Consider the following 144179-nt stretch of genomic DNA (forward strand, 5'->3'; position numbering starts at 1 on the left):
CGTCTTCTGCTCTATTTTACCTGCATTCTTGCACATGTTTCATGTTATGGCAATCTCGGATGATGACCTAGCACATGTTGATCGTTTTAAGAAAACTTTCACTGCACATTTGACAAAATGCAAAGAAGGTACCAATCTGAGATTTCTAAAAGTAGCTACAGCACTCAACCCAAGGTTTAAGAACCTGAAGTTCCTTCCAAAATCTGAGAGGGATGAGGTGTGGAGCATGTTTTCAGAAGTCTTAAAAGAGCAATAGTCCGATGCAGAAACTACAGAACCTGAACCACCAAAAAACAAAATTAACCGTTTGTTGGTGCCATCTGACTCAGATGATGAAAATGAACGTGCGTCGGTCTGCATTGCTTTGGATCGTTATCGAGCAGAACCCCTCATCAGCATGGACGCATGTCTTCTGGAATGGTGGTTGAAGCATGACGGGACACACGAATCTTTACCACATCTGGCACTTAAATCTCCTGCGACACCGGCTATAACAGTGCCATTTGAACACCTGTTCTCACTTTCAGGTGACATTGCAAGCAAGAAGCAGGCAGCATTATCTCCCGAAAATGTAAACAAACTTGTTTGTCTGAGCGATTGGCAGAACAAGAAGTAAGACTGAGTGGACTTGTAGGCTGTAAAGTTTTACATTGTTTTATTTTTGATTGCAGTTTTTGTGTGTGTACTCTGACAGCGTCGGGCCAGATGGCTACAGGAGAGTAATAGAAGGCAGATATATTAGCCCCAGGTTAAGTAAGTCCCTTTTCCCTAGGTAAGTTAACAGGGAAGGTTCCAGAACAATCAGGAACCTTCTGGAGACAATTAAGACAGACAGGCTGATTAGAACACCTGCAGCCAATCAAGAAGCTGCTAGAATCAATTAAGGCAGGCTAATCAGGGCACCTGGGTTTAAAAGGGAGCTCACTTCAGTTTGTGGTGCACATGTAAGGAGCTAGGAGCAAGAGGCACTAGGAGCTGAGAGTGAGAATGCATACTGTTGGAGGACTGAGGAGTACAAGCATTATCAGACACCAGGAGGAAGGTCCTATGGTGAGGATAAAGAAGGTGTTGGGAGGAGGCCATGGGGAAGTAGCCCAGGGAGTTGTAGCTGTCGCACAGCTGTTCCAGGAGGCACTCTAGACAGCTGCATTCCACAGGGCCCTGGGCTGGAACCCAGAGTAGAGGGCAGGCCCGGGTTCCCCCCAAACCTCCCAACTCCTGGTCAGACACAGTAAGAGTTGACCTGGACCGTGGGTTCACAAAAACGGCCAAACTGAGGGCTGCCGTGAAGCTGCAAGGCGAGCAAATCCGCCAATAAGCGCAAGACCCACCAAGGTAGAGGATTCAGAGTAACAGCCGTGTTAGTCTGTATTCGCAAAAAGAAAAGGGGTACTTGTGGCACCTTAGAGACTAACCAATTTATTTGAGCATAAGCTTTTGTGAGCTGCAGCAGTGACCTGTAGCTCACAAAAGCTTATGCTCAAATAAATTGGTTAGTCTCTAAGGTGCCACAAGTACCCCTTTTCTTTTTGCAAGGTAGAGGAGGAACTTTGTCACAGTACATAATTCTACATTTGTAAATTCAACTTTCATGATAAAGAGATTGCACTACAGTACCTGTATTAGCTGAACTGAAAAAATACTATTTCTTTTGTTTCTTTTTTACAATGCAAATATTTGTGATAAAAATAAAGATAAAAAGTGAGCACTGTACACTTTGTATTCTGTGTCCTAATTGAAATCAATATATGTGAAAATGTTGAAAACATCCAAAAATATTTAAATAAATAGTATTCTCTTATTGTTTAACAGAGCAATTAATCGTGATTAATTTTTTTCATCATGTGATTAATCACAATTAATTTTTTTAATCGCTTGACAGTCCTACATCAAGCATTTTTTAGCCCTGATCCAAGTGTTTGCTGTTACATATTCTCCTGCCTTCAGTACAGGAGCCAGCTATTATCTCATCCCAAATTAACACATCAAGAGCTGACAAAATGTTGGGAGAAGGAATTAGAGAATCAAGGTTACATCAGTGAGTTCATGGGTCATTCTTATCTTGTATTTGTGTCTGCCTTATTAACTTATTTTTATATATTTACATTAAAATGTGCAGCACTGTCTGTGGCAGAGTTTGGTGCTGGAGAAGGGGGTTTTAAAGGGGCTTTAAGAGAAGGAAGACTTTAAAGTTGCATGGCCTAACCTTCCAAGGGCACATATTTCTGACATATGTCATGTCATCAAAAGAGCTTTGGTCCCTTATGGAGGAAAGAAACAAAAGGCCTGATTCAAAACCAATTAAAGTCAATGAAAATATTCACATTTTACTTGAATGGGTTTTGGATCTGTCCCACAGGGAGAATGAAAGCAGTTGAATCAGCAGAATCCAACCCCATGAAATGGTGTTAAGATGAAAGTGGAATTTGGTATGTGGAAACTACAGATCAGATCCTCATCCTGGAGTAAATTCAACTTGTTAAAACTCAACATTTTCATGTTCTTGGAAACTGACATTTTGAAATATTTTTGTTCTTTATCTGAACAAAAATAAATATTTTTGAAATTGCGCTTGAAATGGCAATTCTGAAAATTGTTCATTTTGGAAAATTTAATTTCAAAATGAATATTTCATTTAAAATTTACTTCATTTTTAAATTTTTTATTATTCTGACATTATTTCTTGGAACATCTACAGTAGTAATGCATAATATGACAGGTGACATATCATATCTGATATATCAACCACTGTATGCAGTATTGTTGTAGCCATGTTGGTCCCAGGATATTAGAGAGACAAGGTGGGTAGGTTGTTGGTCCAATAACAGACATTACCTCACCCATCTTGTCTCTCTAATGACAACTACTGACATTTCATAATATGACATGACATGTCATTGCAATATGACATATGGATTTTATATTTTGTTTTATTTTTAAAATCACTAAGGCCAGCTGCTACTCAAAAGATGTTTCGATCAGTACTCTTCTTTTCTATATAAAGTGTCTTCTGTTAGTGTTGTAATGAGGCAAGATGGTAATATCTTTTATTGAACCAAATTCTGTTGTTGAGAGAGACAAGCTTTCAAGTCACACAGAACTCTTCTTCAGGTCTGGAAAGAATACTCCGAGTGTCACGATGAAGTGAGCTGTAGCTCACGAAAGGTCATGCTCAAATAAATTGGTTAGTCTCTAAGGTGCCACAAGTACTCCTTTTCTTTTTGCGAATACAGACTAACACGGCTGTTACTCTGAAACCAGCTAAATGCAAGGTAGAACAGATTGTTTAGCATAAGTAGTTGTTAGCACATATTGTAAGGGACCATTCAATGTAGAGTGGCCCATTAACACCTCTGCAGTCATAGGACAAAAAGAGGGGATTAGTGGGTTACAGATTGTTGTAATAAGTCCTAAAACAAATGTCTCTGGGCAGTCCATGATTTTTAGTGTCTAGCAGAGTTATGAATTTAAGCTCCCAGGCTCATCTTTTGAAAATGTTGTGCAGGTTTCCTTCGAGGATGAGGACTCATAGGTCAGAGTGATCACTTTGTGAAAAATGTTCACCCATAAGTGATGTTTTTTGTCGTCTTTTATTATTTTCTTGTGTGAGTTCATTCCAGAGCATAGTGATTGTCTGGTTTCACCCACATAGTTGTTATTGGCACATTTTAGGCAATGGATGAAGTACATCATATGTTGTGATAGGAATGTGTAGGATCCACGGATCTTGAAAGGTGTGTTCATCTTTGTATCATTGAAGATATGTCTACAGGTTTTGCATCTGTTGTTCTGGCGCTGTTTTGAGTTGGTGTGTCCTGGTCTATGGGAAGCTGGCTTCTGGGGATGAGCTTGGAGAGGTTGGGGGGTTGTTTGAAGGCCAGAAGTGGAGGTATAGGAAAAATTTCTTTCAGGATGGGGTCACCACTGAGTATGAGTTGTAGTTGTCTGATGATGGAACAGTTTGGCACTTTGAACAGGACAAGATAACAAGCACACAGTATTACTCCTTAGCTGTTTTCAGAATGCTAGTAAAATGATTCCAGGCTAAAACAAGGAGTTATGCCATCTGATCTGCCCTAGACGAGGGTTGGGCCCTTAATATCCAATATCATCTTCTATAAAAATAGGGAGCTGTTCATTATGTTGTTGGCCAAATTCTCTCTTCCTATCCATGTTGCAATGCACCAGGTGTCTCCCTTATACTAGTGTTTTATGTTGTAATGTTGCAGGCCCTGATCCTACAAACTACTCCAAGGAAGAGGTCTACTATACTGCATCCAAACAGAACCCCATTTACTGCAAATTCTTTGCTACCTTTGGGAATAAAAGGATCTACAGAGAGGTAAAATGTTCAGTGCAAAATGTTTGTAGACACGAATAGAAGTTGAAAATGTCAGTGTCATTAACTCAGCATCTAGAGATGTAACTTTATCCTTATATAACCCTGACATCCGCAAGTCCTTCTAATCCCACATCTGTCACAGGGCAGGGCTTCTTTGTTTTTTAGACATAAACAAACTAAACACAAATAGTTCCTCAGCTCACCCTTCTCAGCCAGCTCCCTTTTCCTTCTGGAACACCGGTCCCAACACCACCTCTCTGAGCATTCTATCCTTTTACTCCAAGACCCTACCACAGGAGTTAGCTCTACTCGGTAGCTGCTCTCTCCAGGCACAGTCTGCCTCAATCACTTCCCCTCTTTTTGGCTTATGACACGCATATATAGCCAGGTGTAGACCTCCCCCATCCCCCATTAATAGGCTCAATTGGGCCTACCTACTCTGACACAGAGGCACTGGGCCTGGTCTATTCACAGTGACACACGTCCCCCTTTTCAGGAAAAAAACTTGGTAGGTTTTTTGTTTGTTTGTCCTTTCAACCTCCTGGGGCGTCTCTCACGCCCTCCCAAGGCAGAATACATTTCCCACAGGTATATTACACAAAACATTCCTTATAAGACTTCCAGGCCCCCCTCCACAGTTGAACCCCAAATTTTCTCAACCCAGCTAAAACTTTCCCCACACTCATTTAACAAAACACAAGTATTCCATCAAACATTTCACGTTACACAAACTCTGACACAGCACAGGGTCCCCCATGTCCCATGGGCCCTAACATAATCCCACAGGACCAAATGCCTAATCCCAGTCCTTCTGAGTCCTATGTAATAGACCTCAGCCTCACTGGGCACAGGCAATATAGGGTCATCCTCTCTGCCTGGACTTTGAGGTCCCTGCACCCAAAGGCTTTTAAGTCTCTGCAAGCAGTTTCTAATTCAGTCTCAAATTCATGTACCATAGCATTAAGTGTCCTTTTTCCTGCTGGGTGAACTGAAGTTCTGTCACCAGTTACTCTCTCATGCTGATGGTCCTTTAACTCACATTCTGCCACTTCTAGTTGTTCTGTGAGCTCCCTGTCACAGGAACCATAAAACAGGTACTCCCTGTCTCCCTTCTTGTACCAGACCCCTGCTTCCACCCCGGCCCCTTATCTGGGCCTCTACTTGCTGCTGCCGCTTTTTCTGGGTCCCTGCACCACCTTGTTTAATTGGAGGCTCAGTTTGGGTTTTCATGGTTCCCTGTTGGGTGTGAGACTCTGTTTGTGTTCCCACCAGCCTCCATCCTCTGGTTCTTCTCTTGATCTGGACCTGCAGATCTCTTTCTCTAGTATTAAGCATTACTGTTTCTCTTTCTCAGCTCCCCCCTGAACCCAGGCTAATTCTTGTTCTAAACCTACTAACTGCTCTATAATCTTTTCCTATGAGGTGCTTGCCTCCTCCAACACTTGTTGGCATCTTTTGAATTGTTCCTACAATCCATTGGGGTGGTCATGAGCTCCCTCTCTACCCACTTTGCCATCCTTACTATAGCTTGAGCCCCCTTACTTCCTTTTCCAATTGATTCTGAACCGTCTTTGTCCTGGACTGTTGTTCTACTTCCCACTGCATGAGGGCTGAGAAACGCAGTCTTTCCCCAGAATTATCGGCCAATGCAGATCCTTGACTACCCTGATGCACAGCTGAGCTCTCTGGCCCTGTACTTCCAGCTCAACTTCTGCTGGGCAGCAGATGTGGTCTCACTATAGACACAGAAGATGTGTACAGGGAGACATTGGTCTACATTGTTTACCCTCACCCTATTGTTCTGGACAAGGGTACACCAACAAACTGAGTCTATACGTCCCTCAATCATTATTTCTCCCAACGTAACTGGTACCATGTCTGGCCGAACTCCCCTAACTTTCTGAGTGGATCCCTGTCCCCAGGTTCAGCTGTAGTACAGCCTAGATAACCATACTCCATCACTGGACATTCTTGTTTAATATGCCCAGGCTGGCCATACCTGAAACATATCATGGGAGACCCGCAACCTCCTCCACAAGTGTTATAATTAAGCTGTGGGGCTACCTAAGTCTCTGGTCACTCTTATGTATCCCCTACATTTTGGTCACTCTAGGCCTTTCCCATTTGATATCTTCCCTGGGCCACTCCATTAGGATCCCCTCAATTTGCCATACCGTCCTGGCTGCTTGTCTCCCTCAACCTCAAAGAAGACCTTTGCTCAGCTTCTTCTTCTGAGGCTGCCTGAAAGCACCTTACCCAGCTCTGGGCTCCCATGTGTTGAACCTAAATAAGGAAGTGTTATTTACTCCTTCTCATAGCACAAGAACTAGGGGTCACCAAATTAAATATGCAGCAGGCTTAAAACAAACAAAAGGAAGTATTTTTCACACAACGCACAGTCAATCTCTGGAACTCCTCACCAGGGGATGTTGTGAAGGCCAAGACTATAACAGGGTTCAAAAAAGAACTAGATAGGTTCCTGGAGGATAGGTCCATCAATGGCTATTAGCTAGGATGGACAGGGATGGTGTCCCTAGCCTCTGTTTGCCAGAAGCTGGGAATGGGTGACAGGGGATGGATCACTTGATGATTACCTGTTCTGTTCATTCCTTCTGGGGCACCTGGCATTGGCTACTGTCGGAAGACAGGATACTGGGCTCGATGGACCTTTGGTTTGACCCAGTATGGTCTTTCTTATGGACTTTAAGAACTGCTTCAAGAAAATTTTGTCCAGGGTTCTCTCTACTGAGCTGGTCTCAGAGCAGATCCACCAAGGCTCAAGGTCCTGTAATTTCTGGGATCCTTCCCATGTTTGTGGCCCTTGTGGAAATGGTTCTACTCGAATTCAGTGTCTGTATGCCTCTGGAGTCAGTCCTGATTGGTTGTCTTCATTATCGGATAGGAGCTTGCCTGTTCATGATTTATTGCTTGGTAAGCTGTCTGTGCCTTGCCAGTCAGGAACATTGCTGTGCTGGTCACCCATGTCAATACCACTCAGCTTGCTGTCCTTGCCACTCTAAAGTGTTCAGAGGAAGGTCTCAGAGTCATCTTCTGATCCCAGCTTCACCGGGTGTGGGCTCCAGCTGGCTCAGAGTTCCATAATCCACCATGTTGCCGGGCATCCCTAGGCCCAACCATTTATGTGAGCAGTCTTCCTCTTGAAAGTGGGCTTCTTTCCACCTCTGTTGTGTGGCAAATTGTGCCTCCTGATGCTTCTGTTGCATGAGTGGAGCCTGAGTCTGCCTCAGCTGTTCTTGTGGCTGGTGTATTGAGGCCATCTGCTGTGCTGCCCTGTTAGCCCCCAAACTGGGTGCAGTCAGTTAATATTAGAGGTTTGGCTTTCTCTTCACTGGGCACCAAAGACCCACCTCACTCTTCCCTTAGATGAGGATCTATTGAATTGCCTGTGTTCTCCATCGTACATCACAAAACAGGGCTTCTGCCCAGCTTCAAAAAACACAGACCCCACCCGTTCTCCTTTAGTTAGGTTTATCTTTCAAACGCAAGCAAAGCAAAGCAAAAAACCAAATGCAAACAGTTCGTCTGATCACCCTTCTCAGCCAACTACTTTCTCCTTCTACTTCTTCTAAAACACTGCCCCCTGGGCTACCTGCCTGGGCACCCGGGCCCTTACTTCAGGCCTCCCACCCCCCAGAAGTTAGCTCTACTTGGCTGCTCTCTCCAGGCACAGCCCCTCCCCCCAATACCCCCAGGGGTAGCCCTGCACCCTTTAATCGGCTCAATTGGGCCCATCTGCTCTGATGCAATGGAGCTGATCCTGGTCTACTCACAGGGTCCAACTACCTTGTGACACCATCATTTACTTGAGATGTAAAATCGAGGTCTTGACCAATTCTGACCACAAAAAATTGCCTGGCTTTGCTGGTATAAATAAGGAAGTTAACTCTGGTTTCTTGCTTAAATTGCAATACAGACAATTACATTCTGCATGCCTTAGTTCCCCCAGCATTTTCTACTACCTTCACGTCCTGTCCAAACTGTGGTGTTGTATATTGAGTGCTCTTTAACGGCTGCCACATTCCAGGTTGGAATCGGTTCTGTTTTCTATTCTGGGCAGGGTGATTTTGTCATCCATAACCCTGATGTATCTGACAAGTGGGCGGGGAGCTTGTTAGCTAATATTTGTAATCTTTAGATGAAAGGTGCTTGCGAAGTGCAAGGGGTTAATTATTATTATTAGTGCAAGAGTGTCACTAACCTATTTCCACAAACACTCCCTTTCAGGAGTTAGTTTCTGGATCTCAGGAAAAAAATGACACTCTTGAGAAAAAAAAAACAACAACAAACCCTGTGTTAGGAGAAAACCCTTCATACCTGAGATTTTTGGTGAGACTGTTTAGCTCTATTCATTTTCTGCTTGAATTATATAAAACTATTGAAACAAAATAGTTCATTAGCTCAGTTTTATTCTCAAGGAAGCTTTGGTTGCCCTTTATATTATTCTTATATCTCAAGACAATGTTTCTTTACTTATGAGCAGATGTTTGAAATCCTCCAGGAGATTTTTATAAGACTATGGAAATGAACTTGGCATGGGTACTGGTCTCCCAGGTGGAGCGGGTGAACACAAGCCTTCTTAGAAGTCTCAGATCAAGGCTAGTCAGAAAGAGCAACAGAGCCCAGCCACCAAAAGCCTAGTGCTTTGGTGACTGACAGGTACAGGCTCTTTCTGAAGCATAAAAAGGAATGCTAAATGATCTCACTGACAGAATAAATCTTCTATTTGTTTGGTCTGGACCAGATGTGCTACAGGCTGATGTGGAAATGTCTGCTGATGCCAATCTCAGTTAAAATCACAATTTGGCAGCAGGTTATTTTTTTTTTGTATTTATTTTTTTTTAAAAGATGCAAACCCATTTAGTACTCTTAAAATATTTTCAGTATTGATTGCAGTTAATTGGGAAGGGTCCCGCTTGACGTAACTGGAGCCGCGAGGAGCTGCTTTGCAGCAGATGCAGGCTGTATGTCAGAAAAGCCCCTGTAACCTCAGATGAGAAATGTGGGCAAGCCCCTCAAAGATTCATCCATTAAGGCTCATGTCCTGTTCTAGTTTTACATGCTCTAGTCTAGCTTAACGCATGCGCAATGCTGGGTCCAGCACAGGTTCACAGGACAAGTCTACCTTAGATAGTTTGCAGAATTCTCAGGACTTGGGATGTCTTCAGATTCCACAGTATAATTCATTATTCAGTATAATTCATTCACTATTTCATTTTAAAACACTGAGGATTTTAAAGCTATTTCATGCAGTTTGTAATTAATGAGGTCTTTCCAAAGCACTGAATGTTAGGGGATGGAGAAAGGGAAAGTGTGGTTTGATCAGTAAAACAAACACACTCTTTTCTTGAACCAGAGCAGGAGGTCACAATGCCTCAGTAGTCCGATTCCCATACCATTCTTTACCACAGGGCCTGTTCTCCTGTGCTAAAGAGACATTTGGAAATGTTCAGATTACCAATTCAGAAAAATGTAAAAGGGAATCATAGGGTTAAAATTAGAGATTATTATTTATATTAAGATGGCATCTAGGCACCCTGGTCTAGGCCCTCTTGAGTTAGGCACTGTACATACATGGTGAGAGACAGCCTCTGGCCCAGAGAGCATAGGATGTAGGTATCAAACAGACCACAACAGATGGACAAAACAGACATATGGGACGGAGGTGGGTTGGGAGGATGAGGTACAAAATGAGATGGGTTCAAGCAGCCTAGTTTTGGTGTTGGCAAAATGCTGCAGCTGCTATTTTGCCTTTCCTGTGGGTTTGGATTCATGGCCTGGAAGAAAATGGTTGATTTTTCATCTTACTAGTTTCCCCTGTCCATTTTGGATGAATGCAAGCTTTTAAAAAAAATCTCTTTTTCCTTTAAATAATTCTTGCCCTGCTTCTAGGACCCTGAGAGGAATAAAATAAGTAAATCAATAAAACATCCAGTCCCCAGGCTCAGAATTGCAGGTAACATACACATGTGAATGTGTTGTATGTGGTAAATTATGGAGCCATTTAAAAATGCATTTATCATGTATCTGTGACCACCTTATCTGCCCTCTTCCCACAAAACCATTTCCCCAGGACTTATTCTAGCATGTCAGACCCCTGGGCAGCTTCAGAGAGATGCCTTTTCTTATCTGAAATCAAGGAGCCACAACGATGTCATCTTTATCGCCCCAGAATGTGAAGTTTCCTCCAAATCAGTAGCCCAGGCAAGATTCAGTCCTTGGGCCAGTGTTAGTTTCTCTACATCTAAAAATGTTGCAGCTTTAATGTTTGTTAGTTGTGAGAAATGGAAACTTTATCTCATTTGGAAGGGGAGATTCCCAGATTCTTAATGAGGCCCAACAGCTAATTGTAGCCCTAGAGGGACCCAAGATAACTTTTAATCTGTGACAGGAAGAGGGCTTGAAGGCCACGGACTGCATCCTTTAAGATATTACATGGTAAGTGGAGCTAAGGGGCTTATGTGCCCAAGACGTAAGAGTGAGAGATGTGAGAGAGGGCTATATTGGCTCTGAGGATGCATGGGACATTGAGGCCTAAAACAGTGTTCCCTACAAAACTGAATCTGGAAGTGAGCCCCTGGCTGCTTTGAGTCCCAATTGATTCTGCAGCAAATGGTCCAGAAACACAATGAGAACAGACTTTCTTATAGTATTTAATTGCTTCTGTTTCAACCCAGGACCTGAAAATGCAGAGGTGTACAAAAACCTGGGGAAATTTTACAAGTTTGTTTCCAGAAAATGGCAAAAGCTGGGAAAGTGTGTGGGGTGTTATGGAATTGTACACTGTATCTCACTACAGAACTAAATCATCTTCTTGATCTCCAAGAAGAAGAACTGGACTTGGGTAGCAGAGTGTGATAAAGCTTTTAAGAAGCTAATGAATCATTGCTAGTCTTACAGATGTTCAGACACTTTGATCGAGATCTGCTTGTACACTTACATGTGATGCAGTTATATTCCACATCACACCCACCAGAAGGAGGAAATCTTTAATTCTTAAGCAACTATGCAGAAATTGAAGGGGAGTTATTAAGAATTACCATGAAAGTTCACAACGTTTATCAGTATATGTATGGGTGAAGTTTTAATCTTTGAACAGATCACCATTATCTTGCATCAGTCCTTATACCCTCATGTCGTATTCAGTCTTTAGATGCCAGTGGAATGCAAAGATGAATGCTGTTGTAATCTGTCCATACCTTTGTTATCAGCTACACGAAGGCCACATTACATGGCAATGCACAAAACTAGTCTAGCTTACATTTTCTACTCCGGCTTTCAAAGGCTTTGCCAATTCATGCTTTCTTTTTTGGAGAAGTGCAAAACATACCTATAGCAGTATCACAAGAAAAACAATGCATAGGTAGGTCAAGAGTGTCTCGAGTTTTGGTCCTGGGATGCAATTACATGGGAGAAAAAAAACTAGGAAAATAAGAAGGGTTTTATGCCCTCTTATGCCAGATGTGAACTATCTGTTCACTCTGGATGTCTGCTATGGGGGTTTCAAATTATTACTCCATTGCTGGATGAAAGGCATAAAACCTGCCAGATGTCTGAATGTACAATTCTCAAGGGTCAGCTGGTTAAATAACTTAACCAAATCTTGGTGTACAACACCATCTGTTCTGAAGACCTCTCAGCCTATGTCACTACACAAGGTTAACAGGATATTGGACAGTCTGTTGGTGATAGAGGATACTAAGCTAGAACAAAGAGCAAGAACCATCCGCTCTTGTTCACAAGCTTTAGGAAAATCATATAAGCTGTCTCGCTGGAACATATCAAGGGAGACTATGCCAGGCTGGGGAAGATGCTTAAGGAAATCGAGGCTCAGGTGATCTTCAGTGGGATGCTGCCTGTTCCTAGAGAAGGGCAACAAAGGTGTGACAAGATTATGACTATCAACAGATGGCTCAGACAGTGGTGCTATAAGGAGGGCTTTGGGATGTATAGCCGCTGGGAGGCATTCATGGACAGAGGACAGTTCTCTCGGGATGGACTTCATCTGAGTAGGGAAGGAAATAGACTTCTAGGATGGAGGCTGGCACAACTGATTAAGAGAGCTTTAAACTAGGAATTGAGGGGAGATGGTTGAAAGATGTCCAGGTAATCTCCACGCCGGATTTTAGCATTGAGATGGAAGAAAACAAAGTAAGAAAGGATACAGCCGTGGGTAGGAAAATGGACATAAGGAGGAAGGGCAGTCTGGATACCAGTCTAATAGGTCATACTGGCTGTAGAATGTCCGTGCCTAATTGGGTAAAGAATGTGAGTGAAGCCAAACAGCAAAAATTAAGATGTTTGTACACCAATGCGAGGAGCCTACGTAACAAAATGGAAGAACTAGAGCTAGTGGTGCAGATATTATAGGGATAACAGAAACATGGTGGAATAGTAGTCATGACTGGACTACAGGTATTGAAGGGCATGTGCTGTTTAGGAAAGACTGAAATAAAGGTAAAGGTGGTGGAGTAGCATTGTATATCAATGATGAGGTAGAATGTAAAGAAATAAGAAGTGATGGAATGGATAAGACAGAGTCCATCTGGGCAAAAATCACACTGGGGAAGAAAACTACTAGAGCCCCCCCTGTGATAGTGCTTGGGGTGTGCTATAGACCGCCAGGATCTAATTTGGATATGGATAGAGCCCTCTTTAATATTTTTAATGAAGTAAATCCTAATGGAAACTGCGTGATCATGGGAGACTTTAACTTCCCAGATATAGACTGGAGGACAAGTGCTAGTAATAATAATAGGGCTCAGATTTTCCTAGATGTGATAGCTGATGGATTCCTTCATCAAGTAGTTGCTGAACCAACAAGAGGGGATGCCATTTTAGATTTGGTTTTGGTGAGTAGTGAGGATGTCACAGAAGAAATGGTTATAGGGGACAACCTTGGTTCAAGTGATCATGAGCTAATTCAATTCAAACTGAACGGAAGGATACACAAATATAAATCTGCGACTAGGGTTTTTGATTTCAAAAGGGCTGACTTTCAAAAATTAAGGAAATTAATTAGGGAAGTGGATTGGACTGAAGAATTTATGGATCTAAAGGCAGAGGAGGCCTGGGATTACTTCAAGTCAAAGCTGCAGAAGCTATCGGAAGCCTGCATCCCAAGAAAGGGGGAAAAATCCATAGGCAGGAGTTGTAGACCAAGCTGGATGAGCAAGCATCTCAGAGAAGTGATTAAGAAAAAGCAGAAAGCATACAGGGAGTGGAAGATGGGAGGGATCAGCAAGGAAAGCTACCTTATTGAGGTCAGAACATGTAGGGATAAAGTGAGAAAGGCTAAAAGTTAAGTAGAGTTGGACCTTGCAAAGGGAATTAAAACCGATAGTAAAAGGTTCTATAGTCATATAAATAAGAAGAAAACAAAGAAAGAAGAAGTGGGACTGCTAAACACTGAGGATGGAGTGGATGTTAAGGATAATCTAAGCATGGCCCAATAGCTAAACAAATACTTTGCCTCAGTCTTTAATGAGGTTAATGAGGATCTTAGGGATAATGGTAGCATGACAAATGGGAATGAGGATATGGAGGTGGATATTACCATATCTGAGTTAAAATCACAATTTGGCAGCAGGTTATTTGGCAGCAGAAACTCAAACAGGTTAATGGGACTAAATTGGGGGGCCCAGATAATCTTCATCCAAGAATATTAAAGGAATTGGCACATGAAATTGCAAGCCCACTAGCAAGAATTTTTAATGAATCTGTAAACTCAGGGGTTGTACCGTATGATTGGAGAATTGGTAACATAGTTCCTATTTTTAAGAAAGGGAAAAAAAGTGATCCGGGTAACTACAGGCCTGTTAGTTTGACATCTGTAGTATGCAAGGTCTTGGAAAAAAATTTGAAGGAGAAAGTAGTTAAGGACATTGAGGTCAATGGTAAATGGGACAAAATACAACATGGTTTTACAAAAGGTAGATCATGCCAAACCAATCTGATCTCCTTCTTTGAGAAAGTAACAGATTTTTTTAGACAAAGGAAACACAGTGGATCTAGTTTACCTAGATTTCAGTAAGGCGTTTGACATGGTGCCACATGGGGAATTATTAGTTAAATTGGAAAAGATGGGGATCAATATGAAAATTGAAAGGTGGATAAGGAATTCGTTAAAGGGGAGACTACAGCGGGTTCTACTGAAAGGTGAACTGTCAGGCTGGAGGGAGGTTACCAGTGCAGTTCCTCAGGGATCGGTTTTGGGACCAATCTTATTTAATCTTTTTATTACTGACCTCGGCACAAAAAGTGGGAGTGTGCAAATAAGGTTTGTGGATGATACAAAGCTGGGAGGTATTGCCAATTTAGAGAAGGACCAGGATATCATACAGGAGGATCTGGATGACCTTGTAAACTGGAGTAATAGTAATAGGATGAAATTTAATAGTGAGAAGTGTAAGGTCATGAATTTAGGGATTAATAACAAGAATTTTAGTTGTAAATTGGGGATGCATCAATTAGAAGTAACGGAGGAGGAGAAGGACCTTGGAGTATTGGTTGACCACAGGATGACTATGAGCCGCCAATGCGATATGGCCATGAAAAAAGCTAATGCGGTCTTGGGATGCATCAGGCGAGGTATTTCCAGTAGAGATAAGGAGGTGTTAGTACCGGTATACAAGGCACTGGTGAGACCTCATTTGGAATACTGTGCGCAGTTCTGATCTCCCATGTTTAAGAAGGATGAATTCAAACTGGAACAGGTACAGAGAAGGGCTACTAGGATGATCCGAGGAATGGAAAACCTGTCTTATGAAAGGAGACTCAAGAAGCTTGCCTTGTTTCGCCTAACCAAAAGAAGGCTGAGGGGAGATATGATTGCTTTTTATAAATATATCAGAGGGATAAATACCAGAGAGGGAGAGGAATTATTTAAGCGCAGTACCAATGTGGACACAAGAACAAATGGATATAAACTGGCCATCAGGAAGTTTAGACTTGAAATTAGACAAAGGTTTCTAACCATCAGAAGAGTGAAGTTCTGGAACAGCCTTCCAAGGGAAGCAGTGGGGAAAAAAGACCTATCTGGCTTCAAGATTAAACTCAATAAGTTTATGGAGGAGATGGTATGATGGGATAACATGATTTTGGCAATTAACTGATCTTTAACTATTCATGGTAAATAGGCCCAATGGCCTGTGATGTAATGTTAGATGGGGAGGGATCTGAGTTACTACAGATAATTCTTTCCTGGGCATCTGGCTGTTGAATCTTGCCCACATGCTCAGGGTTCAGCTGATCGCCATATATAGGGTCGGGAAGGAATTTTCCTCCAGGGCAGATTGGAAGAGGCCCTGGGGGTTTTTCGCCTTCCTCTGCAGCATGGGGCACGGGTCACTTGCTGGAGGATTCTCTGCACCTTGAAGTCTTTAAACCATGATTTGAGGACTTCAATAGCTCAGACATAGGTGAGAGGTTTATTGCAGGAGTGGGTGGGTGAGATTCTGTGGCCTGCATTGTGCAGGAGGTCAGACTAGATGATCATAATGGTCCCTTCTGACCTTAATATCTATGAATCTATAAGCAGAGGCACTGAAATATCTAGGGGACATGTAGGCCACTTATGGGTGGTGAATTCCAGGAAGGAATAACAGGGACCTCTAAATGGACTGATGCCTCCATCTGAGAAGGCAGTCTGCAGACATCCTTGATGCATGGATTAGTCTGACCAGTGCTTGGATGCTGATTTTCTTGTAAATGACAGCCTTGTCTTCAACATCCCTGTAACAGGCGGGCCTGCCCCTTAAAAGCCAGAGGCCGGGGGCCAGTCAGCCCCAGTCAATTATCAGACCCAGATGGACAGGAAGTAAGTAATTATAAAAGCCAGCAAGTGGCTCAGTTGAGGGGGGACTGCGGAGTGAAGCTGCAGGAAGGAAGAGTTTTCTATAGTGGTCCCCAAGGAAGGGAGAACCCAGAACCAAGGGCTACAGACTAAATTTGGTGTGGCTGATAATTCCCCAGGCTGTTGCAGAAGCCAGCATCTCACACTTCCATTTATAGGCAAGTTTATCAGAAAAGTAATGATGACTATATTCCAATAGCATCTAATCTCTACCAGCATCCTGGATCCTTCACGACTTGGGTGTCAATGAAAACAAGGCATAGAAATGGCTTTCAAGGTACAGATGCATGGCTTCCTTGTGTTATGGGCTCAGGTCAAACTTCAAAGCTTATACTACTTATCTGCAGGTGCAGCCTTTGATACCATCAATCAAAAGGCGCTGTTCGCCTTCAGAAAAGACCTATTCAGAGAGGACATGATAGCTCTATACTGGCTTGGCTCATTCCTCTCAAACAAATCTTAGGCAGCTGCTCCATGTCCTCAAGGGCCCTTATATGTGGAATCCCTTTCTGTCCTTTCTCCTTTTTAATGTACATATGAGAATCCTGTTAGCGGTTAAGAGATGCCATAGGCTCCAATCCCACCAATGTACTAACAGTATCCAGCTGTGTATCTTCTCAACTGATGTGACAAAGGGAAACATTTTGTGAAGCTAACCACACTGCGATCATAGACTTCGTCAAAGGCATTTGCCCTCTGACTGTTGAAATAGTGTGAGGACTTGAGATCTTATTAGATGTATCATTTATCCTTGATAACCAGGCAGGCAAAAATAGCATAAAGTTTGCAATTGTTTTTATTGCTCCCCCTCAAAAAAAAAAATCAAAAACTAATTAGAGTTATTGAGTGACAAGTCTACCCATTAGATCACTGATAAAACCCAAGCACACAAAAGCAAGGAAATGAAGAGCTAAGGATGTAATCAGTCTTACGTTGCCAGTTGTGGAGAAGAGAACTTTGAAATTTTGATATAGGAAAGTAGTAAGTGAAGTTATGTTTAATCTGGTTGAATAAATCTGTTTTTGAAAACCAGACGTCAGAGGCATAGTAAATCAGTGGGTTTTGAAAAGATCTCCAGGGCTCTCAAAATAGAGTTAGGAAAAGCAGCCAGGATCACCCAAGATTTACAAGCAAGTGCCCTGAAAGGAAGCTTAGAGGGATAAAACAGCTGTTATTCCTGACCCAGACACACCAGAGTTGAATAAGGTGTGTGCCCAGGAAGGGACAGGTCATGACACCAGTGAATAAATGTATCAGATGGGGAACTGACCCATCTATGTTTATGTCATAGGTAGATTTCAAAGCTCTAAGCAAAGGCGTGTAAGCCTTGCTCCTGTTGACCTTGATTGAGAGATTTGAACCAATCTGTATGAGACACCCTGTTGTCTAATGGCTAATCTATCACGCTACCACTTTAGGGATCCACATTGTATTTTCAAGTCTGCCACAAACTTCCTTTGTAACCGCTTGCAATTCATTTACCTCTAAAATAATCCTGACATCTGATGTTCCTCATTTTCCCCCATCTGAAAAACGGCCTTGTATACATTCCACTTAGGCCACGGAGGCATTTTGGTGGGGAATGGAGAGGTAATTTTATCAGAGCCTGGAATTTACTTTTACTTTTGAAAAGCAGCCCTGGCTAGTTTGGACGTCAAAAATGAAAATATTCAACACCACTATGTTCTTTATCTCAGTCAGCTTCACTGACAGAGAATCATGCTTATTCTGCCACAAATGGAAATTTCTTTTAAAAAATTGAGTATACGTCTCCTCGAAAAATGGACTCTGGAAGGAGCTTGTGTTAAAAACTACCCAGGCTTCACATTTTGTGGTGTAATGTTTATTTTTGTTGTGAACATCAGGGGTTACAGAGAATCATAGGAAACTACATATACTCCAGAAAGGAGTGATTTAAAGTCTTTTAATCTCAAAAAGGATAGACTCAATTTAATGAAAATTTTTAGAATACATTTTAGTTGCTAATTATATTAAGTCCTAAATGTTTAAAAGCATGAGGATTTTTCTCTTTTTTGGGGGGGAGGGGAAGGAGTCGGGTGGGATCGAATCATGGAACTGAGATGGCAATTTTAAGTATCCTTGTATCAAGATCCTATGGGTGGTATAACAAGATCCAATGGCTGAAAGTTGAAACCAGACAAATTCAGACTAGAAATAAGATGCAAACTTTTAATAGGGAGGGTAATTAACCATTGGAACAATTTGCCACTGATTATATTGGTTTCTCCATCACTGAAAATTTTAAAATCAAGACAGGATGTTTCTCTAGAAGATATGTTCTAGTCCAAACATGACCTAGGTCAGAGAAGTCCTATGGCCAGTGTTATGCAGGAGGTCAGACTAAATGATCAAAAAGGTTCTTTCTGGCCTTAGAATCTATGGATCTATGCATCTAATAGACTGGTACCCAAAACCTAAACAGCCACCAACACAGGCTTCAATCATATCACCTGAAGGAAGAATGCTGTTAGCTGTCTCCTACTGAAATAACCTGACATCTTTTTATTTTATTTTTTTAAGGCTGCAATGGCCAAGATTTCCAAAAGTGACTGGTGATTTGGGGTACCTCAGTTTCTGGGTGACCATAAGAGGCCTGGTTTTCAGAGGCTGGGTGCTCACACAGATACACTGCCCAATGCTGCTCCAAAATCAATGGTAAAAAACTTCCCATTCATAACAAGAGGAATCTTGAAATCTATTGACCACAAAAAACATAACTTTCCTTAAATGCAACGTAGACTTCAGATATAGCTGGTATATGAGTTTTGAAGGAGATGTAACAATATGAAAAGTCTGGGGGTTAATTTCTAAGCTGCTAATTTTGAGCTAGATAGTCCCAAGGAAATATTATACAAATCTCAAAATTTCAAATCAGGTTCTTCTAAAAAAATGATCTCTAACTCAAAAAATGTTTGGCAAATGTTCTTCAAGCTTTGTAGAAGCATTCTCAGCACCCAGGTACTAGGGTGATGAAGGTCCTGTAAACTGAGAGATGATAGATTCTCCTTTCCCTTCAGAGTACATCTGACCATTGTCAGGCCAAATGACTTTTCCAAGCCAATATTATTGGAGGACAAGTATAGGGCCTTGTAATAGAAAGGCCTGAGCAGGGACAGATCCAATTACAGTATTGTAGTCTTAATATGGAGCAGCTACTGACTTTCACTATTATAAAATGAGTTACAGGGTTTGTCCCTGTACTACTGGAGAGATGCTCACATAACAGAAAGCCCAAAGACAAAAAGGTATAGGGCATGAACTTCCTCGCTCACCTTTACAGAACATCCTTATGGGTCTGTGTTGAGTCACTTTTTCACAGCAGTGTGGAAATGATATCACAGCTGCTGAACTTGTTGCTTGATAAATAATAGAGGGTTCTATTTTCCAGGGCTGCCAGTGGAACTAAATCCACTATAAAATATGGTTTGTTAACCTACAGAGAATTACAACACTTGAAAAGAACAGCTGATACCTAAAACTTTGCAACAGAGCGCGTTTAGTAATTATCCTTCTATTTCCTATTTCTCCTCCCTTCCTTTATTAGGAAGGGCACATCCATCAAAATAGGATCTTTATTTACCGATGGTTCATCTTCTCCTTCTGCATCAAGAACAATGGAAGAGAAGTATTTAAAAATCAGTGTGGTGTGAGCAGGATCCTTGCTAAATACAATGTTTTTTTCAGTTTCCCATGAGGTACCACTAGCTTTTCAGTTCTAACCGGAATTCAGTCACTGTTGCCAGTCAGCCGCTGCTGGGACCTTCCAGTTGTTTCTCCTCTTCTGGACACAACATGTAGAGGGAACAGTTATTGCTTCTGATATAACTCTGAAGGACAGGCATACAAGCTGGAGGTGCTGGGAGTTTCTCTGTATTGAATTGGACCTAACTTATTTAGGGGGCTGGGGCACATGATTTACGGGGAGAGGCTGAGGGAACTGGGGTTATTTAATCTCAGAAGAGAAGAGTGAGGGGGGATTTGATAGCAGCCTTTAACTACCTGAAGGGGGGTTCCAAAGAGGATGGAGCTAGACTGCTGTCAGTGGTGGCAGATGACAGAACAAGGAGCAATGGTCTCAAGTTGCAGTGGGGGAGGTCTAGGTTGGATATTAGGAAACACTATTTAACTAGGAGGGTGATGAAGCACTGGAATGGGTTACCTAGGGAAGTGGTGGGAACTCCATCCTGACAGGTTTTTAAGGCCCGGCTTGACAAAGCCCTGGCTGGGATGATTTAGTTGGTGTTGGTCCTGCTTTGAGCAGGAAGTTGGACTAGATGACATCCTGAGGTCTCTTCCAACCCTAATCGTCTATGATTCTATTTTACACTGACTTGGCTGGTTAAGTTATCACAGGGCACAAGTACTGAAAGCAAAGGCGGAATTGCAGCATCTCCCGTCTAGCTAGCACTACAGTCTCTTCATAATGAAAAGTGATTGTTTTCCTCCAGTCTTCCTGGTACAAGTGATTTTGCACCACCAAAATGCTTTTTTACCCAAGCCCCATTTTCCGCGGAGCAACATGACTGGGAGGGAAGGGAGTAGGCGGGGCCACGATTCTACCATGTACTGGAACTGACTGGCCTTCTGAATGCCTCACGCCACCCTTTCTTGCAGTTTGTGCTCCAGCCACAATGCTACCACGGAATCCCTGAGGTCATTTCACCTCCATTGCTCCTGGTGGGATGCCACAGCTCCATCTTGATACCTGCAGGCTAAGCGCTATTAGCACAAGCTAGCCCTAAATGAAATATCATTCTACTGCAGGTTGAATTATGTTGCTAAGAGCAATCTGCCCAAACACCCTTAGAAAGCACTCAGCATAGCTGTCAATAAAAAAAATACCTTGTTTGTTTATATGTGCAGTTTCTATGGGATTAAAGGGGGAGCATACCCCATCAGGATAGGTTCCTAGGTTAGCAAGGATACACATACAGTGATAGCGTCAAAATAAATGTCTGAGTAACACTACTAGCCAGCCTGATTCATTTTCAACTGGTGATGAATTAGGGCATTAGTAATGGGATGCAGAGTCCTTCACCTCCAGGTCATCAATATTAATCCAGGCAGGTTGTGATAGAGAGACAGGGGTCAACTACAAAGTTTGTGTCTAGATCAAAACTTCAAAGTTAAGAGGTGTTTTGATCCAGGATTTTGATTTGTGCCCATTTCTAAATCAAGTGGAAATCTGAGGAAGCACAGCTGAGGAGACAAGTAAGTGGAACATATAGTGCAAAGTAATGGAGAATCAGGCCCTAGGGAGTTATAATGGGCTAAACCCAGTGTAATAGACTGAAGAATTAGGCCCAGGGAAATTATTTACAGAGTAAGGGACTCATTCTGAATAGGGCTGTTGATTAATCGCCATTAACTTGCAATTAACTCAAAACTGTGATTAATCACAATTTTTTTAATAGCACTGTTAAACAATAGAATACCAATAGAAATGTATTAAATATTTTTGGATGTTCTTCTACAGTTTCAAATATATTGATTTCAATTACAACATAGAATACAAAGTATACAGTGCTCACTTTATAATATTTTTATTACAAATATTTGCACTGTAAAAATGATAAAAGAAATAGTATTTTTCAATTGTGCTCATACAAGTACTGTCATGCAATCTCGACAGCCCTAATTCTGAGTAACAGTCTCACTCTGGACAAAATGAGGCCAGCAGGACAAAACCAGGAAAAGCCACAATCCCCGACTGGTTCACCTCTGACAAGTAACTTTGCAAAAAAACTGGAGGAGGTTTAAGTAATATTCCTCTCATCTCTTAAACCACAGTAAGGGTAGTTAGGACACAACATAATGGAAAAGCCAGAGTTCATACATATGTAAAGGAAGAGTTAGCCTTCAAAATTTTTAAAAAATTCAGTGCAAAGGCAGGATTTGCATCTGGTTGATATAATGAGAAAGTATAAACAACAATGTATTTCAAAAAGAAATGTGCTCCACTTTTTTCTTTCTTTCTGATGTATAGAATTAATAAGAACTCACAAGCCCAGAACATACTGGAACTGAAAGCTGTAAGTGAAGCTATGTGCATCTGGAGACGTGACCAAATCGTTTGTTAACAGATAGAGCAACATATGCTACTGTATTGCAGTCAGTGTGATTGACAGAGACTACTTCAAGGGCAAGATCTGACCTGAGCAATGAAACTACCTATCCCAGGTGAGGGGAGGACATAAGCAAGACAATAAAGCACAGAAGAATATGATACCGTGATACACGCTATAAATAAAAATCACAATAAGACAGAGGATATATAGGGAATCACAAGTATTATGCTTTAGGACTTCTTATTAATTTCATTTTTGGAGGGGTTTTTGCCCCCCGCAATTTGAGTTTTATGTATGTGTCCAAAATCAGGGGCTTTCAGGGCTTTCTCTTTGTATACACTAATGAGTAATATATATTACTCGTTATAGTATAATGAACTGTAATGAGTAATCTTTTTGTCATGTTCCCTAATGCACTTGTAATATGGTTTCAAAAAGCAGTATGTTAAAGTGCACTGGGGAACCTTTTGTATGCACCAGCATGAGCTACATGGACTGATTAATGTGAAACATTAGTGCGCTTTAGAAATCACACCCCGGTAGTCTGCATTACTACTCCACATAGACAAATAGTTATTTCCTGTGTTTTTTTGGGTAAGATTTCTCTTTTTCTTTTTTGGGGGGATGTTTTATCAGTGTTTATCCATTAAAGCTTAAAATCAGAAGCCCCAATTAAGAGTCATAAGAGAGACAAGTAGACAGAGCAATAAAATGAAGTGTGTTAATGTGGGAAAACAAAACGTTCCGAGGTACACAATGAATGATAAATATTAAATATAATATAAGTGAAATTGGATGTCAGGAGAGTGGTAATGGGACATGGAGACTTTATCTCTTAGTTATTATTAGCAGCAGCAGCAACCACCAAATGTCCTGATCAGGGTTGGGCCCTACTGAGTCAACTACTTTACAAATGTATACAGTAGCATAGAATCATAGAATATCAGGGTTGGAAGGGACCTCAGGAGGTCATCTAGTCCAACCCCCTGCTCAAAGCAGGACCAATCCCCAATCAAATCATCCCAGCCAGGGTTTTGTCAAGCCTGACCTTAAAAACTTCCAAGGAAGGAGATTCTACCACCTCCCTAGGTAACGCATTCCAGTGTTTCACCACCCTCCTAGTGAAAAAGTTTTTCCTAATATCCAACCTAAACCTCCCCCACTGCAACTTGAGACCATTACTCCTTGTCCTGTCCTCTTCTACCACTGAGAATAGTCTAGAACCATCCTCTCTGGAACCACCTCTCAGGTAGTTGAAAGCAGCTATCAAATTCCCCCTCATTCTTCTCTTCTGCAGACTAAACAATCCCAGTTCCCTCAGCTTCTCCTCGTAAGTCATGTGTTCCAGGCCCCTAATCATTTTTGTTGCCCTTCGCTGGACTCTCTCCAATTTATCCACATCCTTCTTGTAGTGTGGGGCCCAAAACTGGACACAGTACTCCAGATGAGGCCTCACCAATGTCGAATAGAGGGGAACGATCACATCTCTCGATCTGCTCGCTATGCCCTACTTATACATCCCAAAATGCCATTGGCCTTCTTGGCAACAAGGGCACACTGCTGACTCATATCCAGCTTCTCGTCTACTGTAACCCCTAGGTCCTTTTCTGCAGAACTGCTGCCTAGCCATTCGGTCCCTAGTCTGTAGCTGTGCATTGGGTTCTTCCGTCCTAAGTGCAGGACCCTGCACTTATCCTTATTGAACCTCATCAGGTTTCTTTTGGCCCAATCCTCCAATTTGTCTAGGTCCCTCTGTATCCTATCCCTGCCCTCCAGCATATCTACCACTCCTCCCAGTTTAGTATCATCCGCAAATTTGCTGAGAGTGCAATCCACACCATCCTCCAGATCATTTATGAAGATATTGAACAAAACCGGCCCCAGGACCGACCCCTGGGGCACTCCACTTGACACCGGCTGCCAACTAGACATGGAGCCATTGATCACTACCCGTTGAGCCCGACAATCTAGCCAACTTTCTACCCACCTTATAGTGCATTCATCCAGCCCATACTTCTTTAACTTGCTGACAAGAATACTGTGGGAGACCGTGTCAAAAGCTTTGCTAAAGTCAAGAAACAATACATCCACTGCTTTCCCTTCATCCACAGAATCAGTAATCTCATCATAGAAGGCTATTAGATTAGTCAGGCATGACCTTCCCTTGGTGAATCCATGCTGACTGTTCCTGATCACTTTCCTCTCGTGTAAGTGCTTCAGGATTGATTCCTTGAGGACCTGCTCCATGATTTTTCCGGGGACTGAGGTGAGGCTGACTGGCCTGTAGTTCCCAGGATCCTCCTTCTTCCCTTTTTTAAAGATTGGCACTACATTAGCCTTTTTCCAGTCATCCGGGACTTCCCCCGTTCGCCACGAGTTTTGAAAGATAATGGCCAATGGCTCTGCAATCACATCCGCCAATTCCTTTAGCACTCTCGGATGCAACTCGTCTGGCCGCATGGACTTGTGCACGTCCAGCTTTTCTAAATAGTCCCTAACCACCTCTTTCTCCACAGAGGGCTGGCCATCTACTCCCCATGTTGTGATGCCCAGCGCAGCAGTCTGGGAGCTGTCCTTGTTAGTGAAGACAGAGGCAAAAAAAGCATTGAGCACATTAGCTTTTTCCACATCCTCTGTCACTAGGTTGCCTCCCTCATTCAGTAAGGGGCCCACACTTTCCTTGGCTTTCTTCTTGTTGCCAACATACCTGAAGAAACCCTTCTTGTTACTCTTGACATCTCTTGCTAGCTGCAGCTCCAGGTGCGATTTGGCCCTCCTGATTTCATTCCTACATGCCCGAGCAATATTTTTATACTCTTCCCTGGTCATATGTCCAACCTTCCACTTCTTGTAAGCTTCTTTTTTATGTTTAAGATCCGCTAGGATTTCACCGTTAAGCCAAGCTGGTCGCCTGCCATATTTACTATTCTTTCGACTCATCGGGATGGTTTGTCCCTGTAACCTCAACAGGGATTCATGATCCATGCCCCCAAAGAGTTTATCATGGCTGGTTTGGGTCCTCCAGTGGGACTCTGCGGGGATAAGGTCTACCTTCGTAGATTCATTTGAAGGACTGATGCCTCAGTTAGGGCTATGTAATGATTCAGGGTAAACAATAGTTTCTTCACACTCTCTTTTTAAATGAAAAGATGTGGTATGCTGAAAGGGAACCAGGAACTCCTGATGTCTTTAATTCCATCTGTGACACTGACTCTCTCTGTGGTCTAGGTCAAGTCACTCAGGCTCAGATTTTCAACAGGGACCTTTAATGGTGGGTGTCTCAATTTTCAGGTACCCGACTGAAATGCTGAATGGCCCATTTGGAAAGGTTTTGAACACCTTCTCTTTGAAGTGCTGCAGGTGCTGAGCACTTTTCGAACTCAAGTCCTTAGGGTCTAAAATTGGGCACCTAAAAAACCAAGGAACCCGAATTAGAGATCATTTAAAAAAAAAAATCTGGTCCTTAGTCTCTCTGCCTTACTGTCCTGATCTGTAAAGTGGGGTTAATGTATACACATTGCAAACACATAATCAGATAATAGTCAAATCCCATATATCTCTAAATATTTTGTGCTGCAGGTCACAGACTGCTGTAAGTAAAGCCCTCAGTGCTTCAAGCAGCTACGTACATACTTAATTCGAAACACATATGTGATCTTGGGACTAAAAATAAGCACATGAGTAAGTGCTTGCAGGATCAGGGCCCAAATCCAGAACCTTTGGAAAAACACCTACAGAGGGAGTTCTATGGAGACACTGCAAACATGACAAAAGGAAGCAACTATGACTTGATGTTGCTTTTAACAGTAAATGACACCATTATACCCTTCAAGTTAGACACAAGGCCCCAAGTCAACTTTATTTCAGAGGTGCATTACATAAGAGAGTGTTACAAACCTCTTTTACTCAGAACAGAAATTAAGGTGACAGGATACTCTTGGGCTGAAATAAGTGAAAAGGAAATGTGTTGCAACAATCAGGTATAACGATGGGTCTTTTCATTTCACGTTCTCAGTGACACCAAAAAAAAAAAAAGCTACAAAGCCATTAGACCTTACTGCTCATGTTAAATTGAACATGTTTAAACAAGTACTTAGAATGAAGATACAAAGTAACACTTAAGCATGCTTTGCTGGTAAATGAGTATCAATAATTCGTCCAAGCTCTAAGATTCATGCCAGGATCTGAAGAGAAAAGACTAAGATGCAAGACTCAGGATTCACCTATGCAGGAAAAACTCATTTGTAATGGTGATAAACTGAAGACTGAATGAAATTTAGGAGAGGTGCTAGAAAGGTTTACATGCACCTACATCATTAGGTTAATTCTTCATTTGATACAGTAAGTATGTCTACACCGTGATAAAAAACCTCGGCACCGAGTCTCAGAGCCTGGATCAGCTGACTCAGGCTCCCGGGGCTTGGGCAGTGTGGCTATAAAATTGCAATGTAGCTATTCAGTCTTGGTCTGGAGCTCAGGTTCTGAGACCCTCCTGCCCCCTTGGGCCTCAGGGCTTGGACTCCAGCCCAAACCTGAATGTCTACACTGCAATTTTATAGCCCTGCAGACTGTGAGCCTGAGTCAGCCAACTTGCATCAGTCACAGCCATGCTACGGATCTTTATTGCAGTGTAGCCATACTCAGTGAGCAAAAAGAATGGTTAATTTTGCACTGTGTTTATACCTATGGAAATTTCAATAGAGCCATAAACAGAAAACACTTGAAGTTAAAGCAGCAGGAAATTGGGGAGGGAGTGGGGTTTTACTGGTGGAAGTAGGGGGCTAGAAGAAGGGAGGAGTTTGGGGCTCAGTTCCTAACTTTGCCATTTGTTTCCTAGCCCTGAGCACATTACTACAGTCTTTCTACTCTGAACACAAATATACTCATCATCGGTGATCTAGACTGAAATACAGAAGTCACGCTTCTTCTCCGCACCTCTAACAAGCAAGCATTGCAGCCCACATCCACTGCTCTTCTCCCAGTCAGAGAAGGCTCCCTTGCCATTTATCTACCTTAATATTGTTTTGTGTGGTACCATACTCCCTGTCCTTCCTGCTCCAGTAAGTTGAGTGCATTGCCTTCCAATCTACCCAATTGTTATATCACCCTGGGATTTTCATAGATTCCAAGGCTAGAAGGGACCATTGTGATTATCTGGTATGACTTGCTGTATAACACAGGCCATAGAACTTCCCCAGAATAATTCCTAGAGAAGATCTGTTAGAAAAACATCCAATCTTGATTTAAAAATGATCAGTAATGGAGAATCCACCAAGACCCTTGGTAAATTGTTCCAGTAGTTAATTACTCTCATCATTAAAATGTATACTTTATTTCCAGGCTGAACTTGTCTAGCTTCAAATTCCCTCCACGGGATCATATTATACCTGTCTCTGCTAGACTGAAGAGCCCATTATTAAATATTTGTTCCCCATATAGGTACATACAAATGTGATCAGGTCATGCTCATTTGTTCATAAGCAACCACTCATTTTTAGTTCTGTGATCAGTTCCTCTTTACCTGTTAGGACAAGATCCAATATTGAATTTCCCCACATTGGCTGCAGCACTTTTTGAGTTAGGAAGCTGTCATCTACAATATCTAATTTCTGTCTCCCATTTCAAGTATTGGCCAGGACCAGTCCTGTTTGTTTTTTGGAATTTGTTAATCTGTCAGGTTTATAGCCTGATGTGGCTCAGCCCGTGTAAGTTCAAGTGGTGATCTCAGTCCTGTAATAATGGACCAGGACCAGCTTCTTATTCTTATAAAATAGTATTATGTTATATATTTATTAGCACATAGAATCTATGAATTTAAGACCAGAAGGGACCATTCTGATCATCTAGTTTCAATTCCTGTATAACACAGGCCATGGAACTTCCCCAAAATAATTCCTAGAGCAGATCTTTTAGAAAATATCCATCACTGTCAATTTTAAAATCAAGATTGGAGAATCCACCCTTAGTAAGAAGTTCCAATGGTTAATTACTCTCACCATTATAAAATTATGCCTTATTTCCAGTAAGAATATATCTAGCTTCAACTTCCAGCCATTGGATCATGTTATCTGTCATGACATGTTATGTGAAAATTATGAAAACACTTCATAGAACTTATCTATATCTGTCTACATACCACCATTGAAATACAGCTACTTCTTGGATGGACACAGGAATCAGATCAGATGATTGTTACTATTTTTTGTAAAGGGACCATGCTCAGTACAACAAAATAAATCAAGTCACAGGACTGCAGGCTTGGAACTTGCTGTTTTATTTAACAGCATCACAACAGAATGAGGGGAGGGGAACATGCACTATCTAAAATGGGAGGTTAGGGAAGGGTGGAGGATGGCTGAATCCCATAATACTCAGAGTAACCTAGTTACCTCCTTGATGACCACTTTAGTACGCTATTGTTATTAATTTGTATTGTCCTCATGCTCAGTGGCCCCAGTCACGATCAGGGCCCCATAGTGATGGTCAGTGGTACAGTTGTGCAGTAGAAGAAAGTACTGCTCCACAATCTTGTCTCAGATTCTTGTGTGTGTGGCACACAATGGAGGGGAAGGGGATAGACAGGGGCAACAGAACAGGAACATATGGTTAGCAGAGTAACTACATACATAATTTGCTGATTTCAACATTTTAGGGGAGACGTGGTATAACTAGAAAATGCTAATGAATCTCTTCCAGGTCAATGGCTCATGTACGTCCAGGTCTGGATTTCCAATTAGGCAAAGTAGGCATGTGCCTAGGGGCACCGACATTCTAGGGGTGCCTTACTTGTCTAAAACTGTGCAACACGAAGGTCAACCGTAGGCAGGAGCAGGGTGCTGAAGATACTGTGCCTAGGGGCACATAAGGTGTAAATCCAGCCTTACGTAGGTCATTATCATGTCTCTCACAGTGTCCTGTACCAGATGCTTCAGAGGAAAGAGCAGTGCTGCCTGACTTCTGGTGACTAGGTAAACGTTCACATGCAGGTATTATGCAATCACAAAATGGAGGCATCTTGAACATTTGGCCCTTCAAGTTCATGCAGAGTGGGTGGAGGGTTTAAAAGCAATCAGTGCTGGCCAATGAAGTCAATAGTAACATTCCCATTGACTTCTAATGAGTAGTGTTATAACAACATTGAGTTATTTTCCAAAACCCATCCGTAATTGTTTACTAGAGATTGTCCTGAGCCCCAAGGTTGGGTCTAGATTTGAACTTTGCCATTGTCCACTGGTATTAACATCTGGGATTTTGGTTTGGGCCCATCTTTACAGCAAGCCAAAATTTGCTTTACCAAAACATGACGTCCTTACTCAGGCAAAACTCACACTGACATGAGTGGGAGTTTTGTCTACAAAAGTATTCTAAGATTTGGTCCAAATAAAGTCTAAAGTAGACTACAAGGTAAGTGGCATTAAAATGAGTAAAAAGAAAAGGAGTACTTGTGGCACCTTAGAGACTAACCAATTTATTTGAGCATAAGCTTTCGTGAGCTACAGCTCACTTCATCGGATGCATACTGTGGAAAATACAGAAGATGTTTGTTTTTATACACACAAATCATGAAAAAATGGGTGTTTATCACTACAAAAGGTTTTCTCTGCCGCACCCCACTCTCTTGCTGGTAATAGCTTATGTAAAGTGATCACTCTCCTTACAATGTGTATGATAATCAAGGTGGGCCATTTCCAGCAATGAAATGAGTGATAATAACCTTACCACAGTAATTATAGTTGTTCTTCTGAGATAGCTAAGATACCAGGGTGATGCGTATTGTATACAAACTAGATTAGAACTGAAAGGTAAATACTTCAGTAAATTTAAATCTAGATAGCTGTTCAGTTTTTCAGTGGTTCTCAATTTACAAGATTCACTCAGGAACCTTACTCTGCTGAGCTAAACTGCATAGCGGTGAGTAAAAATAAAGGTTTAATAAAGGTTTAAAGCAATATGGCATTGTGAAGTCATTGCCCAAGATGTTGGTAAACAGTAGTTTGAATAGAAAATGAGAAATCCCTTCCTTGTGCATTGAGAGTACAGATAGTGCTGAGCTGTCACTTCTATGCTTTGCTGTGTGTGCTATCTAGACAGAAGTACAATATTCATCTCACAGAGGAGCATTCAGAAAACAAAAAGCCTACTACATCCAGAGGTCTCCTATATACAGCATTACAGAAAAGTGACAGAGTGCAGGGCTAATCTTTACTTAACTTTTAGCAAACTCTCCCTCATGCTCCCTCCATCAAACCTGACTAGCAGTAGCACACCCTGCCATTCTGGCTGAAGTGCAGAGCTTGCAAAGGTAATCAGCCTGTAATGGCTGGGAGGGTGGGAATATCAAGGCAATTAAGGTATATCCAAGAGTCATTCCACCTTTAATTTAAATATGCACTAAATAATATGTTACATGTAACCAATTCTAAACACAATAAATATGTAGAATAAAGATAGTTTTGTGATTTAGGCACTGGACTGGGATGGAGAAAATCAGGATTCCAATCCTTGCTCTTCTACAGTGTTACTTCATGATATCAGGCACTGTAATTTATGAAGAGAGACCAGTATGAGTAGAGACTCCAAGGGAAACATTTTCAAAAGTACATATGTGATTTAGGAACCAAAGTCCTGTTGACTTTCAACCAGATTTAGACTGCTAACAACTTTCAAAAATGTGACTTAGGCTCCTATGTCCTATGTCCTTTCTCTGCTAGATTGAAGATCCCATTATCAAATATTTTTCCCCATGTAGATACTTACAGAATGTAATCAAGTCACCCCTTTACCTTCTCCTTTGAAGGCAAAGTAGATTGAGCTCCTTGAGTCTATCACTATAATGTATATTTTTCAATCCTTTAATCATTCTCGTGATTCTTCTCTGAATCCTCTCTAATTTATCAACATCCTTCTTGAACAATTCCCTTTTAAAGCATCAAATCTGTATACTAGTGATCTGGACTTTATTCTGTTTGCACATTATAAATGTGATCAAGTAGCAATCACTTGTACAATCACTTGTACAAAAACTATTACTAATTTTTAGTTCTGTGATCAGTTCCTGTTTATTTGCTGAGGCAAGGTCTAATATAGAATTCCCCCATGTTGGATGCAACACTTTTTGAGATAGGAAATTGTCATTTATAATATTGTGAAATTCCAGTGATGTTTTAGTACTGGCAGTATAAGACCTCCAGCGTATGTCATTCAAATTGAAGTCCTCCATGATCATGCACTTTTCCCCCCTATTCATTTCATTTCTTTTCCAGATTTTTCAAGTTGGCCACTTATTTGCTCAGCCCTAATTTTAAGCATGCTTCCATTTTTCCTCCTCCTTCTCCTTGATTTTAGGCTTTGCTTTGTTCTTCTCTTTGGCTTTCTTTTATCTGCTTTTTACATTATCTAGTCTAGGGCTCCCCTTTCATGCCTGATTCATAGTTCCTTGGTCTAAGTGACCCATCTGACTATCTTCTTCCTCATCATAAGCTTTGTCAATTGCATCTCCGTAGCTCTCACTACAGCCTTGAACTATGTCAGCCATGTATCTGTCAAATGAGAGCTCATTTTCCCCTCCTTTTGCAACAGCTTGTAAACTTTACAGTAACCTGAATTTCTTTAAGATCAGAGTAGGATTTGGGGGATTCTAATTTGTTTCTAGCCAATGAACTAACTTGATTTTCATCTACCACAAATTCCAGGCTTCATCCAGTTTGTGTGACTGGCATCAAAGTTGCTACATTTATGTGGTGTTCTGTTAAGTTTGCTGGTCAATCCAACAGTGGTCCAGAATTACACTCTTCACTGAGCTGCTCCTTAATATCTTCACTGAGTGGATCTTCAAGAGGATGTGTGAGAAAACCTGGATTTGTGCTGGAAATGGCTCTACTTGATGATCACTTTAGATAAGCTGTTACCAGCAGGAGAGTGGGGTGGGAGGAAGTTTTGTTTCATGGTCTCTGTGTGTATATAATGTCTTCTGCAGTTTCCACGATATGCTATGCATCCGATGAAGTGAGCTGTAGCTCACGAAAGCTCATGCTCAAATAAACTGGTTAGTCTCTAAGGTGCCACAAGTACTCCTTTTCTTTTTACGAATACAGACTAACACGGCTGTTACTCTGAAACCTGTCAATGAAGAAGGTGATACTTCATTCTGATCGTATCACACTCAGATATCTGCAGCTCTATAGTCGTGTCTGTCATAGACAAGTCTTTCTCTGGCTCTATTTTGCCTTCCTCAGCACTGCTCTGATCTGCCACTGACAGCTCTGTTGTCATGTGTCTTTGGAAATTTCCTGTTTCTGTGATTCTGATTCACCATTCTCAACACTGACACAATCAAGGATTGGCAGTTCTATAACCTTCTTTGCTATAGGCTTTATGCCAAGGGAAAGGATCTCCTTTTTTATTACACATACCCAATTATACATGCAAACTTTCAAAAAAAAAAATTCATTCTCCATTCTCCATTATTCTGGGCTGGTGAGCTGATGTCACAGCACCCCCTTTAGTCAGACAGAGCATTGCACAGCATTCATTTGATCTGGCAGAGTGGTCAGTCAGTTTCTCTTGCCTGAATCTCTATAGTAGTCCCTTTTTGGGCTGAGGTAGGGTGACCAGGTGCCCGGTTTTTGACCAGAACACCTGGTCAAAAAGGGAGCTGGCGGCTCCGGTCAGCACCACCAATAGGGCTGTTAAAAGTCCGGTTGGCAGTGCTGCAGGGCTAAGGCAGGCTGGTCCCTACTTGTCCCGGCTCCACGCTGAGCCCTGGAAGCGGCCAGCAGGTCTGGCTCCTAGGTAAGGGAGCCACGGGGCTCTGTGCGCTGCCCCGAGCACCGGCTCCGCACTCCCTTTGGCTGGGAACCATAGCTAATGGGAGCTGTGGGGGATGGTTCCTGTGGGTGAGAGCAGTGTGCAGAGCCACCTGCCACTCCTCGACCTAGGAGCTGGACCTGCTGGCCGCTTCTGGGGCACAGCACAGAGCCAGGGAAGGCAGGAAGCCTGCCTTAGCCTCCCCCCCAGCCCCGCTGTGCTCCTGACCAGGAGCCACCAGAAATACACCCGCGCTCCAACCCCAAACCCCACCCCCCGCCCCAGCTCTAAGCCCCCCCCAACCCGGATCCCCCTCTTGCTCCCCAAGCCCCTCATAACCAGCCCCACCCCAGAGCCTGCACCCTTGGATGGAGCCCTCATCCCCGCTGCACCCAACCCCCTGCCCCAGTCCAGAGCCCCATCCCAGACCCTGAACCCCTCATTTATGGTCCCACCCCAGAGCCCTCACCCCCCAGTTAGAGACCTCACCCCCTCCTACACTCCAACCCCCTGCCCAAGCCCAGTGAAAGTGAGTGAGGGAGGGGGAGAGTGAGCCACCAAGGGAGGGGGAATGTAGTGAGCGGGGGGGGGGGGGCAGGGCTAGTGTGTTTGGTTTTGTGCAATTAGAAAGTTGGCAAACCTATTGGTGAGGAGTATTAATTTCAGTCCTGCTGGGTGGTGTGGGTTTTCCCCTTATACGGGGTGGTGCTAGTTGGTCCTTTGGCTCTTGAGTCTGTGAGCGGCAATAGGGTAACCCAGGTCTGCTGACTCCACTGAGTTCCAGCTCAGGATGTTTGAACCAGGCAGGTGGAATCAGGCCTCTGTAACTTCTGCTGTGTCCTGAGCTCTTTCTTACCTCCCTTGGTTTCTGTGGGCTTCTCCAGCCTGTAGATCTGGTTGCCCCCTCTCTGGATGCTGATTCTCAACACCTTGCTGGCAAAAGTTTCCTTCTCCAGCCTGCTTGCTCCTCTGGCAGCTGCCCTGCCTCTCCACGTGTCAGCTCTTTTATTCTCCCAGCTGCTGTCAGGCTGCCAATCAGCGTTGGCCGGCAGTTCCTGCATTATCCCCTGGGTTGCCAGGCCAGCATGGGGCATATAGACCCCACGAGAGTTATTATAAGTCATTAACATAAAATCAACATTACAGCAACACAACTCAGCATTAAACGAACAACACGTAACCCTTATTTTTACTTTTCAACAATTTTTCATCTTTGCATCTCATAATTCAGTACATATGTATCATCCTAAACTATTCATTCACTTTTATTTTTTGAGTAGGAAAGTTATGGGAAACAATGTTACCTTAATGGCAGCATGTTCTTATCGTTTCCAAACGTGGGCTTTCGGGGGACTTTTTGCTCCAAGTTTAACATCATACTTGTAAATCATTAAAAAACCTTAGTACTTTTGCCTGCTGTATTTTGAGGTGCTTGATTCAGGGCCTGGGTATTTAATTGTTCCTCAGCAACTATATTTCCCTGGATCCAGAATTCGGCTATCACTTGGGTGAGCTGTTATTTTTGCTCCACCGGCTTCTTGTACTGTGTGCATACACTGCGCTACCTTTGCTGCATCTTTCCTCCTTCCTTTTCATAGACTATCAGGGCTGGAAGGGACCTCAGGAGGCCATCTAGTCCAACCCCCTGCTCAAAGCAGGGCCAATCCCCAATTTTTGCCCCACATCCCTAAATGGCCCCCTCAAGGATTGAACTCACAACTCTGGCTTTTTCTGGGGGTAGCACAGGTTTCCCAGTGAAATATGCAGTGAACATTGTTTTTGCTGTTTCATACTCACTCTTCTAATTCAGAGTGAAGCCTGAGATCATCGCAATATCATCTGCTTTGTTTACCATGATGAGTATGACAAAAAATTACCTGGTATTCCTCGTTCTTTGCAAATCCTGATGCCACAACACAAAACTGCTCAGAATGGCCTATCCATTATGGCCTGGCTGATTTATCAGCAAAGTTAAAGCAGGTGGGGTTTATTATGGGAACCATTAGCTCTATTGCTTTTGCTCCTTTCAATATGCTTTAATTATGTTTAATATGTTTAATTAAATATGTTTAATTATGTTTAATAATTATTTATGGTGCTTTTGTCCCTAATAGGCAGTTCTCTCTCTTTCTCTGCCTGCCCCTACAGAGATCCTTCTAGAGCTGCTTGAGCATCGCTCAATGTAGTTGATTTTTTCTTTGCTCTGCCTGCTGTTTATCCTTGGGTATGTTTACACTGCAATTAAAAATCTGTGGCTGACCCGGGACAGCTGATTTGGGCTGGTGGGGCTCAGGCTAAGGGGATGTTTAATTGCAGTGTAGAGCGCACCCTGAGCTCTGGTACTCTTACCTCACAGACCTCAGGCTCCAGCCTGAGCCCAAACACATTGGATGGTTGTATGCTGACCTCAGGGCCAATTGCCTATGAGACAGCCCCTCTCCAGGTTGGGGCTGGGGACCACCAAGAAACTATGCAAGTGACGTAATCTTTCACCGCACTTTCAGGTTATATTGGGCTCTCCCTTCAAAACCCAAACATTTCATGGGCACCGTGAGAGGTATGGTTTAACTCTGGGTTTTGCTGGCTGCAATGACTAGAAAGAGCTAGCAGGGAGAAGCTGGGATTCACCCCTGTGAAGGCATCCTTCCTGCTCAGTACTACCTTAGCTCCCAAAAATACTGGCTTGTCAATCACAGCCAATTATAGTGATCTTACAGACATGTTGAATAAAAAGAATACTGACACCCTAGCCCCGCAGTGACTCAATAACTGCCCTATAGACCGCCAACCTTTGGACACATTTACCCACTATCAGAACTACACATTTACCCACTATCAAGGCCCCACGGGATTACCTGGAGAAAAATCTGACTAAGAACTTCATTCAGCCCTCCAAATTCCCTGCTGGAGCCCCCTTCCTGTTTGTTAAAAAGAAGGATGGGACACTGCACCTCTGTGTTGATTATCATGCCCTGAATGTATTACCATCAAGAACAAATACGCTTTTCCACTGATCAGTGAGCTCCTAGAATGGGTTGGCTCAGCAAAGGTCTTCACCAAACTCGACGTGTGTGGTGCATACAACCTGGTCAGCATACAGGAGCGCTGAGTGGAAGATAGTGGCCATACCTGGTGCAGAAGGCTATGAATACATGGTTATGCCCTTTGGCCTCTCCAACAATCCAGTCATGTTCCAGTGTTTCGTGGATATCCTAGATGAGTTTGTTGTGATTTACTTAGACATACTCATCTTTTCAGAGAACAAGACTTTGAATGACCAATATGTCTGACAAGTGCTGGAATGCCTCAGAAAAAATGGGCTATATTCCAAACCAGAAAAATGTGAATTTGAGTGCACCACCATCAATTTCCTGGGCTATATCATCTCACCAAATGGGATCATCACCCACCATTGTGGAAAGTTGCCACCATTGTGGACTAGGCCCCACCAAGGACCATCCATGACATCCAAAGCTTTGCAAAGTTCTACTGGAGGTTCATGAAGGTATTCTCCTGAGTGGGTCTCCAATTATCCAACTCCTCTGCAAGAATTCCACCTTCATCTGGATGTCGGTGACCCAACAGATTTTTGAGCCACAGAAGAAGGCCTTTAGATCTGCATCTATATTGACGCACCCCGATCCATCTAAGTCCTTTGTTGTTGAGGCAGATGCTTCCAGTTAGGCCATTGGGGCAGTACTGTTACAACCAGATGGGTCACTGAGTGTTCTCCACCCATGTGCATTCTACTCTGGAGAACTAAGTCCTATTAAGCGGAACTACAAACATCTATGACAAGGAGCTGCTAGCCATCAAGGCTGCCTTTGAAGGGTGGTGTCACCACTTGGAGGGTGAGAGCTTTCCTGTCAAAGTATTCATTGACCGTGTGACGGGTCCAGCACTGCACTGCCCCTTTGTGGCAGAGGTGGATGGGGTGTCAGGACCTCACCACTCTTAAGTTCCCACGCCCGTCCCTTTAAGGGCGTTCCAATGTGCCCCAATAGCTGGTTTCCCCATGCTCGCCCCTTGGTTGGGGTAGCGGGACCTAACGGTCTGAGTCCATGTGTCCCGTCCCAAGTATCAGGGCAGCGTGGCCCAACGGCCAAAGTCCATATAACTCACCCCGAGTATCAGGGCAGTGTGGCCCAGTGACCAGAGTCCATAGCCTTCCCCCTCTCAGGCGGGGAAGTGTATCCCAATGGTCGAACTGGTAGGGGGACCCGGGCCCTCCCTCTCCACCAGGTCCCGACCCAGGGCTCGACTATTGGCGGGGTTCCCCCTCATGCTTAGCTCGGCAGGGATCCACCCGCAACACACTGAGTGTCAGTGCAGCTTTAATGCTGCTTGTCTCTAAAGTTCCCCTGGGTCACTTCCTACCCTCAACGTCATGTTCTCCACTCCGCGGGGGTTTCTCCAGTCTGTCCCCTCCTGTCGAGACTTCCGTCTGGGAGGCCGGATGCATCCCGGTTTGGCTGGCCCCTGGATCCTGGAGCGTTGGCTGTCCCTCCTCAGGACCCAGCGGTGTGCCTCCTTCTCCTCTGGCGGTCAGCCCAGACTGAGCACCTTTGCAGGCTTTTATACCTTGTCTCCAGTTGGAGCATGCCCAGCAGGGCTTCCGGGGCAGGGCTTCCTCTGCCAGGAAGGAAGGGTTAACCCCTGATGTACCAGTGAGGGGCCACTCTGCCCCGTGATAGACCACAAAAACTTAGAACACCTGTGATCAGCGAAGGCTCTCAACCAGTACCAGATCTGTTGGTCCCTGTTTTTTTACACTCTTTGAATTCACACTACATTTTTGACCTGGAGGCTGGAATGGCAAACCCGGTACACTTTCCCACAAGGGGGAATAACTTGATGCAAAGAAGAACCACCAGAACCCTCCACAATTTTGCCAATGTTTTAGTGAAAATGGACATGTTAGCCCTTATAAAATCCTCTCTACCAAGTGATCAATTGGTGACTAAACAGATGTTGCCCAGTGCTGAGCCCGACCCAGGCCTCTCTGTGAAGAATGAGGTACTTCTGTTCCCAGGCCATGCTTATGCCCCTGAAGGCCCACACCATCTTGCAATTGTCCGACTATGCCTCGACTCATCTCTGGTTGGCCATTTTTGCCATTGGAAGACCACAAAACTGATCACGATATTTCTGGTGGCCCCGATTGCATGCCTCTGTGAGGTCAAAGTGTGCTGCCACATGAAGGTCCCCCATAGTAAGCCCCTGGGTGCCCTAATCCCTTCTCCTCCAGTCATGATGGAAGGTCAGGAAGACTATCTGGTGAATCAAATCCTCAATTCCAAGATCCTCCACGGTAAGCTCCTGTACCTCATAGATTGGGAAGGGTACAGCCTGAAGGAGCACTCATGGGAGCCAGCAAGCAACATCCATGCCCCCCACCTGCTCTATGAGTTCCACCAAGCCCACCCTGACAAGCCCAGCTTGGGGATGCCCGGCAGGTGCCCTCAAGGCAAGGGCTGCTCTCTCAGCTGCACTGACTTAATCTTCCCATGGAGCCTGCAGGGACTCGGCCCTCAGGCATGCAGCAGCAACCTGTCCCTGAGCAGATCCTGTGTCAGATGACCCTCAGGCTCAGGTATTTCCACAACCCTGCCAGAGCTGCAGATCAGTTACACAGATCATATCAGTCTGTGTAACAGCACTATCCAGTCAGGAACCCTCCTGCTGCCATGCAATGCACCAGACTCTTGAGACTCCCAGCCTGTTCCTGCCCCAGCCTTGCCCAAGCCCTGTTCCAGTTTTGTCCTTGCCCTACTCTGATCTCGCTCCAGCCCTGTTACTGACCTGCTCCAGTCTTGCATTCACCTCCTGACCCTTCCCAGGTCCTCAGACTCTGACTACCTGACTTTGATCTTCTATCTATATTTGGTTTCAGAGTAACAGCCGTGTTAGTCTGTATCCACAAAAAAGAATTAATTAATTAATTAAGATGAGCTATTATCAGCTATTATCACTACAAAAGTTTTTTTACTCCTGCTGATAATAGCTCATCTTAATTAATTAGCCTCTTACAGTTTGTATGGCAACTTCCACCTTCTCTGTATGTATATATATATCTTCTTACTATATGTTCCATTCTATGCATCCGATGAAGTGGGCTGTAGCCCACGAAAGCTTACGCTCTAATAAATTTGTTAGTCTCTAAGGTGCCACAAGTACTTCTGTTCTTTTTATCTGTATTTGGATTCTGTATCTGTCTGTGGACTGTAATCTCGGTTCAGACCCCAGCCTGCACTAGGATCTCAATTCGGGTGCCACCCTTCAGCCCATTCCCAACTCCATGTTTGGCTGTGATCTCCACTCTTACCACTAGGACTGACTACCAGGAGGCAGAACCTGACACCTGTCCACCTTGCCCCTCCCTTCAGTGTCCTTTCTCCCTAACTTTGTCTTTCTGTTTAGCTACTTCCCTTCCAACTAATACCCACCAAAATTTTTTAAATAAATCATGCCACTAACGTGGAGTTGGCAGGCCATCACATTGTATGTTATACCCTTTCCTCTGCCCTTCATCTGTCTTGTCTATTTAGATGGCAAGCTTCTTGGGGAAGGGACTGTCTTGGAATCTGTTTGTATAGTTCCTAACACAATGGTTCTTGGTTGGTCCTTGGGCACTACTGTAATAAAATAAATAATAATATTAATAATAATAATAATAATAATTAATAATAATAAATATTTAATAATAAATACATGCCACAATGCCCCAGATTCAGACTTGGCATAAGCATGTGCAGCTTTATTGATTTTTAACAGTTGTTTTGCACCTACTTATACCAGATTTGAATTTACTTTTACAAGCACTGATTCTCATTTAAGCTACAGCCACTTTACCCCACTCTAGCAACGCATTTTGCATTCATGCATTACAATAATGTCTGACTGTAAATGTAATTTACAAGACCAGAGGGGGGTAAAATGACTGCAGCGTAAATGTGAATCATGGCCACATACTCTACTTTACATCCAACCTGATTTGCTCATCTTTAATCTAAGTAATATACTAAGCTGTGAATGATTTTCTTTTGGCTGCCTCACTCATATATTTGACTTCATCTCATTAGTTAGGTGGATTCTATGAAGTTGCTGAAAGTTTAAAGCATCCTAGTGAAACTTGATGAATGCTAGTAACCTGCACTTCTACACCCAAAAACCCGATTAACCACCAATCCCCCCAAAACTTAAATTATTTACAATTTTTAAAAACAAAACAAAACCCCTATCCAAGCAGAGTTTTGACCCCCTCCAAGGAAAGAGAAGTACTGGAAAGTCCATGAAGTGCCCTACAAACTTAGTTGGTGCTATTGATTTTGCATGGAAGGTGCTCAGATACAATGGTGATGGGCAACTGTATAAAACCTGAAGATATTTAGAATTGCATTATCTTCCAGCTTTAATGTGCTGGAAGTTTGTCCTCAGTACCCTTTGACCCCAAGTGGGCGACAAAAGTGGTTCTTGATGATGCGTTAGGTGCATGTCTTGGGACCAGTTTGTAATAGCCTTGCTCAGGTTGAGTAGCACCAACCACTACAAAGTACTCCCTCTAAAGTGAATGGAATAAGGTGCTATTCAATGTGAGCAAGCGTATCAGAATCTGCCCCTTAGAATCATAGCTAAATAACATTTGTCATTTTAAAAATCCTCTGGATTTTCCAGCTTTTTCTTCTAGGGTCTGATTCAAAGCCCAGTGAAGCCAGCGGAAGACTTTCCATAGACTTCCATGGCCTTTGGATCAAGCCTTTACAGGACAGTCCAGCACAAAATATCATGTGGGAGTCTCTCTCTACTTTATCTTAAATGAATGAGAAATGGTGCTAGTAAAGGCTAAAACCCTACTACAACTTTTCCAATTACAGTGACTGCAGGAAACTGTGAAAATAAGGTTGTGCTCTTCAGACAAGTTAACTAGCTGTGGCATCTGAAAAATAAAAGGGATATTAAACTGCTCTATATATGACTGTATCCAATTATTAGTCCAAGATTGATATCTATACCATATAAAAATGGCATCCTCTAGAATACAGCTGGGGTAGTTTAAGCTACCTTAAATCACTCAACCTACAATACATCTGAAATGTTAATTAAGCAACTTTTTTATCCTCACCTATGCTCTACTGGCTTTAGTAAAAGCTTGTCTGCCAGGGTAACTCTCCACAGGTACCTCCAATTCTGTTTGAAGTTGGTGATCGGGGCTTGGCTCATAACATTCACAGTAGATTTACCTGAAAGATCAATAAAAGCATGTTCAAAGCTAGACTGGCTTCATAGAGCCCAGGATTTTATTAATTTATATAAACTTCCTAAAACTTTTGCTACAAAGGAAAAAGGGAAAACTTGAAAATATTCACATTGCATAGTAAGGTAAGGAAAATGGCATTGAAAAGTTTTGGAATGAGTGTCCTTTTCGACACCACAATATACAAATTGGGATGACAGAATAATACAAACATAGACCAAGATTTTCAAAAGTGATGAGGGATTTTGGGTGCCCCTGCTTTTAGGTGACCCCTGAAAGGGGCCTGAATTTCAGGAAGTCTTGAGCACCTGACCTTTGAAAAATAAGGCCCTTTTAAGGTGTCCCAAGTTAGTTATTTCTCATGCTATGTGGACAGCATAGAGGCCATCAGAAACATTATTTGCCTCCATGATGTTCTGTCCTGAACCAAATCTGGTGCATTATCAGATGGAAAGCCTGTAAGGATAGATATTTGTTTTAAGGTCTTCTGTGGGGCCTTTTCCATCCTGCTTTCACTAAGTCAAAATCAAAGATGATTCTTGCAGAGAAGTAGGTAGGCATTCAGAGCAAGTGACCATACCCCTTTAGAGAGATGGGTTGAGAGAGTGGGACCTGTTTGGTTAGAAGATGGATTTCTTTATTCAACTTGGATTTGAACCATTTGATGTTTTCCATCACTCAGAACTGCTTCATCTGAGTGGTGCCCATCTTCTTTTCAATCCTGACACTGAGGGATTATGTTTCAGGATACTGACCACCGAAGCACTGTATATCCTCAGCTTCATCTCTCCACTTACCAAGGGGTTTGCTTGTGAAAGATGTTCTTGATGAAACGCCGCATTACTGGTGAAACTTTTGCAGCATGGGCATCAAGTTATTTCTCAGTGCCACCCATGTTATCCACAACAGGGTTGAGGTTGGTGACATCACTGATGATCTCGACTGGGTGGTGGGGCTGACTGGTCTCAAGTTGGGGGCCCAAAAAACGGAGTCCCCGCATCATAGTCGCTATGTGACAGAGTGCTGGGCAACAGCAGCTAAACTAGCACTCTGGTCACTGCAATTCCAATTAGTTGCCTGGGAGTAAACCTGACTCTGATAGCCAGGCCTAACTGATAGATTGGGGAAGGGCTGGAGAGAGCTGTGTGGCTCATTATCCCATTAGCCCAGAAAGTAGAAAAGGCACAGGACGGAAGGGCCAGGGGGAGAGAGTGCCAGATAGAGGCAGGGCCTCAGAATCCATCCCAAGAGAGATGTCTTAGAGAAAGATCTCCTACCTCTCCTATCCTTGACCTAGGGTTCTGAGGATGCTATGCAGGGGAACACTGTAGATAAATCACACATGGTGTTTACAAGCAGAGAGTCTCCAAGTGGTCTGTGTGTGCGGAGGAATACAGAGGTAGACTGGGTGCCCCTATTACACATGGGGGGCTTCTTTGGGATCCTGCCTTGATCTCTGCAGCTGGAAAACCTCCCTGGGAGAGGACAGTGTGAGGGTTTGGTAGCCTGGATGCTGGAGAAGACCCTGCAATGGCTGGCAAAACCACAAAAGGGAATGCAGGAGATGCTGCAAAGCTTCCACCTGGAGAGGCAGGTGTTGCTAGCCTGGCTGGCAGAGCAGCAAAAGAGTCTACCCAACTTCAACTGAGAGGAAACATGTGCAGCAGCACTTACTACAGAGGACAGTGCACTCTGTGGTGAGAAATGGTAGCAGGGACTAGGCCCCTGTAAGATGGGCCCTGCAGATGATCCCAGTGCATACCTGAGTATCTCTGAGAGGATGGCTATGGGTCCAGGCTGAGACAGGGGAATCTGGACCTTGCGGCTAGCCCCATGTTTGACCAGGGAAGCAGAAGCAGCCTACATGACTAAATGATGAGCAGACCTGAGACTACAAGGTGGTTAAGGTGGCCATCCTGGAATGGATAGGCCTAGTCACCAAAAAGTATCAACAGCACTACTGACCTGGAGGATGGACTGGAGGTTTGGGACCCTGGGCATTTGCTTGAAAGCTGATGGTTGGGCCACCCATTTGCTGAAACTGGACCCCCAGACTATGAAGGAGATTATGGATGCTGATTTTGGACCAATTCCTCCAGAGCCTCCCTGAGAACAGATGGGTATAGGTTAGGTGGCATCAGCCAGGTAACTTAGATGTGTCCGTTAAAATGACAAAGGAGTATGTGGAGGTGAATCTCACCAGGAAAGAGGGCCTACCATTTCAGGGATTGTATCAGGGGAAGAAGTCTGGGGAACCCACATCCAGGAAGAGCATAAAAAGAAAATGGAAGAACCATGAGGTGTTTTGAAAGAGACTCGTAGCTTTTCCTGTCACCAGTGTGGCTGTCAGAGACAGGTGAAAAGAGACTGCCCACTGGAGTGCAGTTTTGCTGAGTTCTGCAGTTGGCCTGGGACTTGAGGGACTGGGAAATAAAATAAACTGTCTACCATTTCTGCGACGGTGGGGAGCAAGTGTCCAAGTGTCTTGGTAGACACGGCCTCAGCATTCTCTCTGGTCCAGCAGGAGTCGATCAAACCCTACTGTCTGAAACTAGAACATGTCCATGGGGTTAAAACCCAGTGCCCTATGTCAGAGATACCCTGGACATGCGGGGAAGGTCCACTTAGAAACAAGTCAGGAGAGAAGATAGGTTTGCCCTACTCCCCATTTTGTTGGGCACTGACTGAAGGCCCTTCCCATTTGCAAGACAAGCTGGTGTTGGGGGCCCCAGGCAGAGAAAAATAAAATCCCAGTGGGAGGAAGTGATACCCAAGGGAAAAGGAAAGGACAACCTAGAGGTAGATGCCTCTAAACAAGAAGACACAATCCAACGTGAAAGGGGAGAAAAGAGAGTTCCCCAATGGACTGAGCAGGAGAGGACGGAAAACTAGGTAGAAGGCTAAGCCACTACTTGACAGGAGACTGCAAGCCAAGATGTAAGGGGAGAAGGAGGAGGGAAAGGAAAATAAGGATATAGAATTGGTGGGTAAAGAGAACTCAAGTTCATTAATGGGGGTGGGGTGGGCCTTGGGAAACCCCTCCCACCAGCACATCAAGGGGGGAAAGCTCAGAGTCAGTATGGAGGATTAGGAGAACGAGGGGGCTGAAGATGATATGCTGTTGTAAATAAGGTGCTGCACAACACTGTGAATGTAATGGGGGAACACTGTAAATAACCATGTTATGAGCATCTCCATGCGGCCTGTGTGTGCAGTGGAAGACAGAGACGGAGGGGTGACCTAATATAGTGACCTTTGAAAATCTTTATAATGGTATCTCCATGGCTGACTCTTATCCTTTCTATTATGATCACAATAGGAAATCTCTTGTAATAGGAAATAGTTAGTCTTCATTGTTAAAGTGCAGCAAATACTGATTCATTCTCCCCCACAGTATATAGTTTAGTAGAGTACAAAATCAGAACTTAAAAACCAATCAAGCAGCCAGCAAGACTTTGATCTCTAAAATGCTGGAATTATCTTTAATCAGAAGAGATTTATACTGGCTAAATAGTAGCTGAATTAAAGGTGGAATTCCCATCAGGCTTTGTTCATTTAAGTTTCTCCTTTCTTCCACTAATAAAAATATCCTCTCAAATATCTCCTGTTTAGTTTTTGAGTGGGATTTGTAGTAGTCAATTCTCAACTTCAGAACTGGTTTATTCTTCCATATCTTCAGTGGCAGCAGTATTAGGTCTCATGTCAGCCTGGAAGCAGGAAAGTAAAAAAGCAGGAGAACCTGAAGCATTAAGAAAGAGTGTTCCCAAATGTGTGATGGGACTATCTCTGAGAGTGTCATTACTGGGGAAAAAAAGTGTGTTCTTTACTCAAGTTGCCTAATCCTAGTTTGCTAACTTGGTTAAAATAGTAGTGAAGACACAGCAACTTGGCTTTTAACTCTAGTTAGCAGGTCAAGTTCAACCCCAGGCTTCTAACCAGGTTAGCTAATCTGAGTTAAGACGACACCCTTTTTTGCAGCGAAGACATACCCTGAGGCTACATCTACACTTGGAACTAGAGGAGTGATTCCCAGTTTGAGCAGCCATACTTGCACTAGCTCATCAAGCTAGCATGCTAAAAATAGTAATGTAGACATGGTAGTATGGCAGCAGCAAATGGTGGCATAGGCTAGCTACCCCCTGTATGTACCTACATGGTACGGGCTGGTTTGTACTCAGGGATGCTGACCCGTGTTGCAGCCCATGCTGCTGTGGCTATTCTACTCTTTTTAGCATGCTAGCTCAATTAGAGCTCGTGCAAGTACATCTACTAAAGCTGGGAATCACACCCCTTGCTCCAAGTGTAGACATAGCCTCAAAAAGAGAGAGTAGACTAAGGCTATGTGGCTCTTGGGGGAAAAAAATCATTGATATAGTTTGGATGTTATTATGTATTAACATCCAACTAGGAATTTCCTTGAGAAGGTGCTCAGATACCATGATTTGGGGCAACACTATAGACAAAAAATGTCAACCAATATTCATTTGAAAGTTATTTAAACCTCTGCCTGCATCTCTTTGCGCTTGTTTTCCACCAGTATTCTAGAATACGAGTTTGTTGGCAAGAATGTTTGTTGTGGTAGCTGTTTTTATAGGAATATTGCAGACTATTCACAGAAAGAGTTATGCTCACTTACTCAGGGCAAATAAATAACGTTATGCGACTCGTGTGCCTCATCAAATCTAACCTGCACAGTTTGAATTGGGAATCAGGATAAACGGCTCAAAACCAATATAGAGTGAAAATTATTTGCAGAACTATTTACTGAATAATTTCAAAAACGGAATGACCTTGAGAAAAAACGAAAATGTTATTTATTAAAGAGAAGTAGGAACCAATCCAGCAAAGACTTTAACCTTAATTTTAATCCTTTAACAGTCTTTGCTAGCAATTAGTAATGAAGGCATTCAGATTTTTTTTTTAAAGATGGTTTCAATTAAATATAGTCATTTTTTTGGAAATGGAAAATTCAGTGAAAGTTTGTTTTCCATTTTTTGACAAATTCAAATATAAAAAATGTTTGGTTTTGGTTTTGCATTGGAAAGGTGGAAATTTTCCATAAAAGGTTCAAAATAAGCAAAAAAGATTAATGGAAAATACCATTTTACCTCTTTGACTAATTAGCAAATTATAGGGGTTACAACAAACCATCCAATAGTTCTGGTTCCATCCAATAGAGGGCAGAGATACACATTAAAGTAAACAGGGTTACTCACATCCTTAAAGTTAAGGGATGCTTATCAGATGCAAAACTTTTCAGGTAAAACTACACTAGTTTTCTTTATGGAAAGAACAAAAAAAAGCAATGAGAACATCTTTGCATAGCACATACTTCATGCATTTGTGATATCATTAGCAGGAAACACAGGGCATGATGGGAAATTAGGTGGGCTAACTAAATAGTAGTACTATGACTTTTTTCTCCTCTGACATTTGCTAGCATTGTTCAAACCAGTTCACTGGTCCATACTGTTTATAGTTACAGATCTGCAAAACAGTCTGATCTGCCAAATCAAACCTATTTGAATTGAAGCTTGGCATCAAGGTGCCAATCTCATCCCTCCATGGTCATGAAAGATTGGCCAACACAGGATGAAATTGTTTGCACAGCTGGGTTAGCTAGAGAAACTGCAACCCACAAGATGGTCTCCCCTACTTGCGCTTCCTTCAATGGCCTCCCTGTCTTTCCACCCAAAAGGCAACTAAGGTAGGTCCTGGGTCTTGCTGGAGGTGAGGGGTTGCTGGGAGACAAGGTGCATGGGAGAAAGGGGCCCACTGAGTCTGTGAGGGAGAGTATAGTGGGAAGAGGATCTTGGAGATGTGGTCACCTCGGGGACATGGTAAGGAGGAGGGGATCTTTAGAGGGGAACTAGGGCTTTTTTTGTTTTGTTTTGTTTCCAATGAAATGGCAGACATTCATTCATTTCCCAGTCCACGTGAACAAAATGGCAGGGATGAGTCCATGAAGCTCTTGGCTAACTGAACCCAGCAGGATTAGTACTGCCTTAGAACACAATATCTGGATACTTTTGTTCCTGCATGTGATTATAGCTGTAATTCTTCATGGAGCTTTCTTGCCCCATACCAGGGCACAATAAGACCAAAACAATACTCATCTGTGAATAAAGGCTTTTATAAGTAGCATACCACTGAGTTCTGTCTAACTGTTCTTTCTTCTGAAGGTGGAATTATGAGAAAATGCTGCCTCTTTGTGAGGAAAGATCTAACTGACGCATAGTAAGCAGGAGTTTAACATTTCTTGTTTTCCTTTTATTTATGGGTAACTAGGAGAGCTACTCTTGTAGCTACAAAGTAGGAAAAAGTTACCCCCAGATTCAATTTTCACACAGAGAGAGCTGGGTAAAACACTGTTAATAAACACCCAAAGAGAGGATATAGCTAAGCTGTGCTTACGGACATCCAGAGCTGCATTATTACTGTGTTCTAATACACGGTGCTAGTCAGTCAAACATTCTTTTTTTAAAAGAAAAAAAATCACAATGAGGTCCCGATTCCCAACTCCTCCATATTAACAGAAATCTTTATTGCTTACCTTAATACAGCATTTGACTCTTAATGTGCTTACTGCATGTCTCGGCACACTTGCAGATGAGATAGAGAAGACAAGAAGGATGTCATTATGGGTTACAGAGGTGACGCAGTGCAAAAGATAGCCCTACAATGTTGGTTACTGAGCCTTCTGGGAGGAGATGATTTTTAAACAAAACAATAGAATGTCAATCTTAGGATAAATGCTGGTGAGTGATTCCTCTGTGTTGTGTTTCATACACAGTGAACATGTCCACATTGTTTCCATGAAACCTATGTTTCAGCAGAGCAAATTAAGGGTTTATTTGTTGTCATCATCTATTCCCCAGTCAGGTACTGCACACAGGGATTTAGGCTCTGATTCTGCATGTGAAAAACCAATGTAAGTTTTGCCATTGATTTCAGTAGGGACAGGATCAGACTCTTACACACTGCTAAAGTATTCTTGCTTGATCCTCATTCTGACCACGTCACCCCACTCTCCGAATTCCTCCACTGGCTTGCTCTGCATCAGGTTTAACATTCTTATTCTCTCCTTCAAGGCCCTTTAACTCTGATCCTCCCTATTTGTCTGCTCTTGTCTCTTACACTGTCACCTCTGCCTCCTACACTCTCCCTATGAGTCCGGCTTTGTCTGTCCTTTCCTCAGTTCACCACAGAAACATCTCCATGCCTTCTTCCATCCTGCCCCTTGTACATATCAAGATTTCTCTGAACTAATCCACAAGACCAATAACCTCTCCTCAGGACCCATTTTCATGACTATAACTGTGACAAAGCAGCCAATTAATGATAGCCGAGGGGGTAGATGTGGTTCACTAGCATTTAATTTATATCTTTACAGTATCTAGTCACAATTATGTTCAAAAATTTAAATTGTATGAGTGACGCTTCCTAGGGGTAGCCAGGGTTGTGAGGAACCCTGCTACCACCTTCCCTTAGCATGTAAAAGTCTTGTCTGTTCCTGATGTGGATCAGCTCTCTGACTCCACCAGCTTCTGGCAACACAAGCACTATCTTCCAGACCATCACAGGCCTCGTTGTCTCTTTTCATGTTAGTGATAGGCACATACCAACCCCCGAATCCTCAGCATGTCCCCCTGGAGTGCCCATACCCTGATTTGCTGAACACTCACAGAACTCAGGATCACCATGCTACTTAACACACAGCACTTAGATATATTTATAGTGAAAACAACAATATGTTTACTATCAAAGAATGAGCTTCAAATGATAGTAAGTTAGAATATTGGAAACAAACGGTTAAATGTAAAACAGAATCACTTTTCTAGAGACTAAACTTAACTCACAAGACATTCTTTTGTTTTCTACAGGATAGTTTACCCCAAGTCCTTTTCCCCAGCATTTTCATCCAGCGTGACTGAGATCCTCCTTTTGTAAAATCCATCCCGCTGGCGACTTGTTTTCCCAGTTTGAAGGCTCTGTGATGTATCTCCATACACTCAGATATACCTCCAAAAGTTCATTGTCTTTACTTGTAAATAGGATAACCCCTGCTGTCTGGTTTTCTGCAGCACCCAACATTTATTCATTGGCATTTGACTCTATAGGCAAATAGACTTCCATTGTACGACACACAATGGTCAACCATGGAGAGATAAGTGTATCCCACCTCCTGTCTGGAGAAGTCTGTCTCCATGCACGCTACCTCTGAGTGACCTGCTTTTAACTACAAGGACTTACAAATGTAATTTTCAGGATACATACATAAATACTTATATGTTACCTGCACATATATTTCACAATGATTATGATGACCCGTGTGACACATGCTTTCAGTGGTGAACTTACATGACCCCTTTTGGTGAACACAGAGGATACTTGTAAGAATATGTACCCCTGTGCCCTCTGCCAGTGGACATCAAGAGGTCCTTGGGTCACATCATCTTGTATCAATATTTAACTGTATCCCCCTCCTGAAATTAATGGATTCATTTTACATGGAAAGTGGTTGTAGGTGAATTTTGAGGTTGTTATTTGTGTTTATAGGAGAATTTTAGGTACTTATGCCTGTGTCCCAGTGTAACAGGGCGTAGCAGGTCCCCCCTTGGTCCTGCCTCTGCTCTGCTCCAAAAATCACTCAGAGACCTTCTGACTCAGCAGTCTCTAGCGCAGTTTATTTACACAGTGCAAACCCACCACCTCTCACCACATATCGCTGGGGTTTCCAGCCTTAGGGGCTTCTCTTTCTTACAGCCAGGAGGGACGAGCTACCCCTCTCCTTCCACTCTCTGGTTTCTCCTTCCCCCTTTGTTTCCTCCCTCTGAGCCTGTCTATGGCCCCAGGCTAATCAAGCTGGCAGCCTCTGCCAATCAGGCTCAGGTTCCTCGAGTCCGCTCCAATTCACCTCCCTTAATTGGAGCTGGAGTGACACAGGGCTGGCTCAGCAGTTCCTGGTCAGCACCCTGTAACAACCAGTATCACATTAAATAGAACTGGTGGGAAATTATTCAATGAACCATCCTATTTCAAACAGTACTACATTAATGTGCACTCTGGAATTTTCTCTGTGCGCCAGCAGGGTCCATATGGCTAGTTAGTACATGACACTCTGGTGAGCATTAAAATTTACACCCCTGCTGGTATGGACTAAGCCACTGAGTAGACAAGCCTTAAGTTTTGCTCCATGATGTGACTGAACTGTCACTGAAGAGAGAGACAGAGAGAATTTCACTGCATCAAAAATTGAGAATTGCCAGACGTTATCCATGGTTAGACAAAATACAAGATCTTTCCTCTGTCAGTCACTAGGAAACCAAGTTATCCAAGAGGTTTCATGAAGCATCACAAGTTGAATGTTTAACATTGCCAAGATAAAAATGTGAAAGTTTTCCTGCTGTTAATGAGACAGAGGTGAATATAAACAATAAGATGCCTTATAGCTATTTTCAAACAGGAATCAAAGCTGTAATTAAATATAAAGCACTGTCAATGATAGGCCCTTTAATGTAACATAACTCGGTTTCCCTTTCGCTATCAAATACCTTCACCTAGACAAAAGCTGAGTGTGACTGAAAAGCGCAGGAGAAGAAAGAGTTGTGCTGAAGACTTTCTTCTTGTTACTTAAGCATGTCACACAGATTCTGTAGCTCAACAGGAAAACTTTCTTGACTGGAACTTGAGTATGATCTTCTTCCAAAGTGAATGTTAATTCTAGCAACATGAGCACCGTTGACTTGTGTCCTATGAGGCCATTTCTTCTGTAGGCACATAGGGATCCATTGTGACTTAGACTACTCACCAGCACAGTTAGAACTGTTCTTACAATTCCTACACAAGCGCTTCAGACCCTGGACCTGGGCCGTGCACCCATTTACTCCCCTAGCCCAGAGCAAGAGGTCTGAGAGAGTGGTGGGGAGTTTATGAGAGAGGTCAAGAGTGGAAGGCACTTTGGCTTCACTTGATATACTTGATGGCCAGTGTGAGTGAGTCAGCATGGTGTAGGAAGTAGCACTAACTATACTGCTGTCATGGACCAGAAGTACATTACTACATTTACACACATGTTGGAACTAGGAAAAAGCGGACTGTGAAACCTGTGTCTCAGATACACAATGTGTCCTTGAGCTCCTTGTGGGGTGACGTTTATGCACTAATCCTTGGTCAGCCGTGTTGTGCCTAGAGCCAGAATCTAGCCCACACATGCAAATAAAGACGGGGTCCCATCAGAGTGTTAGGAAATAGACTGGAGCAGTGTTGTGCAAAGACCAGGGGCTGTGCCAGTGACAATTATGCATAACTAATTAAATTCAGCCTCAGCCCAGAAGTGGTGCCAATTCTTAAATGGCACAGTAAAATTCTCCACTCACTTACATCATGAGTAAGTGGCTCTTGTGAGAACCCTCTCCAATTTATAAAAATCCCTCTTGAATTGTGGGCACCAGAAATGGACACAGTATTCCAGCAGTAGTCACACCAGTACCAAATACAAAGGTAAAATAACCTCTCTACTCCTACTCAACATTCCTGTTTATCCATCCAAGGATCACATTAGCCCTTTTGGCTGTGACATTGCACTGGGTGCTCAGGTTTAGCTGATTAGCTACCAGGACCCACAAATCTTTTTTCAGTCACTGATTCCCAGGATAGAGTCTCCCATCCTGTAAATACAGCCTATGTTCTTTGTCCTAGATGTACACATTTAGCCATATTAAAGTGTATATTGCTGGCTTGTGCCTATCAGAGACTGAGTTGTGGGCAGTCTGGCCTAGTGGTTGGACGAAGAGTCTGGCCTACCAGTTAGAACTGAATCCAGACAGAGCAGGTCCAGGATCAAAGCCAAGGGTCAGAGCTGTGAGTCAGAGAACAAAGCCTAGACTGAAGTGTTAACCAGAGTCACAACCAGAAGGTGTAGTGGAGAGTCACAGTCAGGATTCAGAAAGCAAAGCCTGAGATGAAGGCTAAGGCAGAGTTGTAGTCAGAGGGTGGAGCTGAGAGTCTGAGCTAGGAGCAGGGCTGTCCCTAGGGGGGTGCGGGGTGTGGGACATAGGAGCCGAGTTTCTAATATGCCAGGGGGTGCTCCCCCCGGCTCTGCGTAGGCCCCTCCCCACTCCACCCCTTCCCCCAAGGCCTCACCTCTGCCCTGCTTCTTCCCACCCCCACTTCATCCCGCTTCTTCCCGCCCCCTCCCCTGAGCGAGCTGCGCCCTCGCTCCTCTCCCCTCCTCCCCCCAGCGCCTCCTGACACCGCAAAACATCTGATCTGCGGCAGGCCGTAGGCGCTGAGGGGGAGCAGGAAGTGCTGATCAGCAGGGCCTTCCGGCGGGCAGGAGGCACTAGGGGAGCGGAAGGATCTGGCAGGAGGGCTCCTCCTTGTCCCCCCCCTCGCCTGCCCGCCTGCCCACCGGCCGCTCGCCTCCTCACCCCACTCACCCGCCCGCCTCCTGCCTCCCTTCCCTGCTCGCCTCCTCACGATTTTATCAAAGCAGGGTCAGGGGAATCACCTCGATTCACCGTACCCAAGGGATGGGTCTGGCTAGGAGTCAGAGGTTGGTCAGGAAGAAGCGGGCTGAGAAAGCAGTGAGCAGCTACTGAACTGCTGCATCTACTGAGCTTAGGTATCAGCCTGCTGACTACTTCATCCAATCATCCAGGTGGCACAGTCAATAAGCGCTTCTGTCAGGGACAGCTGTGTTCTTTGGGTTGTCAGGAGACTGGCTCTGGTGCATGCTAGGCCCCACACCTGCTCGATGATGAGTCCCCATTTACAATTGCATTTTGAGACCTGCCAATTAGCCAGATTTTAATCCATTCGGTGTGTGCCATATTAAATTTTTATATTTCTAGGGTTTTTTAATCAAAATGTCATGTGGTACCAAGTCAAATGCCTCACGTTAGTCTAAGTATATTACATCAATACTATTACCATTATCAACCGAACCTCTAACCTCATAAAAAAAGATATTAAGTTAGTTTCACAGGGTCTATTTTCAACAAACCTATGTTGACTGGCGTTAATTATATTACACTCCTTTAATATTTTATTAATTAAGTCCCATAGCAGCCGTGCCCGCTCCATTATCTTGATGCCATCACTTCAGGACCTGAAAATCCACATATTACAGTGTATTTGTTGGGCCACTTACAGATAGATGCCTCCATCTTTCATGCAAATTGTAATTCAGCAGAAGCTGGTGTGAGGGAGCACTGGGTTTTGTGACTAGTGGTGGAAACACTTCACAATGTTCAGAGTAGTGTTCAGTTTAAATGAGCATGAAAATATTGAGATCCTAATCTTGGACTTTCTTGACAAAGTTGAGCTGGAATGTTCACAGGAAGTTCGGAGGTTTCTGGTACCTTCTGTTTCTAGTTGGGTCAAAAATAACAGGAGAACAGAGAGGCTCTGCTCTTTCGCTGCCAGTCCCAGCTGGGAAGAGGCTCCCAAAAATGTAAAATAATGGGATAAAGGGAGGGAAGATAACCCTACAGTAACCCTCCCAAAGTTCATTTCTGGTTTGGTTCTAGAGCTTGTATAGGTTTGGAGGGTTCTGTTTTATTTCTCAACCAGGTCACCCACACTGAAGCCTAACTGAAAGAATCCTTGTAACACAGGAAGCAAAAGACCTCCTGCTGAATCACCTAGTCGAGGATTTCTCAACCCATGAGTTGCGAGCCACAGTTGGGCCACAAGGGGGCACTGGCTGGGCTGCATTCCACAGGTTAAGAAAAAAAATCTGCAGCCACTAAATCCCACCAGGAACCAGAGCGGGGAGAGAAATAGCAGCTTAATCATTCCCCCTCTCCTTCACCTGCTCTTGCGAGTCTTGCTGCAGCTTTTCATCACCTTCTCACGCCTGTACACTACTCAGTTCCAGGGCAGCAGCCTTCGAGAGTCTTTACTGAAATCCAAGGACGTTATAAAGTACCATTTGCTGAGCAGATGGCTTTCTTGAAATCAATGGGGAGTTCTGCCTGAAAACCAATGGCATGGAATAACCCCATGTGTTGCATTTCCGTCATCCCATCCATGAAGGTCCTGATCTTGCAGTTAGCTTCATGCAGGCAAACTGCTGCGCAAAAGTCAGCAAGACTCCAGATAGGCATGGGAGCCTCCCTTCACAGAACTCATTGTCTTTTTCTCTATCTAAGGTACTACCATGACCAAATTACCGTAGTATGTGAACACCTCACAGTTTTTAAGACTAGGTATTCATCCTCACAACAACTCGGTGAGGTAGGGCAGTATTATTATCCTCATTTTACGGCAGGGGAATTGAATCACAGAGAGATTCAATGACTAACTTAAAGTCACATGGGAAGCCTGTGAGGAGCAGGAAGTTGAAAACAGGCACCCCAAGTCCTAGGCTAGTGGCCTAACCATTGGACCATCCTTTCTTTCTGCAATAGCAAGGCTTAATTTTGTAATTGTAAAAGCAGCATTCTGCTTAGTGTGGACTCTGATCTGTTCTCTGCAATGCTTTTGTTGGGCTTTTTAAACTCTTCATTCCCGTCTTCTTGTTTTAATGTTTAAAAACAATGTTCAAGGCCTTTGGGTTTCAATCCCCAAACACCCTCCAAACCTCACAAAAGCACTGGAAGTACTTCACAACTAACAAAAAACGGTTCTGCAATCAGAATAAATCAAATTATAGCTTTCCCTTCATAACAGTGGTGTTCACCTTCTTCCCAACTAATTATTGCCTATGTGGCTTATAGCGCTGTGTTCTGAAAAGTCCTCCAGAACCACAGAGTTTCTGTGAAGTAACATAACACACGCATTGCAGTCTGGTTTGACTGATTGATTGACGAACCCCACTGCAGTGTATATAGTGCTGTGCTAAATGTTATATATGCCCTTAGTGGGTAATTTCAGGAAATTATGAAAATGCAGTTCTTTTAAAAGGTTTGGTAATGTAAGTCAAAGAGACACTTAACAGACCCAGTGCTGATTAGTGTGGGTGACCACAGTATACTGGAGTCTTTGATATTTCTTGGCTTTTTCTTGGTTTCCCTGAGGCCCTTTGGACAAAGCAAGAAAGATGGCTGAGACACCCTTGGCCTTCTGGGAGACTCAGTGACATTTAAAGGCTGCTGGGGCCTATTCTGCTAATATCTAAACTAATTAAAATCAAATCATAATTGTAGGAGCTTGTTCACTGGAATTCTAATAAGCCTTGCAGCAGTACACACTGAATGTTGCTACGCTAAAGGCTGTCTTCATTATGTGAGAACAATATTTTGCTATGCGGAGAATTGTTCCCAATGATTTTTCTTAAGCTTACAACCAGACTTCTTATATAAGTAGTGTCATTCCAAATGTAAGATGAAGACTTATTTCAATGTGTCTCCATTGAACTCATTTTTACTGTCTCATGTCAGAGGATTTTCAGCCCATATCTACAATCCTAATTCTCACTGGGCCAGATTGTGATGCTCTTACTCATGCTGAATAGTTCCTTACTCCACAGAGAGCTTCACTACAGTAAGCAGGACAGCTCAGGGAGGAAGGTATTGGTTACTTGGAAAAAGGATAGATCAGTGGTTAGGGCCACAGTCTAGGAGTCAGGAGACCTGGGTTCACTTTCTTCCGCCACTGCGGACTTCCTGTGCAACCCTGGGCAAGTCACTTAGGCCTGGATGCACAGAAGTAGCTAGGTCTGTCACAATGCCTAGAAAATCATTGGGGTTCACAATGCCTGAGTTAGGTGCTCAGGCTCCCTGTACAATGAATGGGGAGAGCTAGGTGCCTTAGACAGTAATTCACAAAAAACAATATGTTAGGCCTAGGTAGCCGATGGCAGATGCTGACCACGGTGGTGTGTGCTAAGCCCCGCCCCACTCCTGGAGATAGACACCTATCTCCACTAGCCATTCTCAGAATGAACCCTCGCTGTTTTAACAAGAAGGGAACAGGGGTATCAGACCTCCCACTTACCCTTTAGCCCCGTGGCTAGGGTACTCAGCTGTAATGTGGGAGATCCCCCAGTTCAAGGATCCCCTCCATCTGACAGAGAGAAGGGATTTAAACAGGGATCTGCTACCTCTCAGTTGAGTGCTCTTGCCATTGGGGTGGCCAAACTGTGGCTCGTGAGCCGTATGTGTCTCTTTTAAAGTTAAAGTTCAGCTTATGGAGCCCCTCATGCCTCCCCCACATTTTCTACCTACCAGACTGGGGGTGGGGGGTCCCTCAGGGCTACTACCCTACGGCAGTGTGGTGGGGCTATGGGCTTCTGCCCAGTGGGGACGGGGGTCCAGGGGCTTCAGCATACCTGCTGGGGCTGAGGGCTTTAGCAGGAATGCTTAGGTGCTGGAACTAAGGGTGCTGGGGGTGCTGCCATACCCCCTGGCTTGAAGTGGTTTCCATCATATACAGAATTTACAGTTTGGCTTGATGGCTCTCAGCACCCCCATTATATAAATTGTTCCAGCACCCCTTGCAGGAGTGGGGCTGAAGCCCCGAGCCCTGGCAGGTGCCTGCCACTGGGTTGAAGCCATGAGACCCTCCTCCCCGCAGGGCAGAAGACCCTAGACTCATCACCCTGCCACAAGGGTGAAGCCCTGAGTCCCAGCAGGCATGACTGGCTCTTAAACTTTTGAAGATTATCATATGTGGCTCACGGTCAGTAAGTTTGGCCACCGCTGGGCTATAGGATATTCAGATGTGTGTGTGTGTGTGTGGGGGGGGGGGGCACTCTCAGTCTCTCCTGTGGAAGCTGTTTCACTCTGTATAAGTAACTAAAAAATCTTGAGTGCAGCGGCGCCGGCTCCTGGGTCTCCCACATCCTGGGTGAGTACTCTAACTACCAGGCTATGGAGTCATTCTCATGTTTATGCTTGTCTTCTCACTCTTGCTCTCTCTGGCCCAGCCAATGCTAATTATGAAGTGTGCTGACCATGTGGGTGCTGAGCCTAGCAGCCTGCTAGGCAAGATTGAGAGCTGAGGGCTTCTTAATGAGGCTTTGATCCCTAAGCACCCATCACTCTTAATCAGGTGGCAGGGCTACTCATTAAGACCAGGGCTTTCAAAAGCCTGCTCCTAAGCGACCAGAGGAGCTAGCGAACAGGAGCGACTAACAGGGGAGTTTTGCGAGGGACTTTACAGGGGGAGCATGAGAGGGGGCTACATACACTTAACGTCTTTAAACATAAGACAAAAAAGCACCCCCTGATAAAAAGAAAACAATAACAAAGGAACCAGCTGCAGAAGTAAAAAGAGAATGCAGGCAGAAGTCCAGCAGCAGAGTGGGGGGCTACCCTCTTTATTGCACCCAATGCAGCATGTATAATTACCTGCCCTATGGGAAGGTGGCATATGTGTGCATTCAGTGCAAGGAGTTCCTGGCCCTCAGAGACTGTGTACGGGCTTTGGAGACCAGGGTAGCTGAGCTGGAGGAGCTAAGGGAGACAGAGAGGCACACAGATGAGACATTCCGGAACACAGTAGAACAGTCCCATCCCCGATCTGACAGCCTCTGTGCTGTTGAGGTGGATGAAAGCCTCAGGGAAGGAGAACATACAACTGGAGCAGAGGGAAACGATCCCATAGTTGGGACTCTCCTTCCAGATGATGTTGTGGTATCCTCTCTCACTGAGGGAGGGAGTTCTCCAGGGGAGGGAACTCCAGTTATTAGGAAGAGACAGATATTAGTAATGGGTGATTCAATCATTAGAAACATAGATAGCTGGGTTTGCAATGACTGGGAGAACCACATGGTGACTTGCCTGCCTGGTGCGAAGGTTATGGATCTCTCAAGACATCTAGATACACTTATGTGCAGTGCTGGAGAAGAGCCAGTGGTTGTGGTATATGTAGGTACCAATGACATAGGGAAGGATAGGAGGTGTTGTGAAGATAAATGCATTAAAGATTGTTAGGTGTTCAGCTACTATGGTAATGGGGGTTAGATAAGTACTCAAGATAGAATCTGGTCCACAAATAGTCCCAGTGACTTCAGTGGTATGACTTGTGTGAATAAGTGCACGCCAATGTAAGGGCTGCACAATCAAACCCTATGGTCATGATAGGGTTAACTGGGTTACCCAGAGTGTTATGGGATGGAGTCATGCTCCCTCCCTTACTTCCTCTGTGCAGTTATGATTCAGGTATATAAAGCAGCAAATTCCCAGCCTGCAGATCTATAAGTAGACTTCTTTTTGTTTCAGTTAGTGGCCCTTTACAAAAAAACCTTAAAATTATTTCTTTAATAAATCATATATTAGTGGAAAACATTACCTGGGCTGGAAGTACCAGGGTTTTTTTTGCAAAGTGCTACTAGTGTTATACGATGGAAGGTGTTTTAAGTTCAAAAATCATCTGTAAAACCTAATATCTATTTAAAGTGCCATTCATAAAATCATAGAAGATTAGGTTTGGAAGAGAGCTCAGGAGGTCATCTAGTCCAACCTTCTGCTCAAAGCAGGACCAACCCAAATAAATCATCCCAGCCAGGGCTTTGTCAAGCCGGGTCTTAAAAACCCAGTCCAGTGCTTCACCACCCTTCTAGTGAAATAGTTTTTCCTAATATCCAACCTAGACCACCCCCACTGCAACTTGAGACCATTGCTTCTTGTTCTGTCATCTGCCACCACTGAGAACAGCCTAGCTCCATCCTCTTTGGAACCCCCTTTCAGGTAGTTGAAGACTGCTATCAAATCCCCCCTCACTCTTCTTTTCTGAAGACTAAACAATCCCAGTTCCCTCAGCCTCTTCTCAAAAGTCATGTGCCCCAGCGCCCTAATAATTTTCGTTGCCCTCCACTGAATTTTCTCCAATTTGTCCACATCCATCCTTTCTGTAATGGGGGGCCCAGAACTGGATGCAATACTCCACATGTGGCCTCACCAGTGCTGAATAGAGCGGAATAATCACTCCCTCGATCTGCTGGCAATGCTCCTACTAATGCAGCCCAATATGCCATTAGCCTTCTTGGCAACAAGGGCATACTGTTGACTCATATCCAGCTCCTTGTCCATTGTAATCCCCATGTCCTTCTCCTCAGAACTGCTGCTTAGCCAGCTGGTCCCAAGCCTGTAGCGGTGCATGGGATTCTTCTGCCCTAAGTGCAGGACTCTGCACTTGTCCTTGTTGAATCTCATCAGATTTCTTTTGGCCCAATCCTCCAATTTGTCTAGGTTACTCTGGACCCTATCTCTACACTCCAGCGTATCTATCTCTCCCCCCAAATTAGTGTCATCCGCTAACTTGCTGAGGGTGCAGTCCATCCCATCATCCAGATCATTAATGAAGATGTTGAACAAAACCGAACCCAGGACCTACCCCTCGAGCACTCCGCTTGATACCGGCTGCCAACTAGACATTGAGCCATTGATCACTATCCGTTGAATCCGACTATCTAGCCAGCTTTCTATCCACCTTATAGTCCATTCATCCAGCCTATACTTCTTTAACTTGCTGGCAAGAATACTATGGGAGACTGTATCAGAAACTTTGCTAAAGTCAAGGTATATCATGTCCACTGCTTTCCCCACAGCCACAGAGACTGTTATCTCATCTTAGAAGGCAATTAGGTTGGTCAGGCATGACTTGCCCTTGGTGAATCCATGTTGACTGTTCCTGATCATCATACTTTCCTCCAAGTGCTTCAAAATGGATTCCTTGAGGACCTGCTCCATGATTTTTCTGGGTACTGAGGTGAGGCTGGCCATCTGTAGTTCCCCGGATACTCCTTCTTCCCCTTTCTAAAGATGAGAACTATATTTGCCTTTTTCCAACCATCAGGGGCCTCCCCTGATTGCCGTGAGTTTTCAAAGACAATGGCTCTGTAATCACATCAGCCAGTTCTTTCAGCACCCTCAGATGCATTGCATCCAGCTCCATGGACTAGTGCATGTTCAACTTTTCTAAATAGTCTTTAACCTGTTCTTTCACCACTGAGGGCTGCTCACCTCCTCCCCATACTGTGCTGCCCACTGCAGCAGTCTGGGAGCTGACCTTGTCTGTGAAGACCGAGGCCAAAAAAGCATTGAGTATTTCAGCTTTTTCCACATCATCTGTCATTAGTTGCCTTCCCCATTCAGTAAGGGTCCCACACTTTCCCTGACCTTCTTGTTGCTAGTTAATTGAATAACTATAAAGCACGTGAAAAGAAGCACAATGGAATGAGAAGATTTCTTTTATGTTGTCCAAGGGGGACAAGAAGTAACAGAATGAAATTAGGAATAGTAAAATACAGGCTAATGGACCTTGATAGAAATGCAAGGATCTTTTGCTGACTCAGTCTAAGGTCAGCTGCTGGTACTCTGCATTGAGAGGCAGAAGGTTTTTTTGCCTACTCGCCATGATGTTAGATCAGCTGAATTCTCCAAGCTCCAAAACAGGAACATAAAGGGAACTGAGCCTTTGTTTGCAGCAGAGGAAATTAGTGACAGGGACAGAGGAGGCCCTGAGGGAATATCCCTTGGAATAGCCAAGCTCAGGAGAAAGCTTAGTCCTGAGACTTACATTTTGGTGCTATTTAAGTTAACAATAAAAGCAAACCACATGAACTTGGGCCATGCCCATGTAAGTAGATTTTGTTTGGAGCAGAATGGAGTTCAGGAACATGCTGGTCCCTTATGGTGGGATTTTCAGAAGTGCTGAGCATTGGCCTAAATCTGTAACTCTGCTCTTACTGAAGTCAGTGGGAGTTTGGTCATTGGCTTCCTACTGGGAGCAGAGTTAGGCCCATGCTGAGCTCCTTAAATGATTGTTTGAACCCTGAGTGAAGAATTGGGAAGAAGGTTTAAGATGAATTACTAAGGTTTATGAGCCGACTCTGGTAAGGAATAGAAGTTCTGGAACAGCCTTCCAAGGGGAGCAGTGGGAGCAAAAAATCTAACTGGCTTTGAGACTGAGCCCGCTTGATAAGTTCATGGAGGGGATGGTATGATAGGACTGCCTGCGATGGCATGTGGTCCACTGGTGACTGCCAGTAGCAAAAATCCCCAGCTGCTGAAGATGGGACACTATATGGGGAATGATCTGAATTACTACAGAGAATTCTTTCCCAGGTGTCTGTCTTGTGAGTCTTGCCCACATGATCAGGGTCTAACTGATTGCCAGGTTGGGGTCGGGAAGGAATTTTCCCCCAGGTCAGATTGATTGAGACCCTGGAGGTTTTTCAGCAGCATGGGGCACAGGTCACTTGAAAGTTTTAACGAGTGTTAATGGTGAATTCTAGGTAACTTTAAGCCTTTAAACCATGATCTAAGGACTTCAGTAACTCAGCCAGAGGCTAGGGGTCTATTTCGGAAGTGGGTGAAGTTCTGTGGCCTGCAATGTGAAGGAGGTCAGACTAGATGATCACGATAGTCCCTTCAGATCTTAAAGTCTATGAGTGTGTGAGTTGAATGAAAGTTTTATGACTGCTGATCAAGCACGCACTTGTAGGCTCTTTTCTGAAGTTTACCAATTCCCTTTTTAAAACCACGTATTCAGTGTAGCTGTAACTGTCTAATGAAATACTTACGTAGGATAAGTAAGACCTTCTCTACTGATAAAAGATAAACTTAAAAAATCTGATGTTGATGTATTAATAATTAATCATCTTTTTCACTAATGCCAATAAGATGTCCACATCCACCCCTTTGTAAAATCACATTGAAGGTTACCAAGTAAAATTATTATTACTGTGCTATGAGTAACTGTTCTTATTCACTGGGGATTAAATCCTGTCCTATAATTTTGAAGTCAGTGTTTTGTGACTCGGGAGATCATAAAGGGTTCTATGTACGTTTTCCCCATTCAGCTTTTCCAGCTAGACCAAATGGTGTGCATTTTTATGGATGGGAATTCTATTGCAATAATATGCCTTTGCTGACATTACATTTTGAATATATCTTTATTAGGCTGCATTTTAATTTCATTCGGTATGTTCTCATTAAGAACTGTTTGCTCCCTCAGGCATTTTTTCAAGCTAACTTTTAATCTATCTATTGTCTCTCAAGGCCGTAAAAGGTAAAGCCTATTTGAATTTTTATATAGAAATCTGCAAGATATTTTCCGATAGAACTTCAGGCATGGATATACCTGCTTTCACAGGATACAGTCTATTTTCCCTATCCAAGCCAATAAATATGAAATAAATTAACTAACACGTATTAATGTGAATGTTTTTTGGAAGACAAACTGCTTTCTTCAAAAAATAAATTTTCTGCAATTGCATTTTATTGTGGGTTATTGCTCATGAAGCATCTCTCTACCTATTTGTACTGCTAAGATCCTGTTATCCAAATATTGGACGACAATTCAAAGTAACAGAAAATGCACCCAAAGGGACTACTATTTTCTCCATCTCCCCACATCACCATCTCCCCCTCCACGCAGCTCTTTTCCTTTATCTATTATGTCATCTTAGTATTTCATTAATCTTTTCAAGATGACTACAAAGGGTGGATGTATGATCATATGAAGAAATGGTATCATTGACTAGGGATGCTTTGTGGGATAGCATGACATTGCCAGGATGTATAGTAGTGATGGGAGTTATACCGGTTATAAAAATGTTCCAAGGTTGCTTATTATTTGCATTATGGTAGCACTTAAGCTAGGGGCTCCACTGTGCTAGCCACTATAGACACAAAGAATAAGAGAGAGGCCCTACCCCAAAGAGCTTACAATCTAAGACAAAATAGGCAAAAGATGGGAGATAAAACGAGGCACAGAGACTTTTCTAATATGAAAAGCAGGTTAGTGGTTATGATGAAGCAAGAATCCAGATCTCCTGTCTTCCACTCCAGTGCCTTATTCACTAGACCAGACTGACTCGCTGATCATCTGTATATTCCCAAACCTGAGCCCCAGTCCTAAAATCTGATTCAAGTCATGGCTGTTCTTCATAAACACAGGTGTCTGCTTGTAGATTCATAGAGTCTAAGGCTAGAAGGGACCACTGTATAACGCAGGGCATAGAACTTCCCCAAAATAATCCCAAGAGACCATCTATAAGCAAAACGTCCAATCTTGATTTAAAAAATTGTCAGTGATGGAGAATCCACCACAACCATTGGTAAACTGTTCCAATGGTTTATTACTCTCCCCATTAAATATGTATTCCTTATGTCCAGTCTGAATGTGTCTATCTTCACCTTCCAGCCATTGGATCATGTTATACCTTTCTCTGTTAGATTGAAGAGCCCATTATGAAATAGTTGTTCCCCATGAATGTACTTATAGTCTGTGATCAAGTCACCTCTTAACCTTCTCTTTGTTAAGCAAAATAGACTCAACAGTCTCAAGCACTATAAGGCATGTTTTCTAATCCTTTAATCCTTCTCATGGTTCTTCTCTGACCCCGCTGCAATTTATCAGCATCCTTCTTGAATTGTGGGCAGCAGAACTGGACACAGTATTCCAGCAGCAGTCACACCAGTGCCAAATACTGAGGGAAAATAACCTCTCTACTCCTACTTGAGATTCCCATTTATGTATCCCAGCCTCACATTAGCTCTTTGGCCAAAGCATCCCACTGGGAGCTCGAGTTCAGCTGATTATTCACTGATTATGGCCCCCAAATCTTTTTCAGAGTCAACTGTATGAGCAACTTGTAGGATCTGGGTTTAATAGGATCATTCAGCGCTGAGAAAGGACTCCTGGAATGTGTCGACAGTTCCTGACTGGTCTACAGATAAGCTATTGTGAAAGAACTATTGCTTTAATTCGGCATTATTTGTTTTGAGGAGTTTTGTGCTACCTTCAGCAAAAACAAAAAGAAAAAATCCTCTGTAAAATAGGTCAGCAGTCATAACCTCAACCAGACTGGCAGCTCAAGGCAGGCTCAGCCTTTGCAGGTAGCTGCACATTTAAAACACTAGTTGTTCGATGCCCAAAATGTTTGTTTTAAGCTCTACCAATTATTATTCCAGACACGTTAGACCTCATCAATATAGCATGCGAATGGCTAACAAGGAAACCTTTTAATTGTGAGTAATTGTGCCTGTCTTAATTATTCTCTGCTTGTGTATGTGTGTGTGCGTGTGTGTGTTTGTGTCTGAGCGTGTATAATTTATATATATATACATATATATATATATATACAATACAAATTCACCCCTTTTCTTTTTCATGGCATTTTACTGATGTGAAATGACTTCTCATTCATCTTTACAATTAGCATTGATTCCCCCTGCAAGGGCCTGATCCTGTAATTGTTACTGAGGTGAACAGTCCTGCACTGGAATAGTTCTGTGGAAGTCAATGGTGCTGCTTGGGTGCGTACAGATGACTGCCATGAGAAAGCACTGCAGAACTGAGCCTGAGGCATGCAGACAGGGCAGGCTGCAGTGAGTGAAACGATGAGGCAAGAGAGATGCCATTCAAAAAGTTAGTCAAATGTTGGTGAGTTTTTAACTTTCATAGGATTAGTTCCCACCTTATTAAAAGATATTTTAAGAGTCCCACATTATCCGTATAATGGACTAGATACTCACAAGAGTTGGAGAAATTTTAAAAAACACTAACACGAAGCCACTTATGCAGTGTGCAGAGCACCAATAATTTGCATGAGTTTACGCAGGAATATACTGGAGTTGGGAAGGGGGTGAATGCATGTCCTGCCATCCCCTCCTATCCACCTTCATTCATCAAGTCCTCTCAGCATTCATAGATCCAGATGGTTGCAGACATGGAGAAGCAGTATAGACAGTGCCTTAGCAGAGTGCCTCCTGCCCCAAGTTTCCTCCTGCCCCCTAGCTGATGCAGTGGGCGCTCACCATACATGTGTAGTCTGTCATCTGCCCCTAGGTCCACATGCCAGTTGTCAGATCAGCTCGCTGATGCCACCACCTCCCCTAAATGACAAATTAGCACAGAGGTGATTTGAGGAGCAGCATTTTTGCCAATATACATGAAGCAAGAGGAACATGGGGGGAGGGGGAAGGGTCACGCATGATGATATTTAGGCCTGTCAGGACTAAAGCTGGGTGTAAAATGGTTTCTCATCCGTGAAATTTTTTGAGATTTGGGACAAAACCTCAAAATCATGAAATTTTCATGAACCAAAAATAAAAATTAAAAAATCCGGTTTGGGTCACTTGAAATGCTTTCGCAAAAAGAAAAGGAGTACTTGTGGCACCTTAGAGACTAACAAATTTATTTGAGCATAAGCTTTCACTTTTGTAGCTCATGAAAGCTTATGTTCAAATAAATTTGTTAGTCTCTAAGGTGCCACAAGTACTCCTTTTCTTTTTGAAATGTTTTGGTTTGGTTTTGTCTTATTTTTTTTTTTACATTATTTTTATGATATTTGTCTTAAATTCTAAGCAGTACATTGTTTTGAACTAGAAAACTGGACTTTTTTACTTAGAAAATGTCATTTTGACCATTTCAAAACTTTTTTCAACATAAAAGCATCCATCAAAACTGACCCTTTCCCACAAAAACTTTTGGCGTTGGCAAACTGGCATTTTTGGACAAAGAAAAGTTACATTGAAAAGTTCCCGATCAGTTCTAATCAGGATCCAGAGATTAGCACCAGTTACTGGCAAATAGCAGCAGCATGTTTGAAACTACATGGAATTTAAGATGAGAAGATATACGCACAGATGCAGGCTCAGAGCAGAATGTTCAGAGGCAGGAACTGCAGGTTAGCTGGCCGGCTCCCCACTAATATCCCACAATGCCCCTAATTACTGATTCATATATGAACTGTACATTGAACATCAGTAGCCACAAGAGTCATGATGATACAGAAAAACATGATTAATAAATAATACTAAAAAAAATGCAGGTGGAAGAAGCAGCAGCCGAGTAGGACAGACCGTGCAATCTGATCCCCTAGTCTGACTATTGGAAATGGGTAATAGTCAATGTATTACTGAATCTTAAGTGTATACTCCAAGATAGTGAAACTGCACATTCATGCATTAAGCACATGCCCCAAGTACACACTGGATAGGCAGCTGCGCACCACACAGTTACTTCGGTTAGACATTACCTGTGCTACATGCAATGGCTGAGATTCTGTCCTGTACCTTCTGGGGGTGCAGTCCAGGGGTAGGAGACAAAGATACCTTTAAGCCTCTCTAATTCTGAAATGCTTTATGGCCAAAATGGCCCCCAATGTAACATAGGCAGCTCAGTGGACTGGAGAAGATGGACTGCTACCGAAAGTGGCCAAAGTGATCCCCTGCATGCGGCTTCTCCGGCAGTTGAACACCATGCTTAGAATCCAAAGGTTGTGCATATACCTTGGAGGTCAAACCAGCTAGCCGCATACTTTGAATAGTGGGCTCCCACACGTTCTCTGTACTCACTCTGACACTCATCAACATCTACACGAGTGATACACCTGAAATGATAGTGCAGAAATTTGCGTTTGCTGATGATTTGGCACTTGCAGCTCAGACCCATTGTTTTAAAGAACTTGAAGTGACCCTTACCTCTGACTTAAGATCATGGAGGAGTACTTTCAAAAGTGGCGGCTGAGACCAAATCTGAGCAAATTGGTTGTCTCTATTTTCCGCCTTGACAACAGAACTACACAAAACCTCTAATTGTTGAGTTTTGTGGTGAAACTGTGCATTCTGATCCAAAGCCAACATATCTCAGTGTCATTCATGAGTGCACACTCACCTTTCATGACCACCTTAAGAAAGTAGCCTCCAGGGCCAATAACACCGGAAATCACAAAAATCATTAAGGACCACATGCACCCACTTCATGTCTCTAGATCTGGCCAGGGAATGGCAAAGTGTCTGGATCTCATCTAGCGATCCAAGCAAGCACGTTGTCACTGACCCAATAAACCACTCTCCCAGTTTTGACCTGCCACACAAACTTTAAACCACACAGAACCATGTCTGAGCAAACCATGGAAGATGAGGCTATTTGATGCACAAATGGAAAATCAAAGACTCCCTTTCATGCGACTGCAATGAGAACATCCAAACCATCAAACGCATCATAACACAGTGCCCCAAATAGGAATTCAAAGGTGAAATGGATGAGATCCACAACATCACAGAGGAGATCTTGACATGGCTTATAGACCTACCACCACATCTATAAAAATGTTGCTCTGCAAAAGCCATATGTGTGAGATGGAGTTCAGTGGATTGTTTTAGGATATGGGAGCCTCTCTAGGGTTACCTGTGGCTTGTGGCACAAGGTGGAATACCCATAGCTGTTTGTTCTGTGGACCCACTCCCTCTTGTCCCTGATGCCTTCTCCTGCCCCTGGCTCCATTCATGACATTCTCCCTAAACCTAGGTTTGTGTGTGGGCCAGTGTCCGGCTGCCTATGATGGTCTAACACAGTACCTGCAGCAGAGGAGTTCCCACATGTGCAACTTTTGTGGGCTGAATATAGCCCCTATGCCCTGCTGGAGCCAGGGTTAGAATCCTTCCCTATGTTCAGACATGAATCCAAAACTGGATATAATAATTTCACTTCTCCTTTAAAATATACCCTTATTAAATAATCTTGTCTCCTTTCAATAATTCTTGCCCTCCTTCTAGGACTGAAGGGAATACATTTTTTTCTTTAATAAAGGTAAGCTTCAACTTTAACAACATACACACATTAAACCAATCTCACCAGAGCAAAACTGTATTTAAATGCATAGTTGACACCATGGCTTGAACCTAAAACCTCAGCGATAAAGGCTGGAGTGGCTACTAATCAAGCTAATGGACCAATTCCTCTAGCTACAAGAAGTGGCAGATGCATAAACCTCTTTGGATCAGCTACTAGATGAAGACATGTAACACACATGAACAGTAGGTTACAAATCACACAGTAAACCATCCTCAATATTGTTAAACTACCTAGGTACTGCAGTGATGGGTGCAATGGAAATGCAGAGATAGATAAAAGGCTTCTGCTAACCTTCCTGCCCACTTGGGTAAGAGCAACGAATCAGGGAATCAGAAGACATATTACGTAGCTTCAACCATTTGACTTCCACCATGTGACCAAACTCACCTTGAAGTTCAAAATGCACCATGAAAACCTGTCGCAGATTTTTGTAGATTTCGAGGTGGTGTAAAAATGTCAAGCTCAATTTTCATTGAGGTGACATACAGCATACTCCCTGTTTCCAGAAAGGCAACATCAAATTGGAGCTATGCTGATTTCCACCAGCTGAGGGTCTGGCCCTGTTTGTTCTTGATTTCTCACTGAATAAATTGACACAATTCTATCAGTGGCAGAGTCTGGGATAGAATCTAGGAGTCCTGCTTCACAATCCTCTCCTCAGGACACAAAACTTGTCCTTCTGCAACTGCTGTATGTTTTCTCTTCTGTACTGTGCGGGGGAAAATATCCCTCTTAGGAATTCTTACATGTAAATGGGTAAGGAGCTTCAGTCTCTCTCGAGCGCTATACATTTTTAAATTTATTAATTATTATTCCTATTCAGACCTTGTTCATAAGATTATTCACTTGATTACTCTCTAATGTTATTAACACTGCGCTGGCATAGGTTATCCTTTTGGAGGCTTCAGTCATGTTGTATTACTAAAGAGTTCAAAAAAAATCTCCCTACTTGCTACACTTGCCTTCTCTCCTGGTGCTGTAACACGGATGGATATGAGACTCTTCTCTGAAGTGGTAAGTTTTTGTGTTGCCTTGACAGCTTACATGGTACTGTAGCAATTGCATTGGTGAGTGACCCCACAGTGAAATGGTTAGTCACTGCTGACTGTTATTAGCAGTAGGTTCATCAATTCCTGAAGTCAGGATAACTGCAATTTCACAAGCTTGATGTATTTTGACAGCTACCAGGTAAGCTTCTAAATGTTCTACTAATTGCATAAAATACTGTGGGGACTTGGGGCATGCAATACCATTGTATATATTCCACCACTGAGAGTTACAGTTCGGTTGTTAATAGTGTGTCATATCCATAATGTAATAATAAAAAGATTGTTATAGAAAATACAGCTGCGAAGTACAGAGGAAAAAATTGGCACCTGATAGGATATTATTGATTGTGTGGCCTTGGATTTTTACACTCTTCGAAGACAAAACAATAGCTAAAGCCATAATCAGCAAAAAGGCCTCAGTACTGAAATGTTTGGCTTTTACTGCTTCACTGAACATTATCTGTAGCTCTCCAATCTGTCTCACTTTGAGGGACATCACTCCTTTCAAACCTCCAATTTACCTGTATCCTACACAAATTTTGTGTGCCCTTTGTTTATTGTTGAAAATTATTTACCTGAGAAATAACTGGGGGGAGTGGTAAATAATGAAGAGGACAGGTGACTAACACAGAGCAATCTGGATCACTTGATAAGCTGGGTGCAAGCAAACAATGCGTGCTTTTATATGGCTAAATATAAATGGATACCTCCACAAACAAAGAAAGTAGTCCATACTTACACAATGGAGGACTCTAGCCAGGGGAGCAGTGACTTGGGAGTCATGGTGGATAAACTGAAAAAGACTTGGGAGTCATGGTGGATAATCAGCTGAACATGAGCTCCCAGTGTGAAGTGTGGGCACAAGAACTAATGCAATCCTGGGATACGTAAATGGGAATCTTGAGTAAGAGTAGAGCAGTTATTTTACCACTCTTTTTGGCACCGGTGCAACCACTGTCGGAATACTGCATCCGGGTCTGGTCTCTACAATTCAAGAAAGACGTTCATAAATTGGAGAGGGTTCAGAAAAGAGCGTGAAAAGGATTAAAGGATTAGAAAAAAAATGCCTTATATTGAAAGACTCAAGGAGCTCAATTTAGTTAATTTAACAAAGAGAAAATTAAGGGGTGACTTGATCACAGTCTATAAGTGACTACATGGGGGAACAAATATTTGATAATGGGCTCTTTAGTCTAGCAAAGAAAGATATAACACAGTCCAACGGCTGGAAGGTGAAGCTAGACAAATTCAGACTGGAAATAAGGTATCATTTTTAACGTTAAGCGTAATTAACTATTGGAGCAATTTATGAAGGGTCAGGGTGGATTCTCCATCACTGATTATTTAAATCAATATTGGATGGGTTTTTTTTCTAACAGATATGCTCTAGGAATTATTTTGGGGAAGTTCTATGGTCTGTGTTATACAGGTCAGACTAGAAGAACACAATGGTCTCTTCTGGGTTTGAAATCTATGAACCGAGGTTATAGAAAGAGTGATTTACACTAAAGGAATGATCCCACAGCCTTTAAGTTTCTTGCTCCAAGGATACTTTCATGTGCCTTTGTCATGCTTTGTGTGTCCCATATTTGGCAGGTACAGAGGTATGATCCTAACCTCTTTTCTGCAAACATGGCTGAAGTTTTCATAAGAACAGGCTATCTCATGAGATTTCAGGTTCTTCCCGCTTAGAGCCAGACCAGAAAAAAGCATTTGAACCACCCCACCCCCATCTTGGCATTATTAATTGACTCCCCTTTATGGGTCTTGTTGGCATCAGGAAAAGTTCATAGGAACACGAAACGAAATAGGGAAAAACATGTTTCCAGTTAGCCCAACTCTTCTGAAGCAACGAACAAATATGGGCAGAATTATGCATCCTGACTTGAGTCAGCTTCCGATGATGTGAGCTGTAGCTCACGAAAGCTTATGCTCAAATAAATTGGTTAGTCTCTAAGGTGTCACAAGTACTCCTTTTCTTTTATTCCAACTGGTTCATTTATCTCTAGTTGACTGCAAAGTCCTCCTTCAGAAGGTCCCAGGCACTGCTGCTTACCTGCCGTAGCTGGTAAGCAGCACTCCCTCCTACCCCCAGCCCCAGGGATCCCTTCAAGTTCTATTCTTTGACCACCTCAAGTTCCAACTTCATGCCCTTGCCTTCAAGGCCCTGCACAACTGCAGATTGGTCAGCAGTATGGATCTTGTTTCTTAGCATGTCTCCCACAGCTCCACAATAATGTCAGCCTTGATATATGCACAGGAATATTGCCTCTACTTCTCACCTCTGATAAAGTGCTGCTCTGTGCCAGGAGGTAGATGAGTGAGTGTAAAGCAGCCAGTACTCGTCTGCCTTTCCTCTACTGCCTGCCTTGCTTTACTACACTCAGAGGCACAATGAGGGCAAAGGAGACAGCAGGCAAAGCCAAGACAAGGAGTTTGTTTGCCAACCTTCTCTTGATACTGATTGTGTACTGAGGGTGGTAAGCTAAGCTGGCCCATAGACCATAAGTAAACCTTCAATTTGGCCCTCTCAACCCAGTAAGTAAAATACCCTGATATACAGCCTGATCCAACCCCTCTGAAGCCAATGATATTTCAATGCGAGCTGGATCTTGACCCAAGACTGTAAGAGTTGATCCCAAAAGGTGCTGAGCACTCTGGCCTTGTTCCAGGGAAAGCACTTAGGACCATTGATAGAGCTGGTCAGAAAATATTAATAGATTCCTCGGCCACAAGGGATCATTGTGATCATCTAGTCTCACCTCCTGTATAACACAGGCCATAGAACGTTCCCAAAATCATTCCCAGAGCAGATGTTTTAGAAAAAATCCAACCTTGATTTTAAAATTGTCAGTGCAGGAGAATACAACTTGACCCTTGGTAAACAGAGCTTTCATCAACGCAACTTTCTGTCAGAAAATGTTGTTCTGACAAAACTTAGTATTTTAAAGAAATTATCTCAATTTTGATTAAATTTCATTTAAAAATTGCTATTTTTTCAGAAACATCAATTTCAGTTTTTCGTTTTAAATGACTTTCTGTTATGCACTTTACATTGTGTAATATTTTTAAAAATAAAAATGGTCCAAATCAAAATGAATTTTTTGAAATTTATCAAAACAAAACATTTTGATTGATTTGAAACAATTATTTTGGGAAGTTCATTTCATGAACAATTTTGAAATTCTGGCTTTTCATCCAGACAAAGGATGATTTTCCCACCCATACCTTAAAAATCTGATTTTTTCCATCCTGTGAAAAATGTTTTTTCCCAACTAGCTCTCATATTTTGACATGTAAAGATGCCAATGTGTACATAGTGGGATTTTCTTTAAAAGGCTTAGATGCTTTTGAAAATCCCAGTACGTTCCTATTTGCATCTGTAGGCACCTAAATACCTTTGTAAACCTGGCTCTTAATTATATGCTTAACTTTAACTCTATGAGAATTCTGTTAACTTCAAGGGGATTAACCACACACCTAAAGTTAGGGATGTGCTTAAGTACCTTGAGGAATCAGGGCATGAGGAAATCATCATCGTCATCATCATGTTCCTATTATGCCTCTGGAGTTTAGGGCAGTGACGAAGATCCTCCACTCCTGTCTGTTTCTGGCAGGTCTTTCAATGGTTCCTCAGCTGTGCCCCAAGTTTTTCAGCTTGGCTTCCACAGCTCTTCACCATGTGTTTTCGGGCGGCCTCATTTTCGCTTGGTGATGGAATCAGTTTCCATCCAAAGCACGTGGCCAATCCATCTCCAACGCCTCTTGGCAATGATGGTGCTCAGTTCCTTTTGGCTGCACTGTGTCTATAGATCTTGGTTTGAGATTGTAGAGTGCCTAGAACAGTGTAATTGCTACATAGATGGAAAATAATTTATCATTGTTGTTATATTTTATCAGTACAAACCTCTGGAGACTGGGGAAATCTGGCTCCAAATAAATTACAATTTATTTCAGAGTGCAATATTTCTTTCACATAGAAAATCTGTGTTGCCTGTTGGAAATGGCAACATTTCCCATTTAAAAAAATCACAAATTCTCACAAACATGTACCAAAAAGTCAGTTTTCACAAGCTGAAATTGACAGTTTCCCATACTTTTATCTTTGGTTAGTCGTTCTCAGCATTCTTTTGCATTCTTTGGCACTAAGCAAACAAATGCTCACAGATTCTTCTTTTCTTTTCTTTTCTTTTCTTTTCTTTTCTTTTCTTTTCTTTTCTTTTCTTTTCTTTCCTTTCCTTTTCTTTTCTTTTCTTAAATATGACTCTTATTGAAAAACACTGCTTAACTACTCCAAAACCATTTTGGTCATATTCCAAAACCCAAGTGGTGCATGAAGAAGAATCTTTAAGTTTTATATTTTAAAAATAATTGGATCTTTCTAATCCTAGGTGGACCTATCCCATGTGTTAGCTGGCAGAACTAAGTAAATAACCCTCTTTTGTATTTGCATTTTAGTTTTCTTTTAACGATTCTCAGTATAGGATTTCATACAGAGAACACTTTTTTATATATAAATAGATGTCACTCTAGCTGTCATTTCAAAGATCTGTGATTGAATTTCTGAATGTCTAGGAGAAATGTTAAAAGTGGCACGAAGTGAGGCAAATGATTTGACTATTGTTTCAAGTGGTTTTCATTTAAATGCATACTGAAGAAATTATTCAATAATAACAATACTGAACATTTCTATAGTGCTTTAAATCTCCAAAGTGCCTGTACAAACATTAATTAATTCAAATAAAGTCCACAACTTTTAGATTAAAAATATTAACCTTACAGAAGTGACTATATTTGTGTCTGTGGATACTCAGCTCTCTTGGAGTAGACACATGCACAGAGGATACAGTTATTTGTCAGTCCTCTAATAAGAAACAGAAGTGATGTCTGTCACACATTCCAGTAAACACATTAACTAAACAAAATTGGGCCCCAAAATGTTTACTCGCATACTCTAATTAAATGTGACTTACTGTAGCTGAGTTTTCTATGAATTAAACAAAAAAAAATCCATGCCCTCTCCTCCCTCTGCTGTAGCTCTCTGTGCAGTGGGAAAAGCTTTAAACTAAAGACTGATCCTGGCCCTGACAAGGTGCATTTTTTCCTCGTAGACGTGACTTGCAGTAGAAGCTGATGTGAGAGTTTGTCATGGCTGTTTTGACAGTCCGGTCATCCTAATCCTGGGATCTGGTCCCTGTGGTTTGTCAATTATCCTACTAACCCTACAGCGAGAGGAACACTCAAGGCACTGAACTGTCATCCAATAACCAAGAAATAATGTCAGCCACCAGTGAGTGGGGAGTGAGAGAGAGAGGGATGCTTTTGACAACAGAGCAGTGTGGATCGTTTCAGCATTTGTTTTATTTATAGGCATTCATAACAAATTAGTTATATCTCACTGTAAGGCTTCACTAAACTTCCTGGGTCCAGACCAGCATACACAGATAAGCTGAGGGGGGAGTGTGGGCCAGTGATTAGATCACGGCCCTGGGTTAAAAGTTCTATTTCCAGCTTCCCCCACTCACCTCCGGTGACCTTGAACTTGTTACTTAACCTGTCTGTGCTGCAGTTCCCTGTGTAAAGCGAGGATAAAAACATACATTTTAGGAATGTTGTGAGCCTTAATCAATTAATGCTTGTAAAGTGCTTTGAGATCATTGGGCAGAAGTTTGAACAGAAGTGCAAATTATGCAGAGGTTCTACATAAATGCCAAGTGACTTTGCGGGCAGGGGAGAATTTGGCTGCAGAAGACAAGTGAGACCAGCGAACGCAATAAGAGGATTTACACCAGTTTCTAAATTTGCGGGCCTGATTCTGCTCTTATTTACAGCAGCCTAAATCTATTCTAACATCACTGGCTTCTCTGGAGTTATTCTGGATGTTAATGAGTTCAGACTCCGGAACACATCTTCAACAGCTACATATCCGCATTGCTCCGTTGAAATCTGTGGGGCTGTGCTGATTTAGACCAGCTGAGGATCTGGAACTCTAGCTCCAAATCTTTCTTTCTTTCTTTCCATGACTAAAGTATTTCTGATCTGTTGAGGCAGGTTCCCCCCGCCCCCTGCCACTGGTTTCAGCTACAGATTTATCCCCACCATGTTTCAATGAAAGAATACAAAAGAATAAAAACAAATAGAATGCAAAGCTTTATTTTATTCCTAAATGGGCATCAGAACAGCTAACAGGACCGGATGATGCTCCAGGGGACTGGTGATGGTCCATGGGACCTTTCACCTTAAGGCCACTAGTTCAAATGTAGTACTAAATCAGCATTGACTGGTAGGTGCTATTCATTACCATTGGACTGCATTGCAGAGGAGTGTATGAAATGAGGCTGACTCCATTTATTCCCTAGTAGACATCTTGCCCACATTAGGAAAACTTCCATCGCAATCAGCCCTAGTTTAATTGGACACCTTGTTTCCAGTCTTGGCAGAGAGACCTCTTAAGTTTGGAATTTAAACACACAAATAAAAGAAAGAACATAGTAGCTGCAGACAACGACAATCCTTCCTTTATTATAAGAACTCAGACTTCAGATGTCTGCTACCAAACCATAGGTTTTAAGAAAGTCTGTTAAACTGGGCAACCCCTGCTATGCAAAGCCATTCAGAATGCTGAGAGGTAAAAAGTTCAAAGATTGAATGGGCGCAGAGACTGAAGTGTTATCTAAAGAGCTTTGAAGAACAGGGCAATGTGATGGAGGCGGGGGAATTTGTGCTGTTCTGTGGACGGAGGACCTATTTAATTTCATATGTATTATTCCAAAGCTATCAGTGCCATCATAAGAACAAACAATATTCGTTCCCCACTCATTCCCCACTTATCAGAAAACTTCCTCCCATGCACCCCCACCAAAACTATACTGAAACATACACCTCAGGAAAGCCTGGGAAAATATATGAGCTTTGCAGAATACCTGGAAGGTTACCACACCTGGGTTTAGGTATATTAAAGGGTAAGTGAGTTCTAGAATCCAGGACTCTTCAAAAAGTGTCGCCTGTCAGCCTCCTCCCATTAGATGAATTATGATGCTTTTGGCCCAGGTACCTCAGGAACAGTAGTCTTGGTACACAACAAGGAGAGAGGTGGTTTTTAAAGTAGCCAGGACCCAACCACTTAGTCACAAACTCCAACCACAACCTTAAACCCCACCTGGAAATCAACTGGACATGAAGAAAGAACACAGGAGCAATGTTGTGTTATGGGAATACCACTTAAGAATTGAGTTACGTTTTAAACCAGCTGCTATTCCTGAAGTCTGTGGAAGTGGTGGCCTCATGCAAAGTGCATTGCAGCTTTGCAGTAATCCAGCCATGTTAGCAATAAAGGCCGGGATACAACTGATAAAGTCCTTATTGCCTTTCACTTCATAATAATTTCCTATGTTCAGCAAACATCAAGCTATTAAACTCTAATAAAGACTACATAGAGATATATAGATACAAAGCACAAGGTGGTAGGTATATTCTCATGTAAAGATACATGCAACATAATGGGATGAACACATTACTTGTAAATGGTGAGTTATTCAGGTAATCCCAAATGAGTGCCACTAAAATCTTTATTACACATCACACAATCAGGCATTCTGTGTATGACACATTTTTCATGAAATACTAATTTAGGGAAGTTTTATTGGTAGACATTTATGTATCCTGCTTCCTGTAAATCCAGATTCCCTTGGCCATTATTGTTTCAAAGGGAGTTGAGTGGCTAAATCCCCTTAACCCAAGTGATTTACAGTCATAAAGGAAGCCTGCAGCAGACCCAGGAATAAAACCCAGATCTCTCAACCAGTGCCTTAGCCACAAGACCATCCTCCCTCTCTCTATCACTGACTCAGAACTGAATAATACCCATCTTGGGCCTCAGGCCAGTGTATTCAAAGGGGATAAGATTGGCGTTTAACTGAGGGAGGAGAAGTAAGAGGCATTTACCTAGTTGGTTGCTTTTTCTTTTTAAAATGGAAGCTTACTGAAGCTACTCAGGTAGGTTTGGAATGTTAGTTGTTGTCCTCGGTAGGTGAATTAATGGCCAAGGTGCAGATGAGCTGGCTGAGGATGTGTGATAAATGCAATTTATCACATGGCTCATGCCACTTAGGTGATTATATATAAATATATAATATTTCAGAACTGTTATTCCTTAAACAGTGGGTCCTTTAAACAATTTACAGGAAAGTTAGATTATCAATGAGAAACTTTAAACCTCTAAGGCTGCTACTTGACAATTTGTCACTCAACTTCAGCAAAACTATAGGGGAAAAGCGCAATGAATTAATGAATAGCAACAAATCCCCATGACAACATGTTACTTCATTAAAATTTTATCAGCATTCTTCCTAAGGAAAGCATGCCTTCTGTTGTATGCTGAGTTTCTTCTACAGTGTTTTACAGACAATTCTTAGCATTCTGGTGCTTCAAAATTAGTTCCTGTGGAGAGTGAGCTACACACAGAGTCTAGCTTGTGTCACACATTGGTCTCCTGGGTGCCATGATGAAGTTTTGCCTACATCTTTTTGTGTATCTCATGGCTTAAACATTAATCAAGCATTTCCCAATTGCTTTCTTTGAGAATAGGTTAATTAGCTGCAAATGCATCCCCGTGTTAATTTTAAGCAAATGCATTAAACCACATTTCATAAATATTTTTCTAGCATCCAAGTGAAAGCATTAAAAGGAAAATCTCCTCTGTGCTTTTGTTGGGGCTACTTTATTCTGCTGTCTTAGATTGAGGATATGGAACACACAGCTGTAGCAGTTTGGTATCTTTCTGGAGTCTTGGGTAAATAAAAGAATCATAGAATCATAGAATATCAGGGTTGGAAGGGACCTCTGGAGGTCATCTAGTCCAACCCCCTGCCCAGAGCAGGACCAATCCCCAACTAAATCATCCCAGCCAGGGCTTTGTCAAGCCTGACCTTAAAAACTTCTAAGGAAGGGGATTCCACCACCTCCCTAGGTAACACATTCCAGTGTTTCACCACCCTCCTACTGAAAAAGTTTTTCCTAATATCCAACCTAAATCTCCCCCGCTGCAACTTGAGACCATTACTCCTTGTCCTGTCATCTGCTATCACTGAGAATAGTCTAGATCCATCCTCTTTGGATCCACCTTTCAGGTAGTTAAAAGCAGCTATCAAATCCCCCCTCATTCTTCTCTTCCGTAGACTAAACAATCCCAGTTCCCTCAACCTCTCCTCATAAGTCATGTGTTCCAGACCCCTAAACATTTTTGTTGCCCTTCGCTGGACTCTCTCCAATTTCTCCACACCCTTCTTGTAGTGTGGGGCCCAAAACTGGACACAGTACTCCAGATGAGGCCTACCAATGTCGAATAGAGGGGAATGATCACGTCCCTCGATCTGCTGGCAATGCCCCTACTTATACACCCCAAAATGCCATTGGCCTTCTTGGCAACAAGGGCACACTGTTGACTCGTATCCAGCTTCTCGTCCACTGTCACCCCTAGGTCCTTCTCTGCAGAACTGCTGCCTAGCCATTCGGTCCCTAGTCTGTAGCGGTGCATTGGATTCTTCCGTCCCAAGTGCAGGACTCTGCACTTGTCCTTGTTGAACCTCATCAGATTTCTTTTGGCCCAATCCTCCAATTTGTCTAGGTCCCTCTGTATCCTATCCCTACCCTCCAGCGTATCTACCTCTCCTCCCAGTTTAGTGTCATCCACAAACTTGCTGAGGGTGCAATCCACACCATCCTCCAGATCATTTATGAAGATATTGAACAAAACCGGCCCCAGGACCGACCCTTGGGGCACTCCACTAGATACCGGCTGCCAACTAGACATGGAGCCATTGATCACTACCCGTTGAGCCCGACAATCTAGCCAACTTTCTACCCACCTTGTAGTGCATCCATCCAGCCCATACTTCTTTAACTTGCTGACAAGAATACTGTGGGAGACCGTGTCAAAACCTTTGCTAAAGTCAAGGAATAACACATCCACTGCTTTCCCTTCATCCACAGAACCAGTTATCTCATCATAGAAGGCAATTAGATTAGTCAGGCATGACTTTCCCTTGGTGAATCCATGCTGACTGTTCCTGATCACCTTCCTCTTGTCTAAGTGCTTCAGAATTGATTCCTTGAGGACATGCTCCATGATTTTTCCGGGGACTGAGGTGAGGCTGACCGGCCTGTAGTTCCCAGGATCCTCCTTCTTCTCTTTTTTAAAGATTGGCACTACATTAGCCTTTTTCCAGTCTTCCGGAACTTCCCCTGATCGCCATGAGTTTTCAAAGATAATGGCCAATGGCTCTGCAATCACATCCGCCAATTCCTTTAGCACTCTCGGATGCAACGCATCTGGCCCCATGGACTTGTGCACGTCCAGTTTTTCTAAATAGTCCCAAACCACTTCTTCCTTCACAGAGGGCTGGCCACCTCCTCCCCATGCTGTGCTGCCCAGTGCAGCAGTCTGGGAGCTGACCTTGTTAGTGAAGACAGAGGCAAAAAAAGAATTGAGTACATTAGCTTTTTCCACATCCTCTGTCACTAGGTTGCCTCCCTCATTCAGTAAGGGGCCCACACTTTCCTTGGCTTTCTTCTTGTTGCCAACATACCTGAAGAAACCCTTCTTGTTACTCTTAACATCCCTCGCTAGCTGCAACTCCAGGTGTGATTTAGCCTTCCTGATTTCATTCCTACATGCCCGAGCAATATTTATATACTCATCCCTGCTCATTTGTCCAATCTTCCACTTCTTGTAAGCATCTTTTTTGTGTTTAAGATCAGCAAGGATTTCACTGTTAAGCCAAGCTGGTGGCCTGCCATATTTACCATTCTTTCTACACATCGGGATGGTTTGTCCCTGTAACCACAATAAGGATTCTTTAAAATACAGCCAGCTCTCCTGGACTCCTTTCCCCCTCATGTTATTCTCCCAGGGGATCCTGCCCATCAATTCCCAGAGGGAGTCAAAGTCTGCTTTTCTGAAGTCCAGGGTCCGTATTCTGCTGCTTTCCTTTCCTCCTTGTGTCAGGATCCTGAACTCGACCATCTCATGGTCACTGCCTCCCAGGTTCCCATCCACTTTTGCGTCCCCTACTAATTCTTCCCGGTTTGTGAGCAGCAAGTCAAGAAGAGCTCCGCCCCTAGTTGGTTCCTCCAGCACTTGCACCAGGAAATTGTCCCCTATAGTTTCCAAAAACTTCCTGGATTGTCTGTGCACCGCTGTATTGCTTTCCCAGCAGATATCAGGATGATTGAAGTCGCCCATGAGAACCAGGGTGTGCGATCTAGTAGCTTCTGCGAGTTGCCGGAAGAAAGCCTCGTCCACCTCATCCCCCTGGTCCGGTGGTCTATAGCAGACACCCACCACGACATCACCCTTGTTGCTCACGCCTCTAAACTTAATCCAGAGACTCTCAGGTTTTTCTGCAGTTTCATACTTGAGCTCTGAGCAGTCATACTGCTCCCTTACATACAGTGCAACTCCCCCACCTTTTCTGGCCTCCCTGTCCTTCCTGAACAGTTTATACCCATCCATGACAGTACTCCAGGCATGCGAGTTATCCCACCAAGTCTCTGTTATTCCAATCACATCATAATTCCCTGACTTTGCCAGGACCTCCAGTTCTCCCTGCTTGTTTCCCAGGCTTTGTGCATTTGTATATAGGCACTTGAGATAACCCGCTGATCGCCCCTCATTCTCAGTATGAGGCAGGAGCCCTCTCCTCTCACACGCTCCTGCTCGTGCTTCCTCCCGGTATCCCACTTCCCCACTTACCTCAGGGCTTTGGTCTCCTTCCCCCGGTGAACCTAGTTTAAAGCCCTCCTCACTAGGTTAGCCAGCCTGCTCGTGAAGATGCTCTTCCCTCTCTTCGTTAGGTGGAGCCCATCTCTGCCTAGCACTCCTCCTTTTTGGAACACCATCCCATGGTCGAAGAATCCAAAGCCTTCTCTCCGACACCACCTGCATAGAGCTACCAGCTATCATGGATCTCTCAATACAAGCTTTAAATTTGCTACCCCAAAACAATTCACTGAACCAGAAACTCTATAGTATTTGCTTTTTGAAATTCAAATTGTTTTAAAGAAGAAAGCAGTCCATGTGCTAGGAAAAGCCAAAATTCCCTACAGAAATCCACACAGCCAACCCCAGAACCAGTAAACTGGTCAATCTGTATCAATGGGAGCTCTGTGCAGGGAAAGCAGGATATTATTATTAGATTATTTATTATTGTGTTATGGTGGTTCTAAGAGGCATAAAATCAGATTCAGGCCCCATGTGCTAGGCACTGTATAGACACATAACAAGAGAGAATCCCTGCACTAAAGTCTGTATAACTAGACAAGACAAAGGTTGCAGGAAAGGAAATATACTTATCTTAAATTTACATATGGGGACTAAGGTACAGTGAGATTAAGTGAGTTGCCCAAGATCACAAAGGAAGCCCAAGGTAGAACCGAGAATTAAACCCCATCTAATGACTTAATTGCAACAGCAACATGTCTCTCAATATTGCCGCCAAAGCCCACTGTGGAGATCCAAGAGCTTTGGCCTCCCTGCCCGGGGAAGTGGGGCTTTGGCTTTGGCCATCCCACTCAGGGTGGTGGGGATCAGGCTTTGGCTCAGGCTTCAGTCCTCCCTCCTAGGGTCGTGTAGTCATTTTCGTTGTCAGAAGGGGCTCATGGTGCAATGAAGTTTGAGAACCCGTTCTAGGGGCAAATGCATGCAGAGTGAATGACAGTACTCTACAGAGCAAAAATGATATTCATTGGGAATGGTCGCAGTCACCTCTCCAGTTGTAGATGGAAAAAAATTGCTCTTAGTCATGGGCACTAGCTGATCATCTAGCAGCAGCCTTGGGTCCAAGTTACACACCTGTGATACCAAATACAGTTGCACTCCCTCAGTCAAGTGTGTTGATGTAATCCCTGCCAGTTCCTCTAGTTGCTTACCCAGCCTACCAGCATTACCTTGGCTTATCTGGATTGAAACTCTGCTAGCTTGCCCTCTGGTGGTCCCCAATCATAAGTAGACATTGAGTCATCCAACACAATATATACCGAGCAACTTAAGCAACTCCATAACATTTCTGTAAAATCCTTTCCTTCTATGGCTCCCTCTTGCCCTGTCTTATCTATCCCGGCACATACCGGGCCTGATTCTCCACTGCTTTACACCTTGTTTAGTCATTTGCACCTGTGCAAAGTGTGTGTAAAATGGTACTGTTCTGGTCTCATAGGTGCTGGAACTAGGCATGCGGGGTGTGTGCATGCTTGAAGTGGTTTCCATTATATACAGGGTTTACAGTTTGGTTCAGTGGGTCTCAGCACCCTACTATAAAAATTGTTCCAGCACCCCGTCTGATCTGACCAATTTTCATGCATATAAATAACTACAAGGTGCAGGGTAGTGGACAGTTGGGCTATGTTTATTTGATGTGCATGGGGCTGTATGCAGGGACCAGTGACACTTTATACAATATATTTAGAACATAAGCTCCTTGAAACACACCGTGTGTCTTCCTCTGGGTTTGTAAAGTGCCTGGCATTCTTTGGACACAATGGCAACACAAGAGTAATACATGATGACTATTATATCATAACTGTCATTATCTTTAACCAAAGCCTAATGCATTGTGTGTTATTCCTGGAGAAACCTGAGGAAATTCTCCCTTGGATATTTCCTTTCTTCTTTTCTTTTCTTCTCCCATTTCTGAAGACTTCAATAGCTTGTGAATTAGAAACCAAGGGGAGGTGGCTTTGAGCAGGGTTCAAATAAAGCTGTCATGGGGAGCATGCAGTGCTATTTAAGTTGCCTTCTGAACTCTGCCTGCCTGTCTCCGTCCTGTAGTCTTTGTGAGGCAGCACTTGTAAAAGACGAGTCATGCCAATCAACCTCTGCAGGTGGTCTTTTTAGTTCCAGATGTTGACAACAGGTATTTACTTTTATTTCCCATATTCCATACTACAAAGGCAGGTGGTTGATTACAGCACTGACCTCCATGAAGCTGGATTACTGTCGCTGGCTCAAGAATGATTTTTCATGTCACCCTCTCTAGCGTTCGCATTTCCCGTTCCAACGCAACTTACAAAAGGGCAGCCTATGTTTTGGGAACCTTAAAATTCAACCTGCTGTTTGGAGAATGTCCTGTCCTCCAGGGTGAATCCCACTGAGTAACAGTGAGCTGCTGTTTAGACAAACAAGGCATCTCTTTTCTTCAGGAGGGGTGGAATTATAAGGCTACAGGGCTATTCATCGGGGGTGGGGGGGGAATCAATGGGCCAGATCTTCAGGTCATGTAAATCAGCATAGCTCCATTGACTTCACTGATTTACATCAGCTATGGAGATGTCCCATTATGTCAACTGTAAAACAATTCCTTTGTCTCAGAAATTAATACTATCCTTTCTTTGTGGAACAGACTTAGATGTGTTCGGTGAACAGGTGCTAAACAGGCCTTAGATGGCAAATCATGCCACCATTTTTTGATTTGTCCCAGAAGTTTGTGTCTTCAGGCTCCCAGGATTTATGTTGTTAACAAACACAGGCCCCAACTGAGCAGAATACTTAAGTATATGCCTCATTTTAAGGACATGAGCCATCCCACTGAAGTCAATGGCTCCGATTCAAGACAGCAATTCTATTCAAGAAAGCACTTGAGTGCATTTTAAACTTCAAGCATGTGCTTAAATCCTATTAACTCAGTGGGATTTAAACACATGCTTAAAATTAGGTGTGTGCTTGAATGCTTTCCTGAATCAGCACCAGTGAATTTACTCATGTGCCTAAAGATAGGCATGTACATAAACACCTTGATGCGTGGAGAGACAAGGTGGGCCAGGTAATATCTTTTATTTGGCCAAATTGTGTTGGTGAGAGAGAGAAGCTTTCAAGCAACACCAAGCTCTTCTTCAGGTCTGGGAAATGTATTCTGAGTGTCACAGCTAAACGCAAGCTGAAACAGATTGTTTAGCATAAGTAGTTAGCACATATTGTAAGGGACCATTCTAGGTAAAGTGGCCTGTTAACACCTCTGCAGTCATAGGACAAAAAGAGGGGGTTAGTGGGTTACAGATTGATGTAATAACCCATAAATCCAGTCTCTCTGGGCAGTCCATGATTTTTAGGGCAGGTCTACACTTAAAACGCTGCATCCGTGTAGCCGTGCAGTTTAAGTGAAGACGCTCCCATGCCAATGGGAGAGAGCTTTCCCATCAGTGTAAATAATCCACCTCCCTGAGAGGTGATAGCTATGTCGACAAGAGAATCTCTCCCATTGACATAGCGCTGTCTACCCGGGGGGTTAAGGTCAATCTAACTGCATCGCTCAGGGGTGTGTATTTTTCATACCCCTGAGCAACGTAGTTATTCCGAGATAGGTCTGTAGTGAAGAAATGGCCTTAGTGTCTAGCAGAGTTATGAATTTAAGCTCCCAAGCTCATCTTTTGAACGTGTTGTGCAGGTTTCCTTTGAGGATGAGGACTGATAGGTCAAACATAGAGTGAGCATTTTATAAAAAAGTGTTCACCCACAGCTGATAGGGCATTTTTGCCTTTTATCATTTTCCTGTGTGAGTTCATTCAAGAGCTTCATGATTATCTGGTTTTACCCACATAGTTGTCATTGGGGCATGTAGTGCACTGGATGAGGCACACCACATGTCATGATAGGCATGTGCAGGATCCACGGACCTTGAGAAGTTTGTTGTGTGGGAGATGTGTCTGCAGGTTTTGCATCTGTTGTTCTGGCAGTTCTGGTGCTGCTTTGAGTTGGTGTATCCTGGTCTGTGGGGAGCTTGCTTCTGGTGATGACCTTGGAGAGGCTCGTGGGTTGTTTGAGGGCCAGAAGGGGGGTTCATGAAAGATTTATTTCAGGAGGGGGTCCCCATCAAGGATGGGTTGTAGTTGTTGATGATATCCTGTGTGGGTTCCAGTGTGGGGTGGTAGCTGACAACTAGGGGTGTGTGGTCACAGCGGGTTTCATGTCTGTATGGAAGCAGGTCTCTCAAGGTATTTGGGTGCCCCATTCCATGATGCAATCTATTTCTTTGGTGGAGTGTTCTTGTGTGGTGAAGGCAGTTTTAATTGCGTTAAGGTATTGAGGCCATTATAATAAACAAAACTATATTGGGAAATTATTGATCTTCACAGGAGTCTGCCATTTTATTTAAGAAATGGATTCATTGTTTGTAGAAATTACGCAAACTCTAATGAGATGCCTCCAAGGAATCTATCTGATCATGGCTAGGTGATATTATTTATTGACTTATATTAGAAAAGAAAGTGATTCAGAACCATAGCTAGCCTATGTAATTACATGTTCTTATTACTCTTTTCCTCATCCTCCTTCCATCCTGCTTCTATTGTTTGTTACGCTCCTTTCTTGTGTTGTGTGTTGTGTTGTGTGTGACTAATTTATGAGCACCTTATGGTCTTATAGAGCACCTAACCCTCATCTTCTATATTTCTCAGTCATCATCAACATGTACCATTTACTTTGTTTCTTGTCTCAGTTCAGCATATATGCTATAGTGTGTCCCCTCCCAGAAACTCGAGGCATCACAGAATCTGAGTACTGTGCTATATCCATGATTAATTCCTCCTTACAGGAATCCATTCACATTTCTTTGGGACACGCAGTCACATGGAGCCAGCTTGGCAGACTTCATGCTTGCTCAGTTCTGGTGTTGAGGTGGAAATCGGATAATTTCATACCTCAGGTGTCTCAAACAGTTGAACCCTTGGCTTCTTCCTCTGACTATCTTAGGGTTTTCTATAGCACCAATCACCTTAATATCTCAACCATGAAAAGCACCTCTCTAAAGGGACTCCAAAGCTCCCTGATTCCTGAGGTCTGCTCTGCTTTGGAGCAGAAGGGCTCAAGCTTTTGCTGCTGGAAGGGAGAGCACCTCACTCAATTACCTCTTCCAAGTCTGCTCCTCCAGGAGTCACTTTTATTTTTCCAGCTGACACTCTGTATAAAGGTCTCAGCTATGAGTGTCTTGTGCAGAGCATCCACTCCCAAGAACTTTTGGAGCTAAGCTGGGGTGTCTTTTTATGATTGAGTTAGTTACATATATATATTTAGCCATTGCTAAATGTGCATCCACCACCAGCTGACACAAGGCATCACAGCAGAATACATCAGCTGAGACACTCCAAACTACTTTTCTCCAAACTGCTGCTAAAAGCATATGGTTAATTGGAATCCACCAAAGGCAAATCGAAGCACAGGAGTCCTGAAGCATTTGTGCACAGGAAACCTAAACCACTTTAGAAAGAAATCCATGAAGGAGAAAGGAACAATATCAGGGGATGATGAAGAAAGCAGTTGGATGATGAAAAAAAAAATGGTGGAAGAACCGGAGAAACATAATGAAGGATGAATCGATTAGTGAATTCTCCCATAATAATCTCAGCTAAACTGATCCTATTCATGTACTATACTCTAAGGGCATTCTCCGCCAAAAAATTAAAAAGCCTGCGCACAATATTTTAAAATTCTGCAAATTTTATTTGTCAAATAAATGTGGAGGCTCCAGCCTGGCATTGGGGAGTACAGGCCCCTGGTTGCAGAGGTGGGAGATCACTGTGCAGCTCCCCTTCAGGACATTGACTCAGCAGTGAGGCTGCACCCAACTCTGACACAGCACAAGGACTGGGCCTGCCCCAGAAATACCACAGCCCCGCCCTCCTGTGCCAGGTGTACCGGGTGTGGGCAGGCAGGCTCAACAAGGGAGGATCCAAGTGTGGAGGGGCTTAGTGTGGGGGCAATCCAGGTGTGGATTGAGAGGGTTCTGTGTGAGCAATCTGGGTGCGGGTGGCTCAGTGGGGGATCCAGGTGAGGGAGGGATCTGGATGCACAGGGGCTTGTTGAGGGGTTCTGGGTGCAACAGTAATTGGACTGTGCAGGGGGGGTCCAGGTGAAGACGGTTGGAGCTCTGCAAGAGGGAGTCTGGGTGTAGGGGGGGATAGAACTCAGCAGGGGGATCTGGGTGTGGGAGGGCTCAGTGTGAGGGCTCAAGGTATGGGGGCAGTGGGGCTCAGTGGGGTGGGGTTCCAGGTGCAGCTGGTTGGGGCTTGGTAGTGGGGGATCCGGGTATGGGTGGCTCGTCAGGGTGGTCCAGGTGCAGGGGGAGTGGGGCTCGTCAAGAACGGTTCTGAGTACGAAGTGGGTGAGGCTTGGTGGGAGGGTTTGAGTAGGAAGGGGTCTGGATGCATGGGGGTTGGGCGGATGGGGGAGCAGCTCCCTGTACAGTGATCCCTCCCCCTGCAACTGAGGAGCAATGGGTGCAGGAAGCGCAGGGGGCAGGGAGTTTGCAGAGCTTCCTACAGCCAAGGGAGAAATCTGGAGGTGGATTTGACCTGGCCCCAGATGCCATGCAGGGGAAGAGGAAGTCCCATCCTCCCCAACCCAGCCAGGACTAGCAGCTGAGCCCAGCGCAGGATAGGAGCCACCAGCTGGGTCTTCCCTAGTCCTGATCTCTGTCCCACAGTGATTTACCTCTCTGCTGGCTGCCCTGGGCATCCGAAACATACTGCTGAGGGGATGGTCACATGACCCCTCTTGTGGCTTCCCATTGCTTCCCCATCAGAAAGTCATTTTTCTGCAGGGAAGCAAAGACATCTCGTGGGACATAAATTCTGCGCATGTGCAGTGGAGCAGAATTCCCCCAGGAGTAACTATAGAGTAACAGGCCAGATCCTCAGCTGGTGTAAGTCAGCATTACTCCAGCGATTTCAAAGGAGCTTTGTCCATTCACACCAGGAGAGGATCTCATGCAATGTTTTGAAATTGAAGACATAGGGCCTAATCCTTAAATTCTTCCCTAGGCCTCCCAAAAGGTAGGGGATGTTTAGTCTGTGGAAGATCTGAGGTAGGACTTCTGGATCAGGACCACAGAAAGAATGTAACATGCAGTATACCACACATGGTCCCATCAGGTATGTTAGAATACAATCTCAGAAGTTTCACAGGACCACTCATTAATTCCCCCACACAGGGGCCACAGTCAAATCAGCCAAAGGGAGCTGGATTCAGTTCCCTTCAGAATCCACCAGGAAGAGGCAAAGGAGGGAGCAATGGAAGTTGAACCAAATCCAGAATTTGAAGCTGGGTCTCCATAAACTGCCACAGAAGTGCTAGGCTGCCCCACGATTTAACCTAATCTACCTAAGGATCAGATTGTGCATTCCCTACTAGCCCTGAGTATGCAGCAGCAAATAGTTGCAATGTCCCAGGAGGAGATTGGAGGCCGAATTGTGACTCAGAGAGTCACTGGTTCCCCTATGACTCCAGGGGAAGTAATCTGCACCAGCCCTTTTCCTGGCAGATTAAATCCTGCCGCCTGCCAGCTCAGCTGCATTGGCCAGCACACTAGGAGGGACAGAGTGAAGGCTCTACATACTCTCCTCCACTTGCCACCCCATTCCCTGCCTATCTGTGCAGAAGTGGGAGAAGCAGCTCTGCTGAAGCTACTCCCATCCCTGTTGTGCAACCTGGATAGCCCATGCCAAGACCTACATTAATTACTGAAGTGGCTGATGTCCACACTGCTCTCCTTCTGTCGGTGGGTGCATATCCTCAGCAGGAGCGCCTCCACTGATTGAAGAGGGGCAGTGTGGGGGGCTGACAGCCAGGGTTCTCAGCTCCATGCAGCTCCCTACCAGGAGCCCAGCTGCCCCTCGGGGGCTACTTGCCTCCCCATTCCCATCTGGGAGCAGGGAGAAAGCCACCCGGGGCTTCTCACCTCCAACAGGGAGACCCGCACCTGGAATCTGGTTGGCTGACGTGCTCCTGGCGGGGAGCCATGACCCGTGACCTGAGGGGCAGCAGGGCTCCCCATGGGAAGTGGGGAGCCTAGGCAGCAGCCCAAGCTGGGAGCCTGGGTGGCAGCCTGGCTTGGAGCGGAGACCTGGCAGCAGCGGGGCTGGGGAGCTGGGAGGCAGGTTTCTAGTCAATTTCAAGGCAGAGCCCTGAAATTGACAAGACAGACAGCAGTTGATGTAAGGAACAGAATCTACACAGATGCCAAGTCACCATAACTACACCAACATAAGCCCTATACCTCTTGTGGAGGTGGGGTTATTACATCAGTGGAGTAGGGCACTTACATGGACCTGAGCAAGGCTGTAGTGTAGACTCTGACATACTTAGGTCCATATAAGCTGCCTTATGATGACCTAACTCTGTAGTGTAGACCAAGCCTAATATACCCTTTTCCCTCTGCATGGTCATACAGGGGATTCTTGCCCAAATTTTTCATATTATGCCCATCACTCCAGTTTCTGAGCCCCTGAAATTAGTCCTAGAATTACAGGTACCTTTAATTTTTCAATATAGAAGCATATGGCCATTTTACAGCTAGCCAAAATATTGCAGAGCTCTTCTTTTCCTTAATGTAATGCTTCTCTGTTGACAACCTGTGAAGGAAAAGAAATCATTGAAATGGTGGGCAATAGGTGCACACACAGAAAAGCTGTCTCTAAAATGGAAAAACTGTTTTGACTTTTTGCATTTTATTCTCAAAGAGAGGTCTTTTATCGACTCCAGCTCAGTACCTTGGAGAGATGGATGATGTCTTGAAAAAGGCTTTTAAACCCAGAGGTTGGCTTCTTCCCCTCCCCCTTCTCCGCCCCCCCTCCCCCCCCCCCCCCCGCAAGTCTTTGTAAACATTTTTCTCTCTCTGAGTAATGCACTTAATTGTGGGAACTTCCAGCTCTTTTATAATTTCCAACTATTTTGAATCTAAAACTCACTTTTGGGGGGGGGGGGGTAGTTACAGATATGGAAGAAATGCACAACAAAAAGATGTAATTTCTTTTTAGCAGGGTTGGTTTCCTGACAATAAGAACAATTTCAAAAGCTTTCTGTTGTGCATTGTTTACAGGGAAAAAGGAAATGACCCATATCCTGTCCTTTTCAGGTTTCCTTTTCCTTGGTGGTGTGTGTTGTAGGTAAAATACATGCTTTATTGTAAAAGGGAGTGGGGGAGGGAATGATTATATTCCTAATTTGTATAAGAAAAATCAATTCCCCTTTCATTTACCCAGGTCTGAATTCAGGATTCCTTCTTCCACCTGCAACCGCTGATGAGGGCTCAAAAAACAGTACAACAGGGAATATAACCATGGTTTCTGAGCACAGATTTGGGCCCTGATCCTGCAGATGCATAGACATATTTATAACTTTATTTCCATGGACTACTCATGAGAGTACAGTTGTGTACGCACATAAGTGTTTACAGGACTGAGCTGTAGATATTTGTTCCAGAATGGAAGGAAGAGAAAGATGATGATTATGATTAATTATTAATTATTATTATATTGCTTTTATGCTTTTATGACTGCAAGTCACACAGATTCTATTCTGTTCGATTTTTCTTTCATTAGACATAACCATAATGTGAACTTACTCTCAGTGCAATGTCACCAGCATTGCTGTACTGCAGCATTAGAGACAATAAGATAGACAGATATTACAGGACCAATCAACCTAATTAATTTTAAGAGAGATCTGGACAAATTTATGTGTGAGATTGAATGACTGGGTTGCTTATGATGGTAGGGGCCAGGGCTCAGGAGCCTTGGGGTTCGCTTCTGCTTTACGTCTTATGTTCCTAAAAGCTCGTGCATCAGGGTTTCAGCCAGTTACCTGCGAGGGTCAGGAAGGGGTCCCTCTGATGATTCCTTTTTTTTTTTTATCTCCTTCCTGTGAAGCATCAGGGATTGCCATGGCTGGAGATGGGACATCGGATGGGATGGGCCAGGGCTCTGAGGTGGCACCCAGCATTCTCTCTCTCAGGTGCTTGGCTGGCTGGTTCTTGCTCACATGCTCAGGGTTTAACTGAGAGCGAAATGTGTGTTCAGGAAGGAATTTTCCCCCAGGTCAGATTGCCAGTGGCCTTGAGGAGTTTTTGCCTTCCTCTGCAGTGTGAGGTTGCTTGCCAGGATTATCTGGGTACATCTCATTTAATCATTTTTCTGCCATTGCAGGGGCCTTGAGCACTACGCACCTCAGTCCCTCCCATTCTCTTCCTGTGGCACATAATAGTCTAATCTCCTGTGGATTGTAATACTTCGGTCTGATTTCAGTTGTTGGGTTTAGTGTGCAGGTGCTGGGTGACGTTGGGAGGTCAGACTAGATGATCCAGTGTCCAGTGATCCCTTCTGGCCTTAAATGCCATGATTCTATGATCATAATACTGATCTTATCCAAGAGATTATTATTATATTATTGATCATATGAATATACGATACTGATTATTTTCTCAAGTATTATCTTTATTTGGAGTGGGGAACAATGCAAATACCAGGGAATGTTTAACTATTCTGAGAAGTAAATATTAAGATTTTAAAGTGATGCTCACTATATGAGTGAGTAATGCAAGTACATTTACTACAATATAGTTCTACACAAGTAGAAAAATGAGAGAGATCTACACTGGAATTTTTCCATGCAAATACACCAATTTCCTATGAAAACAGATCACTTTCTATGGATGGCATATAGGAACAATAAAATATTTGTTCATGGAGACACTAGTCATTTCCCCCCACCCCCAATGCTAAAAATCAAAATTCCTGAATTGTGAATAAAAACAGCACCAATCTTTGTTGCAAAATAAACGTATTTAAACTTTTTCTAATAAAAATGACAAATCTCTGGGAAACCTAAAGCAGCAGATATTGCAATGTCAATAGTTTTAATTTTGTACTATATTTTTTACATTAAATTACAAGAAAATAACAGATAAGCAACTGAACCAGAATAAAGTTAAGGCACATCAAGCTCTTGAAATAGTTGATTAAAGTGGGATCTTCAAAAGACCCTAACGCACTTTACAGCACAACTCTGATTTGATTTTCAAAGTCACTCATGATCTTAAACACATTTGAAAATATCCCAGTTCAGCAAAGAAACAACTCTAAGGACACGCTTAGATTCCACTGACGTTGATTAAACTTAAGCCTGTGCTTACGGGATCAGACTTGCAGAGTGTTTAGCACTCTAGCCTGATCCAGTAAAACTCTTTAGCAGGTGTTTACATTTAAGCATGTAAGTCCTTCCTTTGAAAACTACTCATGTGCTGAAAATTAAGCACATGCTTAACCAAGTGCTTTGCTGAGTTGGGGCCTAAGTAGCTGACTAACATGCAGAGGCCCTGATTCAACAAAGCACTTAAACACTTGCTTAAATCTAATCCTATGTATCGGGCCTTATCAAATTTATGATCCATTTTGGTCAATGTCATGGTCATAGAATTTTAAAAATTGTAAATTTCATGATTTCAGCTATTTAAATCTGAAATTTCATGGTGTTGTAATTGTAGGAGTCCTGACCCAAAAAGGAGTTGTGTGTGTGTGTGCGGGGGGGGGGGGGGGTCGCAACTACTGTAGGGGGAGGTTGTGGCACAGCTACCCTTACTTCTGCACTCCTGCTGGTGGCGGCACGGCCTGTAGAGCTGGGCCGCTGGAGAGCGGCGGCTGCTGGCCGGGAGCCCAGCTCTGAAGGCAGAGCCTCCGCCAGCAGCAGCGCAGAAGTAAAGATGGGATGGGATGGTATTGGCAGCCTTACTTCTGCACTGCTGCCAGCAGAGCTCGGCCCTCAGTCAGCAGCCACCACTCTCTGGCCGCCCAGCTCTGAAGGGAGCGGCGCAGAAGGAAGGGTGGCGTGGTCTGGTATTGCCATCCTTACTTCTGTGCTGCTGCTGGCATGGCGCTGCCTTCAGAGCCGGGTGCCTGGCCAACAGCTGCCGCTCTCTGGCCACCCAGCTCTGAAGGCAGCACAGAAGCGAAGGTAACAATACTGTGACCACCCCTAAAATAACCTTGTGACCCCCCTGCAACTCCCTTTTGGGTCAGGACCCCCAATTTGAGAAACACTGATCCCCCCCATGAAATCTGTGTAGTACAGAGTAAAAGCACACAAAAGATCAAATTTCACCGGGGAGACCAGATTTCATGGTCCGCGGCACATTTTCCATGGCTGTGAATTTGGTAGGGCCCTACCTATGTAGCAAAGCATATCAGCTTGTGCTTAAGTGCTTGCTGAATAAGGTGGAATTTTTCACATGCTTAAAGTTAAGCATGCACCTAAGTGCTTTGCCAAATCAGGGCTAAAGGCGTTTTATAACACTTAAGAGTGTTTAGCATGTCGTAGAGATAAATATGGATGTAATCCACAGTTACAATATTGTTACACATGGGCTGAGTCAAGGATGCAGCTATAATTTCCTTGCTCTTGTAGACACAACATTACTTTAGGTAGACGCAACATTACATTAACACAATTTTGACGCTGATTTCATTGCAGTGTTTAAAGGAAGATCATTGTAAATGTCTGATATCAGTAATCTCACATAAACGTCTTTTGTATAAGCAGGTGGTTTTGGACCTTGCCTCCAGCTATACTTTTTGATCATTTAGGGGGCTACTGATGTAGCCCAGGCAACTCACGTGAAATAGCGATTTGTAGCTGTTTAATGGTATACTTTAAACATCCCTTTAATCTATTTGCAGCTGTAATAAATTCACAGTATGGAAACATTTTAAAGAATTGGGTTTACTTTTCACAGTTATGCTTCTTCAAGAGAACAGCTCCCTACCTCTATCTTTATTTCTTCTGTGTGTGTGTGTGTGTGTGTGTATACATGTATAGATTACACACATATACATATAGTGGTAGCTCTTAATTTTTTTTCCAATTGCCTTTGTAACTACATAATATTAGCACAGTATTTGCGCTATTCCCTAGGAATATCCAGAGAATACAGTAAATACTTTTGTGATGTTATTTGGTTGCAAAAGCAAAATTTAACATTTTCAAGGGTGACTGCTCTGCGCACACACCCACACATGTATCGGAAAATAGCCTATACATTTACCTGAACTAGGTACTAGATAACTATTATGTAGGTAGGTAGACTTTTATTACTAAACATTACTACTATAATTAATAATAGTTCTACTAGACTATCATTATTAAATACTACTCCTAATATTAATAATAATGTTTATTATTGTAATGTCTGAGGACCAACCAAGAATGGGGCCCCATTGTGCTATGCATTGGACAGTGGACCAACACAGAGTACTAGACAGTCCCTGACCACAAAAGCTTGCAATATAAGTAGTCAAGACAGACACAGGGTGGGGATGGACGGATGAAACTGGAATGGGCCCACAATAAACATACTTGGTTCACAGGCAATGCCATTCTAGGCAGAAGCTTTTCTTTGGAAGGCAGTGCCATCCAGTGGCTAGGGTATTGGGTTAGGGCTCAGGAGCCAAGGGGGCTTTTCCTGGTTCTTCTACTAACCTGCTGTATGACCTTGAACTAATCAATTCTCATCTGCGGCTCCCTTGCCCTTAACCATAGATTTCAAGGCCAGACGGGAACATTGTCATCCCCTTGTCTGAGCTCCTAACATGGGCCATAGAATTTCACCCAGTGATTCGTCCATCGAGCCCCATAACGTGTGGCTGAATGAGAGCATCTCCTTCAGAAAGACACCTCGTCTTTGCATGTCTTGTCTATTTAGTTTGTAAGCTCTTCAAGGCAAGGATTGTGCATTACTGGGTAGTGATGTACTCTCAAATACAATGATTCCCTGACCTTGGTTGGGGCTTCTAGGCACCACTAACATACAAAATAAATAGTAATAAAAAACCCGTAATCTGTACACTTTAATGTCTTCAGACAACTCATTAATTCTATTCCCTTCACTGTAACTATGTTCACTGTAAGCACATTAAACTGTATGTGTTTATTATTGCCATGGATAAATTCCACCTAATAAACTATGTTAACCAATGGCCTGACCAAAATTTGAATAACAGTCTCAGGGCCCACATTCATCCCTGGCATAACTTGCCTGGTTTCCTTATAGTTACACCGCTGATTAACTTGGCTCAAGATTTTCAAGGTGTTGAAAGAACATTTTACAGAACTTCCTTTATTTAAAGCAGAGATGAAACACTTAATTTAGCATCTCCTTCAAGTGCTCTCTGATCTATCACTGTTTGTTTTCTGGATCAAAATAATCAGTACTGAATTCACATCAAATGTGAAAGAGCATTTTATAACGCAAATACAAAATGGAGTTTTCATGTACATAACTCTATGATATAGTTAGCAATAAATGTGCAGTGCAAATCCATTTTTATTAATACCTCTAATTGCTTCCAGAAGGTTGGGGTATTTTATTTTGTCAAACCAACCACAGAAATGCAATTAGATATCAATTCACACATTTGCTGTGTTTATGGTTTGTTGATAGCAACCATTACAAAACTATAAAAATGTTCCTCCATAATGATATTCTGGGAAGCCAGGTGTTTTGCCTCTTAGAGGAAGGGATGTGTTGTTTATCAATGTAAGCATTGTGTAATGCTGCAATGGAATAAGAAGGGAGCCAGAGTGTAGTACATGACAACTGTCTACCTATTTGTCCCGCAGTTTCATTTGCGGAAGGTACTTTCTACTTCCTGTCCTAAACTGCTCTGCTGTATGGCTGTTCGCTGCTCACTGCATTCTACAGACAGACAGATTTCAGTCATGGCTGAAGTCGGCTCTTTATATATAAGAGAGGAAGGATCAGACTGGTGCTCCGTAAATCTATGCCTAGCTTTCTTACAGCCTTTCTAAGTGACCTATTGCAAGCCACATAAATCTCTCTGGGCCTTGGCTGGAAAATGGAGATGATAAAATTTCCTTTGTATTTTTTGTCTATTTAGAAGGCCAGCTCTTGAAGATAGGTACTGCCTCTTACTACATGTATGCATACTATGATTGTGGCTTCTAGGTGCTACTGTAATAACATAATAATTAAGTTTGTGGATAATTTGGGCTCAATTAATTTACAGTAAATATGCTCAGCACATCCTGCTGACAAGCCTATTCTAAGGCCAGATCCTGTTCAGCCCATGCAGGGTGGAGCCAATAGAGTAATCAGAGAGCTTTCTTACTACCTGTCTCCAAATTTATTCCAAAACCAAACCCCAGCACATTAATGTTCACAGGACGCTGTTCTGTAGCAACATTGCCACCGAGATCTCAGCTTCTTGCCCTCAAAAAAAAAGCCCATCTACTGTTATGAGGATAATGAATCAAGAGAACTGGAGAATCAGCAAGATATGTGCACCTGTAACAATAAACAGGTAAAACTCAAGGGTGCTTTAGTGGCATGATCTTATGGCTGAAGATCCTGGAATCAAGGAGATCTGAGATCTGTTCCTAACTCTGCCATGGCATTTCTCTTTAATCCTTGGACAAGCCACTTGAACCTCCATATGCTTCAATTTTCCCTTCCATAAAATGGGGATTATAGTACCAAGACACAGGAGTGTGTGTGGCTAAATCCATTCAGGTCAGAAAAGCACTTTAAGACACTCAAATTGGAAGATGCCATGGAAGAGAAAAGTACTAGTTATTATTATTATTAATACTATTTAATATTATTTAATAATATTGATAAATAATAATTACTGTTAATGATAATTAATAATAATGGAGAACTATAGTTACAGCTATCATTCTCTTTAGCTGATGACTACAATCAGCTGTAAATTAAAATATGTTTTTCTGTTTTATTTATTCTCTTTAATAAAATATATAAGAGAAAGCAAATCACAAAACTTATCCTGTAAAACGAGTATGGAAAAGACATGTAAATTTACAAGCAAGTAGTCAGGTGCCACCTTCTGGTTCCTGCAGAGAAAAAGAAAATCAATAGCTTCACACAAATAAACCATGGCCATAACCTGCAGTTCATGTCCATATTGCCCGTGGGCACAGAATGTAGTATCATTTTTGTCCCTCTCTGTTTAAGAGCCTGTACCAATGTTAATATAAATAAATAAATACGGCTCTAAATGTGGAAAATAGCAGGAGTGAGAAAGAGGAATAGAGGGGAGCTTCAATCTCAAAAAGGAGCAAAAGATTTCCATCTAGAGTCAAACCCTTGCTTCTGGGCCCAGCTTACTCTGAACACACTGCCTCTTAGCCTCTTCCTGGGGACCACTGCTAAAGTTTTTCTGTAATTTGGTGGGGTTCCCCAGCTCTAGCCAGTCCTTCAACTCATCCCCAGGAGCCCATGGTTACTGCACTGCTGGTTTCCCGCAGTTCTTTCCCTTGGCAACTCTCTGCTGCATCTTCCATCTCTCCTTTGTGCTAAGGATGCTGTCACCTGCCCTTCCTGATTTCCTTCAGGGACCTCCTCCCTCTAGGTCCCACGTACCCTCTTTTCATGCAGTTGGGGTCCAGCCCATCAGTCACAGCTGCACTGGTCTCTTCCCACTTAAAGGACCAGTGTCACCCTGTGACAACCTGTTTTCTAACATAATGAAAAAAACATAGACATGAAGAGTCTGAAAAAAATGTATGTGAAGCTATATAATTGCCTAAATAAGGGTATGTAGTTATAATGTATCCTCCTGGTTATTAAAAGTACCAGAAGTAGTGTAAAGGCTCTCTTCAATTGTATATAGTCAAATCCACCTTTTTTAATAGTTATACAGTCAATAAGAATGGACCTTTCTTTGGGAAAATAACTACAAAAGTTCAAATTGAAAACATAATTAAAACTGATTATTTACATCATGTTTTCTGCATGCTGATTTAAGCCATGATTAAATTTGGTTATTTAAATCAGTCCACCATGAATAGAATTAAGACCCAGTCTGGCCAGGGACATGCTTAATTTTATTCGACTTCAGTGAAACTACTCATGTGATGGGACTTGGCTGACCCTTAAGACTTTGCTGAAAAGGGTCTGCAGAGTCCTACCATATGCAACCTCAGTAGGAGTCATGGGGCTAAAACCCATGCAACATTTTCATTAGTTACCCCCCAAATATTATTTAGCAGCAAATTGTAATGGCTTTCTTGCCCTCTTATGAAGAGGAGCATTTAGGCCCAATTCTGAAAACTATCCCCATTCAGCAAAGCATGTCATCACATACTTAACTGTTATTTAAGCATATACATAACTGTGACTTACGCACATGCTTCCGTGATTTCCTGAATCAGGACCTTAGTGAATATTCTACTGTATCTTAAATGAAGAAAAGAGTCACTTCTTTTGACATTATGTGTTCCTGGTTCAAATCAAGTCTAGGACAAATTCCTTATCATAGAATCATAGAATATCAGAGTTGGAAGGGACCTCTGGAGGTCATCTAGTCCAACCCCCTGCCCAGAGCAGGACCAGTCCCCAACTAAATCATCCCAGCCAGGGCTTTGTCAAGCCTGACCTTAAAAACTTCTAAGGAAGGGGATTCCACCACCTCCCTAGGTAACGCATTCCAGTGTTTCACCACCCTCCTACTGAAAAAGTTTTTCCTAATATCCAACCTAAATCTCCCCCACTGCAACTTGAGACCATTACTCCTTGTCCTGTCATCTGCTATCACTGAGAATAGTCTAGATCCATCCTCTTTGGATCCACCTTTCAAGTAGTTAAAAGCAGCTATCAAATCCCCCCTCATTCTTCTCTTCTGCAGACTAAACAATCCCAGTTCCCTCAGCCTCTCCTCATAAGTCATGTGTTCCAGATCCCTAAACATTTTTGTTGCCCTTTGCTGGACTCTCTCCAATTTTTCCACATCCTTCTTGTAGTGTGGGGCCCAAAACTGGACACAGTACTCCAGATGAGGCCTCACCAATGTCGAATAGAGGGGAATGATCACGTCCCTCGATCTGCTGGCAATGCCCCTACTTATACATCCCAAAATGCCATTGGCCTTCTTGGCAACAAGGGCACACTGTTAACTCAGATCCAGCTTCTCGTCCACTGTCACCCCAAGGTCTTTCTCTGCAGAACTGCTGCCTAGCCATTCGGTCCCTAGTCTGTAGCGGTGCATTGGATTCTTCCGTCCCAAGTGCAGGACTCTGCACTTGTCCTTGTTGAACCTCATCAGATTTCTTTTGGCCCAATCCTCCAATTTGTCTAGGTCCCTCTGTATCCTATCCCTCCCCTCCAGCGTATCTACCACTCCTCCCAGTTTAGTGTCATCCGCAAACTTGCTGAGGGTGCAATCCACACCATCCTCCAGATCATTTATGAAGATATTGAACAAAACCGGCCCCAGGACCGACCCTTGGGGCACTCCGCTAGATACCGGCTGCCAACTAGACATGGAGCCATTGATCACTACCCGTTGAGCCCGACAATCTAGCCAACTTTCTGCCCACCTTGTAGTGCATCCATCCAGCCCATACTTCTTTAACTTGCTGACAAGAATACTGTGGGAGACCGTGTCAAAAGCTTTGCTAAAGTCAAGGAATAACACGTCCACTGCTTTCCCTTCATCCACAGAACCAGTTATCTCATCATAGAAGGCAATTAGATTAGTCAGGCATGACCTACCCTTGGTGAATCCATGCTGACTGTTCCTGATCACCTTCCTCTTGTCTAAGTGCTTCAGAATTGATTCCTTGAGGACCTGCTCCATGATTTTTCTGGGGACTGAGGTGAGGCTGACTGGCCTGTAGTTTTTAAAGATGGGCACTACATTAGCCTTTTTCCAGTCTTAAAGGAGCTCACTTAATATTGGTGTATAGATCACTTACATGCTGCAAAGAGAACTCACAAACCACTTATCTGAGGGCTATTGATGTACTAATATAAGACTTTCCGGATCTGCCTTTAAATTTGTACATGTGAATCCTTCTTGCAGCTTCATTAACTGCATTAACTTCATTAAGCAGACTTCGACTCCCTCAGGGAACAGATGGCCAGGATCCCCTGGGGGACTAACATGAAGGGGAAGGGAGTCCAGGAGAGCTGGCTGTATTTCAAGGAATCCCTGTTGAGGTTACAGGGACAAACCATCCCGATGAGTCGAAAGAATAGTAAATATGGCAGGCGACCAGCTTGCCTTAATGGTGAAATCCTAGCGGATCTTAAACATAAAAAAGAAGCTTACAAGAAGTGGAAGGTTGGACATATGACCAGGGAAGAGTATAAAAATATTGCTCGGGCATGTAGGAAAGATATCAGGAGGGCCAAATCGCACCTGGAGCTGCAGCTAGCAAGAGATGTCAAGAGTAACAAGAAGGGTTTCTTCAGGTATGTTGGCAACAAGAAGAAAGCCAAGGAAAGTGTGGGCCCCTTACTGAATGAGGGAGGCAACCTAGTGACAGAGGATGTGGAAAAAGCTAATGTACTCAATGCTTTTTTTGCCTCTGTTTTCACTAACAAGGTCAGCTCCCAGACTGCTGCGCTGGGCATCACAAAATGGGGAAGAGATGGCCAGCCCTCTGTGGAGATAGAGGTGGTTAGGGACTATTTAGAAAAGCTGGACGTGCACAAGTCCATGGGGCCGGACGAGTTGCATCCGAGAGTGCTGAAGGAATTGGCGGCTGTGATTGCAGAGCCCTTGGCCATTATCTTTGAAAACTCGTGGCGAACGGGGGAAGTCCCGGATGACTGCAAAAAGGCTAATGTAGTGCCAATCTTTAAAAAAGGGAAGAAGGAGGATCCTGGGAACTACAGGCCAGTCAGCCTCACCTCAGTCCCTGGAAAAATCATGGAGCAGGTCCTCAAAGAATCAATCCTGAAGCACTTAGAGGAGAGGAAAGTGATCAGGAACAGTCAGCATGGATTCACCAAGGGAAGGTCATGCCTGACTAATCTAATCGCCTTTTATGATGAGATTACTGGTTCTGTGGATGAAGGGAAAGCAGTGGATGTATTGTTTCTTGACTTTAGCAAAGCTTGTGACACGGTCTCCCACAGTATTCTTGTCAGCAAGCTAAGGAAGTATGGGCTGGATGAATGCACTATAAGGTGGGTAGAAAGCTGGCTAGATTGTCGGGCTCAACGGGTAGTGATCAATGGCTCCATGTCTAGTTGGCAGCCGGTGTCAAGTGGAGTGCCCCAGGGGTCGGTCCTGGGGCCGGTTTTGTTCAATATCTTCATAAATGATCTGGAGGATGGTGTGGATTGCATTCTCAGCAAATTTGCGGATGATACTAAACTAGGAGGAGTGGTAGATACGCTGGAGGGTAGGGATAGGATACAGAAGGACCTAGACAAATTGGAGGATTGGGCCAAAAGAAATCTGATGAGGTTCAATAAGGATAAGTGCAGGGTCCTGCACTTAGGATGGAAGAATCCAATGCACCGCTACAGACTAGGGACCGAATGGCTAGGCAGCAGTTCTGCAGAGAAAGACCTTGGGGTGACAGTGGACGAGAAGCTGGATCTGAGTTAACAGTGTGCCCTTGTTGCCAAGAAGGCCAATGGCATTTTGGGATGTATAAGTAGGGGCATTGCCAGCAGATCGAGGGACGTGATCGTTCCCCTCTATTCGACATTGGTGAGGCCTCATCTGGAGTACTGTGTCCAGTTTTGGGCCCCACACTACAAGAAGGATGTGGAAAAATTGGAGAGAGTCCAGCAAAGGGCAACAAAAATGTTTAGGGATCTGGAACACATGACTTATGAGGAGAGGCTGAGGGAACTGGGATTGTTTAGTCTGCAGAAGAGAAGAATGAGGGGGGATTTGATAGCTGCTTTTAACTACTTGAAAGGTGGATCCAAAGAGGATGGATCTAGACTATTCTCAGTGATAGCAGATGACAGGACAAGGAGTAATGGTCTCAAGTTGCAGTGGGGGAGATTTAGGTTGGATATTAGGAAAAACTTTTTCAGTAGGAGGGTGGTGAAACACTGGAATGCGTTACCTAGGGAGGTGGTAGAATCTCCTTCCTTAGAGATTTTTAAGGTCAGGCTTGACAAAGCCCTGGCTGGGATGATTTAACTGGGAATTGGTCCTGCTTCGAGCAGGGGGTTGGACTAGATGACCTTCTGGGGTCCCTTCCAACCCTGATATTCTATGATTCTATGATACTTATTCAGAGACACTCGCATTATTTTGATAGCAGGAGCTGGGGCAGATGTTCAATATAGGATCACACATGCTCTGAGGCCTTCCTGCGCAAAGCTCCCCCTCAGTAGGGTTCAGATACATCCATGTGCCCTGTAGGGCTTCAGGCTTGGCTTCCCGTTGGTGAAGCTTGCACACTCTGCTGGGCTTCTTGAGCTTGGGTCATGTTTAGGGTGACCTAGTTGCCCTGCTGGGCTCTACTAGGCTCCTTCAGTTTGGTTCCTTCTTGGAACCAAAAAAAGTGGAAAAAAGTGGTGGTATTCCCCCAAGCTCACTCCCTTATGGCACCAAAATGACCTGTCACTCACAACAGATAGTGCAGCTCTTTGCAATATGAGCCTCTCTCCCCTTTCTTACATGCTTCAATGAGGAGTGAGTTAACTGTGTTGATGTTTCATGTATTATCATCAGCACCCAGTGAGGTGAATGGGGCTGGTTGCATTTCTTGCAGCTATTGCTTAATGTTCTGCAAACGCAGGCAGACCTCACAGTATATGTTACACCCCGTTCATGTTTTCAAGGCTATCTTATAACAGGTAGAGAATTCTTTTAAATATATATGGCACCCATTATTATAATATTCAAATACCTTGCAAGACCCCCATGAGGGGTGAAATACTATTTTACAGACCTGGGGCACAGAGAGGCTAAGTGACTTGCCCAAGGACACGTGAAATCTGCAGCAGAGGAGGACATTGAACCTGGGTCTAACGAACCCAAGGTTAGTGCTGTAACCATAGGATTATCCTTCCTCGTCTCTAAAAGCTTTGATTCTAGAGAACAAGAAGGCAGTATGAAAGAGGTGCCGGTACGCTCTACCACCACCTGCGAGCTGAATCTGAGCTGGTGACCCCGTGGTCCACAAACGAAACAGTTTGTTCAGCCCAATATTAAACGTTTCATTTTGAATTTTTAACAATTTAAAAATTAACTGTCTGAAAAGCAAAGAAAATTTCAACACAAAACGTCATTTCCAACTGAAGCATTTCAGTTAGAAAACTGGTGAAATGAAACGGTTAGGGTTTTTTCAGACTTTTTGTTTTGTTTTCAAACCAAACAATTTGGCTAAAGCGACACAAATTCACACGGTAAGTCAAATTTGGTGTGGCTGGATCTGCAGTTTTCATCACAGAGTTTTGGCAAAAAAGCCTGGTCCGGCTCAAGTCTTAGCATGGAACATGGAAGCGGGTCACTGCTGACCTTTCCTTATGTTGAGAAGTTCTAACTTATCTTTTACTCCTAGTATTTTGCTTTCTATCGCTAAGCAACTTTCTGATTCACAGAACTTTACACCTCTCCTATGACTACTTAGCTTCTTTTTGCGCAGGACTTTGTAAAAGGGTTTTTGAAAGACCGATAAACGACACCAGTCAGTTCTCCTTTAATTGGCTATTTTGTTGAGACACTCCATGAAAAGAAGTAGATTAAAGATAGGTTTGGAAGGATTACATTTTTGTCGGTAAATGAAGGTAAATGTTGATTTCACCATACACACAAAACGACAAAGAAATATTTCCATTGATAATAATTGAAATTTACAGATAGGCAAAGTAAGAAGAATGCTGCTTGAGAATTTAAATAGAGTCTGATTTAAGCATATTTACTTTGTATATTGTAACGTGTTGTTGACAATTTGTGTTATAACAGTTGCAAAGCTTTAACTTTTTTAAATCAACATCTACTTATAATTTATAATTATTGTCTTACCTGCCCTGTTGTCTGACTCTCCCCTCATCATTTCCCACAATGAAAATTTAAATTGATTAAAAAAATTGATATCAGTCAAAAATATAAAAACATACACATCAAATTCTGCCAAGCCTAATTGAAAGAGCATATGGTGCTTGAGATTTGGATATTTACACAAGGGGGCACTGTAAGAAGAGGCATATGATCAGGCAAGCAGGGGCACGGGCCACCCAATAATTGACGGGGGCACAGAACATCTTTAGTCCCAGAGTCGCGGTGGGAAGAGTGAGATCTTCTTGTCCTGGGGCTGCGGTAGGGAGAGTGAGTTCCTCTGGCCCCAGGCCTGCAGGGGGAGAGTGGGATCCTCTGGTCCTGGGGCCACAGCGGGAACTGACAGCTCCTGTAGCCCCAGGACCGTGGTGGGAGCTAACAGTTCCTCTGGCCCTGGGGCTGTGGCGGGGGCTGTGTTGGGGCGTACTCGCCCTGCACTGGATGAGAAGGGGTTAACCCTACATTGTGGGCCGAGGAAGCCACAGCCGCTTTACCCTACTGGGCATGCTTCAGGTGTACCAGTATAAAAAAGAGCAGCTCAGCTCAGTTGGGGCTGGCTGCCATGGAGGAAGGACATGCTCCAGCCAAGGCTCAGTGGAAGCCCAGGACCGTAGGAGCCGGGGACGCTGCAGCCCAGGCAGGCGCCCAGGCCACCCCAGAGGCCTCGCAAGGTTAGGAGGCACCAGAGAAGGGGCAGACCGGAGAACCTACAGGTAACAGGGATGCCCAGACCACAGCAGCAGGGAAAACGGCAGGAAGCAGCCCAGGGAATCAGACAGTGGGCCGGTGAGTGAGCCGAAACCTTGAGTCAGCGTGTGTCGGTCGGAGCCTTCCCTGCGGACTCAGTGGCCTGAACTACGAACACTAACAGGGCCCTGGGCTGGGGTCTGGTGGAGAAGGAGGGCCCGGACCCTCCCTGCTGGGGGGCAACCCCTCCCCTTGTGCCCAGCAGTGGCTGCTAGACCATACTGCCCTGCTGACAAGGGTGAATGTATTGACTCCGGCAGCTAGGCCTTACTGCCCTGTGGACGGGGTGAATGTATTGACTTGGTCCACTAGGTCTTACTGCCCTGCGAGAAGGGGTGGATTTCGTCACTCTGGCTATTGGGCCTTACTGCTCCGCAGGGAGGGGCTAAATTATTGACTTGGGCCACTAGGCCTTACTACCCTGCGAAAAGGGGCGGATTGATGGACACTGGCCCCTAGGCCTTACTGCCCCGTGACAACGGTGAATTTTCAGATTCTGGCCACTAGGCCGCACTGCCCTGCTGATAAGGGTGAGCGTGTGGACTCGGGCTGGGAGGGACACTGATGTAAGATACGTACCCCCCCCCCTTATTCCCTCAGAAAGGCATGCACACTCGCCCTGCACCAGACAGGGGTTTCCCCAACCCTGTCACAGTGCCCCTCCAAAAGCCGTTTTTTTTTTCCTCTGCATGCCCCTGAGTATAAGACTTGCTCTGTTACTCAGGCTGCAGTCATAAAGCAGAAGGCTGAGGTACCTCTTCCTTAATGAGTACCAAGACAATCCAGACACCATGCACTCCCTTCTGGAAAAGTGCTGTAGAATCTAGTAAGGAGGAAACAAAAATGTCCAGTAGACGTTCAAATAGCGTTCTGTAGAAATCAGTCTAAAAACCAACCCAACTCAACAGAGAACGAGATCCTTTCTACAGACTTCTTGGAACCATTCTTCTGAAAGCAGTAGCCAAGGCTAAAATTCTCTTAAATCTACAGAAGGGTTCAAACATTATTGAAATAAATGATCATTTGCCATTAAATTCTATGGGCCTTTCCCATAAGGAGCTGTTAACATTGAGCGTGAGTGATAAAGAAGGGCAGGCTTTTCAACCACTATGTCAAAATTTCTTCAGATCCTGACCTAACAGATTTAGCATGAGGAGAACGTGCAACATATGCTGCAATCCATCTCTGAGCAGGACTAACCTTTCAATGACAGAAGGAATATGAATGACCTGATTTGAAATGTACTGCCAGCAGTGGACATGCCACGTGTGTGGCCTGTGCTAAGGAAGAAACTTCCTGTAGTAAGAACAAGCTTCTATGCTGAGCATGTGGCAGGTGGTTTGTGTTATGTAGCGTGCATTGAGGTTTTAAAAGACATCCACCCTTTTTTTTTTTTTTTTGACTGTCTGATAAAGGTCCCTGAAAAATGTGCTTTAAAGGAACCATCCAGCTTTCATCTGAACAGGTCAGGAGGGGACAGAAACCTTTACCCCACACACAAAGAATGTAACGTTTAGCATGGAGAGCGCCTTATCGGATGAATTCTGATTACATCCTCATTTGCCTCGCTTAAACTGTTACTAAATGTTCTTTAACACCCAGTGAACAACCCATGTTGAGAAGAACTTAGTCTGAAAGCTATTATCGGATTCATTTCTTTTACACTTCTGAGAACAGTGCTTATGGCACCTTACGAATTCCTGTGAATTCCCTTTTTAGTACCTTCGATAGAGGGTGTGAAAGAGAATATGATCAAAACTAATGCTGAAACATCTCCATAGGCAAAAACTGCCTGGAAAATCAGGCCTTAAGGAGAAAAAGTCATTCAGCTCCAGCTTTACTTTTGAAGCTGAATGTATTTTATGTTCTTTACATGGAAAGTAACATAGATATGAATACCATGTTGGTTTACCAACAAACTAGGGAATCCTCCCCCTCCTCTACTCCCCATGGAGTATTAAAATACCATGGAGATGATGTACAACCAATGAGTAGGAGAGTCCTGAGGTCTGGTTGCTGAGTACCTACCACTGTGATTAAAAGGAATGGGAGCTGCAGGAGATATCAATCCATCATTACATGTTAATGAGTATACATATTTCAATAATAATCATCATGATAATTATTAGAGTAGAGCCTGGACCAAAACTCCAGATCCAAATACCCCCAAGCTTTGTGTGTGTTCAAAATCTAGAGTTGGATCTGAATTCAAACTTCAAAGCTGGTGTGTGTACCTAAAACAGGTAGAAAGCAACAGTTTAAGTCAACACTGCTGGGTGCTTGAAATCTGGATTTAGATCTAAATGGTTGCGGGCTTGAGCCCATCTCTAATAAATCTACTTACAGAAGTACTCAAATAACACGGATGTGTTCAAGCTGCTAAGCCAACCATAATGCATTTACCGTGCTGAGATAAGAAACTAACATTGTCCCCTCTCTAAATATGGGGAACAGAAACAATTATACATTGCGTTGATGTAGAACAGGAATCGGCAACCTTTGGCCCGTGGCCCATCAGGGAAATCTCCTGATGGACCGGGACGCTTTGTTTATCGACAGCATCCACAGATTCGGCTGATGGCAGCTCACACTGGCCGCGGTTCGCCGTCCCCGGCCAAGGGGGGCTGTGGGAAGTAGCGTGGGCCGAGGGATGTGCTGGCCACCACTTCCCTCAGCCCCCATTGTCCTGGAACGGCGAACCACAGCCAGTGGGAGCTGCGATCGGCCGAACCTGCGGATGCTGCAGGTAAACAAACCGTCCCGGCCTGCCAGCGGATTTCCCTGATGTGCCAAATGTTGCCGAAATCTGATGTAGAATATGAAATAACATGTCACTGTGGCATAGCACTATGCACTGCGAATGCACAAGACTTGCAGGCATTACAAGTGCTCGGGCTTGCAAGTCGGAGATCAATTTTCAAAGTGGGTTGCTAGTATTTAGCAGAGATGGCCCAAACCAAAACCATTTATCTAAACCCAGATCCAGGCTCAGATAAAAGTTCTTATCTTGAATCTCTCTTCAACAGGCCAAGAACAAACAACAAATTGGAAAGGGGAATGTTCAGACTCAGATTTGTACTTCAAGCTCTCTGTTTCTGGATTTTGGATGTGGGGGTTTGTCTATTATGGAGGGACACGTGTTGAGTTTGTCATGTTTTCCATGCCATTGGCTCGGACCCATTGCTAGCATTTTGTGGCACTACATTCTGATAAACTAGAGCAAAGGACAAATATGTGATGGAAGACTGACAGTGCATGGCACCGGGCTGAGGATAATGCGTGATGTGAAAAGATTTGAAGTTTAGAGAGATATTACCATATGAAGACTTAGTGTCCATGTCACAAAAACGTCCTTCAGAGCAGGCATTAACTAGCATCGACATTGGGGGCTTTGACAGCAACGAAGCATGGAAAACCTACCATTCTTTCTTTTCCAGAAGTGTTTCCCACAAGTTCAGGGTCAATGACAGAAGAAGCTGATACTGTTACTGCCCATGCTTTACCTCTCTTGTGGTACCCAGATGACACCAATCTCTGATATTGTTGTCCAGCACCTTTCAAAAAACAAAAGAAGAACAACATATAAGCAGATTGAAACAGCAGGGTCCCTAAAATATTCACTTCATTTGAATATCTTGATTCTTTGAAAATCTACATTATTTTCAAATAGTTCATCACATCGGTATTAATTACATATATTTGGAATGTGTGTGTGTTTTTCTGTCTTAGTCCTGTTGATTGCACTGTATTTAAAAGTCAGATGAAAGGAAATGCAAGCAAACAGAGTTTTTTTCTCAATGCTTTGATGTCACTAATGTTCTGTCAACTGGCTTATTAAACCTTACACTCTTAGTACTCTAAGCAAAAGCTTGAGTGCTTTACAAGGTGTCTAAAAATATACTGTGATCCTTAAAAAAACTATCATACTTATCGGAAAAGACAATAAATAATATATGATGCTCAAGACCTCTTTTATATTTTATTCACCTCTACATATAAGTTTAATCAGGGCAGCAGAATTTTCCGTTTGGTGGTTGTGGAGTAGAAAAGCCTCTTGGAATATGGGGGCGATGCTTTTACATTGTATGTTTTTAAAACAATTTAAACAACACCATCCAGCTACTTTTTACCACAGTGCAATTCAGGATGAAGATGGCAGTGAGAGAAGAAATTGTTTCCAGCCTTATTTCATTGGGAGGGAACAGAACAATTGTACAATGAAGCAAGCAGATGGGTAACTGGTAAACTCAGAATGCAAGTTACTAGGCTGGAAGGAGACCAACAGCAAAACTGTGTGACAAGGACTCTGGTCACAGTAAAGGGTGGTGTTATTGCTGGACCAAAAGTCCCTCCTTGCTCCCCACTTGCTTCAAAGAGAAAGTAACTTATTGTTGGCCTAATCCAGCTGCAGATTAGTACACCCTCACATGCATCAGCTCAGCTCCACTTGATGATGTGTTGATGGATGATGACAAAGCTCTGCCCACTCCCATTTACTCTGGGGTGGTGGAGTATGAAGATCGGTAGGGAACCCTCCTCTGAGGAAATTAGCTGTGTGGGACACACCACCTGATCCAAATAGATGGCCCCCACTCAGTGATCCATAAGAAGGTGAACAAAACCAAAACCCTATAAGGTCTTTTCCAGTATGCTGTGAAAGAAAGTCTCCCCGAAACCTAAAATTCAGAAATCAACCCCTCTGCTTGTCAGCAAGAATCATTAATTAATTATTATTATATTATATTACTTAGATCTAGGATATTACAGGTAAAACTGCCTCCTTTAAAAAAAGTAACAAAGAAAATTTACTTCCAACTAAATTGAAAGAAAGGAATCTATTTTATGTACTTATATGGTGCCCATCACCATAGTATCTGAATGCCTCAGAATCTTTAATGAACTTATCCTCATGGCACCCTACGAGGTAGGGAAGTGCTATTGTCCCCATTTTACAGAGGGGAAACTGAGGCAGAGAGTGACTAACTATGTGATTAGGCCAGGGTTACACAGGATATTTGTGGTACGGCAGGGAATTGAACCAGGATCTCTCATGTTACTGGCTAGTGTGCTAAATATTGCATCATCCTTTCTCACCTAGTCCAGTCTGTTAACAGAGTAGAAATCCCAAAGTACTAAGGAGAAAACCTCTTCCTAGTTACATGCCTCTGCAATGTACACTCAGGTACAATTGCAGCTGGATATCAGAGATTATATCCTTGATGGTGAACTTTCCATGCTTGTTTGGGTCTTGGCTAGAGCAATCCTTTAGTACCCATCTAATCTAACGAGCAAAACAGAGTGCTACAGACAGGTACACAAGGATCGTCTGGCCACACCACTATGACTTCAATATATTTGAATACATCTGGATCACAACCCAGTCCCAACTCCCAACATATATTCTGGGTCAACAAAAACTCAAGGTGACGTTAAGGGCTAGGAGAGAATGACTCCAGAAGAAAGGCACACAAACATCCTTGACATAAGAATTAGTGAAATGTAGAACAAGAAACTGTTTTAAGAGCGCAGTAGAAACAAGTAGCATAGACAAGTTCCAGGGAAACAGAATACAGATATCCTAAGGGCTCAGTGATGCCTTTAAAGCACTGGCCCGGTTGAGGGGGGTACATAGCCACATTGCTTCAGCAGGAACACTAAGAGGCATTGTGCCGCCAGGAAGCACAATGCCTCTACCGTCTTCCCAGCATATAAGGAAAGGGCAGCTTCAGGTAAAGGCTCCTCTGCAGCTGACCGTCTCTGCTGGCTAGGATACAAGGATTGGTGGGGCAATGATCTTACCGCCTCTCTACCCTTCCCATGTTCAGGTGCACAGTTGTTGCTGTGGTGCACAGAGATTTTGCTCAGGTGAGCATAAGGGCTGCACTTGTGAATGGCACCCGAGCACGTGTGCGAAGGGTGGGGAGGGGCAAACAGGGAGGAAGGCAGTGGTCAGTCTTAATCTCACTCTGCACTAGGGTCTGATGATAACATGCATCCATTATCTCGGTCCTAATACTTACTAACACTACCAGTAGCAACAACATTTTGCATGCATGCAAAGAATACCAGAATACTCCACAAACATTAATTGAAACATCACATCACCCCTACAAGGTAGGTAAGTTTAAATATCTTGCCCAAGACCAACTGAGCATTACAATCAGCAATAGAACCCAGGAGTGCTGGCTTATGAATCCTGTTCTCCCCACAACACGTCCTCTCTGTAAAGTCAGATGCCAGTGGACCATGGTTTCCTACGTTCTCCAGTGCCCCTGCAGTCTGTATCCAATCTTCCACTACCACTTGGCTTGTTTTTCCACCATTTGTCTTTCTTTTCCTTTGACTCCTATGCCTGGTACTAAATTCTGTCCTGATTTAAGCAGACACATTTTCAGTGAATTCACTGGAGTTGTGTTCATTTATTCCAGGGAGAAATTTTTCCCACATAATCTAAGGTCCTCAGCTAGCTATTTTCAAGGGAGAGCCCCAACCCTCCCCATAGACTTTGAGACCAGCAGAGACCATTATGATCATCTAGTCTGACCTCCTCTGCATTGCAGGCCTCAGAACCTCACCCACCGACTCCTGTAATAGACCCATAATCTCTGAAGTCCTCAGATCTTGATTTAAAGACTTCAAGTTATAGAGAATCCACCACTTATTCTAGATCAGACCAGCAAGTGACCTTTGCCTCATGCTGTAGAGGAAGGCGAAAACCTCCGGGCTCTCTGCCAATCTGACCCAGGGGAAAATTTCTTCCCCACCCCAAATATGGTGATTAGTTAGACCCTGAGCATGTGGGTGAGACCCACCAGCCAGACACCTGGGAAAGAATTCTCTGTAGTAACTCAGAGCCCTCCCCATCTAGCGTCCAATCTCCAGCCGTTGGAGATATTTGCTAATAGCAATTGTGGATGGATCATTTGCTATTGCAGGCAACCTCTGTATACCATACCATCCATACATTTATCAACATCAGTCTTGAAATAAGTTAGGTCCCCCCCCCACACACACACTACTCTCCTTGGAAGGATGCTCCAGAATTTCAGCTGATGGTTAGAAAACAGCCCACTGAATTTCAGCTGCCCTTTATTTATTATTTATATTATGGTAGTGTCGACAAGCCCCACTCATAGACCAGGCCCCCACTGTGTTAAGTTCTGGATAGTTACACAGCAAAAGATGGTCCCTGTCCCAAAGAGCATACAATCTAAGCAAGTCACCCTTCTAGTTAGATGCTAACTCATTTTTGTAGCCCAGGCTTATCAGTTTATCATTTCCCTTTCTTTTCTCTCTTCTATCCATCCTTTCTCCCTGTTCACCTCTTTCTCCCATCACCCGTCAACTGTCTTAATAAATTTCTGATTTTTTTCCCTAAAATATGCCCTAGGAATTATTTTGGGGCAGTTCTATGGTCTGTGTATAAAGGAGGCCAGACAAGATGATCACAATGGTTTGTTCTGGCCTTGGAATCTATGCATTTTATGAACTATTATTAGGGTTTATTTATATTTTGGATCTTACTGTCCCTAACCCTCCATATATCTCCCCAACTCTGCTCAATGTAGGCCTTATATCATAGAATCATAGAATCATAGAATATCAGGGTTGGAAGGGACCCCAGAAGGTCATCTAGTCCAACCCCCTGCTCGAAGCAGGACCAATTCCCAGTTAAATCATCCCAGCCAGGGCTTTGTCAAGCCTGACCTTAAAAACCTCTAAGGAAGGAGATTCTACCACCTCCCTAGGTAACGCATTCCAGTGTTTCACCACCCTCTTAGTGAAAAAGTTTTTCCTAATATCCAATCTAAACCTCCCCCATTGCAACTTGAGACCATTACTCCTCGTTCTGTCATCTGCTACCATTGAGAACAGTCTAGAGCCATCCTCTTTGGAACCCCCTTTCAGGTAGTTGAAAGCAGCTATCAAATCCCCCCTCATTCTTCTCTTCTGCAGACTAAACAATCCCAGCTCCCTCAGCCTCTCCTCATAAGTCATGTGCTCTAGACCCCTAATCATTTTTGTTGCCCTTCGCTGGACTCTCTCCAATTTATCCACATCCTTCCTGTAGTGTGGGGCCCAAAACTGGACACAGTACTCCAGATGAGGCCTCACCAGTGTCAAATAGAGGGGAACGATCACGTCCCTCGATCTGCTCGCTATGCCCCTACTTATACATCCCAAAATGCCATTGGCCTTCTTGGCAACAAGGGCACACTGCTGACTCATATCCAGCTTCTCGTCCACTGTCACCCCTAGGTCCTTTTCCGCAGAACTGCTGCCTAGCCATTCGGTCCCTAGTCTGTAGCGGTGCATTGGATTCTTCCATCCTAAGTGTAGGACCCTGCACTTATCCTTATTGAACCTCATCAGATTTCTTTTGGCCCAATCCTCCAATTTGTCTAGGTCCTTCTGTATTCTATCTCTCCCCTCCAGCGTATCTACCACTCCTCCCAGTTTAGTATCATCCGCAAATTTGCTGAGAGTGCAATCCACACCATCCTCCAGATCATTTATGAAGATATTGAACAAAACCGGCCCCAGGACCGACCCCTGGGGCACTCCACTTGACACCGGCTGCCATCTAGACATGGAGCCATTGATCACTACCCGTTGAGCCCGACAATCTAGCCAGCTTTCTACCCACCTTATAGTGCATTCATCCAGCCCATACTTCCTTAACTTGCTGACAAGAATACTGTGGGAGACCGTGTCAAAAGCTTTGCTAAAGTCAAGAAACAATACATCCACTGCTTTCCCTTCATCCACAGAACCAGTAATCTCATCATAAAAGGCGATTAGATTAGTCAGGCATGACCTTCCCTTGGTGAATCCATGCTGACTGTTCCTGATCACTTTCCTCTCATGTAAGTGCTTCAGGATTGATTCTTTGAGGATCTGCTCCATGATTTTTCCAGGGACTGAGGTGAGGCTGACTGGCCTGTAGTTCCCAGGATCCTCCTTCTTCCCTTTTTTAAAGATTGGCACTACATTAGCCTTTTTGCAGTCATCCGGGACTTCCCCCGTTCGCCACGAGTTTTCAAAGATAATGGCCAAGGGCTCTGCAATCACAGCCGCCAATTCCTTCAGCACTCTCGGATGCAACTCGTCCGGCCCCATGGACTTGTGCACGTCCAGCTTTTCTAAATAGTCCCTAACCACCTCTATCTCCACAGAGGGCTGGCCATCTCTTCCCCATTTTGTGATGCCCAGCGCAGCAGTCTGGGAGCTGACCTTGTTAGTGAAAACAGAGGCAAAAAAAGCATTGAGTACATTAGTACATTGAATACATTATAGGAGATAGAGAAGACAGCTTTTACTTTCTGAGAAATTCCAGGGCTATTTTTAATAAGGTAATCTCAGATGAATGGAGGATAAATGGAAAAGCACCAACACAGTGGGCCAGATCCTCAGATGGCGTAATTTGCTATAGCTGTTTCATGGATCTGTCAACCATAAAGGACTTGAAAAAAAAAAAAGGGAAGAAGGAGGATCCTGGGAACTACAGGCCAGTCAGCCTCACCTCAGTCCCTGGAAAAATCATGGAGCAGGTCCTCAAAGAATCAATCCTGAAGCACTTAGAGGAGAGGAAAGTGATCAGGAACAGTCAGCATGGATTCACCAAGGGAAGGTCATGCCTGACTAATCTAATCGCCTTTTATGATGAGATTACTGGTTCTGTGGATGAAGGGAAAGCAGTGGATGTATTGTTTCTTGACTTTAGCAAAGCTTTTGACACGGTCTCCCACAGCATTCTTGTCAGCAAGTTAAGGACGTATGGGCTGGATGAATGCACTATAAGGTGGGTAGAAAGCTGGCTAGATTGTCGGGCACAACGGGTAGTGATCAATGGCTCCATGTCTAGTTGGCAGCCGGTGTCAAGTGGAGTGCCCCAGGGGTCGGTCCTGGGGCCCGTTTTGTTCAATATCTTCATAAATGATCTGGAGGATGGTGTGGATTGCACTCTGAGCAAATTTGCGGATGATACTAAACTGGGAGGAGTGGTAGATACGCTGGAGGGGAGGGATTGGATACAGAAGGACCTAGACAAATTGGAGGATTGGGCCAAAAGAAATCTGATGAGGTTCAATAAGGATAAGTGCAGGGTCCTGCACTTAGGATGGAAGAATCCAATGCACCGCTACAGACTAGGGACCGAATGGCTAGGCAGCAGTTCTGCGGAAAAGGACCTAGGGGTGACAGTGGACGAGAAGCTGGATATGAGTCAGCAGTGTGCCCTTGTTGCCAAGAAGGCCAATGGCATTTTGGGATGTATAAGTAGGGGCATAGCGAGCAGATCGAGGGACGTGATCGTTCCCCTCTATTCGACACTGGTGAGGCCTCATCTGGAGTACTGTGTCCAGTTTTGGGCCCCACACTACAGGAAGGATGTGGATAAATTGGAGAGAGTCCAGCGAAGGGCAACAAAAATGATTAGGGGTCTAGAGCACATGACTTATGAGGAGAGGCTGAGGGAGCTGGGATTGTTTAGTCTGCAGAAGAGAAGAATGAGGGGGGATTTGATAGCTGCTTTCAACTACCTGAAAGGGGGTTCCAAAGAGGATGGCTCTAGACTGTTCTCAATGGTAGCAGATGACAGAACGAGGAGTAATGGTCTCAAGTTGCAATGGGGGAGGTTTAGATTGGATATTAGGAAAAACTTTTTCACTAAGAGGGTGGTGAAACACTGGAATGCGTTACCTAGGGAGGTGGTAGAATCTCCTTCCTTAGAGGTTTTTAAGGTCAGGCTTGACAAAGCCCTGGCTGGGATGATTTAACTGGGACTTGGTCCTGCTTTGAGCAGGGGGTTGGACTAGATGACCTTCTGGGGTCCCTTCCAACCCTGATATTCTATGATTCTATGATTCTATGACTTGGTGAAGATTGAGAATGGTACCATATCTGGAACCCTGAGAAATATTTTCTTAATGCATCACAAATATGGGTCCTTCCTGGAAAGTAAGAAACTTGAGTGGAGGGTTGCTCCCCAAAGTGTGGTCTAAAGTCACCCTTAAAACTAATTCTAACTCCTAAAGCTGATTGAGACCTGGGGCAAAATCCTCGCTCCATTGAAAACAATGGCAAAACATCCATTGCCTTCAGTGAGGCCAGGATTCCACCCCTTGTTCTCTTTTCAAACTAGGGTGAAATGTTTCTTTGGTATTTTGCTCTCCTTAGCCCGGCTGCATTTTTTCCCTTGTTTCTGAATAATGTTCCCAGTAAAACTGGGTCACAGGAGTAACAAGAAGTAGCTTCAGAAGACCAGTAGCTATTGCTTTCTCCCGGCTTTCCGTATTGTACTGTAAGCTTGTGTAGATCTTTTAATCCTAACTCTCTGGATGGGCTTCAACAGGCTTAGCCTTATTTTTCAGACAACAAAACCATAAAAGCTCAACAAGAGCACCCTAGAAAGGATCGCGTTCAGTTCCCTTAATTCCTTACATCAGCTCTAGCCCATCCTGCTTCTTTACCTATCATTTTTAATTTACTTACTCTTTATTTTGGTGGCCACCTCCCACAGCTTTGCATTTTAAAGTTCACCTTGCTCGATAAATCCATGCGCTCACATCGGACAGTGAATCTGCATTTATAGCTCCAAAGGCAGCCTCCAGGTCAGCACATGAAAACTCTGAGGTCAAAATGTTGTCAGTAATGAGATCTCAAGAATTTCAAAAGTTCACATAGCCCTTTGTACAACACAGGAGAATCCCTCTGTTTCCTCTGGTACTGTTTCATGCTAATTCTGAAGCAGCAAGCTGGTGCGAGGCATTTCAACTGAAATATCAGTTCATCTCAGATCCTAATTTATTGCTTTTGCAGAACATTTGGGTTGAAGTTTTTGAATTGCTTAAGACAAGCACAGACAGTGTGAGCTGCTACATTTCACCCCAGTGAAATGAAAAATGAAAGAGTTAACTAAAAATGCCTGGACTTCTGATTTTGTCTTTGTCTTTTAGGCTGCTACGTTTGTTGTTCTTGCTGATTTATTTTATTTAATTAATTTATTGATGCCCAATGTTAATTAACTGGTTTGTGTTATCACTATTTATGTATTTATTTTTGAAGAGTGCTAGGTACAAATTAAAAGACAGAAGGCCTGATTCTCCTCATTTACACTGATGCAAACCAGGAGTGATTAAGTTGAAGTCGATGAGCTCAATCCTCAAAACACCATAAGAGGAGGGGGTGGCTCTAAGAGTGGGATTTTCAAAAGCTGCTAAGTCACTTAGGCCCAGATACCTCAAAAAGGTATTTAGGCACCTAACTGCCACTGAACTCAATGAGAGGTAAGTGCCTAAATACCTTTGAGGATCTGGGGCTTAAGCACTTTTGAAAATCCCACCATAAGAGATCAGCATGCTTAGTTGCAATGTACATTACATACAGGAAAATGCGTATCCTGCCCCAAAGAGCTTACACACTCAACTTTCCCAAACCCTATCAACCCAATACAGACTTTACATGCACACACAGTCCCATGCTCATGTGATAAAGATCTACTTAAGAGAGTTAGGATTGCAGCCTCACCAAGAATCTAAAATAAGAGCACCTTGAACCCTTGCCTGCGTTTAGAAGCAAACTGTACCCAAACACTTTTTTGAGGCTTTGGAACTTTCATAGGATCATAGGACTGGAAGGGACCTCGAGAGGTCATCTAGTCCCATCCCCTGCACTCATGGCAGACTAAGTATTATCTAGGCCTTTACCTTTGCAGTTTTCTCTCACCACTTATACATCCAGGTTCTGGCCAGAACCATGACCAGAAGTGTCAAGATACCCTGAGAATGTTTGTTCCTGAGATCTCTTTAGCCCGGAACAGAAGTAGGAATCCAAGAACATGTAGGAGGATAAAATTTTCTCTGCTGGGATTGGACCAGTGGTCCATCATGTCCGGTAATCTGGTAGCCAGTTATCAGATGGTTCAGAGAAAAGTGCATGAATGGGTTAGAGACAATGTAGGAAAGAGAGTAACTGAACATGGCCTTTTCTGGATGCTCTTGACACTTATGAACATTCTGCACTGTGGGAAAAGTTTCCTCCTAGCTCTGAATAAGTAAAGGTTGCCTTATGCTCCAGTGCTGGCAGGTCTATATTCCTTCCAAACCTAGTGTATATATTTTTTAAAATATTTACTATTATGACTGGCTATTCTCCTTATCCATACAACCTCATGTTGAAAACCTGTTTATACATCATTTCCAGCCCACGACCCAAGAGATTCAGAGAAGCCTGGATCGTCTCTGAATTAAATCCAAACTTTGACCCTTTTGAGGTTCACCTGTCATTGATATTTAAGCCCTAATAAAGTGGACGATCTGGGCTTGCTGTTCCTTCAGCAGTAACTCAGAGATGTAAGAGATTTATTTTTTCTGTTTGGTTCCCTTTTAAACGAACCCAGCAGGGTACATCTGATGTAGATTGAAGATTAAGTTATAATTACAATCAATATCATTGCTGTGCCCACTTTGCCAAATAATATATATTTCAGTCAGGGCACTTTGGGGATTTATCTCTGCAAGGCCTGTTTCTGCCCAAATCAGTGTGTCTTTCCCTTTGATATTCCCACAGTGTTCACATATACCCTCAAACATACACAGCCCAGGGTAATATGTCTCCAATGCGCTGAAATCAATGGGAACACAGCCTTTTTCGCCTGACAGTATTGTCAGGGTGGATTATCTGGTTTAGGCTGTGGCTTCAGTTCATAGCAGTCGTCAGTTAAATTTCCCTTTCTGAAGCTGAGCAAAGTGTGGTAATGTCACAGCCACAGGCGACTGCCGCTCACAGGACGGTTTACCGGTGGAGCTTAGCCTCCTGGCTTGTCACAGTGCATATATCTCAGGGTCTTCTTTTCCTTCCTAGTCAGAGGTTTCCAAGAATGTTGCCTGGAGCAGTCATGGGATGCAAAAAAAGAGAGATTTTTGTTCTGCACTTAGCAACATTACCACACTTCACACTCAGTTTCTGATAAGGGGAAATTTAACTGACTGCTCTGAACTAGATATACCAGATAATATACTCTGACAGTGCTGTGGATAAAGGCTGGCAAACCTACTAATTTATATTTCATTATCTCTGCACTTGGTTTAATCTGTTATCTTTTACTAAACATTACGGAGATCACAAAGAGAGCTGAACTGAACAGAAGGAACCGCAGACACCTCTTGGACACAGGGCTGCCAGGATAGCGGTAGCTAGGTGGAACATTTTGGCTACCCAGCCTGCCAGAAAGCCGGTGAGCAGTTCTGCCATAGGAACCACCATACCACTGCAAACCAAAGCTCAGAGCAGTGTAAGAATATCCTCGTACCCATGTAGAGTTCTGTTGTCTTCACTGGGACTCTACATGGACATGGGGGGGGGCCATCGGCAGGGTCCTGACTGCAGGAATGGGACACATTAGTTCATCTAATCAGATACTGTAGCTGCCAAGGCTGGTCAATGACAGATGTGGATAGGTGCCACCTTCCTCTGACATAATGCGCCCGTTTTTCTCAGTGTTATACCAGTGGCAGTAGGGGAATTTCTTCCTGACCTCAGCTAGTGATCAGTTTATACCCTAAGGCCTGAGGGTTTCAGATTTGATTAGACTGTAAACTCTTTGGGGGCAGGTATCATCTATTACTCTGTGTATGGCCAGCAACTTGCCCAATGAAGCCACAATCTTGGGGCTCTAGGTATTATCATAACACTACTACTTAACATGACTACTATGAAGAAGGAATATATCACCCCACTAAATGCCACCTCCAAAGTGTTACCTAAGGAGTAACAGCCAATATCAGATAGTGCAGAATATCTGGTGCTGTGACATTTTTCCTGGAAGAAGGCTACTGGAGAAATTTGACTATTTCTATTTGACTTCCAGCTATTTGACTTCTGGAATGCAATAACACCATGGCACCATCCCAGTCAGGTGTTTTTGCACGTGTGTGTGTTCAGGTGTACGTAGAGGTTTGTTGTCTGCTGGCTGAGTCAAGGACTTTATTCTTCACCATCTTGAAAGGAACAACAGTGGATAGAGCACTAAACTAGGAGTCAGGACACCTGGGTTCTATGGCTGGCTCTGTTAGCTGCAATACCCTTTCAAGGATGCAGAATTCTTCCCTGTCTCCCACAGAGCCAGTCGACTCTGCTCCCTACCTCAATACTAGTGAGAGGCTCTGGGGGGACAGTATCTCAGGAGTAGTCCCTGTGAATCTCAGGGCACGGGGGCCACCCAAGGAGCAGAGCTGGGAGGAAGGATGGTGCAAGTGTTTAGGGGGCTAGCCAGGGACTTAGCAGACCTGCATGCAATTCCCTGCTCTGATACTATAATAAGGAAAGCCATAAAGTTAGAGAGGTCTGCTCCTTCACACACCACAGTCACCTATGTGAGTGGCTCCCTCTAGCCCTATTTGTCAAAACTGGGACATGGGCAGTCTGACCTAGTGGTCAGAGAAGAAGTTGGGAGCCAGGTCAGGTGAGATACCAAGAGATCAGAGTCTGAGAGGCCAGAGGGCAAACCAAGAGTCAGGTGTCCGGAAGCAGACAGGATCAGGTTACCAGGCAGTAGGGGGCTGGTAGCACAACAGGATCAGTCCTAAGCAGGGGAAACTGGCAAGGATAATTTCCTAGTCCTGTGCTTGGTTTAAATAGAAGCAGGGAACCAATCAGCACCCCTGGAGCTCCACCAATCAGATCCCAGGACTAGAATACTCTGTCAGAGTTGAGCTTCTAGTTCTGGCAACTGTTAACAGGTCAGTCTATGGCTGGTCTGTACTTACTGGCTCCCAAGTGCCCTGTGGAGTAGAGTTTAAGACCCAGGGTCCCTAATGCTGTTTCACAAACTGTCCAAGGACTTAGATCTTTCTCATTTTTTTGTAGCAAGTTTCCTCCACACAGATTCCAGTAATCCTTTTGTTTCTGTAGATCCCGGGCCAATATTTGTTCTTTTTGTGTTACGTCATCAGACATTCACATCATAAAGAACATACATTTAATTGTTTCTGTGTCTCTTTTATTAAGGATTGACTACTGCCTGTTATTGTCGCTCCAATTATTGTCGCTCCAATTATATCATTGTCACCTTGAATTCCATTTCAGACTGCCAAAGGTTTCTACATATCTTTAAACGTGCATCTGCCATTTCAACCTTCGAGAAACTCAGAAAGGATCTTGATTCGCTAAGTAACTAGCATCCCTTTTCTTTGCTTACACTGATTTCTAATTTGCTTTCATTGACGGACTTCATGCACAGCTCTTCATTTTTAAAAGATCAAAATATGCTTGAGGGTTGTCGTCTGGCTTTAGGTCATCTGATTCAATGGAGGTGGCCCTGATTAGATTTGCAATGATTTGCTGATGTCAAATCTCAAAGATCTCAAGAATTCTACCCACGCATAATGCCTTTAACCCAGCAGGAACATCTGGGAGGAAAAACCAGCTGGGGAGGGGCTGGTGTTGACTTGCTTTGAACTGTATTCAGTGACAGCTGGTGCCCAAAGCACATGATGGGGCTGCAGGTGGCCAGGAGGCCCAGAGGCAGCAGGGAACAGATTCAGTCAGCAGTATACTCTACCTTTGTGGGGCTAAAATGACACAGCCTGACTGTAGGCTACATTTCCTGTCATATTCCTCCTCTGCTGCCTGCAGCTACCTGGTGGCAATCAGGTGTATTGCAGCCTTCAGTAGCTGGAGTGGCTCCAGGTGTATCAGGAAGAAGCCACGCAAGACAGGCTACATCTTCACTTGGCACTGGGGGTGTGATTCCCAGTTCAGGAAGGCACACTTGCACTACCTCTGATCAGGCTTGCGCTCTAAGGCTAATAGCGTAGCCACAGTAGCAGAGGCGGTGGCGAGCAGCAACACAAGCGAGCCGCTCCCAGTACGCACCCATGGCATCCGGGCGGGTTTGTACTTGGGGCAGCTAGCCCATAATAATCGCTCGCCACTGACTGTACTACGCTGGCTGCACTGCTATTTTGAGCACATTCCCTACTCGTGCTGGGAATCACATCTCCAGCTCCAAAGGAGACGTCGTCACAACAGTGATATATTTGGGGCTCAGTTTCATTAGATTCTAATGGTCGGTTGCGCCTGGCCTGTATTTCAAGACATTTTCATTCCTTTGCTTGGACTTTGGCCTCAGACCTCTGGCAGAATCTGAGATCTCTCTGTGAGGTGCTCTAGTATCTGTGTTTAAAAATAACATTCTTTCTTTCTTTCTAGTTCCACCTAGTTCCAGGCAAGCTAATGATGGATTCATGGAGATAAATTCATGGAGGTTAAGTCCATTAATGCTATTAGCCAGGATGGGTAAGGAATGGTGTCCCTAGCCTCTGTTTGTCAGAGGGTGGAGATGGATGGCAGGAGAGACTTCACTTCATCATTACCTGTTAGGTTCACTCCCTCTGGGCCACCTGGCTTTGGCCACTGTCGGCAGACAGGATACTGGGCTGGATGGACCTTTGGTCTGACCCAGTATGGCCATTCTTATTTTCCTATGTTCTTATGGAAACCAAGATGATAGGTTTTGATGTCTTCATCTCTGTTCATAAGAATGAAATATACCCGGTGCAGAGAGCCACCACAAGCCTTCTGCACCACTTAAATCCCACGTAAGTTCCACTTTTGCTTTTTTTTATGGCAAGAAAGATTTATTATTCTGGACGTTGCACCTGGGAGTGCCACCATTGATCAGGACCCCTTTGTGCTAGGTGCCCCAAAGAGTTTATAATCTAAGGGTAAGACAAGACTACAGCTGGATATAGACAGACAGGGCAACACAAGAAAACAGTGAGACAATCTTTTTGGTGGATCTTGCAACGTTTTCTGAAGACAATCAGACTCTGGCTTATTTGAATCTCCTTGGGTAGCTTAGTCGAATGACAAATGGACTTGACCCAACTCAGAGTTGGAATTTCACACAAGATATTCACCCCTTTTCTCCTCTCTTTGCTAACATGATTTAGCTTTTCCTTAACAGCTGATGTCTTGGACTGAAATCCAGGACAGTATTGACAGGGGAGCAACCAAGCTGACCTAATAGTTCTTTAACTTCTCTAATTTCTGGTAAAGGAATAGAACATCCTCATGTGAAACAGGAATAAAAAAGAGGACCTATATTTTTTGCTAGAATGTCATCTTGAAAACCTTTTTATGTTCAGAGTTGATCATCAAAGCATTTATTTAACTAGGCTCAATGTGAATTTGAAGACTCCAGGATTGCTTTTTGATTCTGAGCACTTTTTAACTTTTCCATTAATCTGTTGGTAGCCCATGTAATATTCATTTACTTAATATTTCTAAAATATGGGTAATGTGCAGTACTTTTCTTGCTAGGCTTCTGAAGTTTCCTAGCCTGGAAAGGAAAGATGGGCTTGCAGTTAAGATACCAGAGTAAGAATTAGATGATCTGTGTGACCTTGACTACATGACTCAACCTCTCTGGGATTGTTCCCTATTTGTTAAATGGGGAAGATACTTCCCTACCTCAGAGGGATGGAGGTAAAAATTCAAAATAATCTGGACAAACTGGAGAAATGGTTTGAAGTAAAAAGTTGAAATTAAATAAGGACAAATGCAAAGTAATGGGACAATTCCAATTCCAATAGGAAGGAACAATCAGTTGCATGCATACAAAATGGAAAATGACTGCCTAGGAAGGAGCACTGGGGAAAGGAATCTGGGGGTCATAGTGGATTACAAGTTAAATATGAGTGAACAGTGTAACGCTGTTGCAAAAAAAGCGAACATTATTCTGGGATGTATTAGCAGGAGTGTTGCAAGCAAGACACGAGAAGTAAGTCTTCTGCTCTACTCCATGCGTTAGGCGTCAGCTGGAGCATTGTGTCCAGTTCCGGGCGCCGCATTTCAGGAAAGATATGAACAAATTGGAGAAAATCCAGAGAAGAGCAACGAAAATGACTAAAGGTCTAGAAAACATGACCTGTGAGGGAAGATTAAAAAAACTGGGTTTGTTTGGTATGGAGAAGAAAAGACTGAGAGAGGACATGATAACAGTTTTCAAGTACATAAAAGGTTGTTATCAGGAGGAGGGAGAAAAATTGTTCTTAACCTCTGAGGATAGGACAAGAAGCAACATGCTTAAATCAAAGGACCCTAAAGTGTGGGGAACGCCCCCTAAGAGGGTGCAAAGGAACGTCCAGGGAGGTCTGGCAGGGCCCAGGCCAGCCCCCACAGAGGCAGGGAGGGAGCACCACCCAGCCCTTCCCCTCCCTCAACTCTACTCCGGCCCCATGCCCAGCCATGTCCCCGGTTCTTGGCCCTCTGCCTGCCCCATCCCCAGCCTCAGCACATCTCCGCTGATAGCCCCGCACTAGTCCTCACTGCTGGCCATGGCTCTGTTCCCAGTCTGGGGCTGAGGCTGGGGTTAAGGCTGGGAGCAGAGCCACACCCAGCTGTGGGCCCAGCTGCGGCTCTGCCCCCACCCCCAGCCTTGGCCATGGCCATGGCCCTGCTTCCAGCCCTAGAGCCACCCCCAGCTGTGGCCCCAGCCTCGGCCCCTTTACCCATGTGCCCCCCCTCGGTCTGCAGCCCCAATGACTCTGGGAGGGGTGTGGGGGCATGGATGGGGTAAGGAGGGGCATGATCCTCAAAAGTTTGGGGACTGCTGGCTTAAATTACAGCAAGGGAGGTTTAGGTGGGACATTCGGAAAAACTTCCAAACTGTCAGGGTGGTTAAGCACTGGAATAAATTGCCTGGGGAGATTAGAAAAGCACCTGTCAGGGATGGTCTAGATAATACTTAGTCCTGCCACGAGTGCAGGGGACTGGACTAGAAGATCTCTCGAGATCCCTTCCAGTCCTACGATTCTATGATGTAGAAGTCTTACAATATGCCCTTTCTGCCTGTGACCTCTCTCCCCTCCTCTTCATGCTCCTGGCCCAAACCCTGACAAGTCCCACACACTAGGGACTAGGAGCCCAGGTGGCATAGGTCTGTTTTGGAAGCTCTACATTGGCAGGAAAAGCCTCTTTGCGCAAGTGTTATTTCCTGGGGGCCGTTTTTAACACCCTTGCACCACCAGAGGTTGGGTAACTTGCAGTGTTTCTCTTCTAGGATATCTCCTAGCCTGGAGAGGAAAGACGGGTTTGCAACTAAGATGCCAGACTAGGGATTAGACAATCTGGGTTCAATTTGTTGGTTCAGCTGTTGCCTGTAACTTGTCGCCTTGGGCTGAGTTGCAGAGATGCTGTGCACCAACCACTTCCAGCAGAAATTGCTGGTGCTCAGCATCAAAAAAAAAAAAAAAAAAGGCGGACATACCTCTCTGTGTCTCCTTATCTCATATACAAAGTCCTCATTCTCCTTACAGGACTGTTGGATGGATCAACAAATTAACTGGTGGATAGAGCTTTGAAGATATTAAGTGTTAAATGTTAAGGTTTAGGTTGGATATTAGGAAAAACTTTTTCACTAGGAGGGCGGTGAAACACTGGAATGCGTTACCTAGGGAGGTGGTGGAATCTTCTTCCTTAGAAGTTTTTAAGGTCAGGCTTGTCAAAGCCCTGGTTGGGATGATTTAGTTGGGGATTGGTCCTGCTTTGAGCAGGGGGTTGGACTAGATGACCTCCTGAGGTCCCTTCCAACCCTGATATTCTATGATTTTATGATTCTATGATTAATTCAAAGTCAATAGTTCTGTTACTGACTTCAGCAGCAGAGTGGGACTGCATCATTTCTGCACAAGGGATCCTTATAATAAGTAATATTTTCACTGAGTGAAATTCACCCCTGTGCACGGAGCCAACAGAAGGCCCATGCACTCCTGAATTTCCAGGGTGTATGTGGTGCATAGGTTTTTTGCTGGCCCTCCGCTATGCCCACCCTGCAATCATTATGGGTCTGAACCTCCACCATTGAATGGGAACTGTGCCATTGGCTTCAATGGGCAGAAGATCAGGGCTCAGAACAGCTATTTGATATCAACACAAAGATTAATTCTTGGGTAGTAGAGTCTTCCCAGGACAACATAACTCTAACCTCAGCCCTGGAATTTATTTTATTGCTTGCTTTCTGTCTCCTCTATGTTCTGATAGATGGACATTCAGTTTCTTAGGATGCAGTATTCAAGGATCCTCCAGGCATCATGCAGGGCCCATTACCTTTTTAGCTCTAATGATACCCTGCCAACAGCAATCTTAAATGCAAGCCATTTATTCCATTACACTAAACAGGGATAATTTGGTAAATTGAGTGTTTAAGTAGCCTTAAGGTAAATATTTTTTTTCCTTGGCAAAATGGCACTGTTGCCTCCAGCCTCAACAAATATTTCAAGGTTTGGGGGAAATTTATCTTCTTTTGCTTTTAATTGTTCATAAAAGTGAAAGGTTAAATATTGCCAAATCAGGAAATGTTAATTCAACCCCCTTACAAATGTTAAATAAAACTGAAATCAAGCAAATGTTAAATTAAACAAAATGTTTCTTATATAAGTCTGAGGTATGTTCTATAGCCCTCTTCACCACTAGCCTCCCAGCAGGAATACTGCAGCAGGAATAATTCTACTAAAATAATGTATTTTATCAATCCAAAGGTCCAGTCATACAGCATCTGATAGGATTTTAGTAGCCTAGAAGACCCCATTGGCTTTAAAACTTACATTGTTTCACCAGAATTTGGTAAACCATAGCAATCCCAGCTGAGTCATTCTGGATTTATCTGGTGTAGCAGGGAGTAAATTTTGTCCCAATAAGAGTTGTGCAGGTGAAAATATACTTATATTAAAAAATATATTCCACGACAATTACTTGTTTGTTAGTGACATATTGAGAAGTGCCAGGTGACTTTCAGCTTTCTCATAGATAGCCATCCATGACAGGCAAAAAGGATCTCCGTTTAATTTCTCATCTGAAGGACAGAAAAAAATGATTCTATTCTGCTTGATCTAGAAATAGCTTCTTGTAAAAAAATTGCTTTCTCTGTCTCTTGTTACATTTAAAGGAAGAATAAAAAGCTCTACCACACTTGGAGACTAGGGATGGTGTAGGAGTGGGGGTTGACATACAAAGAAGGCACTGATTACTCTGGGTTATTGAAATTCCCATAGCACTTTTCACAAGAGTAGAGGTGCTAGTCTTGGTATCCTGTCTAAATTCCATCTGAGAGTAGTTTCATCACATCTCTCTAAATAGCCATTTGGATACAGTACTCTCCACTGCTTCTCCTAACAGCTGTGTAACGTTTCTCAGTCAAGGAGCCCATACATACTTTCAGGCAGAACTGGAAGTAGTTTACCAAGGTTGAGAGCAGGTCATCCAAAGAGGTAACAGAATCAATCCCTTGTAACTTAGATGACCCATCAAAGGGAAAAATATGGTGTTCCCCACACATTATTTGCCCGGCTCTAATTGCTACCCAAACTATTCAACTATCATAGGAGTCAGAAGGTAGTTCAGTTTCTTTGCTTCTTAATTGCTTGGTTTCTCTGCTGAAGCTGCTAACAAGGGTACCCAATGCTGGCTCAAGACCACAAGGAGTCTGTAGCACAGCCAACAACTGAATCCAGATCTTTTGATTCTCAAGCCACAGATAGGTCAGGATTGGAGTAGAACTGGAAACTTACACAACACCGACTTGGACTCTACGTAGCTCTTGCTGCTGCAGTTAGTCCCTTACTTTCTTATATACTGAATTCACTCACATCTTTTACATTCAGGCACTCGGTTTTAAATAGTTTAACATGATTAATATTTTAATTCACTGGAATGAAGGGGGGCTGAGATAGAGGAGGAGCGTCCTCCTTTCTAGCCATTTTGGATTTTGCACCCCATCAAGCAGAACTGCATGAAGTGAGTTCATTTATGCACAGGAAGGGCTGGGGTGGAGGGAGATTTAATCAGTTGTATGCCATGTACTGTACTCTCGGCATTAAAAGCATGTTTTCCTTTTTACACAAACAAGAACAAGTCATTCGCATGGAAATGGAATAGATCCCTATGGTGATTAAAAGCTCCAGTGGAAAGATACATATTTAATGAATAGATAAAACAGATAAAGGGGGAGGGTGCACTTACAGTGGAAAAGAGCTAAATAACAGATTATATTTGTGATTTATTGACTCTTGTATAGACCAAGGAGTCATAAAAAACAGGGGCTTATTAAATTGCTAAATACAAAGGCAAGGCATTTAGCAAAGAGAATGGAAGAGCTAGAGGCATGTGCATATAAAGAAGTATATGATGTTATAGAGAAAACTAAAACTTGTCTGGAAAATGATAATTAGTGTATTCATGTTAAATAAATGGTTTAAAAGAGACAAACAGGAATGGAAAAGGAAGAGATGTAGTCTAGTCTCCATTATGCCCTGTATGTAGTTCATCTCTCTTGGATTTTCTACCAATCGAATTTTATCTACTGTTACTATAGCTAGGATAAAAATAAGGGCTGCCTGTCTTCATGCTTATGGTCACAAACAAATTCCAAACTCAGGCATCAGTTAGAACTGCTCATCTCCAATGCATTTACACATATAGAAGTAATAGAAATCATAGAAATGTAAAGCTGGAAGGAACCTCAAGAGGTCATCTAATCCATCCCTCTGTGCTGAGGCACAGTTAAGTATACCAAGCCCATCCCGGGAGATGTTTGTCGAACTTGGTCTTGCAAATTTAGGTTCATGGGTCACTGTTGACGACAGGCTACAAACTCTCATATTCCAGGACATAAGCCAACCTCTAAGGGAGAGAGTTAGGACAAAGTTTTACCTGTGAGTCGGTTATTCTATAATTGCCCACTATAATTGCTCACCTTCTCCTGAAGCAACTGTTGCTGAACAGTGACAGAGGCAGGACACTGCATTAGATGGACCACTGATCTGATGCAGTATAGCAATTTCTGCATACCAGCTTCAATAATTGATCTGTTCCAGCACAGCAGCGTTTAAGAAACGAAGGCCCAAAGGTTTGTTTCCATCATGAGGTAATATTATCTCTTTTCAAACATCCTGGGAGACTATCTGTACTATATTAGGTGGTAAGTAGCCAGTTCAGCCTCCCTGTCCCTCTGCACAATATATTGGGGCAATGTTTGGTGGGACGGGGCTGCCAGACTGCAGCTCTGGGCATCTTGTTCCTCTGTCCCCTTTCTTTCACTGCCAAGCAGGAACAAGTGGCCTGTGAGGGAAAGAGAGGAACTGTCTAGAATTCAACAGTAGGTTTCAGATAGTTTAGGAGTTCTATGAGTCAGACCCCTGCACTAACTGTCTCCATGTCTCTCATTAGCCTACATCCTATTAGAGACCTATAGTGCCCAGAAGGTGGCACTAGCCACAGAAAGTATGACTGTAAACTTTAGAAGGAGATAGTATGAACAGGTACAAACCAGGAGGGAGTGGAGCATAGAATTGGGTGGAAAAGACTGCTGAGGTGAGGGGTGTGGTGCCAGGAAGGCAGAGAAATTCTTTTCAGGGTACCCAAGAGCCCCTAAGAAGAGCCCGTGAGGGAGCGGGTACTGAGAAATGAATAATGCATGTCAGCATTTTGTGGTGTCTAAAGACATGCTCCAGGAAGGTGTATGTGGTTTCATGGGCAGATAGAACACTGTGGCAGGGAATAAAATGGGCCATCTTGGTCAGGAGATCCACTAGGATCAGGATAACCGAGTGCCCTGGGGATCGCAGACACTCAACAATAAAGTCCATTGAGAGGGTGGACAAAGGATACATAGGTGTGGGGAGGAGCTGAAGGAGGCCCATAGGCTTGGCTCGCCGTTTCTTCCTAAAGCTGCAGCAGTCGCATGACCTAACATAGTTCTTAAGATCATTCATAGGATTGGCCACCAGAAATACCCAGAGATCAGGGTCCAGGTTTTAAACTGGCCAAAATGTCCCACCATGGGCAAATCATGTCACAAGTTTAGCACCTGAAGCAGCGAGGTGCCATTAGGAATGTAGATACAATCCCTGTGATAAAAGAGGTATCTTTGTAGATGAAATTTAGAATCTGGGAAAGCACCAGTGATTCTTAGAGTCTGTCAGATCAGGGCCACAAATGGGTTGCTTGGAAGCAAGGAATGGATAGTGGTCATCAGGTGACGAGCGATGGTCTCACAGACAAAGTAGGAGGGTTTAAGGACAACGGTGAGAGCTTTCTGCTCCACTTCATGGTACTTGTCCTACAGGACAAAACATTTGCCTTCCTTTTCTTAGCTCTTAGACAGTACATAACCTCGTAGTTAAACTGGGAGAGGAAAAGGGCCAGGCAGATCTGAAGTTGGTTGAGTCATTTAGATGATTTAGTTGGGAATTGTTCCTGCTCTGAGCAGGGGGTTGGACTAGATGACCTCCTAAGGTCCCTTCCAACGCTGATATTCTGTGATTCTATGATTCTATGATTGCATTGTCTGAAGATGCTCCAAATTCTTGTGATCAGTCCAAACTTGGACAGTGGCCTGGTCCTCCTTGAGGAGGTGCCTACATTCCTCAAAGGTGATGCTGATGGCCAGGAGTTCTTTGTTCTACACATCATAGTTTCTCTCAGCAGGAGTCAGTTTCTCAGAGAAAAAGGCATAGGGCTGAAGCAACTGGCAAGGGGTGGTAAATTGTAAGAGGACTGCACCTAACACAAAGTCTGAGGCATCTGTCTCAACTCTGAAGGCATTTGTAGAGTCCAGATGGGTTGAAATGGGGGCAGAAATAAATGCCTTTTTCAAGCAGTTGAAAGCCATTGTGTGTCAGTGGTGCAGTGAACTTAGCCCCCTTCATGTGAACAGACATTATAGGAGTTATCGGATTAGAGAATCCTTCTATGAATCACTGGTAAACATTTGTGAACCCAAGGAATTACTGCACCCTCCACTTGGTGATGGTTGTAACCTTGTTGGGGTCCATGGTGAGTCCTGCCAGGAAGATAAAATAAACCAGAACTACAGTGTATCCTTGTCAAATTCACATCTTTCTGGTTTTGCATAAAGTTGATTTTGATAGAAGCGATCAAGATCTTGAGTCTCTGAAAAAAATGAGAATGTCACCTAAGTAGATGCTCACAAGTTGGTCAAGGATGTCTCTGAAGACGTTATTCAGGAAATGCTGGAAGGTCACTGGGGCATTACATAGACCAAATGCAAATATTTGATATAGTCATGTTTGGTTCAGAATGCCATCTTCCATTCATCCCCCCGCTGGATTTTGACCAGGTTGTATGGTCCACGCAAATCTAACTTTGTGAAGACCCAAGCCAAACAGAGTCTTTACAGAAGTTTGTTTATGCGAGGAAGGGAGTATTGATTGCAGATGGTGATCTTGTTAAGAACTCAGTAATCAACACAAAGTCAGAGGGAGCCATTCTTCTTGGCCATGAAGAAGATAGAGAATTCCGCTGGGGAAGTAGAGGGATGGACTAATCCCTTCTGCAGATTTTCCTCAAGGTATTCCCAGAGGGTCTGCAGCTTGTGTTTGGATAGAGTGTAAATGCATCCAAAAGGAACTTCTATATCTAGTTGAAGGTCAATTGGGCTATTGTAACTGCAGTGAAGTGGTAGAACGTCTGCCTTCTGTTTGTGAAATACATTGGCATGTTCTAGGTACTTGGCAGGGATTCCGGATGCTGCTGAGGAAATTTGGGTTTGCGACTCTGGCTGCTTCGGGGCTGGCGTGTGGCACAGAATGCAATCAGTCATTGACTAGAATTGGGAAAGCATGCTCGTCGGCACTGTGGGTAGCAGAAGAAAATCGATCACAAGCACCAGCTAATTTGGGGGGGGGGCTCCTAAGCAATGAGCCTGAGGACACCCAGGATAACTTGTGAATGCAGAGCGCAGAGGACCCCAAACTGAAAGATTCTGCAATGACCACCAATGGTAATGACTTCTAGGGGGGATGTCTGATGCATGATGGGGCCTGAAGAGAGGCGTGACCCGTTTACAGCCTCTACAAGCTCAGGGAAGTCCTTGTGAGCACAGGAATTTGATGCCCCTTAATAAAGTTCTGGTCAATAGGATTGCCAGAGCCCCCGGATTGTCTAATGCTTCTAAGTGGATATCTGGCATGGCAGATTACTGTAATTGAAGCGGGAGATGCAGCAGAGTAGTATGCTGGTTAGGGATTGCCAAGATTCTGGCAGATGGGTGGCAGCATGATTCACAATGGGGAAGAGTGGAGCACTGACCCACCCCTAACTTCCCTACTGGAACTGGGCTCTCGCATTTCCTGATACAGGGGTGGACTGGACCTTGGGTGGGCACCCTGTTGCATTCCACAATACAGGCACAATCCCAATGCCTGGCATTGGGTTCTTTTTATCAGCGGTGGTACCTCTTTTATCTAGAGGTGGCACTGGACTTCGTCGACTTGCATTGGTTCAGTATCTGGTAGGACAACAGAGACTATGGGAGAAGGAAGAATTCTGGCTGGCAGGGATCAGGTGGTGGGCTGCTTTTCTTAGGCTCACAGCATAAATCAATCAGCAATCCAGACGCAGAGATCGATTAAGGCTCCCAGGTTATGCAGAGTTTCCCCCCTTGCTTGTTCATCTTTGACAGTCATTGAGCCCCTGCCTGAAGTGGTCCCACTGCACAGCCTCACTCCAGTAGGTGTCTGCAGCCAGACATTGAAATTCCACTGCATATTTGGCCATGGATGTGGGACCCTGCTGGTGGGTGTGGAGAGCAGCTTCTTTGGTATGTTCTCCATTAGGGTTGCAGAGATTCCCCTCCATTACCTGTATAAAGTTCTAAAAATGTTCAAGGAGAGGACTGGACCCTTCCAGGGGCAGAGACACCCACTTTGGGGTCTCTCCAGTGAGCAGGCTAAATACTAATCCCACTCAGGACTAAGTATGACTGTGGCTGCAACATGAACTGGAGATACAATTGGTTAAGGAACTCAGAAAACTTGGCACAATCCCCATCAGACTTAATAGGTAGGGCCATCTTGTGCTCACAGACTGGCTGTGAGAGTTGAGAGCAACAGAAGACGCTGCCTGGGATTGTACCAGGGCCTGGAGGGTACATTCTGGTCATGTAGCATGGAGCCTGGAGCCTGAAATGCCTGCAGGACTCCAAAAAAGTCAGAGAAGATGAGGCTGCTGGGGCTGTTCTGAAGGGGAGCTCCGTGGGATGATGTCCCTGCTATTTTCTAGTGGGCTGCTCAAACTGTCACACATTAAGGTGTAGGTGGTGTCAAAGTTTGACTCAGACTCACAATTTATCAGACCACTCTGTTTTATTAGCAAAGCTGCTCTGCTAATACATTTAGAAGTGAGCCCCCCGAGTGGGGCTTGTGTCTCTTAATTTATACAGTTTTTTGGAGAACAAGTTACAGAGAAGTTACAGACAAAAGAAGAAAAAGATTTTAGTCACCACCCTTCGAGATCCCTGAGACCAGTCACGTATCTTCAATTACCTGCCACCCTTAACAATCTCCTTTAACAGCTTCCAGTTAACTTAACTAATTGCCCTTCGCACCTTCCATTCTGATGCCTGCTTCTTAGACGTGCTGGCTCTATCTTGATTGCTTCTCCATTCAAAAGCTAACTGTCCCTACGTGTGCTCCCTCAGATACTTTGTAACATGTTTTGGCATGCCGTCTCATATACAATGTATCCAGCATGTCCCCTTATACAATGTTATACTTATACAATGTTATACTTCCACAGTGGTATGATCTGCTGGTTGGAGGAGAAGTCTGGTCTAATGGTCAGAGCAGAATCAGAGGGCAGAACTGGAAGTTTGGTCAGGATACAAGCCATTGGTTGGAGTCAGGAGTCAGAACAGAACCAAAGGGTAGAGCCAGAGTCATGGTCAGGAGACAAGCCAATGGTCAGAACCATGAATTAGGAGTCAGGAGTTCAAAGGCAGGCTGGGTATTGGGCTGGAATGGAGCAGACAAGGGGGTGGAGCAAGGGCTGGACAGGAAGCAGGTCTGGTGCATCTGTGGGCCTGGAACACATTGTACAGGCACTCTGGTCCTGTTGCTACAGGGTTTAAATGGTGATCTGTTGGCTCTTCTGAGCAGGGAGCACAGTCAATGTGGGTTTATGGGGCCCAGAAGAGCTCATTGGGTTGCTAGGCAACTGAGCCCAGAGTCAGCTGAGTTCCTGATGGCCTTGCTTCATGAAAAAAGGATCAGAGCCAGCCAGGCTGTAAATGCTGGGGAAAGAACTTCGGGTGAGAAACTGTATTAGGCAGGAGAGTATCTTGTTAGTTAAGGTTAAGCTCCAGAATGTGTGTTATGATTTTCTTTTAGATGTAACCCTTTGTTTCCAATATTTCTTTGTTCTCTGTGCTTTGTTGAATACATTTATATTTGCTTTCTCTACAAGCAAATCTAAGGGCCATGTGTTAAACAGAGCTGTGTTTTACAGTGTAATTGTTTAAACTGTGGTGTACTGTTCCTTTGGAAACAGAGGATCTGGAAATTTGGTGAGCACCCAGCAGACCAGGAGCTGGGCACTCCAGGGAGACACTTGGAAGACTCAGGGGTTAGTGTGTGCAAAGAAAGAGCGGGGCCTGCAGAGGCCTGGAAGGTAGTGCTTGTGTTGCCAGAGGCTGGTGGGGTTGGGGAACTGACCCTTGGCAGACACAGATTCACTTCTCTCTTTAGACTTAAGGGCAGGTGGCAGCGAGGTACCTCACAACTCAGGGCATTTTCACCAAGTGTCATATCCCTCACAGAAAATTTCAACTTTTCATTAAAATAGCAAAAAAGCTCAAACCAGATTTGTTTGTTTGTTTTGGGGGCTTGGGGTTGTCTGACAACCCCCCCCCAGGAAAGCAGTCACTTTTTCTCTTTAGTCAAAACCCAAATTTTCCTCTTGAAAAGACAGTTTGGATGGAAAATTTTCAATCAGCCCATGCCAGAACAGGACTGTTCTGCAGCAATGTATTCTTTGCCCTTTTACTGTTTTTCCCCCATCAGCAAGCATCTTTACAATGGATAGGAGAAGTGAAATTATAATCCAAGGAAGCATTTCTAAATAATAAATGCGCTCACATTTGGGGATTGTTTTGGGGTCTGTGAAGCAGTGTCGGTAAAACCGAAACTTGGTACTAGTTGGTTATAATTAGCCCCTATAGCTTTAAGGCAGCAGCTTCCTGCTCCAGGGGGCCAGAGAGAGATAGAGACAAGGAGGGAAGTCTGGGCAGGTAGCTGAAGGAATGTAGCAAATACGTTTATTCATGCCTTAGCAAAATCAGTTGATTTGCAGCATGCTCACTTCTTCCTGACTGAGATCTCTAAGCTGTACTCCAGTGAGAAAATCAGTATTTGGCTTGTTGCACTCATCCTGGAAATGCACAAAATACAAGCAAAAGGAATTCCTTAAAGGGGACACTAAGATAAAAGTAATCTTTTTTTAAAAAAGCATATATATATATTACTATTATTATTATTATAAAAAGATTACTTTTATCTTAGACTCTTCTGGCCTTAAAGCCTATTAAATAAAGGGCCCAAGTCTCTTGCTCTGGGCTATAATTTCAGTGAATAAGAATAAGGCATATATATATATATATATATATATATATATATAAGGCCAGACAACTAAGATAAAAGTAATCTTTTTTTAAAAAGCATATATCTTAGTTGTCTGGCCTTATATATATGCCTTATTCAGATTCACTGAAGTTATAGCCCAGAGCAGGAGACTTGGGCCCTTTATTTAACAGGCTTTAAGGCCAGAAGAGTCTGTTGTGATCACCTTGTCTGACCTCCTGTATAACACAGGGTAGAGAACTTCACCCAGTGATTCCTGCATGAAGCTCAATAACTTGTAGCTGAACTAGAGCATCCTGTTTGCAAATACTCTTCTTCCATGCTGTTTTAGGGGGGAAAAAAATCTAATTTAATTTTGACTAATTAGCCCTGGCTATGTTTTCCAAAATGGCTCAAGATTCTGGGTGCCCAACTTGAGACATTGTGGAGGGGCCTGATTTTCAGAGGGTGGGTTTTCAGCACTTTCTGAAAACCAGGCCCCTTAAGGTGCCTCAACCTAGTCACCCAAAATTGCTACTCACTTTTGAGAATATAGGTTTGCTTTTAGGAAATTTCATAGCGTTTTAGGGACCATTATATCATCTAGTCTGACCTCCTGTATAACACAGGCCATTAAATTTCTCCCATTTCACTCCTGTGTTGAGTCCAATAACTTGTTAAACTAAGCAAGCATTTCAGTCCCCAGGAGACTAAACTCTAGTGTGTGTCACAGGCAGATAATAGGAGAGTCAGAGGTGCCACTGGCAGGAATTTATTAGGTGAGATATGCCCAGATGATCTCAGCAGGTGACTCACGGCCTGTGCTACAGAGGAAGGTAAAAAACCCCAAAGTCCCTTTTTCCAATTTGACCTGGGGGGAAAATTCCATCCCAACCCCAAATCTGGGGATCAGTTAGACCCTAAACATGTGAGCAAGAAGCACCAGCCAGACATCTAAGAAAGAGGATTCTCTCTAGCACCTCAGAGCGCCAGTCCTCCCTGTCTGGTGTCCCATCTCCAGCTGTGGCCAATCCTTGATGCTTCAGAGGAAGGTGAATACCAAACCCAGAAAACATAGGATAGAGGATTTTCTTCCTGACCCTTGGGATGTAAGATTGCATTTCACTCATCTTAGATAATGAAGTGAACTGGTTACTACCACTTTTGCCTTTGTCTTTCAGGCGTCCCTTTAATTCTCATCTCTCCGTCAGGGTTTCTGAGTATTTATCCTTCAACAACTTAATTATATACATAATAGATCAGATTCTCTGGTGTAGACTGGGGTAACTCCATTGACTTAAATTGAGCTATGCCAGTTTATAGCAGCTGCAGACCTTTCCCACTGTTTCCACTCAAGAAAGTTCCTACTGCTTCCTTCCATTAGTGCTATTTATGGATGAGGCCCTGACATATGTAGGCACAACTCCAACTGTGTTCCAGAGAAGAGATGAAATAGAGGATCAACTTCATTTGAAGTAGTGGAATGACTAGGAATCGCAAAGCAATACAGTTTCAGGGCTTGTCTACACGGCCCCCCCATTCAGACTATGGGGCTGTGAATAGAAGTGTGCACCATAACGCTGCACTGTAGTTCCTCTGTGTGGAAGCCACAGGCGTGAACAAAATGATTCCCACTTAAAATTAATGTAGTCCTGTTTGGTGCTCACTGCTATTCCCACCCCATAGTCCGAACCATGGGGCAACGTAGCGATCGCCTCAGCGAGGGGTCTTCCTGCAGACATAACATTTCGAACAAGAATTCACATTCAGTGAATATCTAAAAAGAATAAAGAGAAAACTCCCTAGCATGGGGTTCAGTCCACTCCGAAGACCCAGGATGTGGAACCTGATCTTCCCACAGACGTTCTCCTCTTTCTTTCTTCCATATAGGAACTCTTATAATCTTTCTCCTGAGCACCTGTGCAAGGAAAGGGGGAAAGATAAAGTTGATCCTAATGGACTATGTCATGCCTCCCCATCCTGTCATATTTCTACACCCCTGTAGATTTCTGCTTGGGGGTGGCTGAAAGTCATCATAAAGTCCGATCCTGGAGTCCTTGTTTAGGACAGCATGGTTGGACCCTAAAACTTCACTATCATTGAGTACTGATTACTAATTTCTAAAGGAAATTCAGTTGTTTGGGGGAAGTGGGTTAAGGTGGTTTCTCTATCTTGTAATCATCCTTGTTATCTTATCCTTGTGGTGATACAGTGTTTACTACTTTTAATAGTTAAAAAAAAAAGTAGAGCTGGTCAACAAATGGCTTTTTTCCCCCCTCCTATGGAAAATTTTGCCTTATTGTCAAAAACCTGAACATTGAAACGGTTTTGATTTTTAGCAATCAAAACCAGAATTTTTGGCCCACAAGTGCCAAAAATTTTGACTTTTCAGATAAAAAATTTAAAAGTGTTCAAGGAAAACCAGCACTTTCCATGAAGGCTTTTGTTTAGTTAATAACCTAATTTTCCAATTAAAAAATAGTTTTAAAGCAACACTTTTGACCAGCTTCCCCCAAATTTTTGATTAAGATGGAGGAAGAAAGTGTGATGTACATAAATGGAAAGAAGCAGGATGGTGAGGTTTTAGGAGGAATCGAAGGTGGTGAATAAGTGGCTGGGATGGTAGGTGTGGAATTCAGTTTGTGAGAACTAGTGCTGTTGGACCCATGAGTATAGGTGTTGGAACTAGGGGCGCTGGGGGCACTGCCACACCTCCTGGCTTGAAGTGGATCCCATTATATACAGGATTTAGAGTTTGGTTCAATGGCTCTCAGTACTCCCACTGTAAAAATTGTTCCAGCACCCCTGACAGTGAGATAAGAGAACAAATTTCTAGAAGGAGCATCAGCACGGTCATGAGATTTTCTCCTGAGATGCTCAGCAACACAGGATTAAAGCAGAAGAAATATATGTTAAAGATGTGGCATGGTTGATGCAACAGACTTTGCAATGGGAGAGAGGAGCAGAGCTTTCCCACAGAGAGAAGAAAGCAGATAATTGATAACTGAGTCAGTGATAAATAGAATATAAAATAATTAACAATGAACAAAGCTGGTCAAAAATAGAGAGGAGGGGAATCATAAAATATTGTCAAATTTCCCCCCTCTCCCTATTTTTGGTCTAAAATGCAATTTTCAACTAGTTCTAGTGATAGATCAGCCATATAGTATAACAGTGGATTCATTCCCTACATTCTACCCTCTGGCAATACATTTTAAGGTTAAGCCATAAAACTGGTAAACACTTTTTCATTGTCTCCCAACATCAGAAAATTTATGATCTAACTTCAGAGAAAAAACTTACTGAAATACCAAGTCTGGGCAAGTGGTTCTAATGGGACACCTGAGAAGGCTCAAGATGTCCTAAAATTTGACATGGCAATTGTGTTCACATCACTTGTGAGTGATTATGAGTGGCTTATGTCTCCTCTACCCAGGACAAAGTAGAATGTTTCAAGTAAACTTGATCTTTTGGAGGAAGAGAGAAGGGTATAGCTATCGGTTTTGGGAAGGGTCCTTTGGTGGATATTTTCATTATTTATATGGTGCCTTTTATCCTGAGAGATCTCAAAATCTTTTTAAAAAGTACAACAAACAAACAAAATAAAAAATTGCTGACGTGAAACAGCAATACTCCCCAACACTGCGACATAGGGGCTGCTTCCAATTTGTCATTATTTTTTTCACAAAAATCGGCCTATTCTCAGAAAGAGAACTTTTGCCGAAAAAATGTGTTTCTGCTGAAATTTTATGATCTTTGTGTGTGTGTGCATGTGATGAAAAATATTGAAAACCAAAAATGTCTGGTTTTCAAAAATAGAAAACTTCATTTTTTCCCCATTTTCTGTTTTCCGTTTTTCATCGGCAAACTAAAAAAATCCAGTTAAATTAGGGGAAATAACCCTAAAATAATACTTCTTTCAAGGTTTTCATGGATGAAACATACCGTTTTCCAACCAGCTCTAATTTTAAGGCTCCAGTCCTGCTCTGAGGGCAGCCCCATATGGAACAGAGAGGGGTTAAGGAAGAAGAATGTCCGTTAAGCAGTCAAGCAGAATATTTTTTGTTGTTGCACTCACCTAGTTCTACTCAAAGGCAAATGCACAAACCATGGGATCACCAGCACCACTTTCTGCAGTACCTACATGCCCAATGGGTATCCACATATCAACCCTATCCAGCCCTGCTTAGATTGTGAGCCCCAATGGAATCACAGCACAAGTTAGCATAAGAAGCTCAGTGTTGCCCAGTTCTTCCCCCCCAAGTCCCTACAGTAGCACAATTGTCTATCATACTTTTGGAAGGAGGGTTGGTCTTTGTGGTGAAGACTGCAGTAGATCTGGGTTAATTTCCCCTCTCTTCCAGGCTTCCTTATGTGTCCTCGGGCAAGTCATTTAATCTCCCTGTGCCTCAATTCCCCATCTTTTGTCTATTTCGATTTCAAATTCTTCAAGGCAGGGACTGTCTCTTACAGTGTGTTTCTACCATGCCCAGCACAATCTCAGTTGCAGCTCTAGGCTGTAGTGCAGTATACACAAGAAGAACACATTGTGCATTTTGACAAACGGAAGAGGGCATCTTTAGCAAGGCCATTGTGAAATGTCTCCGTTTTTCAAGGATTAATGTGGGATGTTTTTCTCAGTTTAAAGATGGTTTGTCCATTTAATTTATACCTCCGAGGATCAGGCTGACACCAGGGAGACATTCAGGACAATTGAGTCATCTAAAAGCACTCTCTCCAGTACAACTGCAGGCTAAATGAGATGCATCAGCTCCAGATATGCATATATGTGTGTGTCTGCTAATCACCATGTGTGCAGTACCAGCTTTTCTTTAATGTAGGGCTGGTTCCGAAATGGCATCTGTGACGGGGTTCGACTCACCACTGCGGCACCTCCTGCTGGCTGTCCCGGGTCTTAGCTCTGCCAGCTAGTGTGCCCTCTTCTGGTGGTGTCTCCCCACCATCACTTTTGATCCAGGACCCACATCGCTCCAAGGACCACGCATCCTCTTTGGACACAGCCTTCCAGCTGTGCCACACTCTATTGTCCTCCCTTCATCAATGGCAAGTGTGTGTGGGTGGGTGGGGGACTGGGGCCTGCTCACTACTCCAGGTCCTGGCTCACCGACCCTGTATACGGCAGCCACATGTTGCGTCCCCTCCAAACTCTCAGTCTATTTCCCTGGGCCATTTTCCCGCAGCCCCTGCACTTTCTCTGCCCTTATCTCAGGGCCTCAGCATGCCAGTGTTAGCAGTCAGCCAGGAACTGGCTCTCACTCCTTTGATCCTGCCCTGCACTGCTCTGTCCAAGATGCTAGTGTTCTTCCTCCTGCAAGGCAGCCAGTCCTCTTTACTCGATCTCAAGGGAGCAATTGAAGCTGCTCTGCCCTGCAGCCCTTCTTATAGGGGCCAGCCCAGTATCAATTGGCTGCTCCTCGCAGCGCCTCTCTAATAGGCTGCCTCCTGTGCAGCCTCCCTAGGGGCTTCTCTTAACCCCTGATGGGCCAGTGTGGGGCAGATGCCCCATCTCAGCATCTATGGTACTAAAGAAAGAAATTCACCATATTATCAAAACACCATGCTTGCCGTTCTCATGTCACTTCTTCAATTGTTTCTTCTTAACTCTCTTCTAGCTACCAATTTACTGTAGAATGGATGAAACATTTAATCTGTCAGTCCCTATGCAATTATGTTGGGGGTAGTTAATTTCAGACAGTTCATCCAGATCTACAACACAAAGGAATAATGCCCAGATTCAGCAAAGAACTTGGGCTTGTGAGTAGTCCCATTGACTTCATTACTACACACATGCTTAAAGTCAGGCATAGGGTTAGGAAGAGAGTCTCCCCATGGATGGGTTATTCCATAACTACCTACTGCAGGGTCTCGAACACTCTTTCTCTGCACACTGACCTTGGGAGATTTTTGCCTCTGCAGCATGGGCCGCTTGCCAGGAACATCTGGGTACATCTCACTTAATCAATTCCTATTGCAGAATGCCTCAGGGATTAATACATTTTGGCCTCTCCCATTCGCTGCGTGTGGCACACAATAGTTCACTCTTCTGAGGTTTGTAATCCTATAGTCTAATTTTGGTTGTTGTGTTTAGTGTGCAATGTGCATAGGGGTGGGAACCCTGATCCTATCTGGCATTGAATATGGGGCCGTCTCAGAGATTTGTGGATTTGCAGGATAGAGCTAGATCTGGGAACTTCACTTCACAATGCCTGATGTGATGCCCTCAACAGTGGTAATTCTGGCTGGCACAATGGTCCTCAAGAGACGATGCATGTTTGATGATTGATTTAGTCTGTAGGTGTCTAGGGTTGGTGGTGGCCTGTGATATATAGGAGGTCAGATTAGATTATCTGGATGGTCCCTTCTTCCCTTGAACTCTCCGACTCTACAAAGCAGCTGATATTGGCCACTGTCTGATGAGATGGGACACTGGCTTAAAGTGGAACATTGCTCTGATCCTTGATGGTAGTTCCTATGTGTTCATTTGAATAGCATCAGGTATTTTTCCTACGTACTTTTAAGTATCTGATCTTTCATTACCTTGCATTCACTGTATATGCACAATGCACACTCTGGCTCAAACTATTCTCTCACTCCCAATCAATGCCATTCCGATGAAGTCAAAGTATAAACGAGAGCAGAATTTGACCACCATCCACACATACAAAGACAAACAGCAGAACTTAGATGAGATGCTTCATAATTTCTCAGATTTTTTTTTAATTTGTACAGACTTGGTCTCTTGGGACATCATCAAAAATAAAAAAATCAGATTAATTTACCTCATGTTGACTATAACTTACATTTTAACTTCGCTCATAGCCGTAGGTTTAGCTTTGTGGAGAAGGCTGAGATGTTGGCAATCAAAAAAGACTTGGGGCAAATCACACTTCTTAAGCACCATGGGGAGAGTCCTAAGTGACAGATAGACATGGGCTAATTACTTTTAATGGTTTCCCATTGCTTTGACTGATGACACAGTGTCAAATACCATACCCCGCCCCCCCACCAATAAGGTAGCATCTCGCTCCTTGGCACTGTTTCTTTATAACTGCTTCATTACTTCAGGGGAACTGCATTCTCTAAAATGCCTTTCCCTGTGGCTTAAAGTAAAGATTTTTAAAATAAATAAATATAGTTTATGTTGGGCATCTACCACTTGGAGGTCTAATGATTATTGACTACCCTCCAGCAGACATCAGGGAGCCTAGCCTCAGGCCCTTTCAACTTGCCCCCAAACATGCCGAATGTTAACACATGTTTCTAGATTCTGGCTGGGTTTGGACACAAACGAGGCAGTCAGAATGGACCATTTAGTGTACAAGTGAAGATGACAGATCCCTGCTTAATACAAGGAAGACAAAAATTTGTATCTTATAGAAAAAGGCAGAAGAGCCCCGGGTGTTTTCACTTTGTGATTCTGCAGCAAAAAGTGGGTTGTGTCAATATAAGTCTGTGTCACCAGCTCACAGCTGCCACTCTGAATTGACCCTGCTCGCTGCAGACAGAAAGGCCTTCCATTTCCAAATTCTCTCAAATGTTCATCTGTGAGGGAGAGCAGAAGGTGGAAAAAAGCCAAGAAATTACTCTCAGCTACGTGAGAGAAGGGGAAAAAATGCCTTCACATCATGAGACTTTCTGTTGCCTGATTCTACTGAAACAGTGAAAAACATTGTCACCTGAGGAGGACGCTTTGACAAGATGAGCTTTATGTTTTGTAAATCGTGTTCCTGTAAAGCCTGATAAGTCTCCAGATCCACTACAGATGCAGCAGAACGACACTAAATATTTTTGCAACGCTCACCAGAGCTTAATTATTAAAAGTTGAAACATCTTTTAAACTCTGCATTCTTTTTTTCCTGGATATCCCCACAGAATAGAAACAAAAAGTGGAATAACTATTAGGGTGACGTTTCCAAAGGAAGAAAAAGATAAACAATTATGAGAGTAAAAGTAGTATATATTTCTTGGTATAATTATATCATGAGGTGATAGTGTTCATGGATACAGCTGTTTCTCCTTCTGTCTCCTGTGAATTCTTTACTCTGATCAGATGTTTAGAGTGTAAGACTGAGGGGTGGGGAAAGGATCAGAGAATCCCAAATTATGGAAATTAGCAAAAATAAAGGGCCAGCTCTTCAGATGGTATAAATCAGCATAGCTCCATTGGCTTCAATAGAGCTATGCCAGTTTATACCAGCTGAGGAACTGGCCAAAAGCTGCAACACCAAATGAAATTTGACTTACACACTTTATGAGCCTGCTTCAAAGTCCACTCACAAAGTTAATTACACTAAACCAAATTCAGGCCACTTTAATTCTGAATGAGAATGTCCACACAGGGGTTTAAAGCAGATTAACTCGAGCTGTAGCTCACGAAAGCTCATGCTCAAATAAATTGGTTAGTCTCTAAGGTGCCACAAGTACTCCTTTTCACTTTTAATTCACACCTTTAGTTAATTTAGGTTAATTTTCCTGAGTGTCCTGTTGTAGACAAACCCTTAGACAAAACTCTCAATAAAATCCACAAGAGCTTTCTCTGAATAAAGACTAAAGGGTAGATTTTCAATGGGAGTTAGGCACCTAACCTGCTTGGGTTCTTCTGAAAATCCCACTAGGCACCTAACTTTGAAAAGCTGACCCTAAGACCCTGATTCATCTCTGCACTTGTGTGGAGCCTGGGACAGACACAAAGTGAGGTGATCTGTGCCTATTCTTGGCTCCCATTCTTCATCCATTGTTTTAAGTGTACAAGTATAATATACTATATGCTATTTTGGTAATATGCTTCTTGGTAGTATGAAGAGTATAGACCTGCATTAGCCTACATCAAAGATTCCCATTGACTTTAATGAGAGTTGTATCGGGCTATATGTGAATGAGGCTCAAAAGCAATCTTACAAATGCTGGTTTTCTTGTCATATTTTTCCAGTGCTGAAATAAAGAACTTCCTAGAGATACAAATAGAAATTAATGACATATCTTTAGCGGGTCTTAATCAGCTAGTGATAGGCAAAACTCAAAAGGAGGAGAATTTAGCTTCATTTCACATGAAGGTCCAGAAATTCAGCTGTTTATCTAAAATTTCTCTGGTTATATGCAAGTTATTGGAAGGCCCCATTGTGCTAGGTACTGTACATATATCTAGTGAGAAACAGTCAATGCCCTGAAGAGCTGAGTCTATATAAATTAGGCAAAGTGTGGGAGTGGAAACACAGTCATAGTGACTTGGCCAATGTCACAGAACAAGTCTAGTGGCAGAGCCAGATATAGACTCCCATTCCAGTGCCCTATCCACTAGACTAAGCTGCTTCAGTCCATGGTGCTGGTAAGGTAGGCTCCAGAAATACAATTAACTTTATTGAGTCAATAAAAAGCAAAGCAGGGGACAAGGGTTCAAGACATTTCACAGGATTTTTTTACACTGTTTGCAAGGT

This window comes from Chelonia mydas, chromosome 3 (genome assembly GCF_015237465.2).
Source record: "Chelonia mydas isolate rCheMyd1 chromosome 3, rCheMyd1.pri.v2, whole genome shotgun sequence".
NCBI classification, from domain to species: domain Eukaryota; kingdom Metazoa; phylum Chordata; order Testudines; family Cheloniidae; genus Chelonia; species Chelonia mydas.